Raw genomic sequence first — 144,179 nt, 5'->3', positions numbered from 1 at the left:
TACTGAATGTAGAATTAACGCTCAAGGCATTACCTTATCTATTCAAATACGCAGAAATAGTGGATACATACGGCCATCGGGCAGGAAGGCGTCAATAACCAGACCATCTTGAGAGCAAAAGGCCGCTTTAGTAGGACAATAATGCAGACTCAACTTGGTATTTACAAACATTTGTGCCTCACTAATGCAACAGAATTTCTAACCCCCACCCTCAAACCTGCCCCCGTCAATGCTCTGTCCTCCATCCATCAACAACGCATTCATTCATCAAAATCTCCTCCTGTGCTATGCTGTCCTCTGAGCTCCAGCCAACCATCTGTCCCCTGCATTCCCTCAGCCGTGCCCACCCTGCAAGGACCCCAACCCTTTCAGCCTGTCTTGAGGTCCCCTCTTCCTGCACCCTGTCCTAAGCGACAACTAAGAAAGTCTGCGCCCAACAATTCTATGACACTGACGGAGGAAGGGAGGGGACATAAAACCTGACCAGCTCCTACCTCCAGGACTACATGCACTAGAAAGGGGTCACCCTAAATGGCGGTGACAGAAAAGTGTCACCTTGACCCCACCCCGAGCCCAAAGTGACCAATGCCAGACCCCAGAAGTCTGGATCACACCACCCACCGAATAACCCCAGGGGTGGACATCCTTTGGATGCCACCATCGGGACCCCATTCTGTAAGCACCTAAGCAAGGGAGGAAGTCAGTTCCTGCAGCCTGTGAGGGTCAGTTAATGTATATTACCGACCTACAGCGCTGCCAGTTTGAAGTGGTCTATGGGTACACCAACGTATTTACAATGAGCGCAGATAAATCAACGGCGTGCACAGGCAGTAGGTAAGGCTGCCCCGGGCCTATCTGCAGAGCTCATTCCAAATCTGCCAATAACCTCTCCTTCTACACCCCGACCCGGCATCTCTGCTCCGCTGACCTCGCCCTCACAACTGTCCCACACGTCCGCAGAACTACAACCGGCAGTTTGTCATTCTCGCACCTTGCAGCCAAACCGTGGAACAATCTTCTCACCCACCTGCGCCAGACCAAAGAACTCCTTACCATCAGGAAACTAGTCAAGACCTGGCTGTTCGAGCAGTAGCAGCACCTCCCCCCCTCCCCCACCCCTCCTCAGTGCCTTGAGACCCTCACGAGTGCGCTTTACAAATTCCTGATTGATTGATTGATTGAATAACACATTCATTCCTGTGAGGTGTAAATAGCTGAAAACAGATCCCTGGTCTACCGACGGCTGCCCAGGGGCAGGTCACGTCACAAATGAGATCTATAAAAGGTTTTCATAAGGGCCCCTACAGGAATGTGCAAATATTATGTTGTACTGATGCTCTTAAATGACACAGTACACGAGAGGTGATGGGATGGTGTAATTAATGGGGATTAACTCTCGTGCTGGATGAATTATCGCTCTCTGGTTGCACCAATTTACTCCATGTGGTCTGAGAAGCTACTTATGACGAATAAGCCACCATTTTGATTTGGTGCATCCATGTTACTGTGGTGTTTGCAGGACGGTTGTAGCATCAAACAGCTTCTGTGCGCTGCAGCCTGTCAACAGGAGCATGGAACTTGGAAGTCCAGTGCTGGGCACGGTGGAACATACGCCGTCCCAAGTTTTAGTCCCCTCAGTGTAACTAGTAGCATTATTTCCTTATTTCTGGCTACAGGGAAAGAGTTGTGTGCCACTTATTCAACTTTAAGGCCCTGACTAGGTGGTTAAATTCTGCTCTCTGGGCAAACATATTTTTTGGGAATGGATAGGAATTCCAAGCAGAGTGATAATTATCCCACCTCTGTTTTATTCCCCCTTCAGATTTTAATTTGTCGAGGAAAAGGCCCTGGTGTAATGCCAAACATGCAGGTTTCAGTGCAATACCGAATCCGTTCCTTATGCCTCAGTAGGTCCAGTATTCGGAATAGTCAGTATTAACTAGACCCGGCACATACCTCACCCGCCCTGTGGTGTCAGTATTTATTGGATGTATTAAATGGGCCCGCGTTACGACATACTCAGAATTACCACCTAAGAGGTTCCAACATACTCAGAATTACCACCTAAAAGTTAGGGAAGGCATCCATTTGTCAGGGCAACACAGGCGAGATGGTTGGCAAGTAATTACCCAAAAATTGGGCAATTTGAGGATTGGTGGAGAATCTAACCATGGATTCACATCTTGATAGTTGGCCCGTGAAGCCCGAATTTGACGTGAAATCTTCCTTACAGCATCCATTTTAGGACATCCTCATTCCTTACTCCTCCTCCCTACTTCTGAACCCTGCTTCTCATCCATCATCCCTACTTCTCATCCATCATACATCATCCCTACTTCTCATCCATCATCCCTGCTTCTCTTCCATCATCCATACTTCTCATCCATCATCCCTACTTCTCATCATCATATATCATCCCTACTTCTCATCCATCATCCCTACTTCTCATCCCTGCGTCTCATCCCTGCTTCTCATCTATCATCCCTACTTCTCATCCATCATCCCTGCTTCTCTTCCATCATCCCTACTTCTCATCCATCAAATATCATCCCTACTTCTCATCCATCATACATCATCCCTACTTCTCATCCATCACCCCTACTTCTCATCCATCACCCCTACTTCTCATCCATCATCCCTGCTTCTCTTCCATCATCCCTGCTTCTCATCCATCATACATCATCCCTACTCCTCATTCCTCATCCCTCAGTCATACCAACACATTTTTAGTTTTGTGAAACACACCTTCACACTGATTGGTTGGGAACAGCCAATCAGAGTTATGAGAGTGCTGCATTCTATTGCAATGAAAAACAGCCTCCTCATTGCACATGGTGGGTGAAGAAGGAGGAGAAGAAATGCAATTGTGTGTTTGTTTCCAGTGAATTCAAGTCTGCACAATATTTCATTTTATTTAACTCAGTGCTTTTCTGCTTGCACAGGCCTCTGCAGAAAGCTCTGCTGGTTTGGGAAATACAAGGTGCGCACACCCTGGGCCATAAATCAGCTCTTGGAGAAAGGGTTATGCAAGTCATCTACAGTTCAACCGAAAACCTTTCTGGTTCCAGTTTCATCTGTAAAAACAAAATGTTTAAAATCAACTCTGGTGACAGTGTAATCCAATTCATCCAAACCTTTTCTGGTTTCATTTCTATTTGTAAAAAATAAAATGTTTAAATCTGAGCCTGCTTTTTATTTGTAACAAATAACAGGCTTTCATCTGAGGCTGCTTTTATCTCTGAGAGCTGTTTTTTTTTCTTTTCTGAAACCAGAAAGATTTTCGATGAACTGTATAACCCTTTCTCCAAGAGTGGATTTATGGCCCTAGTGTGGGCTCCTTGTATTTCCCAAACCAGCAGAACTGTAAGAATGCAACTCTCTCTCATAACTATGATTGGCTGTTCCTAACCAATTAGTGTGAAGGTGTGTTTCACAAAACTGAAAATGTGTGGTTATGACTGAGGGATGAGGAATGAGGAGTAGGGATGAGGAGTAGGGATGATGGCTGAGGCATGAGCAGTAGGAATGAAGGATGAGAAGTAGGGATGATGGAAGAGAAGTAGGGATGAGAAGCAGGGGTGAGGAGTAGGGATGATGGAAGAGAAGCAGTGAAGATGGATGAGAAGTAGGGATGATGGATGAGAAGTAGGGATGATATATGATGGATGAGAAGCAGGGATGATGGATGAGAAGTAGGGATGATGTATGATGGATGAGAAGCAGGGATGAGAAGTAGGGATGATGGATGAGAAGCAGGGATGATGGATGAGAAGTAGGGGTGATGGATGAGAGGTAGGGATGATGTATGATGGATGAGAAGTATGGATGATGGATGAGAAGTAGGGATAATGGAAGGGAAATAGGGATGATGGAAGAGAAGCAGGGATGATGGATGAGAAGTAGGGATGATGGATAAGAAGCAGGGATGAGACGCAGGGATGAGAAGTAGGGATGATGGAAGAGAAGTAGTGATGATGGATGAGAAGTAGGGATAATATATGATGGATGAGAAGTAGGGATGATGGATGAGAAGTAGGGATGATGGAAGAGAAGTAGGAATGATAGTTGAGAAGTAGGGATGATGGATGAGAAGCAGCGATGAGAAATAGGGATGAGGAGTGAGGAATGAGGATGCCCTAAAATGGATGCTGTACTTCCTAGTAAATTTAGTTTATGATGGAAACCCTTTGCAGTTGAGAGGGGAACTTATTCAGTGCTTAATTCATAAATAAAAACGTGCCGGTGTGAGAAAGTAGCCTCTTTCTAGCCTTGTTACTCCCACTTTTGGCCTGTTTGTGAGTGTATGTCAGGGTATTTTCACTGTCTCACTGGGATCCTGCTAGCCAGGGCCCAGTGCTCATAGTGAAAACCCTATGTTTTCAGTATGTTTGGTATGTGTCACTGGGACCCTGCTAGCCAGGACCCCAGTGCTCATACGTTTGTGGCCTATGTGTATGTGTTCCCTGTGTGATGCCTAAATGTCTCACTGAGGCTCTGCTATCCAGAACCTCAGTGGTTATGCTCTCTCATTTCTTTCCAAATTGTCACTAACAGGCTAGTGACCATTTTCACCAATTCACATTGGCATACTGGAAAACCCTTATAATTCCCTAGTATTTGGTACTGAGGTACCCAGGGTATTGGGGTTCCAGGAGATCCCTATGGGCTGCAGCATTTCTTTTGCCACCCATAGGGAGCTCTGACAATTCTTACACAGGCCTGCCACTGTAGCCTGAGTGAAATAATGCACACATTATTTCACAGCCATTTTCACTGCACTTAAGTAACTTATAAGTCACCTATATGTCTAACCTTTACCTGGTAAAGGTTGGGTGCTAAGTTACTTAGTGTGTGGGCACCCTGGCACTAGCCAAGGTGCCCCCACATTGTTCAGGGCAAATTCCCTGGACTTTGTGAGCGCGGGGACACCATTACACGCGTGCACTACACATAGGTCACTACCTATGTGTAGCTTCACAATGGTAACTCCGAATATGGCCATGTAACATGTCTAAGATCATGGAATTGCCCCCTCTATGCCATCCTGGCATTGTTGGCACAATCCCATGTTCCCACGGGTCTGTAGCGAAGACCCTGGTACTGCCAAACTGCTTTTTCAGGGGTTTCACTGCAGCTGCTGCTGCTGCCAACCCCTCAGACAGGTTTCTGCCCTCCTGGGGTCCAGCCAGGCTTGGCCCAGGAAGGCAGAACAAAGGACTTCCTTAGAGAGAGGGTGTTACACCCTCTCCCTTTGGAAAAATGTGTTAAGGCAGGGGAGGAGTAGCCTCCCCCAGCCTCTGGAAATGCTTTCATGGGCACAGATGGTGCCCATTTTTGCATAAGCCAGTCTACACCGGTTCAGGGACCCCTCAGCCCTGCTCTGGCGCGAAACTGGACGAAGGAAAGGGGAGTGACCACTCCCCTGACCTGTACCTCCCCTTGGAGGTGCCCAGAGCTCCTCCAGTGTGCTCCAGACCTCTGACATCTTGGAAACAGAGGTGCTGCTGGCACACTGGATTGCTCTGAGTGGCCAGGGCCAGCAGGTGACGTCAGAGACTCCTTCTGATAGGCTCCTTCAGGTGTTGCTAGCCTATCCTCTCTCCTAAGTAGCCAAACCCTCTTTTCTGGCTCTTTAGGGTCTCTGCTTTGGGGAATTCCTTAGATAACGAATGCAAGAGCTCATCCAAGTTCCTCTGCATCTCTCTCTTCACCTTCTGCCAAGGAATCGACTGCTGACCGCGCTGGAAGCCTGCAAAACTGCAACAAAGTAGCAAAGACGACTACTGCAACTCTGTAACGCTGATCCTGCCACCTTCTCAACTGTTTTCCTGGTGGTGCATGCCGTGGGGGTAGTCTGCCTCCTCTCTGCACTAGAAGCTCCGATGAAATCTCCCGTGGGTCGACGGAATCTTCCCCCTGCAACCGCAGGCACCAAAGAACTGCATTACCGGTCCTCTGGGTCTCCTCTCAGCACAACGAGCGAGGTCCCTTGAATCCAGCAACTCTGTCCAAGTGACTCCCACAGTCCAGTGACTCTTCAGTCCAAGTTTGGTGGAGGTAAGTCCTTGCCTTCCCACGCCAGACTGCATTGCTGGGAACAGCGTCTTTTGCAGCAACTCCGGCCTCTGTGCACTTCCGGCGGAAATCCTTTGTGCACAGCCAAGCCTGGGTCCACGGCACTCTAACCTGCATTGCACGACTTTCTAAGTTGTCTTCCGGCGCGTTGGACTCCTTTGTGCAACTTCGGGTGAGCACCGTTTCACTCCTCTTTGTAGTGCCTGTTCCGGCACTTCTGCGGGTGCTGCCTGCTTCTGAGAGGGCTCCTTGTCTTGCTGGGCACCCCCTCTGTCCCCTGACGCAATTGGCGACATCCTAGTCCCTCCTGGGCCACAGTAGCATCCAAAAACTCTAACCGCATGATTTGCAGCTAGCAAGGCTTGTTTGCGGTCTTTCGGTGGGAAAACACATCTGCACGACTCTCCACCGCGTTGGGGGATCTATCCTCCAAAAGGGAAGTCTCTAGCCCTTGTCGTTCCTGCAGAATCCTCAGCTTCTACTGTCCAGTAGCAGCTTCTTTGCACCCACAGCTGGTATTTCCTGGGCATCTGCCCATCTCCAACTTGCTTGTGACTTTTGGACTTGGTCCCCTTGTTCCACAGGTACCCTCGTTTGGAAATCCATCGTTGTTGCATTGCTGGTTTGTGTCTTTCCTGCAGAATTCCCCTATCACGACTTCTGTGCTCTTTGGGGAACTTTAGTGCACTTTGCACTCACTTTTCAGGGTCTTGGGGTGGGCTATTTTTCTAACCCTCACTGTTTTCTTACAGTCCTAGCGGCCCTCTACAAGGTCACATAGGTTTGGGGTCCATTCGTGGTTCGCATTCCACTTTTGGAGTATATGGTTTGTGTTGCCCCTATCCCTATGTGTCCCCATTGCATCCTGTTGTAACTATACATTGTTTGCACTGTTTTCTAAGACTATACTGCATATTTTTGGTATTGTGTACATATATCTTGTGTATATTTGCTATCCTCATACTGAGGGTACTCACTGAGATACTTGGGCATATTGTCATAAAAATAAAGTACCTTTATTTTTAGTATATCTGTGTATTGTGTTTTCTTATGATATTGTTCAAGTGACACTAGTGGTACTGTAGGAGCTTCACTCGTCTCCTAGTTCAGCCTAAGCTGCTCTGCTAAGCTACCATTATCTATCAGCCTAAGCTGCTAGACACCCTATACACTAATAAGGGATACCTGGGCCTGGTGCAAGGTATAAGTACCCCTTGGTGCTCACTACAAGCCAGTCCAGCCTCTTACAGCCGGTCCCCAAAACCCTCCTCTTAATCCCACGGCTGCTGCAATTAAATGTAACCCGGAATACTGAGGCAGCGTAATCCTGAAGCCAGCTCGGGGCTCTTTAATCCATTTACAGCCACTCCCTGCCCCTTCAACTAACTCTTGCAGCTTACTGCTTTCTTCCTTTGTGACGTTTTTTCGTTTTTCTCTTCCTCCGACTTTCACATATGTGTCTTTTACTCGCAGTTAATGCTTGAGGCAGAAAAATAAGTGCCAGCCCACACAAATAAGTGAGCCGCACCGGAAACATCAAGCACAAATTCAGCTCTGGGCTTATTAGGTATGGTGCTTGCACAGAAATGCACCCAGAGGGCAAAACAGTTGTTTATAAACACCGCCCTGAGCCTTTTTACCCTCCATCGAGCCCAAGTACTCCAAGGCGGCCTACCTGTGAGGTCTGATCCCCTCGAATTGCTTCATTTCCTATAAGAGTGGGAGGGCTCTACTTGTGTCTACCTGTATCCAGCACCTGTCCTAGCATCTCACTGACTCAGCCTGAACCCTCAGGAAGGCCCACAGTTACAGCCTCATTCTCTGGCCATTGCATGGCTGTCGCTAGGCTGCAGAGGGCCTTAGGCTGCCCTACCAAGGCCGTGGTGGAATATGTATGTACTGGTATTTAAATAATGCAAACCTAGCTAGGAAGATACAGAGCATTGTAGATTTGGTGGAGTGTTGAGCTGAGCAAGTGGAGAAATACATTTCAAGTAAGATATTTTTTATTTTTTAGGCACAGGGAGGTCAAGAGATTTGCACAAAATCACACAATGTTGAGTCAAGGCCAACATTTTAACCTGTGTTCTCAGGATGCAAAGTCAGCAGCTCTAGCCACTAGGCCAAATCTCCTACCTGCACTTGTATATTTGTTGGCAAAGGGGGGTAACAGTGTGAATTATGTCCGGTCATAGTGGGCGCTACTCGGGCCATTTATGAGCAGGGACGCCCGGCGCTTAGCACCTGCTGTTAGGCTGCTTGGGACATTGGAAAGGCATGCTTGGATTCTTGGTCTCCACATGGGGCTGTAAGAACATGGCATGAGGATGGCATGCTTGTGCCCCTGCACAGGAGAAGTGACCTGTGGGTGGCTCAGGTACTTAGGGCAGGTGCTTGCCCTTTTTGTTCTGAGTAGGAGTTATCCCGATGAGAAAATAAGCTGTGCCTAGATGCCTGTGTTAGAACCGGAGGATGAACAACCAGATCAGCCCTGTCCGCTAGAAGAACGGGGCCGGTGTAGACCCAGAGAGTATAGGACTGAAGAGGAAGAGGAGACCGATGTAGTTCTTCACTTCAAGCAGCAATGGGCCCACACTGCCTTCTTTAATGAGACCTGTTAGACCTGACAGCCTTAGGGTAGTCACCCCTAACTTTTTGCCTGCCTCCCTCCTCTTTTTGGACACTGTTTTTGCTGGTTTTTAGACTCTGCGCACTTTACCACTGCTAACCAGTGCTAAAGTGCATATGCTCTCTCCCTTAAAACATGGTAACCTTGAATCATACCTGATTGGACTATTAATTTACTTCTAAGTCCCTAGTAAGTTGCACTTTATGTGCATAGGGCTGGTAAATTAATTGCTACTAGTGGGCCAGCAGCACTGGTTGTGCCACCCACTTAAGTAGCCCCTTTTTCTTGTCTCAGGCCTGCCATTGCAAGGCCTGTGTGTGCAGTTTCACTGCCACCTCGACTTGGCATTTAAAAGTACTTGCCAAGCCTAGAACTCCCCTTTTTCTACATATAAGTCACCCTTAATGTGTGCCCTGGGTATCCCCTAGAGCAGGGTGCTGTGTAGGTAAAAGGCAGGACATGTACCTGTGTAGTTATATGTCCTGGTAGTGTAACACTCCTAAATTCGTTTTTACACTACTGTGAGACCTGCTCCCTTCATAGGCTAACATTGGGGCTGCCCTCATACACTGTTGAAGTGGCAGCTGCTGATCTGAAAGGAGCAGGAAGGTCATATTTAGTATGGCCAGAATGGTAATACAAAATCCTACTGACTGGTGAAGTCGGATTTAATATTACTATTCTAGAAATGCCACTTTTAGAAAGTGAGCATTTCTTTGCACTTAAATCCTTCTGTGCCTTACAATCCACATCTGGCTAGGTTTAGTTGACAGCTCCTTGTGCATTCACTCAGACACACCCCAAACACAGGGTACTCAGCCTCACTTGCATACATCTGCATTTTGAATGGGTCTTCCTGGGCTGGGAGGGTGGAGGGCCTGCTCTCACACAAAGGACTGCCACACCCCCTACTGGGACCCTGGCAGACAGGATTGAACTGAAAGGGGACCTGGTGCACTTCTTAGCCACTCTTTGAAGTCTCCCCCACTTCAAAGGCACATTTGGGTATAAAACAGGGCCTCTGCCCTACGTCATGAGACACTTGCTGGAGAAGAAACCTGAACCAGAAACTACATCCTGCCAAGAAGAACTGCCTGGCTGCTCAAAGGACTCACCTGTCTGCTTTCTACAAAGGACTGCTGCCTTGCTGTTGCCCTGCTGCCTTGCTGAACTCTTGTCTGGCTGTGAAAGTGCTCTCCAAGGGCTTGGATAGAGCTTGCCTCCTGTTCCCTGAAGTCTCAGGACCAAAAAGACTTCTCTCTTTTACTTGGACGCTCCGTGCGTCGAAAATTTCGACGCACAGCTTGCTCTGCGGCGATAAAAACGCCGCACACCGACGCTGATCGACGCGACGCTCTTGGGACGTCCGAAAATCCGACGCACGGCTTCGCAAGGACCCCGCCGCTCGACCTCTAGAGGAGAAATCGACGCGACGCCTGCCGTGAGACCGTAATTTCAACGCGCAGCCCCGCAGACCGACGTCTAGAGGAGAAACCGACGCGACGCCTGCCGTGAGATCGTAATTTCGACGCGCAGCCCCGCAGACCGACGCGCAGCCGGAGAACAAGCAGGAAAATCCACGCACAGACCCGGGAGATCTGGTAATCCCCGCGATCCACGAAAAGAGACTGTCCGCGCGCCGGAAAACAACGCACGACTTCCCCGCGTGGAAAATAACGACGCAAGTCCGTGTGTGCTGAGGAGAAATCGACGCACACACCCTTTTTCCACGCACCTCTTCTTTTGTGGCCCTCTGAGGAGATTTTTCCACGCTAAACCAGGTACTTGTGCTTGAAAGAGACTTTGTTTACATTCTAAAGACTTAAGACACTTTACATCACTTTTCAGTGATACCGCTACAATTTCTCATTACAACTTTGTTCTTTTTGACCTACAATTATCTTGATAAATATTATATATTTTTCTAAACACTGTGTGGTGTATTTTTGTGGTGCTATATGGTGGTATTGTATGATTTATTGCACAAATACTTTACACATTGCCTTCTAAGTTAAGCCTGACTGCTCGTGCCAAGCTACCAGAGGGTGGGCACAGGATAATATTGGATTGTGTGTGACTTACCCTGACTAGAGTGAGGGCTTTTGCTTGGACAGGGGGTAACCTGACTGCCAACCAAAAACCCTATTTCTAACAAGACCCAGGAAGGGCTTGATTAGGAAGGGTCTGCTGGCCTGGGTGCATACACCTTAATATGGAGACACCTTCTCACCAGGGATTCACCAGCTTGTAAAATGTTGATCCTGGAGGTGTACCAAAACCTCATTCAGGCTCCGGGACTCAATGGCCAGGCAGAGCAGTGGTGGAGTGGTTCTCCGGATGTTGGTTAGGGAAGCCATGAGGCCAGTTTGTGCAACAAAGAAGCAAAGAGAACTCCTGTCACCATAAGACGATACCTAAGGCAGTGCTTAATTTGAGCCGGGGTTTGCGGGTGGAAGCACTGGCACTTATTTCTGGGGACTAGCACTTAATCAATCAATCGTTTTTTGTAAAGAGAAACTACACACCTGCGAGGGTCTAAAGGCACTTATGTCTCAACATCAGATATTTCCCGAGACCAACCGAGAGAAAAACATACAAAATGAAAAGACGGAGGAAGAAAAATAGAGAAAATCCTTCATTAAGGTAGAAAGCATACACCTTTAAGAGTGAGATAACGGGACAGGGACTCCCCGACAGTGAATTAGATAGGCCCGAGGTGGGTCCGGGACTGCCACCTTTGCTATTCGCGCTCTGACATCTTTTAGCGCCAGCCGCATCTGTTTGAGCAGCGCTCTGGGCACCAGCACTCATTATTTTACAAATAAAGCACTGGTCCGAGGAGATATACGTAAGAGCAGGAACACAAAACGTGCAAGACCCGGGCCACAAATGAAGAGCCGAGACAACGCTGCTGCTTAGCACTCTTCCACTGGGAAAGCTGTGCACTGGACTCCTGCGGTACATGACCTAGACGTCCTGCCTTCCTAGTCCGTCCAATAACAGGAACTCTCCTTCCTGTGGTCAGAGTCCTTGTTTTTCAAAGCTCCATGCTCCTACCACATTTGTTATGACCTTCAAGACAAGTTATGCCTCTGATCTGATGCCTTTCCTGTGGTCCTACTGTCAGGAGCGGCTCCTTGGCAATGGCAGAGGAGCGTCGCCCCACTGGCTAAGCCAGGAGCTGAAAGACAAAAGATATTTCTCTATAATTTTAATTTTCATCTGCTGGCTCAGCCAGCAGCATGTGATGGGAGGGCGGGCTGGGCTACAGGAGGTGGCGGAGGAAGGCGGAGGGTGCACCTAAGTGCGCATCTGTGTCTGGCCGGCTGTCTCAGGCTGGCCAAACACACATGCGCACCTAGGTTTCTCCAGTCTGCATCACAGCTGGGCCCGAGAAACTGCACAGACCCCAGGGGTGTGTCTGAGCAGCAGTCACTGCTGCTCAGACCAATCGTGACTCTGCGTTCATGCTATGTTCAGCATGAAAGCAGCACCAGGATTGCTGGGGAGCCTGTACTGGCGTGCCAGTGAATGAAGGGAGGCCATCAGGAGCAGAGGAGTGAGGTGGCAGGAGGTGGCGGTGACGACGGGAGAAGGTAAGTTTTTTTTTAAATTACTTTTTCATCCCCCATCCATCTACATGGCCGGCCCTCCCCTTGAGAATGTTTAAACAAATTTTGAAATTGCACTTCATTGTGGCCTCTGGGATTGAACAAGAGCAAATCTTTTATTCTGTTGCCATGAAGACCCTAGCACAGCTACTGATCAAGAGCATGTGAAGTTTTGATAGGCCCCAGTAGCATGGTGCACATTTGAAAAGGGGGGCTGGAGGGGTGAAAGTGGGAGCTGGAGAAACTTGCTGTCCTGTGTACAGACATGTTGGGGTCAGTGCCTAATTTGTAAATAAAAAGATGCCAGTGCCCAAAGCTCTCCCTTGAAACACGCAGCTGCTGCAATTAAACTTGCGAGCACTGAATACTGAGGCAGTGTAATCCTGAAGCCATCTCGGGCCTCTTTAATCCGTTTACAGCCACTCCCTGCCCCTTCAGCTCACTCTTGCAGCTTTCTGCTTTCTCCCTTTTTGACGCTTTCTCGTTTTCCCTTCCTCGTCTTTCCCATATGTCTTAAGCACTGATTAGGGTGGGCAGTAGCTGACTAGAGACTTGAAATCTTATATAAGAATGGCATACATTCTTTACTGTGTTTGTAAATAGCTCCCTACCTTCAGCAAACGAATGCCCCAGTCAGAAGCCTTCACTTGAACCTGAGGGCGGCACCGGAGTCATGCTATTATTCTGCCAGGAATAACTTAAAGCAAATCCACTTTTCTTCGGATCATACCTTTTTGTTTCCTGGCTTACCTTGCATTTGGATGTTCTGATCTGTCTACTAATTAGTGTTGAGGTTCACCAATAGATAGTGTATATGGTTGAAAGTGTACACCTCCAAGCGCTTTTACGCAAAACTGTTTGTAACGCCTGCTTCCACTGGTATATTTGCACCAGGAAAATTGCTGAAACCCAAATAAAAGAAAGCAGGCCTCGTGCACCAAGTCACAGGCTTCCCCAATGCCATCCTAAGACAGGCATTCCTTTAATAATAGCAAGTAAATAGTTGAGGAGTTTGAATGGGACTATTACGCATAGCAGACAGCTCCATAGCATAAGAGAGCTGTAATTCTGTGACGTCATTGCAGGATGCTCATAGACAAGAGCCAGAGCACATCTGACGATAATAATTTGTTTTTTTGTATACCACCTGCTACCTCAGTTTTACAATCTTGTAATTGTACAGCTTAAGGGTGCAGTTATCAGCCAGGTTTGCAGTACTATCCTCAGCAGCATGAACGACTGAGCTAGCCCTGGCTTCTCGTGAGTTGACTAGTGACGTGCTATCAGAGCGTTAAACTTATAACTCACTGAGTTATCCTACAATGTTGCTGGGCTCCTACTTAACCATCTGCAACCCCTCATCTATTTCGTAAGAGAGGGATGCGGGCAGGGCCGGCCTTAGGCCTGGTGGCGCCCTGTGCAACCAGGCCTTTTTTGGTGCCCCTCCAACCCATTACCACCTCCTCAGATTCCCTAACTACCACCCAGAAAATGTGCCGTTTATTTCTCCATAGACCCCCTTTCACATACATTCATTTGTTTTAAAGCGCTTGTAAAGGCTGACTTTATTAATCCACTCAGCTTTCCACATAAAATGGAGTCCTGTTCTTTGCAGCAGGTACATTAACCAACTAGGCTGCCTTATGGCGAGTCAAAGCTGCCCCTACATAAAACTCCCATCTCTCTCCCTAGCTGTAACATTAATCACAAGAGGTATACTGACATTTTAATTGCTTCCTGGAGGCTGAACCACAAGGAACTTTTCAGAAGGTGCTTTTAAATCGTAAGTTTTTAAGTTATTGCCAAACACAGCGGCCCCCTTAGGTCATTGCCCCCAGTCTAGATCAGCACCCGGTGCGGCCGCACCGCTGGCACCGCCCTAAGGCCGGCCCTGGATGCGGGGTGGACCCAAGGTCACATGAACTTCCTGAGAACTGCTCTTTACCTGGGTTTCTGGCAGGAGGAAGTACATTCAGGTGAGGTTGGGGGTTGGTAAGGTGGGCTCGGAGATGCCTGCTGCTGAACTGGCCGCCCTGTGCTTTGGGGCATAAAATGCTTTCTTCTGAAGTGTCTGTTTTGTCAGAACTGGGCAATAATACATATATTTCACTGGTGCAAGCTCTAGCAAATTCCCACTTACATTAGGACAGGCCCACCAGTGCAAACGATGCTTTTGCATCGGTCATCTTGCCAGGCAGGATAATGCCAGTTTAAGTGTGCCCCAGCACCGGCGCAATTTACATAATCTGGAAATGTGACCACAGCAAAGGATGGGATCTGAAAAGGCTGGTGCACGATGGCACTGCTGGGATCGATGTGACACAGAGCTATTGGGTATGTAGCTGAAGCAACTATAGCCAGTTACAAAAATAATACATTAATAAATGCAGCATTGTCATACAGTATCTGGTATTCTACTGTCAATTCTGCTTCTAATGTATGGGATAAGGTCACGTGCTCCATACCCCTTCACTCTTCTCTTCTGTACTTAGATTGTGACTTATCATGCATTGCACATCACAGTAACTGTTGAACATATTAATGCAGTAAGATATGGGGCATTTTTAATGTGTTTAATATTTCAAGGCTATCGGTTCCCACTGCGTTATAAGCCTTGATTTATCACCAAATTCATTTGCTTTAAAATGCACGTTTGCCAATCTTATTTCAACTTTTTCTCAGGAGAAGGACCCACCCTGCACCCCATGTTTGTCCATTAAGCGTGCTTGCGTTGCTCGCTGGATGTCATGCCCAACTTTTACACCCACCACCATCAAATGGCACCAGCCTACTGTGAATGTCTCCCTTACTGGCAGCCTGTGGTCCAGGATGATGGAAATCCATTCTGATTTCAACCACGGCCTGAGGGAGACCTCCAGGTCTTGTGGTGTTGCTCTCAATCTGACTCTCAAGTCCTTTTGTCTTCTGTACAAATGGGATTATCATAAATTCATGAACAATGGGAACCAGGAAAGGTCTATTGATCTAGAATCTTGTTTCAACCCCAGGAAGAGTTCAACAACCCACAACTGTTTTGGGATCCCCTACTTATTTCCATAATAATGTGCCATCAGGTCACAACTGTGTGTCTGCCTGGAAATATTCATTCCATGAGTGATTCGCATTTGGTCCTGAGAGTCTGAGTAGTCTCACACAGATGCACTGGGCCTGGCATTATGCAGTGCACATGGACTGAGTTTCCTAGGAGCAGGCGTTTGCACACATATGCAGTCGGGGTGCGATTGTCAGTCAGTTGGGTGGTTCTTCAGCATCTTTGTTGGCTAAATGGAGGCCTTGTGACACTTGATTATTGCAGGACAAGCCTCTACAACTCCAGGGGCTGTATTATACATTGCGCCCTGGGGCACAACAGGTATGTGTGCCCGCTGTGTGTGTCCCTGGAGTTGTGCATCCCTTCTGTAATACTGATAGCGCTATAATGAGAGGGCATTGCTTCACTTGCAAGGGGGCGTGGCCCCATGCAAATGAGAGAATCACTTTGCCCGTGCACAGTGCACCTCCTACAGGCAGCCCTGTGGAGGGCAGAAAGGGGGATCCCTTGGACCCCCACAAGACACCCTCCCTGCAGGAGGGTACAGTCTCTCGTTGCACCCGTCTTCAAGGGGATCTGCAGTCCCTCAGGTTGCCGCCTGCATCAAACACAGAACGGCTTTGAAGCAGGCACTCTGTATTTCACTTGAATACGCTGCCACCAGGGGAGGGTCACTTCATGGCTGCACTGGGGGCAGTTACACTTGTTCTACAGTGCATTGAAAGTGCACCTTATCCATAATACACTCTCATGACTACATAGGCAGGTAGCAGACACACCCCTCTCTCTCCCCTCGCTTTCTTTATCCCCGCCTCCTCTTTAAGCTTAGTTTTGTTTGCTGTATAGTTTATGGTATATTTGAGAAGGAGATACAGCCATACTTAGGGTCACTGTACAAATAATAAAAACAGCGCCACAAAAGGAAGATGGCCACCAAGCCATAACAGAGCTTGAGTCGGTGTATGCAGTCTGAGTAGTAGGGTGCAGACGCATCCTTTCAGGCGACATTTAAATGACCCTACCACACAAGGTCCCTGCAGCCTCTCCTCTGATTAGTGTGGTATGTAATGAGGCCATTAAGGGCCTGATTTATACCTTTTTAGTGCCGCATTTGCATCATTTTTTGACCCAAAGCGGCGCAAACGTACAAAATTCAATTATATTTTGTAAGTTTGTGCCGCTTTTGTGTAAAAAATGACACAAATATGGCGCTAACATTTTTTAAATCAGGCCCTAAGTATGTAGATGCTGCAGCCCGCACTCAATTATTCCAGTGCATTGTTAACAAGTTCTCAGCGCACGCATCCAAGGGACAACTCCTCCTGTATAATGCCAATTAAAAGGGACAGGAGCAGCAGCCTTCTAGTCTCCAACAAATCATACACTCTAAACTGTGTAAACATGGGTCTTTAATATTCTTTGTTTCTTCATTCTTTGTGATTAAATCTTTCAGGCAACTTTACAATAGCTCCTAACAAAGGTCGGGCCATATTTATGAGCCCAGTTGCACTGCACTTGTGCTGTGCAGCGTAGAGCCACACAAGGCCACCTTACCTTAGCCCCCATTGGCTTTATAAATCTCGAGTAAAGCAACACAGGGCAAATCCCTACGTTGCGTTATTCCGCCCCACGCAGGCATTCCATGGATGTTCCCACTCAACATCCATGGATTTTGATTCAGTTCTAGATTTACCAAAAGTGGTAGACCTGGAAATGCTCCAAAATGCCACGCCTTCCCAGGTGAGGCTTAACAAGGAGAAATATCTTCATTTCTCCTCCTTTTTCCTCCTTCTGCGTGTGTTGCATTCTGCAGCACATATAGTAAGGGGAAAATGGCTCAGGGCTTAATTTTGTGCAGGAAGGTGTCCCTTCCTTCACAAAAATAATCCTCCTATCAAAGGAGGCACCCTTGCACCATGGTGCAGGGGTGCCTGCTTTGGTGCTAGGATGCCAAAATGTCGACAGCGCAGGGACAAAGGAAGGAATGCGCTGTATTCTTTTACAAATGGCCGATTCCTGCCCTTTCCCTGTGACGCAACGGAGCAAGGTGACTTGCTGTGGTGCGTCACATACTCATAAATATGCCCGTCAGTCTTTTCATAGAATAGCTGCCTTGAACCTCAGTCCGTCTGATCGGACCGTAGCTGTTCTACTTAAAAAGAGCGCTTCTATGCACTTTTTGGCTTGTGGCAAAGTTTATGTTCAGTATAGCAAGACTCTCTTGCTTATGGAGACAAGCCACTGATCGAGGCTATAGGCCTGATCTGTTTATTACTAAAAGTTACTAAAAAGGCAGAAGGCCTGGCATGGTATTGTGAAAAATATGCGTGAAAGTCAATAGGTATTTCGGGGTGGAGAGTTATTGCTCTGAATATTAAGGCCTGCAGAGAAGTATTTTGTTGCATGGAATCTCACAGATTACCAAAGTAGGCAATGTTTTTATTGCTGGTTACCCCTTGTGACAAACTGTTAGGATAAAAGATATTCACTAGGATAAGCCTGGTTAGGCCCTCTTACGAGACCTAGTATTTTGCTTTGCCATCTGTTATAGTGTATGCATTTTTAAAAAATTTACTGAGTGCCTCAAGATTGCCTTGTGGGAAAACTCAGTACAGCAGGCTGAGTTTTTTTTTTGTGTCAAGACAATGATAATGGCTATAGGCATGACTGAGTAACTGGGAAAAACTCTGCCTGATGCCACAGGAGTGATCTATACATCATGAACATTATGACAAGGGAAGTAGGACTGGTTTATTAATCGTGAAAAACATCAGCTGCACCACCTCTGTGACTGACTGCCTGTGTTGAACAGGTGCAGCATGTGTTGCACTGCGAACCACCAGTCCCCTGTGCCAGGTGTATTGGTAGTTGTTGCAGGGCTCTATAGTGCTAAAGACACACTGCTCTGCTGGGCTTTCCGATCCCCACTCCTCTTGCTCCAAAACAGTGATTTTAACACCATTTACCTCACACAGTGCTTAATTTGCAGCAGTGCTTGCCAGGGGCGGCTCCTCCATAAGGGTGGAGGAGCATCGCCCCCCTGCCAGCAGCGGCAGCTGCAAACCTTTTCCCCCAAAAAATGATAATAAACAATGGTGGAAAGGTGTGGGGCCACAGGGGTGACGAGCAATGACTGTCCATGTATGTTTGGCTGGCCGTCTCGGGACGGCCACACACACATGCGCAGAAGGGTCTCTCCAGCCCAGCAACTGTGGATAGAGCAGGCACAGGCTTCCAGTCTGCCTGGGAGCGTCCTGGCTGCTCTGAGCAGCGTGAGGATTGGCCTCAGGGCAGGCTGGGAGCCCGTGCCTGTAGCGAGACGGATGAGAAGAGGAGCGGCGTGGCATGGCACGGGAGCGGAGGTAAGTGTTTTTTTTTTATACATATTTTTTTTATGTAAGGTGTCCCACCCTCTGCGCGCCCCGCCCCTCTGTGACCACCCGAGAGACGCGACTGGTGTTTGCAGGCGATGGGTGTCAACACTCATTTTGGGGAACCGGGACTTATTTTTCATCATCAGACTTCGACTCCGAGCACAAGAGACAATGGCAGAGAGAGGTGGAGACTGAGACGGCGGTGGCAAAGGGAGAAGGCAGGGATGAAAGAGTCTGCATGAGTGAGGCAAAGATGGGCAGGCTGCCGGGGGGCTCCATTTGTCCAGTGCTGTACTTTGCTCTTACATACAGTTGCTAGCAGGTGTGTGGGTCAGGACTACAAGTCCTAGAATGCACTTAAAAGCAAAGTTCAGGAATGGAAAAGTTGTGTCCCAGTGACATGGAGCCATCTGGTCACCCTGGGCATGAGGTGCGTTGAAAAGTTGACATTCAAGTTGATCAGCAGTCCCAGCATCTGAGAGCCCTGGCGGCAGGCTCCTAGAAACACTGTTTGCCCCCTCTCCCTTTGGAAATATGTGATACAGGCTTGGGAGGGCTAGCCAAGCCACTGGAAATGCTTTGAAGGGCACATTTGGTGCCCTCCTTGCACCGGTTCAGGGATCCCCAGTCCCTGCACTGGCGCGAAACTGGACAAAAGAAAGGGGAGTAACCACTCTCCTGTCCATCACTACCCCAGGGGTTGTGCTCAGAGATCCTCCAAGGGGTCCCTGGGTTCTGCCATCTTAGATTCCAAGTTAATAGGGAACTCTGGGAGCATCTGAGTGGCCAGTGCCATCAGGTAACATCAGAGCCCTCCCCTGATAGGTGTTCATCAGTGTAGCTGGCCAATCACCCTTTCAGGGCTATTTAGGGTCTCTCCTTTGGGTGGTACTTCAGATTCAGATTGCAAAACTCCTGCAGAAATCCTCTGCATCCTCCACTTCTACTTCCCACCGAAGAAACTGCATCTGAACCCTCCAGGAACTCTAGAAACTGCAACAAAGAAGTAAAGACAACTTCTGCAACATTGTGTCTTCAGCTCTTGCCAGCAACTGCAACTGTTTCCTGGTTGTGCATCCTCAGGCGACAGCCCATCTTCAGCCTTCACCAGAAGGAATCTCTACCCTGTGAAGGAGTCACTACCCTGCTTCAGCAGGCACCTACTGCAATGACGACTGACTGTGTTGATCTCCTCTCCTGCTGATCTCCATGCATCACGAGTGGTGGACTAAAGTGGTCCTGACAGTACTGATGTCCTACTGACCAACTTTAGTGGAAGTAAGAACTTGTTTCCCCACGCAAGAACGTACCCCCATGCACTGCATGTTTTACAGTTGGCAAGGTGTGTTGGCATCCTTCCACGAAGTTCTTCATGCACCCTGCAGCTCTGGCCCCACCACTCTATCCTGCGATGTACATCTTACTGAGTGGTTCTCCGGCGGAGTGGGAGCCTTTGTTGTTGTGGTGTTTGGCCCTCCTTTTGCACCTCCTTTGTCGTCATGCTGTGTGACTCCTGTGCACACTGTCTGGACTTCTGTGGGCTCTCTGAGTTGCTGAGAGCCTCCTCTGACACCCGCTCATGGGTAGAGTCCACCTGGTTCTTCCTGGTCACAGGCAGTGATATTTCCTACTAACCACAAGTTTTCCATGTGCCAAGGCTTGTTGGCAGACTCCAGCAATGTAAACCAGACTGCAATCCTCCATCCAGCGTGGGACATCATCTGCATGAACCAGGAACCTGAATCCATCTTCTTGGGAGCAGTACTGACTGTTCTTCTTCACCGGCGGTTCCTCTTTTGCACCTTCATCCAGGTTAGCATGGACTCCTGTTCTGTTCTCCCTGGACTCTTATGTTCTTCTTGGACCTGGTCCCCTTTTTCCACAGGTCTTGAGGTCCAGGAATCCACTGTTCATGTCTTGCAGTCTCTTCTGGTTCTTGCATAATCTTCCTTGTCGTATTTCTGTGTGTTCTGTGAAAGTTACTGTGTTTTACTCCTACTTTCTTGGGCTCTGGGGTGGGTTCTAGTGCTTACCTTTGGTGTTTTCTTACACTCCCAGCGATCCCCTACACACTTCACTTGCCTAGGTGGGAAACCAATTTCGTATTCCACTTTTTTAGTATATGGTTTGTGCTCACCCTAGGCCCATTCCTAACTATTGTGATTTTCACTAATTCTGTTTTTATACCTGTTTCTGCATACTAGTGCATATAATTTGTGTATTACTTACCTCCTAAGGGAGTATAGTCTCTATGGTATTTTTGGTATTTGTGTCACCAAAATAAAGTACCTTTATTTTTGTAGCACTGAGTATTTGCTTTTGTGTGTGAGTACTCTGTGACTACAGTGGTATTGCATGAGCTTTTCATGTCTCCTAGATTAGCCTAGGCTGCTCAGCTACAGCTACCCTTAGAGAGCCTGGCTTCTAGACACTGACTACAATTCACTAATAAGAGATAACTGGACCTGGTATAAAGTGTAAGTACCTTTGATACCCCTACAAAGCAGGCCAGCTGCCTACACTGGTGTCCCTTGTCTCTGGTCTGTTATGTTCTTGTTGCCTGGTGTCTCCCGTCTCAGGTCTGTTCTGTTCTTGCTGCCTGATGTGCATCTCCTGTCCCTGGCCTCTTCCTGCTGTCTCCCGTCCCTGCTCTGTGTTTGGTGTCTCCTGTCCCTGGTCTTTTCCTGCTACCTGGCATCTCCTGTCCGTGTGCTTTAAATACCTACAATTCCCTGAAAAAACACAGACAGGGCAAAAGAGAGCAACAGGGAAGGGGACAGGAAACAGGCAAAGTCAAACAAGTTGTTATTAATGGGGAAAGTGAGGCTCATAGCGTGGTGAAAAGTTCAATTAGTGTGGAAGCAGGGAAGGAAGCAAGGAGAGCAGGGTAAGGGGCATGAGTGTAAGATGGAGATCTGTGCAGAATGTAAGGTGAAAGCAGGGAAGGAAGCAAGGAGAGCACGGTAAGGGCATGAGTGTAAGAGGTGGATCCGTGTAGAGTGTAAGGGAGCAGGGAAGGGGGCATCTATGGAAGAGGCACACATGTAAGATGCAGATCTGTGCAGAGTGAAAGGTGGAAGCAGGGAAGGAAGCTAGGAGAGCAGGGTAAGGGGCATGAGTGTAAGAGGTGGATCTGTGTAGAGTGTAAGCTGGCAGCAGGGTTGGGGCATCTATGGAAGAGGCACACATGTAAGATGCAGATATGTGTAGAGTGTAAGGTGGAAGCAGGGAAGGAAGCAAGGAGAGCCTGGATCTCTGGAGAGACTTGCAATATCCTTACACTCTACGGCTGAGGATATTTTATTCTCTGTTCCACAGGATCAACCATCCCCTTCCTTCAAACTGCTTAAATCCTTGGTGCCTTGCCCTCAGTGGCGTAGCGTGGGTTGTCAGCACCCGGGGCAAGGCAAGTAATTTGCGCCCCCTAACCCGTGGATTTTAGCACTCGAGTCTGTTGCGCCCGGTGCGGCCGGCCCCCCCTGCACCCCCCACGCTACGCCACTGCTTGCCCTCTCACATGAAAGAGGCAGCAGAGTGCAGTCATTTCATTGATGGATTCAATATATCATAAAAGTTCGTCATTTGTTGTAAAAAGGTATAATAGTATGTTTAATGTCAGATTTATAAACTAATGGAACTCGTAATGTATATATAAATGCAGAGATTGTCTATTTTTCACTAGAGGGCGCTGGTGATAGCAAACTGATCTAAACAGAATCCTCATTTACAAACTCATGTGATGGATCATTCTTTGTGAAGTGATTAACTTTCCAGTAGCAGCCACGATTGAAGAAACTGAAATGGACATTGTTTTGTTTGCTTTTTTATTTCAAATGTAAAAAATAAACATGTGTAAAGAACAAATAACATTCATTGACAACAAATAATAAATTGATCCACCTGCTGAGGACTGTAGGTGACCTTATTTTAGGCAGATGTGCACATTGTGTAAAAGTGTCACACTGTCACTCACTCTGAAGGGAGCCAATGGCTGGACTGGGTGTATCTACTGCCCTGTGCTGTATGCTGAGGTGGGAGGAACAGAATGGTAATGACAGGTGAACAGACCTATGGATGAAAATGACTCACAGTCCCGGTTTACATCTCTGTATTGTTTTAAAGATTTTTTTTCCTAAAAACAAAATCCGTTGGCTCGTGCCAGACCAAAAATGGAACAAGTGAAGGTAATACCAATCAGTCTGGCTTGTGAATGAAAGTGCCTTTGTGGTCACTGATGGGTGTAGGCACTCAATAGATCATCATACATACACTCTGTCTCTCTTCTTAGCAGGAGAAACAGAGGGAAAGAAAACAAACAAAAGGGAAATGGAGAAACAGAGAGTGGGGAGTGAAAGAACAGAGAAGATTTGCATATATTTTTAGGGTCAAGCCTGCGTCGCATGCGCTTGCGCATGTGTATTGCTAGCGAGACGCTTCTGGAGTTAGAAAAGGGCTCAGAACCCCGTCTACGTCACGTCAGTGTCTTTGATTGGTTCGTGGGCTCGCCTGTTAAAATCGGCTTGCTTTGATTAGTGGAAGGCACGCACACGTCATGCCTTTTCCGGTGGTTAGCCCTCCTCAAGCGCAGCGACCAAGTACTGTAAGCATGCGTGGCTCGCTGTTTCCCGTCAAGTATGTGGACTACTTTTTATTTATTTTCACAGCACGATCTTGCTTGGCAGAAGTCAAGTGCTTTGCATAATATCGACCCTGTTACGGTTAATTGCACTTTTGCCAGTTATGTACATAATTGCACTTTTGCAGATAAGTTTAATTACGAGTGAGCTGTAGCAGTGCGATCATGCTGTTTTTTTCTTTCAACTTAGCAAGAAAAATCCGGTTGGGACTTTACAACTGGTAATAGCTGTAACTCGTTTTAAACTGGAGGTATTCCGTAGGCATGTTATTTCAATAATAATGTTCAATAAACTGTTAAAGGGAAAATACATTGGAATTTAGCAAATTAACTAGAGACGTCAATCCCGTTTTCATGCCTCCACAAGACCCTCCATTTGCCGTAACAATCGGCCTTCTTCCTACACTTGCAGGAGTGCACATTTCCTACTTTAATGAAAGACATTTTATGCCTGTTTCAGTTCAGTCCAAAAAGGCTTCAGCCAATCAAAAACAAAGACGATGGACACACCCGGTTCTGGATCACTGATTTGGTTCCCCGCCCTGTGAGACATGCTACAGCATGCTTTGCACTGCTGAGGAACTCTGACAGCCTGAGCCCCAAATATTTGCCACATTAAGGTTTCTCACTAGTGTCACATTTTACAAATTGTGGTCAAACATCGACCTCTTACGTGCATTTCATTAACAGCTGTAATTGCACATACAATGCACAGCAAGAACCACCTGCTGCAGTGTTTGCCAACAGCCAATTAAGGAGAGATCTGTGGTTCTGCCACGAGAATGCATCTGTCAATTAGTGCCCGCTGCACAGTGGTGCATGATGCTGATGCAATTACACTTAAATTGTGACAGCGACTCACCAAACACAGGCCCTGACTGAGGCAGTTTCACTGCAGGAATAACAGAACATCAGAAACCACATAAAAACTGCAAATACACGAACAGTAACAATGACAAGGCCAATAGCTTTGGCGTCGTTCTACTATTTAGGTGCACTGTTTGTACCGTAAATCTAGGAGAGCCAAGTAAGGGAGCACATTGTACACCGTGCTGGATGCGGGCGGACACGACCGTCTGAAAATAGCTAACAATTTGCGTGATTGAGGTGGGCAGGTCAGCAACCTCACAGAGAAAGGGAAATCACTGTTCGAGTATACACAGAACAGATACTCTACAATTCAAAACAAGCTTTTGAACTTTTGCTCGTCTTTCACCTTATTGCAATGTGTTTTGGAAGTAATTTCTACAGAAGAACTTCAAAACATCAAGGATTTCCTGCACGCCCTGCCGATGTTGCCTAGAGTGAAGCTTCGGAAGTCTCTCTGTCATATGCATTTTTATTTATGGCCAATATTGTTGTTATATGTTAAAACAACAAATGCAAGAGTGAATTTTATATATATTTTTATTAATATTAATGAGGTGGGTCGCGGTTTGCAACCCCATTGCGAGTATGGGCACTCACGGGGATGGTGGCCTGCTGGAGACAGCAGACCACCATGTCTGTGACTGCTTTTTAATAAAGCAGTTTTTTTTTCTAAGTGCAGCCCGTTTTCCTTAAATATCTTTTTTTCCAGTCACAAAGGGGAAGGGGACCCATGGGGACCCCTTACCATTTGCGACTGGGTTATCATCCACTTCAAGTGGATGGTAGAGGTCGCAAATGGAATTGAATTGCATTTCGAGTCGCAAATAGGAAGGGAACACCCCTTCCTATTTGCAAGTCGGAAATGCATTTTGCGAGTCGGATCCGACTCGCAAAATGCATTTCTGCATACCTGTGAGGCTTTTGCGCCTCGCAAACGGCGTTTTTCGCTGTTTGCGAATCGCAAACGCTTTGCTACATCTGTCCCTTAGACCTGACTTGCCCAATAGCACACAATGTGGTCACATTGGGGAAGCAAGTTTTACGTCCAGATTTCTTGGTCGCATGTGCTGTAATTTAGCTACCAGACAAATAGGTTGACTTCTTCCCGTTTCCCAACAAAGTACAACGCGTTGTGTTTAATTGTCTTTTTACAATGGCTTCAATAAGGCTGTCTTGACAATGGATGTATTGTATGCTACAGAAACTGCACAGTACACGAGCAGTTTGTAAGAAAGGTTGTTTAACTTAGTATTAAAAGGTGCAGAATCACGAACGAGAATGGTTATTCGGAACACATAATGCAATCCAGCAAATTTCTGTGTCTCTTTCATGCTAATGGCGGCCATCGGCTCGTAATGTGAAACTGTTTTACTTTTCATTATCAGTTTATTTGTCAAGGAAAGTCCTGTTCGGAGTTTACAGCGCTAATAGCTCTAACGCGTCTAAACGCGAGACCCATTGCATTGCAAATGCTTGTTCTACCTCAGTGGCGTAGCGTGGGGGGTGCAGGGGTGGCCGGCCGCACCGGGCGCAACAGACTAGTGCTAAAATCCACGGGTTAGGGGGCGCAAATTACTTTCCTTGCCCCGGGTTAGGGGGCGCAAATTACTTGCCTTGCCCCGGGTGCTGACAACCCACGCTACGCCACTGCTCTACCTTGGCGTGTGGTTTGGCCTTAAGAGGATCTTCATGATTGCTTTTAGTAACTGTGGCCACGAGTTTTGAGTTTGACGTCATTTCCCGCAGCAAATGCAGAGACAGAAACTGTTCATAAGTAGGTCTAATCCACTTCCACTTTTTATCACACTTCATTCTTCGCTTCTGCTCTTTCTAAATGAATCACAGATTTCACTGTTACCTGACATAATGGCACTAATTTACCGAACTCAGAAGGATGGACCCCCCCACGAGCCCTTCCAGGGTTTGGACTTCTGATTTGCAGACAGGCAGGACAGAGCTGTGAGCCTCACCCCACAGGCCGAGCAGCCATCCGTCTATAGGTTCACATGAAAGCAGCTGACACCTAGGGGTGCTGTACTGTGAGGAGGGTGCAATGACAACGCCCTGCAGAGGGCGGCTGCTGAGTTTTGTGTCATTAGCCCTGGAGCATCAGGAGGGCCAACAGCAGCTCTCACTCTCATCCTCACTGAGCTGGACTCTGCCACCACCGGGTCCACAAGGAGATCTGTTCCCGCCCTCGTCACTATCAGATGAGGAGTGTGAACTGGAGGGAGGTTAAATGAAGATATTGTTCTCATTGAATATGATGCAGCAGCGCCTCCCAGTGGCAGACACAGGTTCTGCGCAGTGTCCACGGTGCCTCACAGGGTGTTCACTCATACGGCTCCTTCGTACAAAAGCAGCAGCGCCACCTAGTGTCAAAGACAGACCTTCTGCAGCCCCCTCGGTTCCTGTGTTCACACATAGGGCTCCTTATAACAAATGTAAGGTCTGGGGAGGTGACATGCAGACAAGCACACAGCTCGGAATCCAATGTAGGCGCACTCCCCGAAGTCTGTTATCGAACACCTGGAAAGACAGACATTTTCCACAGTTAGACAGTGAGAGGCGGAGGCGAGGATTCAATGCAGCTGGTGTGAGACATGGAGACTCTATAGAACTTGGACACAATGGAACAGCAATCAGTGCCTGGCATGATGAGGGCGTAATCAATATAGTGGAAAGAACTCAGCATTAAGTTTTGAAAAAAAAAAAAAAAATATATATATATATATATATATTTCTTCGCTACCAACGATCAGCTGCACCACACATTGTACGGCATGGATCCAAAAAACTTTTAGAAAATAAATCTTTTATTTAGGCTTAAAATTGAACCTAGTCACGGCCAACACGTTTCGGCATAATGCCTTCTACAGGCCCATACCCTTAAAAAACCAAGGCCCATATTTATACTTTTGACACAAACCTGTGCAAACGCAGTTTTGCGTCAAAAAGTATAGCGCTGGCTTGCGTCATTCCAGAGCGCCAGCTGGGAAATTGACGTTAGACGGGTGGGGGTGGCGGTATGGGGGAAGGGGATTTTGCACCAAAAAGTGACGTTAGGCTGGTTAGAGGCAAAAAATACAATGCCTCTAACCAGCCTAGCGTCATTTCCTGACACAAAACCATCCATACCAGATGACTCCTGTCTTATAAAAGAAAGAAGTCATGCCCACCACCCCACGGCCAGCACAGGGGACAAGGGTCCCCCGGGCATGGCCATTGCACCCAGCCATAGCACCCAGTGCCATGTGGGGGGGCCCATTTCAGGGCCCTCTATGGCACGTTAAATAAATATTTAAAATACTTACTTCTCCTTACACAACTTACCTGGGATGGGGTCCCCCCTCATCCTCTGGTGTCCTTGTGGTGTGTGTGTGAGGGTGTTCCTGGGGTTTGGGGTGGGCACCTGTAGGCTCTTTCCATGGTGTTTGACCATGCAAATGGGTCCACAGGTCCCCTAACACCTGCCCAGACCAGGCATTAAATAATGGCACTAAGCAGCCATTATTTGGGCCCGCCTCCCACATGCACCGTTTTTGCACAGGAGGATAAACAAGACACTAGGGCCTTAGAGTCATTTTTTTGATGGAAATGCCTACCTTGCATCTCATTGATGCAAGTTGGTTTCACGCATCCAAAAAACGACTTTACCTCCAATATTTTGGCGCTAGACAGGTCTAGCATCAAAATATAAAAATGGAGCTACGTTTGCGCTGAATTGACGTAAAACAAATGATGCTAATTCAGTGCAAAGGAAGTATAAATGTGGGGGTTATAGTTCACATTTTAAACGTACAAAACCATAGAAATTCACCAGATATAGTTAGAGCTTCCTCAAGTAACTATAACTCGTGACCTAAGGTAACTATTACTCACGCCTCTGCCATGCACAGTTATTTCACCAAAAACTTTACTGCAAATATTACATTGATATTATCAATGATGTTATCAAAGATGTCCTGAGTGCCGTAATTTGTGGGTTAATTAGCAGTGCATAGCGAGGGCAAGAATTATAGCTAACTTCGGGTGTGAGAGTGCATACATCAGTGTTTTAGTGGGTGCGTTAGTGTGGCGTGCGTCTGTAGGTGGCTGCATGAGGGTGTGAGTGGGTGTGTGAGTGTCTGGGTGAGTCTGTGAGTGGTTGTGTAAGTATCTAAGTGGGTGTGTGAGAGGGAGAATTTGAAAGAGACAGAAAGTTTTTTAGGCTTTAATAGCTCATATAATTAGAATAAGATATTTTTGTTGGATTTAACAGAAAATGTATTAAATATTTTTTTTAAAGTATAATTTTTTTTATTAACAAAAAAGAAAAAAAAAAAAAAAAAAAAAAAGAAATAAGTCCAGCTGGACTCGAACCCCCATAGCCCAGTATAAAGAGATGCAATATTCACATTGAGCTATGGGGGTTTTGTTTTTCTTTTCTTTTTTTAGCCCTTTGTGGGTTATGTGAGACCGCGAGGGAGCCCTCACGGGCTCCTCCCCCACGGTCCCTGTTTTTTTTTTTTTTTTAATTAAAATGCTCTTAGGGGGCTACCTGCCACTGCAGGGAAGACTTAGGGCTTCACGATCAGTGCCAGTGCTTTGACAGCAGCTCTGTGCTTGCTGAATCATATCATCTGTGTCCCCTGCACACGTGACAGGAATTAAACTTCGGATTTTAACAGTGTGACATGCTTTAAAGGTCTCGCTGTCAAAACCCAGAGTGTTTGCTGGCTGTGGCTTGGTTGCCACAGCAATCAGCTATGTCCCCAGGGTGAGCACACCTGGGACATAACAGGAGCCTTGCGGGTGGTGTTCCGGGGGGGGGGGTTGGTGATCCCCAGGGCAGCGGGGGAGGCACAGAGCCCCACACATTAATTATGAGATCGCCCCAATCCAAATACAGTGTTGCCCCAGGGGGGAGGTGGTCTCCAGGACGGGGGGGGGGCATAGAAGTGCCATAGGAGTTGGGTAAGAGTACCATATTGGCCAAAATGCCACCAACAAGAACTGGCACTGCCCCTCTTCCATTGGCCAATTCTGGACAGCGCATAATACCAATAGTATGCAATTTTTAGCAACATTTGCTTGAAAGTGGTACTGCGAGCAGAGGCTCGGTGTAAAATGTCTTGCCATTTGTTTGTAGTGAAAGTGTGTTCAAATTCCTTTGTGGCAAGTCCCAGTAATGTATTGAAATCGGAGGGGGCCTCCCTGCAAACTACAGTAAGGAGCTTTTAGGTTAGGGTACTGTGCTGAGGGGGACCGCTCGAGCCTGGGGCCCCCGTACTGCTGGAGCTGCAGAGGCCAATGTTATGCCACTGGCAAGACCTCTTTGATGCTCCTGAAGTATGTGGCCCATAGATAGCTGTGGTGGTTAAATGGTTGGTACAGATGACTTTGAAGGGTCAACATCATTTGGATAGTTGCGGTTGTGTGGCTTGTGATTCTAAGCTCTGGGGACAATCTCTTCAGTTCTCTCGTTAGGGAGTCAAGTTTAGACAAGATTTAAGAAGGGAAACGTGCAGGTCTAGGGAATCCAGAGATGTGGATGCTCGATCCTTATACGAAGGGCCAGAAGTTATTGATTGGTGAATGTAACTTTCATGATGAGAGATGGGGAAAGAAGGGTGGTTCTGGGCGGAACATGTGTGGTACATGGTATGGTGGTCACCCATGGGTGGCAGCACAAGTGGTGGGAGTGAAGAGGGTTCATATTATTGTGTTGTGTTCTGTTGTCGTCTGTAATTACAACAAAGCAATGTCAACAAATGCTTCTACTTTTCCACATTTTTGAAGTTTCATTCTAAAGTCCCCTCTTCTAACTCAGGCCATCTTAGCTGTAGGTCGGTGTTTTTTTAAGTGAGATCATACTGTATTTGAGCTTCAATTCATGTGCCTACTCCTGGGATAAGCCTTGACTGCTTACTGTGGCAACTTATGAAACACAAGTTTGGAAAATGATCAACTGTGGTATCGAAATGGAATGAAATACTCATAAATTTTGAAACACCAATGGTAAATATCAGTATTACTGTGAATAAGGCCATGCATCCACATAATGTTTTATCCATGCGACTAGAAGACTTGACATCAGATCTCAGCTTTATCATTACACCTAGGCACACTGGAAATACTTTATTTTAAAGGTGGACAAGGCCCACAGAACTGCGATATTTCCCTAGGAAGGGCAGTCCCTCGGCTTTGCCATCAGAATCACTGCCACCCAAGTTGTGGTCTAGTGGACTAGTTTTTAACCTGAAAGTAGGTGACACAATTTTTAATCCGGGCATCCCATTTGGCCACTTTTGGACTTATTGCCCTGTTTGCATTTTTGCAAGACTGGGAGTATTTAGAAGCAACATAAAACTTCCTAGTAAGTGTGTGATTTAAAAAATATATGCTTGCGATTACTTGGGGGAGTGGAGAAGTACCCACTCTCATGGCTTATTCACTTGAATGCAATACGGTGACAAATGCAGCAATTAGCAGTGTACTACAGTCTCTGGTCTGCTAGTTTAACAAACTGTTTGATCCTGGGCAGATCATACTCTTGTGCTCGGTCCACTCACCTGACTGAATATGTGAGCACTTTGAAACATGCTTAGTGTAATGAATAAACACTACGGGCATGGCATGCTCATATAGATATCTGAACCAGACTCCATCTTAAAGTGTGCTTAGTGTCACCTTGACTTTAGTTATTACCCTTCGTCAGCTTTAAAGAAGATATTTACATGTTTTCCTGTTAGTTTATCAGCAGCATCGAGTCAGGACTCTGGCCAAGATGCCCTAGAGTATCTATGTCCCAGGGTCATCTGGTACATATATACGAGATGTAACGTTGATATGTGCACAGAGATGCCACATATAAGTACTGGTTCTGTCTGGATTATTCCATTACATTTCCGTACTGCTTGACATCCACAATCATCATCAGTGCAAATGGTCCGCGAGGGAGACACTTCCCCCTTGGGGACCATTTGTGTCTGATATTGTTTATACCCCGGTCCCTAGGTTATGTGGTATTTCCCCGTATTTTAAATGACATCCACAAGCAGTTTGACCAGTTAGATTTTAATGTGGTTATTGTTTTATATGAAGTCTGAGATTCAACCATTCAGATTGGAGAGGTCTTAGTCCTCGAGCTTTCAAGAGAAGACTCAGATTTCAGATCACTGGCTGGTTCCTACTAGGCCTACGTTGGACGTGTGGAGCTGTATTGGAGTTCGGCCGAACTCCAGTAACAGAAGGCTCCATCCTCCTTGCTCTGCTCGCTCAAGGTCTGACAACACAGAGGCCCTCTGTGTGACAGGTACGCAGAGCTGCAATTGTAACACTTCTGGAAAAGACAATTTTAACCTATCTTTCAAGCTCTCAAAGTAGTGAGTGATAAGAGTGGGTGTAGGAAATAAGGAACGGAGGGCCTAATTTAGAGTTTGGCAGATGGAATTCTCCATCACAATTGGGGCGGTTATGCCGTCTGCCTAAGTACAAGTGCATTATATTTAATGGCACTTCTAGTGCAGCGGGGTATATCCGTTACATTTGTGAAAGAGTATCCCATCCACCAAACTCTAAATCAGACCCTGGGTGCTGAGTACCACAATATAAACATTTGTTGTGTTCACCCTTATAACAGTGACCTGCTTCATATGTTCCGTGGCCATAGCTTATGCACCAATTCATAGAATACTGCAATAAGTGTTTTTAAAAATACATTGTGTTATTATTAGTACAGATGCTTGAGTGTGGCATTCTAAGCATGAAAGGTGTGCTTGCTGAATACCACTGCGTCCCTGGGAGATGGACTGTTTCATTTACCAGCGTGAACTTCTCCCCTCATGAAACAGGGCAGAGTGCAGGTCTGCAGTAAACCGGATCCACCTTTCTCATACATAGCGCATTCCTTGTGTTAGGGGGTCTAAACCTGTAGACGTAGGGAACAGCCCTAAGACATGTAACAATGCATGCAGGGCGGGTCCCCAGCAGGGTTGTCATTTACATATTCAGGGATATTTATCAGCAGGTGGGCTAGGTTTCCAGCTCTAAAGCTAAACTTCCCCCTGAACCTGCATGGTGCAGGACCCCACCTGTGCCGCAGCTCCTCTCTCAAGCCACCTATAACTACCTCCTCTACAGCTCACACAGGGCTCAAAGAGTGAGAGCTGCTTGACATTTGATAGTTCAACTGTAGGAAAGTACCATATTGCCTGGCATGTTACCCCCATATTTCACTGTATATATGTTGTTTTAGTTGTATGTGTCACTGGGACCCTGCTAGCCAGGACCCCAGTGCTCATAAGTGTGCCCAAAATGTTTTGCTTTTCTTCTCACACTTTCTGCTAAGTGCTGAAAAGTACTCCTAAACTTTCTAAAAATTTCAAAAAGTTTGAAAAGGTTTTTTCCTGTTCTTTAAAAAGTCCTGAAACTTTTTCTCTCTTCTCACTGTCCCTAAACCTTCTTCTATCATGTCTGATGTAGGAACTTCTCTTAAAATGGTCAATACAACATATGACAATCCTAAGGAGTCTCTGCATTGATAGAGGTTTAGTGGTAGGAAAGAACCCTTCTAGAGAATTTCTGTTTAACATGCTCATTGAGAATGATAAGGCCCAGGGTGGCCCTTCATCTGAGAAGTTGGTAGATAGCTCACACTCTGACTCAGGGGAGTCCCTTGAGGGAGGTGTACAGGGTTCTCTTCCTAATCTGCCCCTTAGCAGACCACATAGCAATACTGGTAGTAATAGAAGCTCTCATCATAGTAGGGATGTTTTTGTTCCTGAAGGCCAGATTGTTAGAGTGCAAGCTGTTAGGGACAGGACTCCCTCTGTTAATTCCAATATATCTTCTGTGTCCAAGCATTCCCAACCCACCCGCCCTGAAGACAAAATGTTAGAAAGGGAACTCAACAAGTTGAGAGTGGAAGAGACCAGACTGAAGCTTAAACAGCAACAGCTGGCTCTAGACAGGGAATCCCAAGACCTGGAGAAGGAGAAACAGGTGTTGGGGTTTGGACCCCATGGTGGCAGCAGCAGTATTCCTGATAGCAAGCCTGTGAGAGAGCATGATTCCAGGAATCTTCACAAGATAGTTCCCCCTTACAAGGAGGTGGGTGACATTAACAAGTGGTTTGCTGCACTTGAGAGCCTGTATGGTACAGGGGGTCCCTCAAAGGCAGTGGGCTGCTATCCTATGGCTATCTTTCAATGGAAAGGGTAGGGATAGGCTTCTTACTGTGAGAGAAAGTGATGCCAATAATTTTGCAGTTTTGAAGGATGCACTCTTGGGTGGATTTGGCTTAACCACTGAACAATACAGGATTAAGTTCAGAGACACCAGAAAAGAGTCCTCACAAGACTGGAAAGACTTTGTTGACTGTTCAGTGAAGGCCTTGGAGGGGTGGTTACACGGCAGTAAAGTTTCTGATTATGAAAGCCTGTACAATCTAATTCTGAGAGAGCATATTCTGAATAACTGTGTGTCTGAATTGTTACACCAATATCTAGTGGACTCAGATCTGACCTCTCCCCAAGAATTGGGAAAGAAGGCAGACAAATGGGTCAGAACAAGAGTGAACAGAAAGGTTTATACAGGGGGTGACAAGGATGGCAAGAAGAAGGATGGTAAGTCTTCTGACAAGGGTGGGGACAAATCTAAAAATGAGTCTTCATCAGGCCCACAAAAACACTCTGGTGGGGATGGTGGGTCCAAATCCTCATCTAATCAAGTAAAAAAACCTTGGTGTTATTTATGTAAAGTAAAAGGCCATTGGACAACTGATGCCAGTTGTCCAAAGAAAAACACCAAACCTCCCACTACCACAACCCCTACTGCAACTTCTAGTGACCCTAGTAATAGCAGTGGTGGTGGGAGCAAACCTACTAATAGCCAATCCAAGGGAGTAGCTGGGCTCACTTTTGGTAATTTAGTTGGGGTTGGTCTTGTTAGGGAGACCACAGAGGCTGTGCTAGTCTTTGAAGGGGCCATTGACTTGGCCACCTTGGTTGCTTGTCCCCTTAATATGGATAAGTACAAGCAACTTCCCCTAATCAATGGTGTTGAGGTTCAGGCCTACAGGGACACAGGTGCCAGTGTTACCATGGTAATAGAGAAACTGGTACACCCTGAACAATACCTACTTAGTCACCAGTAGCAAGTGACAGACGCTCATAACAACACTCTTAGCCACCCCATGGCTGTTGTGAATCTCAACTGGGGGGGGTTTACTGGTCCAAAGAAAGTTGTGGTTGCTTCAGATTTACCTGTAGACTGCCTACTAGGAAATGATTTAGAGACATCAGCTTGGGCAGAAGTGGATTTGGAGGCTCATGAAGCAATGCTGGGCATTCCTGGGCATATTTTTGCTTTGACAAGGGCTCAGGCCAAAAAGTAAAAAGGACAGGGTGACTTGGATCCTGGAACAATGGAGCAAGTGCTCCCTAAAGCTAGGGGTAGCAAGGGTAAATCCCTACCCACTATCCTACCCTCTACAGATGATTCAACCTTCACCGTAGGAGCTGGCAGCAGACACTGCTGAGCTTTTGGGTGGAGGGGGGCCTGCCAGGGAGGAGCTGAGTGTGGCACAGCAATCCTGTCCCACATTAGAGGGTCTCAGGCAGCAAGCTGTCAAACAGCAAAATGGGGATGTCAGTGACTCACATAGAGTTTACTGGGAGGACAACCTCTTGTACACATAGGCAAGAGACCCAAAACCTGGAGCAGCCAGGAGATTGGTCATTCCCCTGCAGTATAGAGAGTTCCTCCTAACTCTGGCACATGACATTCCCTTGGCTGGGCATTTGGGCCAGATCAAAACATGGGAAAGGCTTGTCCCCCTGTTTCACTGGCCTAGGATGTCAGAAGACACAAAGGATTTTTGTAAGTCTTGTGTGACATGCCAAGCCAGTGGCAAGACTGGTGGCACTCCAAAGGCTCCCCTTATTCCACTACCTGTGGTTGGGGTTCCCTTTGAAAGGGTAGGGGATGACATAGTTGGCCCCCTTGACCCTCCTACTGCTTCAGGCAATAGGTTTATCTTGGTAGTAGTGGACCATGCCACAAGATATCCTGGAGCTATTCCTCTAAGGACCACTACAGCACCTGCAGTGGCAAAAGCCCTCCTGGGAATCTTTTCCAGGGTGGGTTTTCCAAAAGAGGTTGTATCAGACAGGGGTAGCAACTTTATGTCTGCATACTTGAAGGCTATGTGGAAGGAATGTTCTGTAACATACAAATTCACCACACCTTATCATCCACAAACAAATGGACTGGTAGAGAGGTTTGATAAAACTCTCAAAGGAATCATAATGGGACTCCCTGAAAAACTCAGGAGGAGATGGGATGTCCTGTTACCTTGCCTCCTTTTTGCTTACAGGGAGGTACCCCAGAAAGGAGTGGGCTTCAGCCCCTTTGAACTCCTATTTGGGCATCCTGTAAGAGGTCCTCTAAAACTTGTGAAGGAGGGTTGGGAACAACCTTTAAAAGCTCCTAAGCAAGATATAGTGGACTATGTACTTGGCCTAAGATCCAGAATGGCGGAGTACATGAAAAAGGGCAGTAAAAACCTTCAGGCCAGCCAAGAGCTCCAAAAGCAATGGCATGACCAGAAGGCTGTTCTGATTCAGCACCAACCAGGACAGAAGGTGTGGGTATTGGAGCCTGTGGCCCCAAGAGCACTCCAAGACAAATGGAGTGGACCCCATCTCATTGTTGAAAAGAAGGGCGAGGTCACCTACTTGGTTGACCTAGGCACTGCCAGGAGTCCCCTTAGGGTGATTCATGTCAACCGCCTAAAACCCTACTATGACAGGGCTGATCTTACCCTGCTCATGGCAACAGATGAGGGACAGGAAGAAGAGAGTGACCCTCTCCCTGATCTCTTTTCCTCCACAGAAGAGGATGCTCTAGTGGAAGGAGTAGTTTTGGCAGATTGTCTTACTGCAGAGTAAAACGACAACTGCATAAATCTTCTAGGTCAGTTTTCTGAACTCTTTTCAACTGTGCCAGGCACCACATCTTGGTGTGAACACACAATTGATACTGGAGACAGCATGCCTGTCAAGAGTAAAATCTATAGGCAGCCTGACCATGTCAGGGACTGCATAAAGCAAGAAGTTCAGAAAATGCTTGACTTAGGAGTGGTTGAACATTCTGAAAGCCCACGGGCCTCTCCTGTGGTGCTTGTACCAAAGCCTCACTCAAAAGATGGAAAAAGGGAGATGGGGTTTTGTGTAGATTACAGAGGTCTCAACTAGGTAACAAAAACTGATGCTCACCCTATACCCAGGGCAGATGAGCTCATAGATACACTGGCATCTGCCAAGTATCTAAGCCCCTTTGATTTGACTGCAGGGTATTGGCAGATCAAGTTATCAGAGGATGCTAAAGCAAAAACTGCATTTTCGACTATTGGAGGGAACTACCAATTCACAGTAATGCCCTTTGGTTTGAAAAATGCACCTGCCACTTTTCAGAGGTTGGTGAATACGGTCCTGCAAGGGTTGGAGGCTTTTAGTGCAGCATATCTAGACGATATAGTTGCCTTTAGCTCTACCTGGGATGATCACCTGGTCCACCTGTGGAAAGTTTTGGAGGCCCTGCAAAAGGTAGTGTAGGAAAGTACCATCTTGCCTGGCATGTTACCCCCATTTTTCACTGTATATATGTTGTTTTAGTTGTATGTGTCACTGGGACCCTGCAACACAGGGCCCCAGTGCTCATACGTGTGCCTGACTGTGTTACCTGTGTAGTGACTAACTGTCTCACTGAGGCTCTGCTAACCAGAACCTCAGTGGTTATGCTCTCTCATTACTTTCAAATGGTCACTAACAGGCTAGTGACCAATTTTACCAATTCACATTGGCTTACTGGAACACCCTTATAATTCCCTAGTATATGGTACTGAGGTACCCAGGGTATTGGGGTTCCAGGAGATCCCTATGGGCTGCAGCATTTCTTTTGCCACCCATAGGGAGCTCTGACAATTCTTACACAGGCCTGCCACTGCAGCCTGAGTGAAATAATGCCCACATTATTTCACAGCCATTTTCACTGCACTTAAGTAACTTATAAGTCACCTATATGTCTATCCTTTACCTGGTAAAGGTTAGGTGCAAAGTTACTTAGTGTGTGGGCACCCTGGCACTAGCCAAGGTGCCCCCACATTGTTCAGGGCAAATTCCCCGACTTTGTGAGTGCGGGGACACCATTACATGCGTGCACTATACATAGGTCACTACCTATGTATAGCATCACGTTGGTAACTCCGAACATGGCCATGTAACAATATCATTCTGGCATTGGGGAGACAATTCCATGATCCCAAGTCTCTAGCACAGAACCCGGGTAGTGCCAAACTGCCTTTCCGGGGTCTCCACTGCAGCTGGTGCTGCTGCCAACCCCTCAGACAGGTTTCTGCCCTCCTGGGGTCCAGGCAGCCCTGGCCCAGGAAGGCAGAACAAAGGATTTCCTCTGAGAGAGGGTGTGACACCCTCTCCCTTTGGAAATAGGTGTGATGGTAGGGGAGGAGTAGCCTCCCCCAGCCTATGGAAATGCTTTGATGGGCACAGATGCTGCCCATCTCTGCATAAGCCAGTCTACACCGATTTAGGGATCCCCCAGCCTCCTCTGGCGCGAAACTGGACAAAGGAAAGGGGAGTGACCACTCCCCTGACCTGCACCTCCCAGGGGAGGTGCCCAGAGCTCCCCCAGTGTGCCCCAGACCTCGGCTATCTTGGAAACAGAGGTGTTGCTGGCACACTGGACTGCTCTGAGTAGCCAGTGCCATCAGGTGATGTCAGAGACTCCTTCTGATAGGCTCTTACCTTTCTTATTAGCCCATCCTCCTTCCTAGGTAGCCAAACCTCCTTTTCTGGCTATTTAGGGTCTCTGCTTTGGGGAATTCTTCAGATACCGAATCCAAGAGCTCACCAGAGTTCCTCTGCATTTCCCTCTTCACCTTCTGCCAAAGGATCAACCGCTGACTGCTCAGGATGCCTGCAAAACTGCAACAAAGTAGCAAAGACGACTACTGCAACCTTGTATCGCTTCATCCTGCTGGCTTTCTCACATGTTTCCAGGTGGTGCATGCTCTGGGGGTAGCCTGCCTCCTTCTTGCACCGGGAGCTCTGAAGAAATCTCCTGTGGTTCAACGGAATCTTCCCCATGCAACCGCAGGCAACAAAAGACTGCATCACCGGTCCTCTGGGTCCCCTCTCAGCATGACGAGCGTGGTCCCTGGAACTCAGCAACTCTGTCCAAGTGACTCCCACAGTCCAGTGACTCTTCACTCCAAGTTTGGTGGAGGAAAGTCCTTGCCTCCCCACGCTAGACTGCATTGCTGGGTACCGTGTGATTTGCAGCTTCTCCGGCTCCTGTGTGATCTTCCAGGATTTCCTTTATGCACAGCCAAGCCTGGGTCCCCGACACTCTAACCTGCAGTGCACAACCTTCTGAGTTGTCCTCCGGCGTCGTGGGACTCCCTTTCCTGACTTCGGGTGGATTCCGGTTCACTCCTCTTCTAAGTGCCTGATCCAGTACTTCTGCGGGTGCTGCCTGCTTCTGTGAGGGCTCCAGGACTTGCTGGGCACCCCCGCTGTCTCCTCATCCAAGTGGCCACATCCTGGTCCCTCCTGGGCCACAGCAGCATCTAAAAACCCTTGCAGCTAGCAAAGCTTGTTTGCGGTCTTTCTGCATGGGAACCCCCCTGCAAGCTTCTTCACGGCGTGGGACATCCATCCTCTAAAGGGGAAGTTCCTAGTCCTCTCCGTTCTCGTTCTTGCAAAACACCAAGCTTCTTCCATCCAGTGGCAGCTTCCTTGCACCCTCTGCTGGCATTTCCTGGGCTCCTGCCCACTCTCGACACTGTTGCGACTCTTGGACTTGGTCCCCTTATCTTACAGGTACTCAGGTCCGGAAATCCACTGTTGTTGCTTTGCTGGTGTTGGTTCTCCTTGCAGAATCCCCCTATCACGACTTCTGTGCTCTCTGGGGGTTGTAGGTGCACTTTACACCTACCTTACAGGGTCTTGGAGTGGGCTATTTTTCTAACCCTCACTGTTTTCTTACAGTCCAAGCTCACATAGGTTTGGGGTCTATTCGTAGTTCGCATTCCACTTTTGGAGTATATGGTTTGTGTTGCCCCTATACCTATGTGCTCCTTTTGCAATCTATTGTAACTTTATGCTGCTTGCATTACTTCCTTTTGCTATTACTGCATATTTTTGGTATTGTGTACATATATATTGTGTATATTTGGCATCCTCATCCTAAGGGTACTCACTGAGATACTTTTGGCATATTGTCATAAAAATAAAGTACCTTTATTTTTAGTATATCTGTGTATTGTGTTTTCTTATGATATTGTGCATATGACACCAGTGGTATAGTATGAGCTTTGCATGTCTCCTAGTTCAGCCTAAGCTGCTCTGCTATAGCTACCTTCTATCAGCCTAAGCTGCTAGAAACACCTCTTCTACACTAATAAGGGATGACTGGACCTGGTGCAGAGTGTAAGTACACCTTGGTACCCACTACAAGCCAGGCCAGCCTCCTACATCAACGTGATGGGGAACCAAAATGTGGGATGATTGACATCTTAGAGCTCCTCTGTGTGGGCAGGGCGATGTGAGCCATGTGACTGGCCACCCTGCATGGAACCCTGACTTACCCAAGGCCAGTCAGCACACCCAGAAGGACAACATATCAGGACAGTGAAGGACCTTGTTAGAAGTGACCACAGGCTGCAGCACTTAAAAGGACTGGCACTGCAGAGACTGGGCTCTCCCAGAGCCCTGTGAGGAGCAATCGCTGCCTGCTGCTCTGCCCAACAGGTACCCACTTGCTGTGGCCAAGCCTTGCCACCAGTGCCCTGTACCCTTCAGCCCAATCACGGGCCAAGACTACACCACAGGGGAAGCATGTAAGCTGCCACTCCAGAGAGTCACATCATAATAAGGGCCCCAGTGCCCACACTGTGAGGTGCCTGTCAGAGCTATCAGGCCTACAGGTGTTTGAGACCCAGGGGACAGAATGCCTTAAGCATGGTCCGACAGCATTAAAGTGTCAGTGTGAGGCATGAACCAGCCCACAGTAAACAAACCTGGCTGACTAACCAAACAACTTATGTCAGTTCACACAACACTGTGCCCCCTCCACCAGTGCCAGCATGTCAGACATACCAGCCAGAGGGGCAGAGGTGCCAAGCCTGACCATACCACACATCGTGAACCTGCAGATCAGATCCAGTCTTGGCAGACCACAAGAGCGTCATAGCTCACTAACAGCAAGACACTATTCATCCAGCAGGTATGAACTGCATTTATAGAGGAGAGGACTTGTTATTACACTGACAATGCACTACACAACTTGTAATCGGTGCATTTTTGTTTCCTAAGCACACTTTTATTCATTATACAATGTAATGAAAAATAGTGCACTGCACAGATAAAACAATGCTCTTTAAACATAAAAGTAAGTTTTGTCCAGGCCACCGACACAAAAACAAACTGCACAGTCTTCTCTGGGGTGTATTGTATTAGTATTTATATATGATGCTTTCCCTTGTGAGCCATAAAGTGATTTACAGGTGGTTAAGTGCTTCATATCCCTTGTAGAAGAACTTTACTTCCATTCTACAAAGTAGGTATTTTGTTGGGTCACATACAGCACTTCAGGAGAGCACATCCTCTGAAACAGTCCACTATACTTTAACTTAGTTTTTTTGGCACAGAAAGCTTCCAGGAGCTATCCATTTGTTTTGTGTTCTCTTTCCATGGTGACATGCATTGGTGATGATGACCACTGGGTTATGGGAAAGAGGCGGCTGCTAATGTGAGGACCCTTTGTCTGGGTAATTCTCGGTCCATGGACTGACAACCTGTCATTGAGGTACTAGGGAGACCTCTCACCTGGCTCCTTCCTTTCCATGTCAGAAGAGCAAGATTTTTACTGATCATCTAGTGAGAAGAGGTCTGTGGTGGTACATTGTTTCGGTGTGACGTACATCAAGTGTGCATCCCCTCACTGGGTACTTGTCACCACCATTAATTATGATCTAAAGCTCCTCTAGGCAGGAGCGGGAGATACTTCTAGTGGCCTTGATCGACCAACGCAGTAAAGATAGAAATGTGTAAGAGGTAGGAAACTCTTTGGGTGCTTATTTTTTAGGTTGATGAGTGTGTGTGCGCTTGGCTTGAGGGCTGTAGGATATTTTACAAACATACCTTTTAGGTATAATGCCTGGGACATTTTTCGACTTCCTTTTAATTTGTTCCTGATATTTGTGCTGCAAAATATCCAATTTAGACACTTTTATTAAAATTGTAGTAAATGTGTGTTGTAAAAAAAAAAAAAGAACCATTTGAATCCATATTTTCCAAAATGTTTTTGGGGTGGAGAATCTCTCCCCCTACCCCAACACCCACCTCTTTCAGTCTTTCAGTTCAGGCTCGCTTGTTTATTCTATGCAGGTCTAGAACTTCTATTGAGCACTTTAAAATCCACCAGCCCTCACTGACACCTGTCAGCCGAAACGTGTGCTGGAGAATGTCTTAAAACAACACTAGCAGGGCTCACTTTGTGTGACACGGGCCAGTGTGTCTTTCCATGGTCGGTGCTCACTGCTTCCAAAGGGAGCCGGCTGAGTCTATCCTGGTATTCATTACACACTCCTATCTCTAAATCATGGATTTCAGCCATCCTGGGTACAAACACATGGTCTCTATAAAAAGGTGACAGACTCTTACAAGCTGCTGCTGCAGGGGGTCCCGTTCGCCCAGTGGATTCCATCCTCTCTCTTCCGTAGACCGACCCACACGTGGTGCTCACCGGAAAAGTCCATCAAGAAAGTCTGCACGAAGGAAAAATAATTCAGCCATGTATTTTTTATAGATTTCAACATGTTTAGATGGATATAACTAAACAATCAATATTTATATCAACCATATCTCCTCGCTCATATAGTGGGAACGGCTTCAAACATGTATGATTAAACATATTTTAAAACGATACTTGATTCCTAGTTTTGTCCTCAGTAGGCTGGGCATAATTTAGTTTATCATCTAGTTATTTTTGTGCCACAAGTTGTTTCAAATGTGAGAACTACTGGCTTTACTCATGCGTGGTTAAACTACTTGATGACAAACATCCAGGAAGTCGCAGCGTCTGTAAACTACTGCGGCTTTGCAGCAGCAGGGGGCGCTGTGCAGGAAGAGAGGATGCGAATGTGCAATGGAGAAACCCACAAGGGAATGGTTGTGAATAGTGGGGGAAGTCATCTGGTGTTGTAGTCATCGATCATACACATTCTGTCAGGGATAAGTGAGGCCTCTGTGATAAGACACCTCAAAATGTGTCACGTTAGGTAGATATTTCTTTGTTTAAAATAGCTTACATTTATTTAAGGAAGGGTCATACCACCTACAAACAAAAGATTAACTCATTAAAACTATACAACAGTGGTTCCCAACCTTTTGACTTCTGTGGAACCCACTTTATTACTGGAAACCAAGGACCCCCACCATTGAATCATTATTGGAATCTGGGGACCCCCACTGAGACATTACTGAAAGCTGAGGACCTAATTTGTTAATATTATTTAATTTCTGAAGCAGTCGCGGACCCCCTGAGGAGGCTTCATGGACCGCCAGGGATCCCTGGACCACAGGTTGGAAACAGTGCTATACAACATTAGCATGTACTCTTAAAATCACATTTAACAGTGGAATTATTCTAAAACAATGCTGATAGAACTTTCCATCAGTTAGACACATTTGGTTCTCTTGCCCTGCACTTCTGTTTAATTAGGAGCATGGCTATGACATGGTGGCAATGATGGAGTGGGGATGGGTTGTAGCGTGTTACATGTGTAGTGTGTTTGCAACCATGTTCTGTGCTTGTGGACAGCTGCAAAGACATCACTTTCTCATCATATTCTGGTTTTAGTTATCATATACTTGCAGGGAAGATAATCCTTGGGACTTCCAGCCTCCCAAGCATGCAGGGATCCTCAGGGATTTCCCCACCCCTCTGCAAACACGTGGCGAGCCAGTAGAGATTTCCAAACTCCCTCCCCCCACAGGCACCTGTGAACTCTGAAGTCCTACAATCATTCTTTGACAAGTGAAGTAAACAATCAGGTAGTTATTTCCACCAACCAATTCTAACATCATGTGGGTCTGTAAGTGGTGGCCGGGTGAAGGGTTGTGGTACTTTGTGGAGGAAGGAGGTATGTTAATAACACAGACTCACAGAAGGAGGTAAAGCAAGTGTATTCAATCTGAGGATATCAAGGCTCCGACCCCTTCAGCATCTCCATCCTCCTGGCAACCACCCCCCTCCTTTTTCCCACACAAAAGTGATACAGCATGCAAAAAAACTAATTGTACAATGGGTGTTTCTTCATTCCATAAACCTGCTTAAAACCCTGACTAGGAGGTCACTAGCAGGAGGAACTCCCACTTGTTCATAATAAAGAAGCATTTTACCCAATTGACGGTAGAGTGGGAGAATGGGTGAGCAAGGTGAGAGTGGTTGGGGCAACAGATTGTTACTGCCTACAGGGCCACAAATCCTACACGGTTCTGAATGCAGGTGAGTGGTCTTAAATGTATTGTTCACTTGTTTCATGTCCTTACCAGTTCCTCCTGGGTGTCGAAGAGCGCGAGGGACCCGTTGTGTGAGGAGCAGAACCTCTGGCTCTCGTCCCAGTCCCCTTCCTTTCGATACATCACTGAGAAGTGATAACACTTGTTTCCACTGTAGAGCCAGTCCATGGGGCAGGTTCTCAAGCGAGGAGGAACGGGGGCGTCCTGTGATGAATAGTGTCCTAAAAGCAGAAAATGTGAAATAACAAGCAGCAGTAAGACACACACCCATCTAACGAAATGATGGACAAGTAATGACAGTGCAAATCAATGCCTGCAGTGTGTAAACTATTAGTATAAACAGATAAATGTGTTCTAGTTACTCACTCTTGTGATGTCACAGCACTGCTGAGCTCTACAGCACCCACTCTCCCTGCCTCCTCCTGCCTCCCAGGGCAGGATACAGCAGATGATAGAGGAATGGTAGTCAGTCTATACCCACAGTCCCTGCCTCCTGCATCCAAGGGGTTTCCACAACCCGGAGGAGAGCCATGAATTGACCCAGGGGAAGCTGAGGATTCCTGGATCAAGCGATGATGAGGCATAAGATCTCTGCAATGATCGAAAAGCTTGTGCGGTGATAGAGCTGATTCCAAGAACTGTGTCTGCAGGATGTTGATGATGGACAGGGATGGTATGGTGGGATACCATATATGTTTAAATGTGTGGTGAGAGAAGGAGAAGGGACCAGCTGAGAAACACCAGAGGGGAGAGAACATCTGGTTTCCAGGAAAGGGCTGGGAAAGGGGGTGAAAATTCCCGCTGAAGGTGGATCAGGATGGATAGACATCAGAGACTGCATTATCAAAGTGCTCAAGCCGCGCAACAAGTGCACGAGCTTGCTTTTTGACTCACTGTGGCACTTTGGTATTCAGACTTGTGTGATTCTTTCTATAATACAGATTGCACCTGTGCACATGTGGAACTGATTCAAACCTAAATGGACAGTTTCTCACTTGCGTTGAGGAATGACTCCATGAATGTGAGGGAATGTTCACCTCTGTGTCTGTGCTGTGTCTAAGACACAGGTGCAAAGGCAAGCAGTAGTAATGCTTTTCTTTGTTTTCTTATGTTTAAATTGTTTATACATTTATCTGTTTATGTCATTTATGTCATTGTTTTGTTTACCTTTACATGTCTGATGAGAAAGAGATATATTAAATGAGGTGAGTGATTAGAGTTTTGTGTTAGGAGAGAGATATAGCATTGAGAGATAAACTGAGCTATAGCAACAAATGCTAATATGATGGAACACTAGAGACGTGCCAAGGGGGTTCGAGTCTCCACCTTGTGGGTATTCCTAGGTCTGAATTGAACAGTGTGATATTTTTATTTATTTGCATAGTGCTGTTTTTGTTTTAGCATTAGCCAATACATTTTGATCAGAGATTTTTATTTGGAACATAAGGAGTGATGTGAGCCTACTGTTGGAAATTGTAAATATTTATGTCAGTTATGTTCGCTCTTTGTGGTCTGAAGTGGGATTACGGTCTAGATGTTGAGGGTAGTGCTGAATGGGAGGGAAGTTATGTCCATTCTAATTGGTTAATTGGCTAATTTAAACCAAGGGAAGGGGTTTCTGCTTTCCTTTCCTGTGTTTGTTGTGCAGAGACGCCAAGGGTGTGAGGCATTGAGGTTCTAGTATGAAGGATTGATTTGAGGAGGTTGGTGTGCTGTTTATGTTTGAATAGATTTGTTTTTTCATTGACAGTGATGTGTAGTCCTATCATGGATGTGATGCAATAATTGAAGTTGTTTGAGGAATATAATATCTGAGAGTCTTCTACGTGAAAAGGTACTGATAACTGCATGAGGGTACTTGCATGATTTTATTTTATGTTTTCACCAGGTGTTATTTAGGATGTTTCTTTTCTTGTGGTAGCAATGCACAGTGGGTGTCATGACTTTTGTGGTGTTTGTTACTTGCTTAAATTGTCATAGCCCACACTGGAATTTTATGTATTGAATGTTCTCTAGTATGGATTGGATGTTTTTCTTTGAGATATGTATTTATTATTTGGGTAATACAGATGTTGAACTTTGTTATGTTTCACTTCAATTGGATTGTAGCTTTTTTACATGCTTATCTAGTTCCTAATTGTGAGAAAGTAGCCTCTTTCTAACAGGGTTCACCCAGTTTGTGGCCTGTTTGTAAGTGTGTTTTGAATGTGTCACTGGGATCCTGCTAGTCAGGACCCCAGTACTTATAGTTTGTGGCCTACTTGTCAGTGTGCTTGACTGTGTCACTGGAGTCCTGCTAACCAGGACCACAGTGCCCATGCTCTGTGTTCCACATTTTTCCTTACATACTGGTAACCCAGTATTGAACTCCAAATTGGCATACTGGTCACCCCTTATAAGTCCCTAGTGTATGGTACCTAGGTACCCAGGGCATTGGGGCTCCAGGGGATCCCTATGGGCTGCAGCATTTCTTTTGCCTCCCATAGGGAGCCCATGCAAAGGCTTCTACAGGACTGCCATTACAGCCTGTGTGAAATAGTGCATGCACTATTTCACAGCCATTTTCACTGCACCAGGTCACTTATAAGTCACCTATATATCAGGTCTTCCAACCCTGAAGGCTGGGTGCAAAGTACCTGTGTGTGAGGGCACCCCTGCACTAGCAGAGGTGCCCCCACGTCGTCCAGGCCAATTTCCCCAGACTTCCAGATTGCAGGACGCCATTTTACACGTGCACTGGACATAGTTCAATACCTATGTCCAGCTTCACAATGGTAACTCCGAATATTGCCCTGTAAGGTGTCCAACAACTGGGAATTGTACACCAATACTGATTCCAGTATTGGAAGGACACAGATGGTGCCCTCCTTGTATAATCCAGTCTACACCACTTCAGGGACCCCAGTCCCTCATTTGACGTGAAACTGGAAGAAGGAAAGGGGAGCGACCACTCCCTGTCCATCCCCACCACAGGGGTGGTGCCCAGAGCTCCTCCAGAGTGTCGCTGGGTTTTGCAATCTTGGATTTCAAGGTGGTGGTGCTCTCTGGGAGCATCTTACTGGCCAGGGTCAGAAGGTGACGTTAGAGACCCCTCCTGATAGGTGCTTACCTGGTTAGGTGACCAATCCCCCTTTCAGGGCTATTTAGGGTCTCTCCTCTGGGTGTTTCTTCAGATTCAGATTGCAAGACTACAGCAGGAATCCTCTGCATCCTTTACTTCATCTTCTACCAACAGAACAACCGCTGACCGCTCCAGGAATTCTACAAAACTACAACAAAGAAGAAAAGACGACGTCTGCAACATTGTAACTTCAGCTCTGGCCAGCAACTGCAACAGTTTCCAGGTCATGTTTCCTCTGAGGACTGCCTGTCTTCAGCCTGCAGGAATCTCCCGTGGAGTGATGGAGTCACTTCCCTGCTTCAGCAGGCACCTCTCCGCAGCAACACCCGGTGGCTGGTGTCCCTGCTCCAGACAACAGGCGTGGATCCAGCAACACAGGTGGTGAACTAAAGTGACTCCGTCCGTCCCAATGTCCAGCTGTCCAACTTTGGTGGAGCTAAGAGCTTGCGTCCCCACGCAAGACAGTACCCCAATATTCCGCAGGACTTGCAGTTGCCAAGGCTTGGGTGCGCCCTTCGAAGAAGTTCTTCATGCACAGCACAGCTTATGCCCCCAGCACTCCATCCTGTGATGCACAGCTTCCTGAGTGGTCCTCTGGCGGTGTGGGAATCCTTTGCATCATGCTGAGACTCCTCTGCATGCTGCCTGGTTTTCTGAGGGCTCTCCAAGTTGCTGAGAGCCCCCTATTTCTCCCCCTTCTGGGTAGAGGCCATAGGTCCTTCCTGGTCCCGGGCAGCACCATTTTCCACTAACAGTGAGCTTAGGGTGTGCCAAGACTTGTTGGCGGAATCCAGCGATGCAAACCAGACTACATTCATCCATCCGGCCCAGGACATCTTCTGCACCAACCTGGAATCTGCATCTGTCTTCTTTGGTGCAATACTGGCTTTGTCTTCTCACCAGTGGTTCTTCTTTTGCACCTTCATCCAGATTAGAAGGGGCTCCTGTTCTCCCTGGACTCTTCAGTGCTTCCTGGACTTGGTCTCCTTCTTACACAGGTCTTCAGGTCTTCAGGTCCTGGATTCCATAGTTGGTCTCTTGTTCTTCTTTCATAATCTTCTATCATGACTTCTTGTGTGTTTTAGGAAACTTACTGTGATTTACTCTTGTTTTCCTGGGCTCTACGTTGGGGTCTAGTACTTACCTTTGGTGTTTTCATCCACTCCCAGTGCCCCTCTACACACTACACCTGCCTAGGTGTGAAACCGACTTTCGAATTCCACTATTTTAGTATATGGTTTGTGTTCCCCCTAGGCCCATTGCAACCTATTGTGATTGTCATTGTTTGCACTGTTTTCTTACTATTTACTTGCCTATTTCTGGTTACTAGTGTATATATTGTGTGTAATACCTACCTCATAAGGGAGTATAGTCTCTAATGTATTTTTGGCTTTGTGTCACTAGAATAAAGTACCTTTATTTTTGTAACACTGAGTATTGTCTTTCATGTGTGTGAGTACTGTGTGACTACAGTGTTATTGCAAGAGCTTTACATGCCTCCTAGTTCAGCCTTGGCTGCTCTACCTACAGCTACCTCTAGACAGCCTGGCTTCTAGACACTGACTACATTTCACTAATAAGGGATAACTGGACCTAGCATAAGGTGTACGTATCTTTGGTACCCACTGCAAACCAGCCCAGCCTCCTACTTTCGTGGTGCAGAGGTGAGCTAAGTACTTGCAATTGCCTTGTCACTCTGTTACTGGTGCTTTCCACAGGACAGTGTACTCCATACCTAGAGCTATACAAAAGTATACCTAGGCATTTCACTTGCTTTCTAAAAGTCTAAAAGTTAGATAAAGTAGGTATTTCTCTTTCCTTTCACTTTACTCTAACTTTCTATCAATATGTCTTCCCCTGAGGCCACCCCTATGGTCATAAATACCTCTTACGAGAACCTAGCCTTTGAAGTTTTGAGGGGGTTTGCTCAGAGAGATGCCTAGAGGTAGGGAAGAACCCTAACAAGGAATTCCTTTTAAATCTCCTTCTCCAGGGTGACCAGGGGCAGTCTGGTAACCAGGAGGAGGAGAGAGAGGGGGATTCTAACCCATTAGAATCAGGGGAGCAGCCTGAGGATTTACGGGAGGGTCCTTCACAAAATCTCCCCCCTAGCAAACCATCTAGTGTAGCTGGCAGTGGGAGGAGTTCACACACAGGTAGAGCTCCCTTCACACCTAGAGGCCAGGTTACTAGGGTTACAAAAGCTAGGGAACGATCTGCCTCTGCTCATTCCCATGTCACTTCAGTCTCTGAGGTGTCCCACACATCCAATCCTGAGGATAACTCCCTAGACAGGGAACTCAGAAAGCGGTGATTGGAGGAGGCTAGACTGAGGCTGCAAAAGTTGGCCCTAGATAGGGAAGCCTTAGCTGTGGAAAGGGAAAGGCAGGGGTTCGGTTTAGTTCCCCATGGTGGCAGCAGCAACAGTAGTTTCAGAAGTTATGGGGTCAGAGAGGACACTATTGATTCAATAACTCACACAAAATTGTTCCCCCATGCAAGGTGGGAGATGATATCCAAAAGTGGTTTGCTGCACTTGACAGGGCCTGCAAAGTTCAAAGGGTCCCTCATAGGCAGTGGGCTGCTATTGATTGGTTGTCCTTCTCTGATAAAGGGAGGGACAGACTCCTCACTGTTAGGGAGGAGAACTCAGAAAATGTTGGCATTCTGAAAAATACACTCATTGATGGCTGTGGGCTCAGCACAGAGCAATACAGGATTAAGTTCAGGGAAATCAATAAAGAATCTTCACAATATTGGGTTGGCTTTGTGGACTGTTCTTCTGTCAATGTTTTAGAAGGTTGGTTGTGAGAAGGTAGCCTCTTTCTAGCCTTGTTACCCCCACTTTTGGCCTGTTTGTGAGTGTATGTCAGGGTGTTTGTCACTGTTTTCACTGTCTCACTGGGATCCTGATAGCCAGGCCTCAGTGCTCATAGTGAAAACACTATGTTTTCAGTATGGTTGTTATGTGTCACTGGGATCCTGCTGGTCAGGACCCCAGTGCTCATAGGTTTGTGGCCTATATGTATGTGTCACTGGGACCCTGTCACACAGGGCCCCAGTGCTCATAGGTGTGCATGTATATGTTCCCTGTGTGGTGCCTAACTGTCTCACTGAGGCTCTGCTAACCAGAACCTCAGTGGTTATGCTCTCTCATTACATTTAAATTGTCACTAACAGGCTAGTGACCAATTTTACCAATTCACATTGGCTTACTGGAACACCCTTATCATTCCCTAGTATATGGTACTAAGGTACCCAGGGTATTGGGGTTCCAGGAGATCCCTATGGGCTGCAGCATTTCTTTTGCCACCCATAGGGAGCTCTGACAATTCTTACACAGGCCTGCCACTGCAGCCTGAGTGAAATAACGTCCACGTTATTTCACAGCCATTTTACACTGCACTTAAGTAACTTATAAGTCACCTATATGTCTAACCTTTACCTGGTAAAGGTTAGGTGCAAAGTTACTTAGTGTGAGGGCACCCTGGCACTAGCCAAGGTGCCCCCACATTGTTCAGAGCCAATTCACTGAACTTTGTGAGTGCGGGGACACCATTACACGCGTGCACTACATATAGGTCACTACCTATATGGAGCTTCACCATGGTAACTCCGAATATGGCCATGTAACATGTCTATGATCATGGAATTGCCCCCTCTATGCCATCCTGGCATTGTTGGTACAATTCCATGATCCCAGTGGTCTGTAGCACAGACCCTGGTACTGCCAGACTGCCCTTCCTGGGGTTTCTCTGCAGCTGCTGCTGCTGCCAACCCCTCAGACAGGCAGCTGCCCTCCTGGGGTCCAGCCAGGCCTGGCCCAGGATGGCAGAACAAAGAACTTCCTCTGAGAGAGGGTGTGACACCCTCTCCCTTTGGAAAATGGTGTGAAGGCAGGGGAGGAGTAGCCTCCCCCAGCCTCTGGAAATGCTTTTGTTGGGCACAGATGTGCCCAATTCTGCATAAGCCAGTCTACACCGGTTCAGGGACCCCTTAGCCCCTGCTCTGGCGCGAAACTGGACAAAGGAAAGGGGAGTGACCACTCCCCTGACCTGCACCTTCCCTGGGAGGTGTCCAGAGCTCCTCCAGTGTGCTCCAGACCTCTGCCATCTTGGAAACAGAGGTGCTGCTGGCACACTGGACTGCTCTGAGTGGCCAGTGCCACCAGGTGACGTCAGAGACTCCTGCTGATAGGCTCCTTCAGGTGTTAGTAGCCTTTCCTCTCTCCTAGGTAGCCAACCCCTCTTTTCTGGCTATTTAGGGTCTCTGTCTCTGGGGAAACTTTAGATAACGAATGCATGAGCTCAGCCGAGTTCCTCTGCATCTCCCTCTTCACCTTCTGATAAGGAATCGACCGCTGACCGCGCTGGAAGCCTGCAAACCTGCAACATAGTAGCAAAGACGACTACTGCAACTCTGTAACGCTGATCCTGCCGCCTTCTCGACTGTTTTCCTGCTTGTGCATGCTGTGGGGGTAGCCTGCCTCCTCTCTGCACCAGAAGCTCCGAAGAAATCTCCCGTGGGTTGACGGAATCTTCCCCCTGCAACCGCAGGCACCAAAAAGCTGCATTACCGGTCCCTTGGGTCTCCTCTCAGCACGACGAGCGAGGTCCCTCGAATCCAGCGACACTGTCCAAGTGACCCCCACAGTCCAGTGACTCTTCAGCCCAAGTTTGGTGGAGGTAAGTCCTTGCCTCACCTCGCTGGGCTGCATTGCTGGGAACCGCGACTTTGCAAGCTACTCCGGCCCCTGTGCACTTCCGGCGGAAATCCTTCGTGCACAGCCAAGCCTGGGTCCACGGCACTCTAACCTGCATTGCACGACTTTCTAAGTCGGTCTCCGGCGACGTGGGACTCCTTTGTGCAACTTCGGCGAGCACCGTTTCACGCATCCTCGTAGTGCCTGTTTCTGGCACTTCTCCGGGTGCTACCTGCTTCAATGAGGACTCTTTGTCTTGCTCGACGTCCCCTCTCTCTGCAGGTCCAATTTGCGACCTTCTGGTCCCTCCTGGGCCCCAGCAGCGTCCAAAAATGCCAAACGCACGATTTGCGTGTAGCAAGGCTTGTTGGCGTCCATTCGGCGGGAAAACACTTCTGCACGACTCTCCAAGGCGTGGGGGATCCATCCTCCAAAGGGGAAGTCTCTAGCCCTTTTCGTTCTTGCAGAAACCTCAGCTTCTTCTGTCCAGTCGAAGCTTCTTTGCACCCGCAGCTGGCATTTCCTGGGCATCTGCCCATCTCCGACTTGCTTGTGACTTTTGGACTTGGTCTCCTTGTTCCACAGGTACCCCAGATTGGAACATATACATGCACACCTATGAGCAGTGGGGCCCTGTGTGACAGGGTCCCAGTGACACATACATATAGGCCACAAACCTATGAGCACTGGGGTCCTGACCAGCAGGATCCCAGTGACACATAACAACCATACTGAAAACATGGTGTTTTCACTATGAGCACTGAGGCCTGGCTATCAGGATCCCAGTGAGACAGTGAAAACAGTGACAAACACCCTGACATACACTCACAAACAGGCCAAAAGTGGGGGTAACAAGGCTAGAAAGAGGCTACCTTCTCACAAGGACCCATGCATCCGTGCTGGGTATTCCTGAGGAAATGAAAAAGCAAAGAAGAGAAGGAGCCCTGAAGCCTCAGGATCCTCCTCGCCCCACAGGTAAAAAGGGTATCAAAGTATCCCTTCCCCACCCTACCACTAGGGATACTATTCCTGTGATGTGAGATACCTCTCCTAGGGTGGAACCAGTACCAAGGAAATCCACAGCTAAACTCCCAGAGGTAAAAGTCAATCTCTGTGAAAACACTAAAACACTGTATTGGTAAATTTGAAGCAACCCTCCGGCCTTCCCAGAGAAACTTTAGTGCAGCAGCCCAGAACTACGTGGATGTGGTGTTTCCATATATTGATGGAGTAACTCTAATGCAATGTTTAACTATAATTGGTGTTTGTGTATTGGACTAAGCTGTAAATGAATTGTGCCCTGAACAACTATGGTCTAACGAAAACACGATGACAGACGTATGTTAGCCATACGATTTATGTATATGAATAATAAATCTAAGAATCATAAGAAATGACATGCTACTATTGATGTGACTTGTCTCAGCCCTCGTGGTATAAATCCTGGAGGACACCATGGTGCTAGGATTGACCTAGAAGTTTTTTTTTTTAAACTGTGATTGAGTTGAAAGGCTGGGTTGTGTATGGGAAAGTGTATGAGTCATTGGACATGACATTCTTGGATGGCATCACCAAGGGTGTTTGTGTATCATTCTGAAACCCTAATGTTCATGACACGTTTTGTGGTTGGAGGGTGTTCAGAATGTTACATTTGAGAAAAGCTTTCCAATTTATCAGCCTCCTTTTCTGAAGTTGTTCAAGAGGGGAAAGGAGAGAAAAAAAGGTTTAAGCATGTCATCAGTGTGAAAGAAGGTTTTGAGCCAGTTAAACATAAACCGAGGTCTGTTCCATTGAGGGTACGGGGTGAACTGTCAGGACCTTTGCTGATGTTATGCACAGGGGGGTCTAATAGAGTCCACTCAATCGTCTTTGTGCCTTTTGTCTATCGTAGTTGTGAGGAAAAAGAACAAAGTTTCCAGAAAGTGCTTTGACTTATACAATCTCAATAAAGCTATTTGTGCGAATGAGCATCCTTTGCCCAAAATTAATGACATGGGCACCAAATTGGGTGAAGCAAAATGTTTTTCCAAGCTGGATTTGCACTTCACTTATCACCAGGGAGTACTCACAGAAACCTCTCGCTATTTGACTGCTTGCTCTACCCCGGGTAGTGTATTTCAATTTCGCAGAATGCCATTTGTCCTTGTATCAGCTGCAGCTGTTTTCCAGTGATTGATGGTGCAAGTTTTACATCATATAAGTGGGTGTTAGCATTTCAAGATGATGTTTTGATTCTTGGGAAGAAGGAGCAAGAGCATTTGGAGAGATTAAGTGAAGTTCTGAATAATTTCAAAGTTAGAGGCATTAGACTCAGGAAGGATAAGTGTGTTTTTGTAGTCAATGTTATTGGGTTTGTTGTTCATGTGATTCCTGTGGAGAGGGATTAAACCGAGACCTGGCCTCTTGGAAGCAACGGAGAAGGTATCTGTTCCCACATATCATTTACAATTGTCAGCATTCAGGGAATGTGTGAATTTTACTCTAAGTTCATTGAGAATTTTGCAGCTGTTGCTTAGTCCAAGTACAGGTTACATTGAAATGTCCAGTTTGTGAGCAACAAGGAGCAGCAACTTGCTTTTGCTTTCATCAAATCCTTTTCGCCCCATTTCTGAGCCCCCTACATTCCTGGGAGTCTCTGTCACTGTTGATGCCAGTAATGTGGGGGGTTTGGGAGTGCTCTGTCACAGGAGAGAGATACCCATGACTAAACAATTGCTTTTGCATCTAGCACCTTGAAACTGCATGAACACCAGTATTCTGTAATTGCAAAAGAAATGCTGGCCTGTACATGGGCTGCTGAAAAGGTTAGACCATATATCTGGGAACAGAATTCTTTCTGCAGATGCATCATAAGCCTTCAGTGCAAATTCTGAACAGTAGCAATGTTAGTTCAACTAAGGCTACTGAGAGATTGGTGCGATTAAGTTAGAAACTTTTGGAAAATCATTTTCAAATTGAACATCTGCCTGGAGGTGGAAACAAGAAAGCAGACAATTGTTATCGCCTTCCTAGTAATTAATATTCTTTGTGTTCCATGAGTTAGATGAAAAAGAATACTGAAAAAGACATTTTTGCCTGTACATGGGATGCTGAAAAGGTTGGACCATTTATTTGGGAACAGAATTCCTTCTGCAGATGCATCATAAGCCTTCAGTGCCAATTCTAAACAGAAGCAGTGTTGGTTCAACTAGGATTACTGTGAGATTGGTGTGATTAAGTGAGAAACTTTTGGAAAATAATTTTCAAGTAGAACATTTACCTGGAGGTATAAACAAGAAGGTAGACCGTTTTTCTGCCTTCCTAGTAATGCACATTCTTTGTGTTCCATGAGTTAAATTATGAGTAGATTGAATGGCTTGTTGCAGGTGCGTCCTGGATGTCAAATAGGCATATAAGTGAGAGTGAGTGGAAAAATGAGTTGTCCAAAGTTTGGGAACCTACCAAGGTCATACAGTAGGTGTTGAACAGTAGGCCACGTGAAAGTGTGCTGTCCATTCACTTTCAAACTCACAGTAAAGTTTAGAGTGAGATTTCTTTGCACAAGATTGTGTTATTTTGCAACGCAAAGCTAATTTCACCTCACAAGGTCAGGAGTAGATTGGTACACTTATCTCGTGAAGGGCATTGGGGGAAATCTGCTAGCAAGTGGAGGTTGAGAGACAAGTTTTGGGGGACTGCTATGGATAGAAATGCTGGGTGTTAGATTGAAAGATAAACAGTGTATGGAGCTAATGATAAGGGTTTGCACACATGGTGGCGGAAGTGGGGCGCTAAGGGGTGCAAGGAAAGTAGACCTGCACTAGGTGTTATGTTATGTTATGAAAATGTATAGAGCGCATAGCTACCCGAAGGCCTCCCAGCGCTATACCAAATCTTCAAAAACACAACCTTGGGGACAGACAGCTAAAACAACCAGGTTTTCAATAGCCTCCAAAATGAAAGTTTGTGGCTGGTTTGTCGTAGATTCAGTGGTAGTGAATTCCACAATCTGGCTCCAAGGTAAGATATCAATCTTCCTCCCCATTTAGCTTTTTTAATTGGGGGAGAGGCTGCAAGGGCCGTGGAGGATGATCTAAGATATCTTGTGGGTTTGTAGAAGGAGGTTAGGGTTCTCAGAAGTGGCGGTCCTTTGTCAGACAGGGCTTTACGGATGTAACAAAGATTTTAATTTTATCCGTTGCTCTATGGGGAGCCAGTGCGGAGTGCAGCTCCACTTTTCTTAAACTTGCCCCAAGGTGTTTACATTTCAAATGGTTTACTTCATCTTGCATTCCCTAAAAATAATTGCTTGTTTTTAAAGATCTTGGGCCAGATTTTTTAAAAAGTGGTGCCACACTACATGTAGTGCGACTCTTCTTGTGGCCCCTTCCCCCCCCACCACCACCATGTGAGTGCATTAGCATGAAATATGACGCTGATGTGGCGCAAGGAGGCGCCAGGGGCTCTTAAAGATGCCCCGTTGTCTTTCTATAGTTTCTTTAATGAAACATGTGACTCTTGCGTATTTTAACCTGGGTGGCCTCCAGGGTTTAAGTAAACTCAAGCCGCAGGTGGGTGTTTGTGACAGCGCATGAATGAAAGATCTGAAGCTGAGACTGAGGACAGTGCAAGTTTCTCACATTTTCTGTCAGTTAGCAATACAGGTGTGAAAGGTATGTGCACATCCAGTCCTTTGCACCTATTGCGGAGAGTACAGAGCAATGGTCACATATGTGGCAGTTGTAATTGTGGAAAAGTGTGAGATATGCAGAAAGAAGAATTCAGAAAGACGTGGGGAGATAAAGGTAGTAAGTCTACCAGAGTAAACTGTAAAAACTTTGCACTTGTATAGCGCACTACTCACCCGTTAGGGTCTCAAGGTGCTGTACACATACCGCTGTGGAACCCCTCCTGGCTTTTCCCTGTGAGGCACTCACTCCTGGACAGCCCCAGGGTGAAGCCAGGCATCCAAGCACTGTGAAGATTAAGCAAGCTATTGCCCAGAGTTACAGAGTGGGACCCATTAATTATATTAGGCACTGAGGTGAGAATTATCTGGTCCAAGGGAATTGAGCCCAAGACCTGCTAAGGTGGGAATTGAACCCTGGTCCCAGGCCAGATCTACTGCATCAGGGTTTGGTGCTCTAACCATTGTGCCACACAGTGATAAACCACAAAGGTTGTAAGTCTAACACAGTGATGGACCCTGGAGAAAGTGGTGTTCAGGGCAGAATGGGAGTGCTCGCGACACTTTCAAAGCTACATCTCTTCGACAGAACTTATTAATGTTTAACTAACAGGCTTGTATTTTCAGAATTGGAACATTTTCAATACCAAATATTCATAACAAAATCTTTCTTGTTATTCATTTAGCTGATACAGCTAATAAGCACTGGCAAAGCCAATAGGCCTGGCTTGTTTTAAGTATGTGTGTTGGTTGCTGAGTGAGATGCCTGGAAGCAGTAACAGAAAACTCACAGCCATGCACCCAAGCACTGGTCCAGTGGCACACTGAGTGGAGCACAGGAGTGTAGTTTACATGTTTTAAGGCACACCATTAATAACTTGGGCCTCACCTCCTGGATAGGATTCCTGGTTATGCTTCCTTGTCCTCCCTCCTTTTAGAGACCACACCCCATCATTTCAATCCCACTTACAACACTGCCCGGAGGACCACTGGACCAACGTGGCTCTGCTTAATCGATTTAAGTCTGCCCTTCCCTACAGACAGACACACACCCTGCACAGAGGTGTTTATGCTGGTATAGGGTCCTCCTCTAACATAAAGCACTCATTGGACTGGGCTTTGGGGAGTGTGGACTATAAACATATCTAGAGACCTCCCTTCTGCGATGACATCAGTAGTGAACGTGCCCTCAATCTGAAGTGATGAACGCCATGAAAAAGAAGGCACAGTTTAAATGTATTAAAATAATAATAATAATAGTACACAATAATAGTAGCCAGTAATCAAGGTAAATAAAGATCTGTCATTCCAGAGCTATGACAGGTAGACATGTGGATAACCTGCACCTGGAGACAGGCCGCCCTCACTGCATCACAGGGTGGGCACAAAGTGGTGGGACAGTGCCACATGGGGAGACGGTGGGGGTGGGCACCCCTTACAGACAGTGCACACACAGGGGCTGTCTTTCCTAATGAGAGGCTCTAGCCTCTGCTAAAGGAGGGAGAAAAAGGTGAGAGTGCCACACTCCAAGCACACCTCACCTGACACCAGGTACACATAGGAGCTTGTACCTCACCTGATACCTGAGGAGGGAGGGACTGCTGCTGAAGGAGGGGAAGAAATGAGATATGCCTGAGGCACCCAAAACCTCACATACACCCCCTGGCTCTACATACATGTGTGACAGCACCTGGCACTAGCTACAGATACATATGTGACAGCACCTAACACTGGTTCTACAAACTTGTGTGACAGCACCTGGCACTGGCTCCAGATACATATGTGACAGCACCTAACACTGGCTAAACATACACGTGCAACAGCACCTGACACCATCTCTAACTGTGTGTGTGTGACAGCACTTGCACCTCTCACACTGGCATTGCATGTGTGTCTTTGTCTGTATGACAGCACCTACATCTCTCACACTGATTATACATGTGTGAGAGAGAGAGAGACCCTCAGGCATTGGTTTTACACATGTGTGTGTGTGTGTGATAGCACCTGACACCTCTGGCACTGGCTCTTCTTCTTTGTGAGTGACTGCATCTTACACCTCTGACACTGACCCTACACTTGCATGCATACGTGCCTGTGTGACAGCACATGACACCTTTGGCACTGACTGTGTGTGTGTGTGTGTGTGTGTGTGTGCGTGTGAGACTGTGCCTGAAACCTCTCACACTGGCTGTTTCTGTGTGAGACAACACCTGACACTTCTAGCACTGGTCTGTTGTGTGTGTGTGACACATCTGACACCTTTGGCACCGGCTCTACATGTGTGGGTGTGTGACCACACCTGCACCTCTGACATTGATTTTACGTATGTGGCTTATTGCACCGGATTGACACTGGCCATATATGTGTATGACAGCACTTGACACCTCCAGCACTGTCTCTACGTGTGTGTGTGTGTGACAGCACATGACGTCTTTTGCACTGACTCTACTTGTGTGTGTGTGTGACAGCACCTGACACCACTCGCACTGCCTCTACATGTGTGTGTGACAGCACCTGACATCTACAGCCCTGGCTTTACATGTGTGTGACGACACCAGCCCCATCTGGCACTAGCTCTAGGTGTGTCTAGGTGTGTGTACATGTGACAGCACTAGCCACATCTCACACTGGTTCTAGGAGTGGGTGTACATTTGACAGCACTAGACACCTTTGACACTGGTTTTAGGCATGGGTGCATGTGACAGCAACATATACTTCTGGTACTGGTTCTAGGTGTGTGTACATGTGACAGCAACATATACTTCTGGTACTGGTTCTAGGTGTGTGTACATGAGACAGCACCATACACCTCTGGCACTGGTTCTAGGAGTGTGTACATGTGACAGCACTAGACAACTTTGACACCAGTTTTAGGTGTGTTTACATGTGACAGCAACATACACTTCTGGCACTGGTTCTAGGTGTGTGTACATGTGACAGCACAAGCCACATCTCGCACTGGTTCTAGGAGTATGTGTACATTTCACAGCACTAGACACCTCTGGCACTGGTTCAGGTATGTGTACATGTGACAGCACTAGACACCTCTGGCACTAGTTCTAGGTGTGTGTACAAGTGACAGCACCATACACCTCTGGCACTGTTTCTCAACATGTGTTTGCATGTGACAGCACTAGACACCTCTGGCACTGGTTCTAGGTGTGTGTACTTGTGACAGCACCTGACACATCTGGTTCTGACTTTAAGAGGAACCTTTGACCTCAGGCACTGGCTCTACATGTGTGTGACATCCCCAGACTCCTCTGCACTGGCTCTACATGTGTGTGACAGCACTCAAGACCTCTGTCACTGGCTCTAAGAGCAATTCCTGACCTCATGCACTTTATCAGAGTAGGAGACTTACCAGTCAATGCAGCCAAGATCACCACCAGCAGGAGTAAAAGTGCACAGAGAGCACAGAGCACGAGCAGCACTCGGGAGGATAACGTCACTGTAAGAGACGAGACAGAACAAGGGGTCAGAGGAGTGACTGCTCACAAGGTGCAGGGAGAGGTACTGTACAGGATGGGGAGGGGGGATCTGTATAGGTGGGGCAGATAGGGGGGTCAGCTGGGGATCTCTTACTAGCAGGGCCTGGGAAGAATCCATCCTAAGAAACTGACCTATATAATGTCTGACATCATATGTGAACTCAGAAACCTGTAGACTTCTAGATGCCCAGAAGATGGGCTTTCAGTAGCATACGGAATAGGACTCTACAGGATAGGGCAGGGTCCAGATTTAGAGTTTTTATCCCTTACTCAGAGAGACTGGGAGGGAGTCATCCTGGAACCTCTAAGAACTGACGTCACAGGTGGACTCAACTCTGGGGCTTCTTGGCACTAGGGAGAAGGATACTGACATAGGGTTTTCTGCCTGAAGCATGTTGGGGGCTTTACCATTGTAGGAATCACTAAAGGTTCATAAGAAATTAGCACCTTTTCTGCTGAAGAGGCCATAAAATGAACTCTTTTAAAAACACATTTTCACTGAATTTAAAAGCCAGGCTCCAAATTAGATGTAGTTTCTCCTCATAAAATGACCCCTCAATAGTAACACACATGCTGGTATGACATTAATGCAGACTTGTCAGCAGGTGCTCACTTCTGTTCCTCAGGTTCAGTACTTAATTTGTGCACAACAACGTGCCGGTGCCCAAAACTCTCCTATGAAACACACGGCTGCTGCAATTAAATGGATGAACGCGGAATACTGAGGCAGCATAATCCTGAAGCCATCTCGGGCCTCTTTAATCCATTCACAGCCACTCCCTGCCTCTTCGGATCACTCCTGCAGCTTTCTGCTCTCTCCCTTTCAACACTTTTTTGTTTTTCTCTTCCTCCGCCGGTCCCATATGTGTCTTTTGCTCGCAGCAAATGTCTGATGCAGACAACTAAGCCCCGGCCCTCCAAAATAAGTACCAGGGCTCTGCACCGGAAACAACAAGCACAAATTAAGCACTGCTCAGGTTGATGATCAGATAAAAGTAAGTAAATCCATTTTTTTTTTACTGGTTTTGTCTCATGCTTCATTCTGTTTTGAGGTCACTAAGGTAAGTACACTGTTGTTAGCCAAAGCTAAAGGTAGATTCCACATTCACAAAGTTTTAGTGCTGCTGATTTACCACAGACACAGCTCTGACAATCAGTGGAACACTTTACAGAGACCTAGTCCTACCCTAGGAAACATGCAGAAGGGGAACAGCTGTGTAGAGGCATTGTCCTTACCAATGTGCGTGCCTCTCTCTTGCAAGCACTGACAAAGTCAATACTGCAGTCAACAACCATTGACAACACCATTACTGGCAGCCAACAAGCATTGGCAAAGTCAATCTGTTCCAGTGAAAAAGTATTGGCAAAACCCATACTGGCAGCCAACAAGCATTGACCAAGGGAACCTCTGCAAAGCTTATGAGGGGCTGGTTGTTCTCCTCTTCCTCCCTCTTTTTGCTCCCCCGCCTCTCCAATCTTCATTCTTAATTGTCCCCTTTAATCCACCCCCCACCTAGAGGCTGCTGCCCCCTATAGAACCCATCCCCCCCTCATGTGCCTTCTGCACCATCAGCGTGCGGCCATCTTTATACAGATTTGACACCATACCATGATGGCCGCCTGTGAGTGTGCACAGACACTGACTAACTGGGCACATTTCTATGTGTTTTGCTGATGCTTTACTTTAAAACATTAAAAAAAATACAATCAGGGATCCTTACACATCTGTCACAACTGTCTTCTAGTTCCTTATTGTTAAAGCAATACTTGATTAAGATAGCCAGTAGGTATGCAAGAACACCCCTGAAAACTGCCTTACTCTAGCTAGAGCTTGTGTCACACATGATGTAGTGCACTGGCAATGTGTCATCTAAAGATGCCCTTCAAGGATGTGGTGTTAGGTGTGAGGAGTATGAGCAGTGTGTGGGATGATGATGATTTTGGTCAATTCCTGTGCATCATACACACAATAAACAAAGATTTGGGGATTATGGTTAAAAACTATTTGCTGGCTGTTACACAGGCAGGATTCAGGCCCGGTTTTCAAATTGAATCCTAATAGGAGGTTATGGTTATTTTTGAAAATTTGGAGATTTAGCTTGTGTGTAGTTCTCTTTACACCATCATTTCCAAAGTTTATTTTGACCAGGTACTTGGTGATTTGATTAAATAGTTGCAAGCAGGGCTGGTTTGGAAACTTAAAGCTGTTATTAGTGCACATGTGCAGATGTGCTAATACAGGCTAAAACCAGCTCTGAAAAATCAAAAGAAAGCAAGCAACTCTTTCAAGTTGCTGCCACGGTCATGTAACTTGCACCATCACTCCTGGAGGCTGTACCTGTCCTCAGTGTGACAAAACCAGCCTCCTGGGTCTCCGGCCTCTCAGGGGATTACCCGCTTGCCCCACTGGCCAGTCCGGCCATGGATGCAAGCAACAGACATTAGAAAAGTTTCACTTGATTGCAATGAAATAGAACATTGGCCCTCATTATAACCCTGCTATAGTGGCGTTCTTACCGCCAACAGGCTGGCGGTAATAGCCTCCACATTTTGACCGTGGCGTTGCCGGTATACCGCCATGGCGGTCCCGGCAGCCGTAATCCGCCAGGGCAGTGCTGCCCTGGAGATTTCGACTCCCTTGGCAGTAAGGGGACTCGGGTGCCTCTGGGGGCCCCTGCACGTGGCATGGGCAGTGCAGGGGCCCCAGGCATAGACCCATCGCGCATTGCTACTGCACCTGCTGCACATCAGCATTGCCGCTGGCTCAATTACGAGCCGGCTGCAATGGCCGAGCGGAAAAGTCGAAATAGGAGGACAGACATCCCGCCAGCAATGTCGGTATTCTGGCGCCCGCAGCCTCGGCGGGCTTCTGGGAAGACCGCAGAGGTTGTAATGAGGGCCAATGTATTTTGTCAAAGGAGTTCTGCTTGGTAGAAGGTGCTTGTAGCTAGAAATGCCGATGTGCTTTGGTGGAAGGATCTGTGAAGATTGGAATCATTTTAAATTGATGTGTACGAGAGCAAGTTCTTCCTAAATCCAGGGAAGATTTATGTCAACACATTGTTAAAACTTTTCCCAAAGTATTGCCTAATTAGATTGTCTGGGTTCCAACAAAAATGCTATTCCAGTAAAACATAACCTTAGAGGTGTTTCCAATAGGAGAAGGAAATAATTACAAGACGTTCTAGAAGATAAGATCAATAAAACATTACTGAAGAGGGGTAGGCTGCAGAATGTCCATCTCCAATCACTGTAACAAAGTAAAAAAGATGGTAAGCTCTCCTTCTGTGTTGATCTTGGGGCATCGACCAATAATATTGTAATCAAAACCTATTCTCTGTCCAACATAAATGAGCTAATCTCCATGAATTGTAATTAATTCCAGCATTTATTACTCCATTTATTTTACACTCCATATATGTCAATTTCGCAGACACCAATATATCATCTCTTGGTGCAGTTACACTTTTGCATACATGTTTTCCATGCCAATATTTTGTTTTTCATGTAGAATGAAGAAGATCACTTGGAGGTGATCAGAGAAACATTTACTTGCATTGGCAAAGCAAATAGGCCACACCTATGAGAGAGCTATTGGCTTTGGCAATGACTTGTAGCCATGATTCATAACAGTGTGGTGGCTATTCGGCATGGCTAAAAGTTAGTAGTGTAGACTGGGGCAGATTGGGGTAGGCTGGAATAGGGTAGATTGGGGTAGAGTGGAATGGGGTAGATTGGAGTGGAGTGGGGTAGATGTGGGTAGAGTGGAATGGGGTAGATTGGGGTACAATGGTTATATTGTAGTAGGGTAGATTGGGTTAGTGTGAGGTAGCCTGGAGTGGGATAGATTGTAGTGGAGATGGAGTGTAGTGGACTGGATCAGATTAAAGTTTAGTAGATTGGAGTTAAACAAGGTAGATTGAAAAGGAGTGAGGTGGATTGAGGTACATTGGAATGGAGTATATAGGATTGGGTAGATTGGAGTGGGGTAGGTTAGTAGGATAGATTGGAGAGGGGTAGATTGAACTGGAGTAGATAGGGGTGGATTGCGGTAGACTGGGGTGGAAGTGGATAGACTGGAGTGAAGTGGAGTAGGTTGGAGTGGGGTATATTGGAGTAGATTGTGTAAAGTGGGTAGATGGGGAAGAGTGGAGTGGGATGGGTTGGGGTAGATTGGAGTGAAGTGTGATAGATTTTAGTGGAGTGGTGTAGATTGGAGTGGATTGGAATGGGGTAGATTAGGGTGAAGTGGAGTGGGGTAACTTGGGTTTATTAGAGTAGGCTAAATTTGAATGGAGTGGGGTAGAGTGGAATGGTTGGAGTGGAGTGGAGTAGATTGGAGCACAGTTGAGTATATTGCAGTAGGGTAAAGTGGAGCGGGGTAGTGTGGTGTGGGAGAGATTGGAAAGTGGTGAAACAGATTGAAGTGGGGCGGGGTAGATTAGAGAAGAGTGAGATAGAGTGGGGTAGACCGAGTGGAGTAGATTTTAGTGGTGTAGATGGTAGTGGAGTAGATTAGGGTTGACTGGAGTGGGGAGATTGGAGTAGGGTAGATTGGGGTGGGATAGGTTGGAGTGGGTCGGATTGAGTTGGGTTGGATTGGACTGGAGTGGGGTAGATTTGAGTGCAGTGTGGTAGCTTGTAGTAAAGTGGAGTGGGGTAGATTGGGTTTGAATGGATTGAAATGTGGTAGAGTGGGGCAGGGCAGGGTAGATTTGGTGGACTGGAGGAGGGCAGATTAGGGTGGAGTGGATGGATACGGGTAGGATAGATTGGGGTAGGTTGTGGTAGACTGGAGTGGATAGATTGTGGAAGCTTGGAGGGGTTAGATTGGGTGGTGTTGATTGGAGTGAATGGAGTGGGGTAGATTAGAGTGGAGTAGATTAAAGCAGATTGAGGCATATTGGAGTGGGGTAGATTGGAGCAAGGAAGATTGGGATGAAGTGGGGCAGAATGGAGAGGGGTGGGGTGGAGTAGGGTGGAGTGGATTAAATTGTAGTGAAGTCACATAGATTTGAGTGGAGTGTCGTAGATTGGAGGTGGTTGATTGGACTGGGGATGTGGAGTGAATTGGGGTGGAGTGGAGTGGGGTGTGGCAGATTTTGAGTAGAATGAGGTGGGGTAGATTGAAATGAAGTGATGTAGATTGAGTAGACTGGAGTGGGCTCGATTGGATTGAAGTGGAGCGTAGATTGGATTGAAACAGAGTGGGGTAGATTGGAGTGGGGTGTGGTAGATTTTGAGTAGACTCGGGTAGTTTGCTGTAGATTGGAGATGGGTAAATTGTGGTAGATTTGAGTGGGGGAGATTTTGGTAGATTGGTGTGAGGTATATTTGGGTAGAGTGGAGTGAAAATTGGAGTGGGGTAGACTGAAGTGTAGATTATGGTAGACTGAAGTAGATTGGAATGCAGTGGGTTAGATTGTAGTGGAGTGGAGATTGGAGGGGTGTAAATTGGAATGCAGTGAGGTAAATTAGACTGGGGTAGATTTCTGTTGATTGGGGTATACTGGGTGATGTGGGCTACATTGGAGTGGACTCAGGCGGATTGGAGTGGAGTTAGATATAGATTTGGGTGGAGTGGGTTGGCTGGGGTAGATTGGAATGGGTAGATTGGGGTAGAGTGGAGTGGGGTACATTGGAGTAGAGTAGGGTAGATTGGAGTGGCGTGTGGTGGGGTGATTGGGTTAGACTGAGCAGAGTGAGGTAGCTTGCAAAGGAGTTATTTGGGATAAATTAGAAATGAGTAAATTGGAGTGGAGAGGGGTAGACTGTAGTGGAATGGGATAGAATATGGCGGGATAGATTGGGGTATATTGCAGTGGATTGGGGTAGATTGTAGTGGAGTGGAATGGGGTAGAATGAATCATATTGGAATGGATTATGGTAGAGTGGAGTGGGATAGACTGGTGTTGAGGGGAGTGTGGTAGATTGGGGTAGAGTAAAATATGGTTGTTTGGGGTAGATTTGATTGAAGTGGGGTAGATTGGAGTCGAGTGAGGTAGATTGTGTGAGGTGGAGCGGTGTGGTTTGAGGTAGATTGGAGTGGGGCTGACTGGGTTGGGGTGTAATTGGGTGGGGTAGATTATAGTGGGATGGATGAGGTAGATTAGGTTTGATTGGACTGGAGGAGAGTGGGTTAGATTGGAATGGAGTGGGGTAGGCTGAGGTAAATTGAGTGGGGTAGAGTGAGTTGCGTGGGGTAGACTGGAGTGGAGTGGGGTAGATTACAGTGGAGTAGATTGGTGGAGTGGGGTAGATTGTAGACGAGTGTGGCAGATTGTAGTGAAGTAGAGTGAAGTGTATTGGAGTAGACTGCAGTGGAGTGGGGCAAGTGGTGTGGAGTGGAGAGGCATAGAGTGGGCAGATATGGAGTAGAGAGGTGTGTTGTGTCATGGAGTGAGTGGAGTAGAGCAGAGTGGCATGTCATTGAGTGGAGGGGTGTAGAGTGGAGTGGCATGTCATAGAGTGGGGTGTCAGAGTGGAGTGGCATAGAGTGGAAGGGCATAGAGTATTGTAGAGTGGGGTGGTCTAAAGTGAAGTGACGTAGTTTGGAGTATGCATGGAGTGGTAGCGTGCTGTCATTACAGATAACACAATTTCAGTTGAAATGACCATTACATTTGCATCAACATACAATTTTACTGCACACAAAAGATAATGGGCGGAAATGTCATCACCCGGTGCATTGATTAATTTTGATCGCATTCAAATATTTGTTTTCACCACACTTTAGAATTACAAAATAAAATGTGCCTCATTTTTACTTTAATAATACTGATCTAGTGTAAAACAAGAACAGTTCATTTATGCTGTGTGCCATAAGGATTAACTTACTATACCGTCTCCTCTCACATGGGTACTCAGCAGGATTGCCACATAAATCCTCTCACTTTAAAGCCAGAGAAGGAAAAATAAACACTAAGCTCCCTCGAAGACAGAGGCTGACATTTAAATGCACAGCAAATGTGGAAAAATAAGAACATGATTGAAATGCCTGTTTACAGAAAGCGACTACTCAGAATGATACAGTAAACAAGGAATGCTCACGGGAGGGACAAACTCAACCTGGAAGGTTTAAAACAAATAAAGTCAGCAAATAGAAAGCAAGCAACTGGGAGTTACATACCGCAAATTCAGTAGTAGGCAATTGGTGAAATGCATTCCCAGGGAATCTTCCTTGATGCCCCCAAGAAGTCAAAGCAAACCAGACAGCTGACCTGACCGGTAGGCTTTGACATAAAATGGTTTGGTTCTGAGTGCCGATAAATGTGTTTTGTTTAAAAATTTATGCCAGAGGTTATGAGATTTCTTGAAAAAAATAGCACATCATCACAGCGTTGTACAATCCCCAATGTAATGACAAGTGGAACAGTTTAACTGATAAATGAAGATGAAATTATGTCTAAGCAAATGCCAAGGTTTAGTGAAAACCATCAGGAACAGGCTTTGGGATTATCAGATAACACCTTGCGCTATAAGTGGAAAATCTCAGTTTGTGCCACTCAAGGTCACAACATCAGTGTCACAAGTTTGTACTTAGTGGCTCAAGAAGACATTGGATGGCATAAATGTTTGTCAACCAATGACAAAGCCATGCTTATATTAAAGTCTTCACAGGAACATCTAAAGTCCAAAGGACGCTATGGTGACACCAGAAAAACAAAAACAGCTCTCTTAAGGTCAATGATTAGTTAACAATACTAACATCTGGAATGAAAATGAAAGGAAAAGTAATTTTTTGTGTAAGAAATTGGGATGCTAGCAGAGAGAGGAGAGGAGTAAGTATCCACATCAAGTAATATTCACAATCCTGTCAGGGTGAACCACTAGAGTCCCTAAATAAACCTAAGTTCAACCCCCTGGTAGCTATGGCGCAGAGCAGACCCAATTAACTAAGAGGCAACGTGTAACGTTTTTATGCTGCACCAAAATAGTAATAAAGCCGAAATGCAAAACAGTAGGAATCCCAAACTAAATTTGAAAAATAATCAACTTGACACCAAAATGACAAAATCTAAGAAGGGCAAATTTAGATAAGAATATTTCTATGTTTTAGTAGAAATAATGCCAAAAAGCAGATAGTAGCGATGATAGTAAATGGTTGCATCAGACTAGCACCTAGGTGCAATCTGACATTGACTGCAATGGAGCATGGGTCAGATATGCTAATCAAGTTACTCATGGTAAAAAGATTTTACCTTCTAACTTTAGTCTTTTAGATCCTAATCCACCGCAGGAGCACCCAACAAGGGAGGCACTTAAAGACTCACAGGGTGTCAGGCAGAGGTCAAGTGCTGGACCCATTCAGGTCTAGTTGACACTAGTTGCTGGACAGTTGCAGTAAAGCCCTCTTGTAGCTTGTTGTATCCTTGTAGATTGAACAAGACACCAGCCCTGTGACCCTTGTAGTCCATGTCTGGGTACAAGAGGGAGCCGGTCCAGCCCTTCCGGGCTCATCTCAGATCATGGACAGCAAACTCAGTCCTCTTCCATTCGTCCTCAGGTTCAGCAGTGTTCTGAAGTGAGCACCTAGAGGCACCACATTTAAGCCTGGCAGGAGCTAGTGGGTTTGAGTGGCTCCTGCAGTGGTGGCTTCTTATCAAGGGCTTTAGGCACAGCCCTTCCTCCTGTGAGGCCCCTTCCCACAACTGCACATTATTTAACTAAATATTATTCATAAGAACACAACTTTTAATACTGATAATATTTATTAGCACACAAATGCCTGAAGGCCTCTTGGCACTGACATGTATCAGATATAAAGCACCCAAAAATGTAAGCAGGAAACAAAAAAAGTCAGGACTTGAGCAATTTTTTAAACGAGTAAGACACTGTTTGTTCTTAAGCTCCCAAGGGAATTTATTTCACAAGTTACATGTGGAATAAACAAAACTCCTACCATCCCAGGGTGCTTTATTACATCTTTATATAGAGACTATTTTCAATACAACTGAACTCAGAGTTCTCCTTGGCATATCCCAGGTGAACTTTTCCCTCAGATATTCAGGGCCTATCCTGTGAAGTGAATTATGTGCTGTACAGATGGACTTAAAAGGCCACTCATTACTTTACTGGGAGCTAGTAAAGCTCCACTAAGGCCTGAGGGACTGACTAATATTGTCATATTTTTTTGAGGAGCTGGAATTTACTTAGAGAATGCTGTTGAATGCCTTGTTAACAAACATCACAATAGTCCAGCCTAGACAATGCACATGAACACTGCCCGTGCATGGGTCAGCCCTCTTGGCCTCATCTCCAGTTTCCTGGTTATGGGACGAGAGGCTGAGGGGACTGAGCGATGTTCTGGCTACTGAAGTTAGTTTAAAAAAGGCACCGTGTAGGTGGATGCCAGAGATGGGCACATGAGGGGCACGGGTCAGCTATGATCCACTTATACAGGCACAGTCCATTGTATGTAACAGACACATGTGGTCATTACGACAATGGTGGTAAATACTGCTTATCGCCGCAGTGATGACCGCCAACATAACGCTGCGGTGGCGAATATCCGTTCTCCGTATAATGACACATACACACCAATTGGACAGAATACTGCCACATAAACACTGACCTTTGGGCTGGCGGATTTGTGTAAGTGTTGGTACCAACACCCATACCATTACGCCAACAAAACAATGACCACCACATCATGACCCATCAATCACCATGGCGGACATTCAATTGCGCTAAACCATTGGCGGTACACACCGGCGCTCAGAATGGACACCCAAATATTAAACTACACAACATTGGCAAATACCAAAAACACACACCAGACACTAATACACACACCACACCCACCCACCCATAGCACTATAAAGCACACACCCACATTACCCACAACCCTTTTCGAACACCAATTATTGGCACAAGACTGACACCAAGACCAACGAGACAACTATAAACACATACACCACATGCACCCATACACCCGTCACACACCCCACATCACACACCCCACCACATTACTCAACACCCTCTCACCAACACACACCACACAACACCCATGTCCCCATTAAAGCACCCCCGTATCACTGATGAGGAGTTGTGGTCATGGTAGAACGACCTACGAGGGAAAGGTGTGTTCCGTGGCAGCGAGGCACCAGCTCGCCATCCATAGGACTGGCGGTTGACCCCCACCTCCTCCCCACAGCTCAGGGCATGGGAGGAGCAAGTCTTGGCAATCCTGCATCCTGAGGGAGTCACTGGAGTAGCCAGAGGACTGGACACTGGTGAGTCAAGATTTATTACTTATCATCCCCCATACCTGCATGACATCTCACCCCCTTACCCTCAATCCCATCACTCCAGTGCATCCCACACACTGCACCTACACATCTGACTAACCCTAATGCCAGGACCTGCATGCTATCCCAATGCATGGACAGCCATCCCAGCCCTGCATGTATACCCATCATAAAAACATGCACAGCACAGGGGAACTAACAATCACACAATAATTCCCAAACACAAACAAAGGTGGCAGGGCAACAGCAACAATAGATGGGAAGCTAACAATGTACAATATGTCACAGACATGAAGCATAATATATCACTTGCATCCCCACAGGTGCCCCAGCCAATGTCAGCGGAGAGGAGGTGCCACAACTATCAAGGCCGCCATCAGAAGATGCAGTGATCCCAGTAACTCTGGACTTCAGGATCTGGGTGAACTACCTGGCCCATCAGAGACCAATGGTAAGTCGGCCACCCCAGCCCACTCACAGTCCACCACAGAGCCTCCCCCATCAGTATCCAACACCACAGGACCCAACCAGCGTCCCCACACCTCTGTCCCCAGGACACGTAAATCAGCAGTGTGCCCACCTGTACAGGGGCCCAGTCCACACCTCGCCCCCAAGACAATCAGGGACCCGGGGTCAGTGGCAGTGGGTACACCGTTCAGGGGTCAGAGGCCCAGGGGAACAGGGACACTGGGAGGACTGCTGTGCGCCAGGTGGAAGACAGGCCCAGGGAACCGACTCTCTAGGAGGCACTCACCAATATCCTGGGGGCCTACCAACTATCCCAGGACAAGATGGCCCAGATCCTTACCAACATGCAGGAGAACAAGTGGCTGCAGGAAGAACACCATCAGGAGATCAGGAAGGACTTCCAGGCCCTCAACACTACCATGATCTGCATAGCAGAGGTGCTGGCAGACATGGCCAACATCATGAGGGAATTGACAGCACACCAGTGGGCCCCTACCACTAGCCAGTCTATTGAACAGCCCTTCACTTCTGCTGCAGCTAGTGGGCAGGAGGCCCTGCCACAGGACCCACAGGCCACCAGCACACCTCCCCCTGCAGAAGGTGAACTACCCCACAAACATTCTCTGCGACCCAGACAGAAGCCAGAGACACTTGCCAAGACCAAGACCACCGCCAGGAAATGAGACTCTCCTGATTGTCCCCCTTGTGTCCCACCCTGTCCCCTTGTCCATTTTGAACTGCATTTGCTCCCCTTCCTATGGTCCCTTGGACACTGGACTTGTGCTACAAACAGACTGGAACAATACCCTGGACTTACCTCTACCATCACCCCATTTCATTACACTTTTTCGTCAATTATTTGCAGTACAATAAACACCTTTGAACACAACTTGAGTGGCAGTGTTTTATGTGCTGAAATTGTGCATATATGGGAACATTTACATCTAGTGCAAATGATCTGAACACTGTGATAGCTTACAATTAATGACCTGTAGCTGTATTTAGTAATCACATCAGGACACTGTTGTCATATCACCAACTTCTGAAAAATGACAAGCCATAGGTGACAGTAAGTTGAGATGCAAAGGAACTGAATGCCATCCTGCTACAGTCACACAGATCAAATCAATAGACAGAGAAATGGTCAGTTACACTGTCTCTCACCTGTGTGCCATTGGAAGTATTGACGTATAACTGATGTTCTGCTGTCCACATCCTCATCCTCTGCCTCCTCGTCCTCACTGTCCTCAGGGTCCACTGCTGCCACAGGGGCATCTCCAGTCTCCTCCTCCTGCAGAAAAGGCACATGCCGTCTGAAGGCCAGGTTGTGAACGATGCAGCATGCCACTACTATCTGGCAGACCTACCCAGGTGAGTAGCACAGGGATCCACCTATCAGATGGAAGCCTTCAGGAGGCCGAAGGACCTTCTGATTATTTTCCTGGTTCACCCATGTGCAACAGTATAACAGTTCTCAGCCCCTCTCCTGGCATTCCTCACAGGGGTCAGGAGCCACAATAGGTTTGGGTAGCCAGAGTCACCTGCAAGTATTGAGTGACAAACATTGACCTTGGACAATGGTATGCGGTTAACTCCTGAAGGCACACACTGACATACATTGGGTGGGGACTCAGGCTCACCTATTAGCCACACCCTGTGCCTCTGTAGTCATGCAATCACATTTGGGATGTTGCTATTCCTCATAACAAAGGCGTAATGCACCGACCCAGGATACTTGGCAGTGAAGTGGGAGATGTACTAGTCCGCCAGGCACACCATTTGCACATTCATTGAGTGAAAACTCTTCCGATTCCTCAACACCTGTCCATTCTGGTGGGGGGGTAGAAACACAATATGTGTACAGTCAATCGCCCCAATAATATTGGGTATATGTCCCATTGCATAGAATCCGGCCTTCACAGTGGGCAAATCTTCCACCTGGGGGAAGCAATGTAGCTGCACATGTGTTTGACCAAGGCAGACAAAACCCTTGCCAGCACGATTGAGAACATTGGCTGTGACATTCCTGCTGCCAAGCCCACGGTCACTTGGAAATAACCAGTTGCCAGGAAATGAAGCACGGATAGAACTTGCACAAGAGGGGGGATCCCAGTGGGATGATGGATAGCTAATATCAGGTCAGGCTCCAATTGGGCACACAGCTCTGTGATTGTGGCCCTGTCCAGTCTACAGGTGAGTATAATGTGCCTGTCCTCCAGTGTAGCTAAGTCCACAGAGGTCTGAACACGGGGGGTTGTCTCCTCCTCCTATTCATCCACAGTGGTAGGAATCTATGAGACACAAGAGTGAATAGACTGTCACAATTTGAACAATGGAACCACCACCTCACTATACATACTGTATAAATGTGATGGGACAGTGGGAATGGAAATGGATGTGCAATTTTTGACAATGACGCAGTTATGGATAATCTGATTGTTGCCCACCACCTTGAAATGGTGACTTCCTGTTCATGTATCTAGGGACAGGTGGAAGTGAGGTAACTCAGCTGACGTTAGGTGTCATGGCTGAAGGTGGTCTTGCACAGCCGTGTAATTCCTCATTGGCTAATATGGGGCTCTGTGGAGTACAGTGGCCAACGGGGATCAGCGGCGGCGGTGACGGTGTACACCCCCCCCAAATATGACCACCATTTTGTATCTAAATCCTCACTAGATTCCTGACTCTCCACAGGACAACACCTACACTGCAAGTGCTGCTGTGACCTGTGTCCGGAACCTACCATGGCCTGTGTGACCAGGCAAAGGGCTCCTGCTTTCACTTCGATGGAGTTAGAGAGCTTGGTGGATGGGGTCCTCCCCCAGTATGGATTGCTGTATGGGCCTCCAGACCAACAGGTGAGTACACCTTGGGCACAATGCATGTGGGAAGGTTGCATGGAGATGTGTGTGCAAGCATCATGTCATTTGGGGGGGGGATGTGTGGTGGTAGTGTACATGGTTGGCGCCGGGCGATGTGTGTGCCAATAGAGATGGAAACGGGATTTGTGGGCCATATGTGTGACAGGCTGGATTGTATGTGCAATGCTGTCCTCCTGTCTGTATTACCTCTGCTGGTCAGCACCCATCCAAAGAAGGGACTGTGGCGTGCCATCGCCAAGGAAGTGCAGACACTGGTGGTCTAAAGCAGGCGGAGCACCCACTATAGGTCAAGGTGGGAGGACCTGAGACGCTGGGCACAGAAGACAGCGATGGCCCAGTTGGGGATGGCCTCCCAACGAGGAAGGGGTGCCCGTTGGAACCTGACCCCCCTGATGGCCTGCATACTGGCAGTGGCCTACCCAGAGCTGGATGTGCGGTTGAGGGCATCACAGAAGCCACAAGGGGGTGAGTACAGTGGGCATTACTACAATAATTGGTAGGTGGCATGGGATCCGGGTGGTGGGTGTGAGTTAGTGGGTGCCCCTTAATGCCAGCTCAGACATTGCAGCGTGATCCAGCTCACGGGTAATGGGTGTACAGCAAATTCAGGTAACCTAGCTTGGTTGCATTCCATGTCAGACAGGGCTTAGTGGGTCCAGGAGGGGTGCAGTTGGCGGTGGTTGGCCCTCATCTTGCTGTGGCATCTAGCCAATTGAATGCCAGTGCAATGCATAGTGCTCAATCCTGATCCCTGTGTGTGATGGTATTGTGTATGCCAACTGTGGTGTTGGTGCTGTAATTGACCCAGTGCTCCCTTTCTCTCCCCCCTTTCTTCTTCTGTCACACAGTTGATGTGTGCATTAGCATCATCTGGCGGACAAGCAGGGGCACTGGCGACAGAAGGAGCTGCATCCCACAGGACCCAGGAGGCAGAGTCCACCGACCCCGAGGGAACCAGTGGGACGGAGGGCGAGGGGAGCACTGTGGCAGAGACAGGAGATGACAACAATGACTCTGATTCCTCCTCCAATGGTAGCTCCCTGGTGGTGGCAGACACCCCTGGGAGCACCACAGCTCCAGGTACAGCCGCACACTTTGTACCAGCACCGCCCTCCCAATAGCCCCTCACCGAGTTGCCCATGCCCGCTCACACAGGAGGGTGGGCACCTCCTTCGCCACTGGCACCTTAGGCCCTGCCCCAGGGAGCCTTGCTGCCCTGAGTGAGGAGGCTATTGACCTCCTGAGATCCATCTCTGTAGGGCAGTCAATCATTGTGAATGCCATCCAGGGGCTGGAATCCCAGATGCAGCAATGCAATGCATTCCTGGAGGGTATCCAGGGTGGATTGGCGGCCCAACAGAGATCAATTCAGGCTCTGGCCTCCTCTCTGATGGCAGCCATTGTCCCTGTTCCTACCGTCCTCCCTCCAACTACCACTTCCCAGTCCCAATCTCCTCCACTCCAACCCATCCCATGCACACATACAGACGAAAATGCACACAAAACAACACACAAGAGTGGCACAGTCAAACACAGACAGCACACTTCAGTCCACAAGCACTCACACAAACACCAGACAGTTGCACACACAACCACATCCACTGCATCCACTGTCTCCGCCTCCTCCTCCTCCATCTCCCTCGCAGTCACTTCCACACCCACACCTGCATGCACTACTTCAACAGCCAGCACCACCATCACCACCCCAAGCAGCACACACACCTCACTAGCAGACACCTCCACAACAACCATCCACGCGTCTCCTGTGTCCTCTCCCAACCTGTCTGTCACTGCCTTCTAAGGGACACAAACGCAGGCACTCAGACACCCTCAGCCATCCACCTCACATCAGCACACTCCCCATGCACCTGCACCCAAGTCCAGCAGACGTACTCCTCCAACTACCACTCTCTCAACCTCCACTCCCATCCCTCCTCCCACATCCCACCCCAGCGTCCCTAAGAAGCTTTTTCTTGCCCAACTTGACCACTTCCCTCCCCCTCCCCCCATCCTGCCAGTAAGAGCAGGGTCCAAAAGAACCAGCCCTGCGGAGGGTACCACCACCACCACCAGTGAGCACAGGGCCTTCATCCCCTGCTGAGACACAGCAGCCCTTGCCTCCAGCAGAGGCTGCCCAGGAGGCACCTTTGCCAGAAGAGAAAATGCAGCCCTCACCTACTGCAGGGGTTACCCAGAAGACACCTTCCCCAGCAGAGACAATGCAGCCCTCACATCCTTCAGAGGCTGCCCAGGAGACAGCTTTCCCAGCTGAGACACAGCAGCCCACACCTCCTGCAGGGGCTGCCCAGGAGACACCTCCCCCAGCAGAGACAATGCAGCTCTCACCTCCTGCAGAGGACATGTAGGCCACCATTCAGGGACTGATGAACAAGAAGCCCCCTCCAGGATCAATGGACAAGTTCCCCACCTCAGAGACTGTGACCTTGCACTCCCCAGCATTGGGAAAAGGGCATGAAGCTCCCTCCAGGATCAGTGGGCAAGTTCCCCACCTTTGAGACACTGGGGGTCATTACGACATTGGCGGGCGGCTACTGCCGCCCGCCAAGTGGTAACCGCTATGCGGCCGCACTCCCGCAGCCCCATTACGACATTCCCGCTGGGCCGGCGGGCGCAAACCAAGTTTGCGCCAGCCGGCCCAGCGGGGATGAGGCCGCAACATAGGAGCCGGCGGTGTTGCGGCCGTACGACGGGTGCAGTTGCACCCGGCGCGCTTTTCACTGTCTGCTATGCAGACAGTGAAAAGCTGGCCGGGGCCTGTTAGGGGGCCCCTGCACTGCCCATGCCAGTGGCCCCAGGACACCCCTTACCGCCAGCCTCTTCCTGGCAGTGCAAACCGCCAGAAACCGGCTGGCGGTAGGGGTGTCATAATCCCCAGGGCAGCGCTGCTTGCAGCGCTGCCCTGGTGGATTATCACCGCTGGGGCTAAAATGGCGGGAAACCGCCGGCCCGGCGGTGTGACCGCAGCGCTACCGCCGTGGTCGTAGTAAGGGCCTCCGTACCGCCAGCCTGTTGGCGGTACGGATGCTACATTACCCCTGGCGGTCTCCGACCAACAGGGTCGTAATGACCCCCTATGACCCTGCACTCCCCATGATTGGGAAATGGTCATGGAGCACCTCCAGGATCAGTGGGCAAGTTTCCCACCTCAGAGACTGTGACCTTGCACTCCCCAGCATTGGGAAATGGATCAGTGGGCAAGTTCCCCAACTCAGCGACTGTGACCTTGCACTCCCCAGCAATGGGTAATGAGCATGGAGCCCCCTCCAGGATCAGTGGGAAAGTTCCCAACTTCAGCTGAGGTGCCCCCCACCCTCAATCCTCCTAAGGTTCCTGCCCACTTCCGACATGTTGCCCCAGCACAGATTGTGCGGAGTTAGTCAGGATCAAGTTGGGGGTTGGACTCTGCCCTGTGGCCGTGTGGGCCTTTTGTACTTTGGACTGGGCATTGACCCTTTTTGGACAATTGTTTATATATATTTGTTCTCAAATTGGTACATATGGTGGATATTGCCATGCAATTACAATATCAGTACTGCTGACCTGTAATCCTTGTATTATTATGCTGTGTGTCCTGTGGCATTGGTTTATGTCTGCAGCTGGTTGTGTGTATGGTGTGTGTGTGTGTGTATGGTGTGTGTGTGTGTGAATGGTGTGTGTTGTGCATGTGTGTGTCACTCTCCTTTTCCTCCCTCCCTCCCTTGTGTGCTAGGTGGCTGTACTCACCGTCGTAGCCTTCGTCGGCACTGGTGTTCCAGGTGAAGCATATCGTAGAGGAGCATCTGGATGACTTGAAGTTACGTTTCCATGCCGGCGTGTCATGATATGGTGGGCGGTACCTTGTGTTCCGCCTGGCTGACGTTGGGTACCGCTATGGTGAGTGGTGTTAACACCCTGGTGGATGGTGTGGTATATTGGCTGTCTATGGGCGTTATCACCGTCATGGTCTTGATTTGGCGGTAATTACCGCCAGCCTGTTGGCGGTATTACCGCCACTTTAAAAGTCACTGCCATTGTCATAATGACCACCATACTGTTTGTGCTTGAGGTAGCACAGAATATCTGGAAAAATGTGGCTATCGGGGGCACACAGTGCATCCCTGATGCCGATGAGGAGCCACACAGATCTGCTGGATCTCAGCACTGTCACAGCTTCTTATAAGGCTGTGCTTTGAATCTTATCAGGAAGATTGGAGAAGAATATAGATGGGGCTTCCTCTTTTCAAATGTGTTCCTATTGCTTTGATGAGTCTTAGTTGGGATGATGGCTTGCTGTTTTCAATGTCCAGTTCACAGTCTTTGCTCTGCTGCTACAAGGGACCCTCTGAGTTGCCAGAAAAAGAAGCAAAGAAAGTAAAAAATTGTGGTTTCTCTGTCTATGTGTGAGCAGGTGTTTGTAAGACTGTGTCAGATCTGTCAGGAGGTCCAAATTCTCGGGATCTGCACGATGCTGAGTAAGGGTCCCACTTCCAGGCAACACCAAAGTCAGATGCTGTTATAGCGCTGAACTAAGGAGGGGCCCAGCCGGGGGAAGGGGTTTATGGAAAGGGACTGCCAGGAAGGAGATCTGAAAAGGAAAAAGTTAATACCTAATCCAATAATAACTTTTACATAAATAACACATTACTCAAAAAACAATCTCACTAATATCTTTTCCCTTTTTGGAATGACGGGATTCTCCTACGGTTGATTTCTCCAGTTAAATTCTACACAAAAAATATTTCACAAGAAAATTGTCTCATTATCCTGAACCACTAAAACAACATAAATCCTTTGAATTCTTTTGTTATTAAAAGATAAAATATAATGTAGTAGTCTTTTTCTTAAATATTAAAAGAATCATTATCTTTCATGAATAAACAGGATTTATCTTAAAACACTTTCCTTTTAAAGAAACACGCAGATATAGGCCCTCATTCTGACCCTGGCGGTCGGCGGAGAGACGGCGGTCGGACCGCGAACAGACCGGCGGTATTAAAAATGGCATTCTGACCGCGGCGGTCCCCGCCGCGACCGACCGCTACTTCTCCACTCCGACCGCCACGGCGGTCATGACCGCGGGGCTGGAGTTTGCGCACTCCGGCCCGGCGGTCGTCCCAAGACCGCCAAGGGTATTATGACCCTGCCTACCGCTGCGGTTTCTTGCGGGCGGGAACCGCCGTGCGAACCATGGCGGTAAGCACTATCGGGGCCAGGGAATTCCTTCCCTGGCACTGATAGGGGTCTCCCCCACCCCCCACTACCCACCCGAGTCCACCCCCCACACCCTCCACCCCCCTGCCACCCCCCAGAGGTGGTACGAACCCCCTCCCCACCCCCACCCCGACATGCACATACATGTACCCCGACATGCACACACCCCCAACATGCACATATACACACCCCCTACTCACACATACACAACGGGGACACATACCCGCACACATACATGCCGACATGCGCACCTGCCGAACAGCACACATTACCCATAGACACAGCAGCACCCCCCGCCCGCATACACGCACTCACACACCCCCTCTACACACTCACACGCACACCCCCATGCACGCCCACATCACACAACACCCCCCCACCCCCTCCCCTCACGGACGATCAACTTACCTTGTGCGTTGGTCCTCCGGGAGGCGAGGGGAGCCATAGGGACGTGACCGCCAACAGAAGACCGCCAACAGAAGACCGCCACACAGAAATGTGGGTCGTAATTCTGTGGGCGGTGTTCTGCTGGCGTGGCGGTGGAGGTTGACCAGTCTCCACTTTCCCGCCGACCGTCAGTGTGGCTGCTGGCGGTTTTCCGGCGGAACGCTCCCAGCGGTCAGAATGCGCACAGCGGCACACCGCCGCGGTCGGCGGTCTTCACCGCGGCGGTAACTCGGCGGTCTTGCGAAAAGACCGCCAAGGTCAGAATGAGGGCCATAATCTCTAGTAACACTCAGAAAACAGAACATCCAAGGTTTAAATCGTTTCCACAATGAACAAAGAAAGCAAGGTTTCACAGCAACTTAATTGCTTTACAAATAAACTCCAAGAACGGAGTTTCATGAAACTGACATAAAATGAAAAGCTCACCACCGCGAGCCGGCCACTCGCTTTTGACCAAACGAAGAAGTCTTGGAATCTCAACAGCAAGCCCCGAAACGAACTCCATGCAAAATGCTCTGAATAGAAGGCGTTTGTAGCAAGGGTGTGGCAGGTATTTATAGTATGGCCACACCCAAGACTAATTATGGCCACACCCAAGACTAATTAGTTTCTAGAGAAGGCTGGGAATTGTAGTTCTTCTGATTTCCTGATTCTTTTTAGACTCTTTTTTATATTATGCTATAGGAATGTTTATTGCAATGATACCACCAATGGCCTGATCTTTTGTGTAAATGGCTTTTACCACACCAAATGTATGATGCTAAAGAAACATTGGCAGTTTTATAGGACATCTTGCGTACATTGCGCGAATTACGCCCACGCATGACTGAAGTCTTGACAGACTGTCAGTGATTGAGAATAAATGAAATGGAGTTGGAAGTGTGCGTGAGCATGTTTGAGAGTGTTAATGAGAGAGAAACTGAGTGGGAATCAGTGAGAATGAAAGAGTCTATATGTTAGACCTGCCATCTTTTGGAATGGTTGCCCTGACTTTTGCTTTCTGGCCTCTTGTTTTGACTGTGTGCTGAACTTTATTTTTTCTGGCTTTAGGACTCTGTCGCACTTTACCATGCTATCTAGTGCTAAAGTGCATGTGCTCTGTGTCTAAAACATGGCAACATTGGCTTCTCCATGATTGGCATACTTGATTTTCTAGTACGTCCCTAATAAAGTGCACTATGTGTGCCCGGGGCCTATAAGTCAAATGCTACTAGTGGGCCTGCAGCACAGAGTATGGCACCCACTACAGTAGCATTTTAAATGAGTGGAGTTTAACCTGCTATTTTGACCTGGCAAGAGTACCCACTTGCCACGCCCAAACCTCCCTTTTACGTTGAGCATAGCAGCGTGCAAGCACTGCTTTTCAACATGTTGTAATCTATTCTTTGGGCTTTAAACACACCCATCTCATGCCCATCACTTTCATTTGTTCCTCAGCTTGCCTTTTAACAATCCCTCAATGTCATTGGTAAATGCTTTACATTTATCCCACATTGAGGCACTTTTTACAGCTTGCAGACTGACCCTATTACATGGATTATTGCACGATTGCGCATAAACTTCTGGGAGGGCAAACTACTTCTTTCTTTTGTCTCTCCCCATCGCACTCCATGGCGGCCATGGTGTTTTGAGTGTGAAGGATGCAAACGCGATTGGCAGCACAGGAGCGCTAATCACATTGTTCACACTGTTACCTAATCGGAGTCATTTCAATTTTGCTTTTTCCTCTCCCCTTCCTGCTCCATGGCTTTCAAAAAGTCCTTGTAATTGGTAAATGCTTTACTTAAATAAAAGCACAGAAATCATTAAAATGGTGCTCTTGGTACAGAGGGAGAGCCGATACTTCAATATTCACTGCACTCGGGAAACTCGCTCCATAATGCTTTGCAAGCATTCTTTTTCAATACATTTTTCCCATAACTCCACGTGTGGTGATTCTGGGACAATGGGACCACCACCAAAACGTTCAGCACGACACACTCTTTCTGTCTAGGTAATGTCTGGGTCCCCACACTAGGTTAGTGGGGACCCCAAAATAATAACTCCTTCCACCATTCAGTGTCTTCTTAAGCTCTCTCATGGTTGGAATGTTTCTTTTACAACTGAGGGTAGTTTGTGTTTTGAGGGCCTTCTTCATAATATTATTGCAGTAGGCCTGATAGTCCTGAAAATGTGTAATGAATTATGCTCTCTGGGAGCTAAATATAGCGTTGCACTTTATTACTTTCTGCCATTCTGTTTTCATGTAGTTATGCCCTGTAGGGGCTAACTATATGGTTACATGACCATGTTTTTTACAAATGATATTTTTATTCAGGTGTCCTCTAGGGCATTACAGTCAGCATACTACAATATTTGCAGCACTCGGAAACTCACCCCATAATGCTTTGCAGGGCATTCTTTTTACAAAACACTTTTGCTCATAATTCAGCCAGTGGTGGTACTAGGACAGTGGGACTCCCTTCAAACCATTCCCCACAATGTGCTCTTTTTGTCTAGATCATCTCTGGGTCCCCACACTAGGTTAGTTGGGATCTGTAGAAGGCTAGCCTGGTGTGTGGTGGGTACCTATACTTGCCTAGGTGGGAAACCAACTTTCGCATTCTATTTTCTTAGTATATGGTTTGTGTTTCCCCTAGGTCCATTTCTAACTATCGTGATTTTCACTATTTGCACTGTTTTTACAGCTATTTATGCATGCTAGTGTATATAATTTGTGTATTACTTACCTCCTTAGGGAGAACAGTCTCTATGCTGTTTTTGGCATTTGCTTCACCAAAATAAAGTACCTTTATTTTTTAACACTTAGGGCCTGATTCTAACTTTGGAGGACGGTGTTAAACCGTCCCAAAAGTGGCGGATATACCACCTACCGTATTACGAGTCCATTATATCCTATGGAACTCGTAATACGGTAGGTGGTATATCCGCCACTTTTGGGACGGTTTAACACCGTCCTCCAAAGTTAGAATCAGGCCTGTAGGAGGCTGGACTGGCTTGTAGTGAGTACCAAGGGGTACTTGCACCTTGCACCAGGCCCAGTTATCCCTTATTAGTGTATAGGGTGTCTAGCAGCTTAGGCTGATAGATAATGGTAGCTTAGCAGAGCAGCTTAGGCTGAACTAGGAGACGTGTGAAGCTACTACAGTACCACTTAGTGTCATATGCACAATATCATAAGAAAACACAATACACAGTTATACTAAAAATAAAGGTACTTTATTTTTATGACAATATGCCAAAGTATCTTAGAGTGTACCCTCAGTGAGAGGATAGGAAATATACACAAGATATATATACACAATAGCAAAAATATGCAGTATAGTCTTAGAAAACAGTGCAAACAATGTATAGTTACAATAGGATGCAATGGGGAAACATAGGGATAGGGGCAACACAAACCATATACTCCAAAAGTGGAATGCGAACCACGAATGGACCCCAAACTTATGTGACCTTGTAGAGGGTCGCTGGGACTATTAGAAAATAGTGAGAGTTAGAAAAATAACCCTCCCCAAGACCCTGAAAAGTGAGTGCAAAGTGCACTAAAGTTCCCCTAAGGACAAAATAGTCGTGTTAGAGGGAGAATGCAAGGAAAACACAAATCAGCAATGCAACAACGATGGATTCCTGTCTGAGGGTACCTGTGGAACAAGGGGACCAAGTCCAAAAGTCACAAGCAGCTCGGAGATGGGCAGATGCCCAAGAAATGCCAGCGGTTGGTGCAAAGAAGCTCTTACTAGGCTGAAGAACTGTGAATACTGCAGGAACGACAAGGGCTAGAGACTTCCCCTTTGGAGGATGGATCCCACACGCCTTGGAGAGTCGTGCAGAAGTGTTTTCCCGCCGGATGGACGCCAACAAGCCTTGCTACACGCAAATCGTGCGTTTGGCGTTTTTGGACGCTGCTGGGGCCCAGGAGGGACCAGGAGGTCGCAAATTGGACCTGAAGAGAGAGGGGACGTCGAGCAAGACAAAGAGCCCTCACTGAAGCAGGTAGCACCCGGAGAAGTGCCAGAAACAGGCACTACGAGGATGCGTGAAACGGTGCTTGCCGAAGTTGCACAAAGGAGTCCCACGTCGCCGGAGACCAACTTAGAAAGTCGTGCAATGCAGGTTAGAGTGCCGTGGACCCAGGCTTGGCTGTGCACGAAGGATTTCCGCCGGAAGTGCACAGGGGCCGGAGTAGCTTGCAAAGTCGCGGTTCCCAGCAATGCAGCCCAGCGAGGTGAGGCAAGGACTTACCTCCACCAAACTTGGGCTGAAGAGTCACTGGACTGTGGGGGTAACTTGGACGGTGTCGCTGGATTCGAGGGACCTCGCTCGTCGTGCTGAGAGGAGACCCAAGGGACCGGTAATGCAGCTTTTTGGTGCCTGCGGTTGCAGGGGGAAGATTCCGTCGACCCACGGGAGATTTCTTCGGAGCTTCTGGTGCAGAGAGGAGGCAGACTACCCCCACAGCATGCACAAGCAGGAAAACAGTCGAGAAGGCGGCAGGATCAGCGTTACAGAGTTGCAGTAGTCGTCTTTGCTACTATGTTGCAGGTTTGCAGGCTTCCAGCGCGGTCAGCGGTCGATTCCTTATCAGAAGGTGAAGAGGGAGATGCAGAGGAACTCGGCTGAGCTCATGCATTCGTTATCTGAAGTTTCCCCAGAGACAGAGACCCTAAATAGCCAGAAAAGAGGGTTTGGCTACCTAGGAGAGAGGAAAGGCTACTAACACCTGAAGGAGCCTATCACAAGGAGTCTCTGACGTCACCTGGTGGCACTGGCCACTCAGAGCAGTCCAGTGTGCCAGCAGTACCTCTGTTTCCAAGATGGCAGAGGTCTGGAGCACACTGGAGGAGCTCTGGACACCTCCCAGGGGAGGTGCAGGTCAGGGGAGTGGTCACTCCCCTTTCCTTTGTCCAGTTTCGCGCCAGAGCAGGGGCTAAGGGGTCCCTGAACCGGTGTAGACTGGCTTATGCAGAACTGGGCACATCTGTGCCCAACAAAGCATTTCCAGAGGCTGGGGGAGGCTACTCCTCCCCTGCCTTCACACCATTTTCCAAAGGGAGAGGGTGTCACACCCTCTCTCAGAGGAAGTTCTTTGTTCTGCCATCCTGGGCCAGGCCTGGCTGGACCCCAGGAGGGCAGCTGCCTGTCTGAGGGGTTGGCAGCAGCAGCAGCTGCAGAGAAACCCCAGGAAGGGCAGTCTGGCAGTACCAGGGTCTGTGCTACAGACCACTGGGATCATGGAATTGTACCAACAATGCCAGGATGGCATAAAGGGGGCAATTCCATGATCATAGACATGTTACATGGCCATATTCGGAGTTACCATGGTGAAGCTACATATAGGTAGTGACCTATATGTAGTGCACGCGTGTAATGGTGTCCCCGCACTCACAAAGTTCAGTGAATTGGCTCTGAACAATGTGGGGGCACCTTGGCTAGTGCCAGGGTGCCCACACACTAAGTAACTTTGCACCTAACCTTTACCAGGTAAAGGTTAGACATATAGGTGACTTATAAGTTACTTAAGTGCAGTGTAAAATGGCTGTGAAATAACGTGGACGTTATTTCACTCAGGCTGCAGTGGCAGGCCTGTGTAAGAATTGTCAGAGCTCCCTATGGGTGGCAAAAGAAATGCTGCAGCCCATAGGGATCTCCTGGAACCCCAATACCCTGGGTACCTCAGTACCATATACTAGGGAATTATAAGGGTGTTCCAGTAAGCCAATGTAAATTGGTAAAAATGGTCACTAGCCTGTCAGTGACAATTTGGAAAGAAATGAGAGAGCATAACCACTGAGGTTCTGATTAGCAGAGCCTCAGTGAGACAGTTAGTCACTACACAGGTAACACATTCAGGCACACTTATGAGCACTGGGGCCCTGGGTTACCAGGGTCCCAGTGACACATACAACTAAAACAACATATATACAGTGAAAAATGGGGGTAACATGCCAGGCAAGATGGTACTTTCCTACACAACCCCCCCCCAAACGAAGGACAATAAGACTAGCCATTACCTGATGAGTCTTCATTGTCTAAGTGGAAATATCTGGAGAGTCCATCTGCATTGGAGTGGCTACTCCCAGGTCTATGTTCCACTGTATAGTCCATTCCCTGTAGGGATATGGACCACCTCAACAATTTAGGATTTTCACCTTTCATTTGTTTTAGCCAAAGTAGAGGTTTGTGGTCTGTCTGAACAATGAAGTGAGTGCCAAACAGGTATGGCCTCAACTTCTTCAGAGCCCAGACCACAGCAAAGGCCTCCCTCTCAATGGCAGACCAACGCTTTTCTCTAGGGGTCAACCTTCTACTAATAAAAGCAACAGGTTGATCCTGGCCCTCAGAATTAAGTTGTGATAGGACTGCCCCTACTCCTAATTCAGATGCATCAGTTTGGACATAGAATTTTTTAGAGTAACAAGGGCTTTTCAGGACAGGTGCAGAGCACATGGCCTGCTTCAGCTCCTCAAAAGCTTTCTGACAGTTTGCTGTCCATAATACCTTTTTAGGCATTTTCTTGGATGTGAGGTCATTAAGAGGGGCTGCAATGGAGCCATAGTTCTTAATGAACCTCCTGTAATACCCAGTGAGGCCTAGGAAGGCTCTCACCTGAGTCTGAGTGGTAGGGGGAACCCAATCAATAATAGTTTGGATTTTCCCCTGAAGTGGTGCAATCTGTTCCCCACCAACAAGGTGTCCCAGATAAACCACCTTACCCTGCCCTATCTGGCACTTTGAAGCCTTGATAGTGAGGCCTGCCTTTTGCAGGGCCTCCAAAACTTTCCATAGGTGGACCAGGTGATCATCCCAGCTGGAGCTAAATACAGCTATATCATCCAAATATGCTGCACTGAAAGCTTCCAGCCCTTGCAGGACTGTGTTCACCAACCTCTGAAAAGTGGCAGGTGCATTTTTCAAAACAAAAGGCATTACAGTAAACTGGTTATGTCCTCCAATGGTAGAAAATGCAGTCTTAGATTTAGCATCTTCTGACAATTTGATCTGCCAATACCCTGCAGTCAAATCAAAAGTGCTTAGATACTTGGCAGATGCCAGTGTATCTATGAGCTCATCTGCCCTGGGTATAGGGTGAGCATCAGTTTTGGTTACCAAGTTGAGACCTCTATAGTCGACACAAAACCTCATTTCCTTCTTTCCATCTTTAGAATTGGGTTTTGGTACCAGTACCACAGGAGAAGCCCATGGACTGTCAGAGTGCTCAACCACTCCTAGTTCCAACATTTTCTGAACTTCTTGCTTTATGCAGTCCCTGACATGGTCAGGCTGCCTATAGATCTTACTTTTGACAGGTAAACTGTCTCCAGTATCTATAGTGTGCTCACAACAAGAAGTGGTGCCTGGCACAATGGAGAAGAGTTCTGAAAATTGTCCTAGGAGATTTATGCAATTATCTTTCTGCTCAGCAGTAAGACAATCAGCCAAAACTACACCTTCCACAAGAGCATCTTGTTCTGTGGAAGAGAAGAGATCAGGTAGAGGATCACTGTCTTCTTCCTGTCCCTCATCTGTTGCCATGAGCAGGGTGAGATCAGCCCTGTCATAGTAGGGTTTCAGGCGGTTGACATGGAGCACCCTAAGGGGACTCCTGGCAGTGCCTAAGTCAACCAAGTAGGTGACTTCACCCTTCTTTTCAACAATTGTGTGTGGACCACTCCATTTATCTTGGAGTGCTCTTGGGGCCACAGGCTCCAAGACCCACACTTTCTGCCCTGGTTGGTACTGAACCAAAACAGCCTTCTGATCATGCCATTGCTTCTGGAGCTCTTGGCTGGCCTGAAGGTTTTTACTGGCCTTTTTCATGTACTCAGCCATCCTTGATCTGAGGCCAAGTAGATAATCCACAATATCCTGCTTAGGAGCTTTTAAAGGTTGTTCCCAACCCTCCTTTACAAGTGTGAGTGGACCCCTAACAGGGTGTCCAAAAAGAAGTTCAAAGGGGCTGAAGCCCACTCCTTTCTGGGGTACCTCCCTGTAGGCAAAAAGGAGGCATGGTAGAAGGATATCCCATCTCCTGCGGAGTTTTTCAGGGAGTCCCATAATCATGCCTTTGAGAGTTTTATTAAATCTCTCCACCAGTCCATTTGTTTGTGGATGATAGGGTGTTGTGAACTTGTAAGTTACACCACACTCCTTCCACATGGCCTTTAAGTATGCAGACATGAAATTGCTTCCTCTGTCTGATACTACTTCCTTTGGGAAGCCCACCCTGGAAAATATTCCCAGGAGGGCCTTTGCCACTGCAGGAGCTGTAGTGGTCCTTAAAGGAATAGCTTCAGGATATCTTGTGGCATGGTCCACTACCACCAAGATAAACCTATTGCCTGAAGCAGTAGGAGGGTCAAGGGGGCCAACTATGTCAACCCCTACCCTTTCAAAGGGAACCCCAACCACAGGCAGTGGGATAAGGGGTGCCTTTGGAGTGCCACCTGTCTTGCCACTGGCTTGACAGGTTTCACAGGACTTACAAAATTATTTTGTGTCCTCAGACATCCTAGGCCAATGAAACAGTGGTACCAATCTGTCCCAAGTTTTCATTTGACCCAGGTGCCCAGCTAAGGGAATGTCATGTGCCAGTGTTAGGAGGAACTTTCTGTACTCCTGAGGAATCACTAATCTCCTGGCAGCTCCAGGTTTAGGATCCCTATGCTCAGTGTACAAGAGGTTGTCCTCCCAGTATACTCTGTGAGAATCACTGACATCCCCATTAGCCTGTTTGACAGCTTGCTGTCTGAGACCCTCTAATGTGGGACAGGTTTGCTGTGCCACACTCAGCTCCTCTCTGGCAGGCCCCCCTTCACCCAAAAGCTCAGCAGTGTCTGCTTCCAGCTCCTCTGGTGTAGGTTCTGCACAGGGAGGGAATTCTTCTTCCTCAGAAGTAGAATCCACTGTAGAGGGAGGGATAGTAGGAAGTGGTTTGCTTCTACTAGCCCTAGCTTTAGGGAGCACTTGGTCCATTGTTCCAGGATCCAAGCTTCCCTGTCCTTTTTGCTTTTTGGCCTGAGCCCTTGTCAAAGCAAAAATATGCCCTGGGATGCCCAGCATTGCTGCATGGGCCTCCAACTCCACATCTGACCAAGCTGATGTCTCCAAATCGTTCCCTAATAGACAGTCTACAGGTAAATCTGAAGCTACCACAACTTTCTTTGGACCAGATACCCCCCCCAGTTGAGATTTACAACAGCCATGGGGTGGCTTTGTGTTATGTTGTGAGCATCGGTTACTTGGTACTGGTGTCCAAGTATGTGTTGTTCAGGGTGCACCAGTTTCTCAATCACCATTGTGACACTGGCACCTGTGTCCCTGTAGGCCTGGACCTCAACACCATTTATTAGGGTTAGTTGCTTGTACTTCTCCAAGTTATGGGGGCAAGCAACCAAAGTGGCTAAGTCAATAGCCCCTTCAGAGACTAAAGTAGCCTCTGTGGTCTCCCTAATCAGACCAACCCCAACTAAATTACCAAAAGTGAGCCCAGCTACTCCCTTGGATTGGCTATTAGTAGGTTTGCTCCCACCACCACTGCTATTAGTAGGGACACTAGGTGTAGCAGTAGGGGTTGTAGTGGTAGGAGCTGTGGTGCCTTTCTTTGGACAACTGGGATCTGTTGTCCAATGGCCTTTTATCTTACATAAATAGCACCATGGTTTCTTTTCCTTGTTCTGATTAAAGGAGGATTTGGGCCCACCACCCCCACCAGAGTGTTTTTGTGGGCCTGATGAAGACTCATTTTTAGATTTGTCCCCACCCTTGTCAGAAGACTTACCATCCTTCTTTTTGTTGCCATCTTTGTCACCCCCTGTATGAACTTTTCTGTTCACTCTTGTTCTGACCCATTTGTCTGCCTTCTTTCCCAATTCTTGGGGAGAGGTCAGATCAGAGTCCACCAAGTACTGGTGCAACAAATCAGACACACAATTATTAAGAATATGCTCTCTCAGGATCAAGTTATACAGGCTGTCATAATCAGTAACTTTACTGCCATGTAACCACCCCTCCAAGGCCTTCACTGCCTGGTCAATGAAATCAACCCAGTCTTGTGAAGACTCCTTTTTGGTATCTCTGAACTTTATCCTGTACTGTTCAGTGGTTAAGCCATAACCATCCAGGAGTGCATTCTTAAGAACTTGGAAATTGTTAGCATCATTTTCTTTTACAGTAAGGAGCCTATCCCTACCTTTTCCAGTAAATGATAGCCATAGGATAGCAGCCCACTGCTTTTGAGGGACATCCTGTACAGCACAGGCCCTCTCAAGTGCAGCAAACCACTTGTTAATGTCATCCCCCTCCTTGTAAGGGGGAACTATCTTATGCAGATTCCTGGAATCATGCTCTTTTGCAGGATGACTATGGGGAATACTGCTGCTGCCACCATGGGTTTCTAAACCCAACTTCTGTCTTTCCCTCTCTACTTCTAAAGACTGTCTATCCAAATCCAGCTGTTGCTTCTTGAGCTTCAGTCTGGTTTGCTCCACTCTCAATCTATTGAGCTCCCTTTCTAACAATCTGTCATCAGGGTGGGTGGGAGGGACATTTCTAGATACAGAGGTATGATGGGAATGAACAGAAGGAGACCTGTCCCTTACCAAGGGCACCCTAACAGCTTGGCTACCAGCATAATGTGAGAGCACATCATCAGTATGATGTGATTCAACCTCTGTACCAACTATGCTAGACTGTCTAGTAATGGGCAGGCTGAGAAGTTTCTTTCCTGAACCTTTTCCTGGGGGAGTCCCTGGATCAGATTGAGAACCATTAGCTACTTTTTCTACAGATTGGGCACTTATGGCCTTATCCTGTACTCTAAGCATATTAATTAACAGTTCTAAGGAAGGATTCTTCCCTACACTCAAACCTCTCTCTATGCAGAGACTCCTTGCTCCTTTCCAGCTAAGGTGATCATATGCAAGTTTGGACAGTTCAACTTTTTGGCCTGTGCCAGACATTTTTTAGAGAGAGTTAAAGTGATAGACAAAGAGAAAAAAGTTTTCAGAACTATTTGGAAAGACAGAAAAAACTTTTTAAACTTTTAAGAACTTTTTGAAAGTTTAGAAGTACTTTTCAGCACTTAGAAAAGAGTGAAAAGAGGAAATGCAAAACTTTTTGGCTATGTGTATATACACTGACCTTGTTTTGTATATTTTTCTCTTATGAAAAGTACAATGACAAGAGTGGTAAGTAGTCTCAAAGCACTTATCCCACCGCTGCACAACCAATGTAGGAGGCTGGACTGGCTTGTAGTGAGTACCAAGGGGTACTTGCACCTTGCACCAGGCCCAGTTATCCCTTATTAGTGTATAGGGTGTCTAGCAGCTTAGGCTGATAGATAATGGTAGCTTAGCAGAGCAGCTTAGGCTGAACTAGGAGACGTGTGAAGCTACTACAGTACCACTTAGTGTCATATGCACAATATCATAAGAAAACACAATACACAGTTATACTAAAAATAAAGGTACTTTATTTTTATGACAATATGCCAAAGTATCTTAGAGTGTACCCTCAGTGAGAGGATAGGAAATATACACAAGATATATATACACAATAGCAAAAATATGCAGTATAGTCTTAGAAAACAGTGCAAACAATGTATAGTTACAATAGGATGCAATGGGGAAACATAGCGATAGGGGCAACACAAACCATATACTCCAAAAGTGGAATGCGAACCACGAATGGACCCCAAACTTATGTGACCTTGTAGAGGGTCGCTGGGACTATTAGAAAATAGTGAGAGTTAGAAAAATAACCCTCCCCAAGACCCTGAAAAGTGAGTGCAAAGTGCACTAAAGTTCCCCTAAGGACAAAATAGTCGTGTTAGAGGGAGAATGCAAGGAAAACACAAATCAGCAATGCAACAACGATGGATTCCTGTCTGAGGGTACCTGTGGAACAAGGGGACCAAGTCCAAAAGTCACAAGCAGCTCGGAGATGGGCAGATGCCCAAGAAATGCCAGCGGTTGGTGCAAAGAAGCTCTTACTAGGCTGAAGAACTGTGAATACTGCAGGAACGACAAGGGCTAGAGACTTCCCCTTTGGAGGATGGATCCCACACGTCTTGGAGAGTCGTGCAGAAGTGTTTTCCCGCCGGATGGACGCCAACAAGCCTTGCTACACGCAAATCGTGCGTTTGGCGTTTTTGGACGCTGCTGGGGCCCAGGAGGGACCAGGAGGTCGCAAATTGGACCTGCAGAGAGAGGGGACGTCGAGCAAGACAAAGAGCCCTCACTGAAGCAGGTAGCACCCGGAGAAGTGCCAGAAACAAGCACTACGAGGATGCGTGAAACGGTGCTTGCCGAAGTTGCACAAAGGAGTCCCACGTCGCCGGAGACCAACTTAGAAAGTCGTGCAATGCAGGTTAGAGTGCCGTGGACCCAGGCTTGGCTGTGCACGAAGGATTTCCGCCGGAAGTGCACAGGGGCCGGAGTAGCTTGCAAAGTCGCGGTTCCCAGCAATGCAGCCCAGCGAGGTGAGGCAAGGACTTACCTCCACCAAACTTGGGCTGAAGAGTCACTGGACTGTGGGGGTCACTTGGACGGTGTCGCTGGATTCGAGGGACCTCGCTCGTCGTGCTGAGAGGAGACCCAAGGGACCGGTAATGCAGCTTTTTGGTGCCTGCGGTTGCAGGGGGAAGATTCCGTCGACCCACGGGAGATTTCTTCGGAGCTTCTGGTGCAGAGAGGAGGCAGACTACCCCCACAGCATGCACAAGCAGGAAAACAGTCGAGAAGGCGGCAGGATCAGCGTTACAGAGTTGCAGTAGTCGTCTTTGCTACTATGTTGCAGGTTTGCAGGCTTCCAGCGCGGTCAGCGGTCGATTCCTTATCAGAAGGTGAAGAGGGAGATGCAGAGGAACTCGGCTGAGCTCATGCATTCGTTATCTGAAGTTTCCCCAGAGACAGAGACCCTAAATAGCCAGAAAAGAGGGTTTGGCTACCTAGGAGAGAGGAAAGGCTACTAACACCTGAAGGAGCCTATCACAAGGAGTCTCTGACGTCACCTGGTGGCACTGGCCACTCAGAGCAGTCCAGTGTGCCAGCAGCACCTCTGTTTCCAAGATGGCAGAGGTCTGGAGCACACTGGAGGAGCTCTGGACACCTCCCAGGGGAGGTGCAGGTCAGGGGAGTGGTCACTCCCCTTTCCTTTGTCCAGTTTCGCGCCAGAGCAGGGGCTAAGGGGTCCCTGAACCGGTGTAGACTGGCTTATGCAGAACTGGGCACATCTGTGCCCAACAAAGCATTTCCAGAGGCTGGGGGAGGCTACTCCTCCCCTGCCTTCACACCATTTTCCAAAGGGAGAGGGTGTCACACCCTCTCTCAGAGGAAGTTCTTTGTTCTGCCATCCTGGGCCAGGCCTGGCTGGACCCCAGGAGGGCAGCTGCCTGTCTGAGGGGTTGGCAGCAGCAGCAGCTGCAGAGAAACCCCAGGAAGGGCAGTCTGGCAGTACCAGGGTCTGTGCTACAGACCACTGGGATCATGGAATTGTACCAACAATGCCAGGATGGCATAGAGGGGGCAATTCCATGATCATAGACATGTTACATGGCCATATTCGGAGTTACCATGGTGAAGCTACATATAGGTAGTGACCTATATGTAGTGCACGCGTGTAATGGTGTCCCCGCACTCACAAAGTTCAGTGAATTGGCTCTGAACAATGTGGGGGCACCTTGGCTAGTGCCAGGGTGCCCACACACTAAGTAACTTTGCACCTAACCTTTACCAGGTAAAGGTTAGACATATAGGTGACTTATAAGTTACTTAAGTGCAGTGTAAAATGGCTGTGAAATAACGTGGACGTTATTTCACTCAGGCTGCAGTGGCAGGCCTGTGTAAGAATTGTCAGAGCTCCCTATGGGTGGCAAAAGAAATGCTGCAGCCCATAGGGATCTCCTGGAACCCCAATACCCTGGGTACCTCAGTACCATATACTAGGGAATTATAAGGGTGTTCCAGTAAGCCAATGTAAATTGGTAAAAATGGTCACTAGCCTGTCAGTGACAATTTGGAAAGAAATGAGAGAGCATAACCACTGAGGTTCTGATTAGCAGAGCCTCAGTGAGACAGTTAGTCACTACACAGGTAACACATTCAGGCACACTTATGAGCACTGGGGCCCTGGGTTACCAGGGTCCCAGTGACACATACAACTAAAACAACATATATACAGTGAAAAATGGGGGTAACATGCCAGGCAAGATGGTACTTTCCTACACAACCCCCCCCCAAACGAAGGACAATAAGACTAGCCATTACCTGATGAGTCTTCATTGTCTAAGTGGAAATATCTGGAGAGTCCATCAGCATTGGAGTGGCTACTCCCAGGTCTATGTTCCACTGTATAGTCCATTCCCTGTAGGGATATGGACCACCTCAACAATTTAGGATTTTCACCTTTCATTTGTTTTAGCCAAAGTAGAGGTTTGTGGTCTGTCTGAACAATGAAGTGAGTGCCAAACAGGTATGGCCTCAACTTCTTCAGAGCCCAGACCACAGCAAAGGCCTCCCTCTCAATGGCAGACCAACGCTTTTCTCTAGGGGTCAACCTTCTACTAATAAAAGCAACAGGTTGATCCTGGCCCTCAGAATTAAGTTGTGATAGGACTGCCCCTACTCCTAATTCAGATGCATCAGTTTGGACATAGAATTTTTTAGAGTAACAAGGGCTTTTCAGGACAGGTGCAGAGCACATGGCCTGCTTCAGCTCCTCAAAAGCTTTCTGACAGTTTGCTGTCCATAATACCTTTTTAGGCATTTTCTTGGATGTGAGGTCATTAAGAGGGGCTGCAATGGAGCCATAGTTCTTAATGAACCTCCTGTAATACCCAGTGAGGCCTAGGAAGGCTCTCACCTGAGTCTGAGTGGTAGGGGGAACCCAATCAATAATAGTTTGGATTTTCCCCTGAAGTGGTGCAATCTGTTCCCCACCAACAAGGTGTCCCAGATAAACCACCTTACCCTGCCCTATCTGGCACTTTGAAGCCTTGATAGTGAGGCCTGCCTTTTGCAGGGCCTCCAAAACTTTCCATAGGTGGACCAGGTGATCATCCCAGCTGGAGCTAAATACAGATATATCATCCAAATATGCTGCACTGAAAGCTTCCAGCCCTTGCAGGACTGTGTTCACCAACCTCTGAAAAGTGGCAGGTGCATTTCTCAAAACAAAAGGCATTACAGTAAACTGGTAATGTCCTCCAATGGTAGAAAATGCAGTCTTAGATTTAGCATCTTCTGACAATTTGATCTGCCAATACCCTGCAGTCAAATCAAAAGTGCTTAGATACTTGGCAGATGCCAGTGTATCTATGAGCTCATCTGCCCTGGGTATAGGGTGAGCATCAGTTTTGGTTACCAAGTTGAGACCTCTATAGTCGACACAAAACCTCATTTCCTTCTTTCCATCTTTAGAATTGGGTTTTGGTACCAGTACCACAGGAGAAGCCCATGGACTGTCAGAGTGCTCAACCACTCCTAGTTCCAACATTTTCTGAACTTCTTGCTTTATGCAGTCCCTGACATGGTCAGGCTGCCTATAGATCTTACTTTTGACAGGTAAACTGTCTCCAGTATCTATAGTGTGCTCACACCAAGAAGTGGTGCCTGGCACAATGGAGAAGAGTTCTGAAAATTGTCCTAGGAGATTTATGCAATTATCTTTCTGCTCAGCAGTAAGACAATCAGCCAAAACTACACCTTCCACAAGAGCATCTTGTTCTGTGGAAGAGAAGAGATCAGGTAGAGGATCACTGTCTTCTTCCTGTCCCTCATCTGTTGCCATGAGCAGGGTGAGATCAGCCCTGTCATAGTAGGGTTTCAGGCGGTTGACATGGAGCACCCTAAGGGGACTCCTGGCAGTGCCTAAGTCAACCAAGTAGGTGACTTCACCCTTCTTTTCAACAATTGTGTGTGGACCACTCCATTTATCTTGGAGTGCTCTTGGGGCCACAGGCTCCAAGACCCACACTTTCTGCCCTGGTTGGTACTGAACCAAAACAGCCTTCTGATCATGCCATTGCTTCTGGAGCTCTTGGCTGGCCTGAAGGTTTTTACTGGCCTTTTTCATGTACTCAGCCATCCTTGATCTGAGGCCAAGTAGATAATCCACAATATCCTGCTTAGGAGCTTTTAAAGGTTGTTCCCAACCCTCCTTTACAAGTGTGAGTGGACCCCTAACAGGGTGTCCAAAAAGAAGTTCAAAGGGGCTGAAGCCCACTCCTTTCTGGGGTACCTCCCTGTAGGCAAAAAGGAGGCATGGTAGAAGGATATCCCATCTCCTGCGGAGTTTTTCAGGGAGTCCCATAATCATGCCTTTGAGAGTTTTATTAAATCTCTCCACCAGTCCATTTGTTTGTGGATGATAGGGTGTTGTGAACTTGTAAGTTACACCACACTCCTTCCACATGGCCTTTAAGTATGCAGACATGAAATTGCTTCCTCTGTCTGATACTACTTCCTTTGGGAAGCCCACCCTGGAAAATATTCCCAGGAGGGCCTTTGCCACTGCAGGAGCTGTAGTGGTCCTTAAAGGAATAGCTTCAGGATATCTTGTGGCATGGTCCACTACCACCAAGATAAACCTATTGCCTGAAGCAGTAGGAGGGTCAAGGGGGCCAACTATGTCAACCCCTACCCTTTCAAAGGGAACCCCAACCACAGGCAGTGGGATAAGGGGTGCCTTTGGAGTGCCACCTGTCTTGCCACTGGCTTGACAGGTTTCACAGGACTTACAAAATTATTTTGTGTCCTCAGACATCCTAGGCCAATGAAACAGTGGTACCAATCTGTCCCAAGTTTTCATTTGACCCAGGTGCCCAGCTAAGGGAATGTCATGTGCCAGTGTTAGGAGGAACTTTCTGTACTCCTGAGGAATCACTAATCTCCTGGCAGCTCCAGGTTTAGGATCCCTATGCTCAGTGTACAAGAGGTTGTCCTCCCAGTATACTCTGTGAGAATCACTGACATCCCCATTAGCCTGTTTGACAGCTTGCTGTCTGAGACCCTCTAATGTGGGACAGGTTTGCTGTGCCACACTCAGCTCCTCTCTGGCAGGCCCCCCTTCACCCAAAAGCTCAGCAGTGTCTGCTTCCAGCTCCTCTGGTGTAGGTTCTGCACAGGGAGGGAATTCTTCTTCCTCAGAAGTAGAATCCACTGTAGAGGGAGGGATAGTAGGAAGTGGTTTGCTTCTACTAGCCCTAGCTTTAGGGAGCACTTGGTCCATTGTTCCAGGATCCAAGCTTCCCTGTCCTTTTTGCTTTTTGGCCTGAGCCCTTGTCAAAGCAAAAATATGCCCTGGGATGCCCAGCATTGCTGCATGGGCCTCCAACTCCACATCTGACCAAGCTGATGTCTCCAAATCGTTCCCTAATAGACAGTCTACAGGTAAATCTGAAGCTACCACAACTTTCTTTGGACCAGATACCCCCCCCAGTTGAGATTTACAACAGCCATGGGGTGGCTTTGTGTTATGTTGTGAGCATCGGTTACTTGGTACTGGTGTCCAAGTATGTGTTGTTCAGGGTGCACCAGTTTCTCAATCACCATTGTGACACTGGCACCTGTGTCCCTGTAGGCCTGGACCTCAACACCATTTATTAGGGTTAGTTGCTTGTACTTCTCCAAGTTATGGGGGCAAGCAACCAAAGTGGCTAAGTCAATAGCCCCTTCAGAGACTAAAGTAGCCTCTGTGGTCTCCCTAATCAGACCAACCCCAACTAAATTACCAAAAGTGAGCCCAGCTACTCCCTTGGATTGGCTATTAGTAGGTTTGCTCCCACCACCACTGCTATTAGTAGGGACACTAGGTGTAGCAGTAGGGGTTGTAGTGGTAGGAGCTGTGGTGCCTTTCTTTGGACAACTGGGATCTGTTGTCCAATGGCCTTTTATCTTACATAAATAGCACCATGGTTTCTTTTCCTTGTTCTGATTAAAGGAGGATTTGGGCCCACCACCCCCACCAGAGTGTTTTTGTGGGCCTGATGAAGACTCATTTTTAGATTTGTCCCCACCCTTGTCAGAAGACTTACCATCCTTCTTTTTGTTGCCATCTTTGTCACCCCCTGTATGAACTTTTCTGTTCACTCTTGTTCTGACCCATTTGTCTGCCTTCTTTCCCAATTCTTGGGGAGAGGTCAGATCAGAGTCCACCAAGTACTGGTGCAACAAATCAGACACACAATTATTAAGAATATGCTCTCTCAGGATCAAGTTATACAGGCTGTCATAATCAGTAACTTTACTGCCATGTAACCACCCCTCCAAGGCCTTCACTGCCTGGTCAATGAAATCAACCCAGTCTTGTGAAGACTCCTTTTTGGTATCTCTGAACTTTATCCTGTACTGTTCAGTGGTTAAGCCATAACCATCCAGGAGTGCATTCTTAAGAACTTGGAAATTGTTAGCATCATTTTCTTTTACAGTAAGGAGCCTATCCCTACCTTTTCCAGTAAATGATAGCCATAGGATAGCAGCCCACTGCTTTTGAGGGACATCCTGTACAGCACAGGCCCTCTCAAGTGCAGCAAACCACTTGTTAATGTCATCCCCCTCCTTGTAAGGGGGAACTATCTTATGCAGATTCCTGGAATCATGCTCTTTTGCAGGATGACTATGGGGAATACTGCTGCTGCCACCATGGGTTTCTAAACCCAACTTCTGTCTTTCCCTCTCTACTTCTAAAGACTGTCTATCCAAATCCAGCTGTTGCTTCTTGAGCTTCAGTCTGGTTTGCTCCACTCTCAATCTATTGAGCTCCCTTTCTAACAATCTGTCATCAGGGTGGGTGGGAGGGACATTTCTAGATACAGAGGTATGATGGGAATGAACAGAAGGAGACCTGTCCCTTACCAAGGGCACCCTAACAGCTTGGCTACCAGCATAATGTGAGAGCACATCATCAGTATGATGTGATTCAACCTCTGTACCAACTATGCTAGACTGTCTAGTAATGGGCAGGCTGAGAAGTTTCTTTCCTGAACCTTTTCCTGGGGGAGTCCCTGGATCAGATTGAGAACCATTAGCTACTTTTTCTACAGATTGGGCACTTATGGCCTTATCCTGTACTCTAAGCATATTAATTAACAGTTCTAAGGAAGGATTCTTCCCTACACTCAAACCTCTCTCTATGCAGAGACTCCTTGCTCCTTTCCAGCTAAGGTGATCATATGCAAGTTTGGACAGTTCAACTTTTTGGCCTGTGCCAGACATTTTTTAGAGAGAGTTAAAGTGATAGACAAAGAGAAAAAAGTTTTCAGAACTATTTGGAAAGACAGAAAAAACTTTTTAAACTTTTAAGAACTTTTTGAAAGTTTAGAAGTACTTTTCAGCACTTAGAAAAGAGTGAAAAGAGGAAATGCAAAACTTTTTGGCTATGTGTATATACACTGACCTTGTTTTGTATATTTTTCTCTTATGAAAAGTACAATGACAAGAGTGGTAAGTAGTCTCAAAGCACTTATCCCACCGCTGCACAACCAATGTAGGAGGCTGGACTGGCTTGTAGTGAGTACCAAGGGGTACTTGCACCTTGCACCAGGCCCAGTTATCCCTTATTAGTGTATAGGGTGTCTAGCAGCTTAGGCTGATAGATAATGGTAGCTTAGCAGAGCAGCTTAGGCTGAACTAGGAGACGTGTGAAGCTACTACAGTACCACTTAGTGTCATATGCACAATATCATAAGAAAACACAATACACAGTTATACTAAAAATAAAGGTACTTTATTTTTATGACAATATGCCAAAGTATCTTAGAGTGTACCCTCAGTGAGAGGATAGGAAATATACACAAGATATATATACACAATAGCAAAAATATGCAGTATAGTCTTAGAAAACAGTGCAAACAATGTATAGTTACAATAGGATGCAATGGGGAAACATAGCGATAGGGGCAACACAAACCATATACTCCAAAAGTGGAATGCGAACCACGAATGGACCCCAAACTTATGTGACCTTGTAGAGGGTCGCTGGGACTATTAGAAAATAGTGAGAGTTAGAAAAATAACCCTCCCCAAGACCCTGAAAAGTGAGTGCAAAGTGCACTAAAGTTCCCCTAAGGACAAAATAGTCGTGTTAGAGGGAGAATGCAAGGAAAACACAAATCAGCAATGCAACAACGATGGATTCCTGTCTGAGGGTACCTGTGGAACAAGGGGACCAAGTCCAAAAGTCACAAGCAGCTCGGAGATGGGCAGATGCCCAAGAAATGCCAGCGGTTGGTGCAAAGAAGCTCTTACTAGGCTGAAGAACTGTGAATACTGCAGGAACGACAAGGGCTAGAGACTTCCCCTTGGGAGGATGGATCCCCCACACCTTGGAGAGTCGTGCCCAAGTGTTTTCCCGCCGGATGGACGCCAACAAGCCTTGCTACACGCAAATCGTGCGTTTGGCGTTTTTGGACGCTGCTGGGGCCCAGGAGGGACCAGGAGGTCGCAAATTGGACCTGCAGAGAGAGGGAACGTCGAGCAAGACAAAGAGCCCTCACTGAAGCAGGTAGCACCCGGAGAAGTGCCAGAAACAGGCACTACAAGGATGCGTGAAACGGTGCTCGCCGAAGTTGCACAAAGGAGTCCCACGTCGCCGGAGACCAACTTAGAAAGTCGTGCAATGCAGGTTAGAGTGCCGTGGACCCAGGCTTGGCTGTGCACGAAGGATTTCCGCCGGAAGTGCACAGGGGCCGGAGTAGCTTGCAAAGTCGCGGTTCCCAGCAATGCAGCCCAGCGAGGTGAGGCAAGGACTTACCTCCACCAAACTTGGGCTGAAGAGTCACTGGACTGTGGGGGTCACTTGGACGGTGTCGCTGGATTCGAGGGACCTCGCTCGTCGTGCTGAGAGGAGACCCAAGGGACCGGTAATGCAGCTTTTTGGTGCCTGCGGTTGCAGGGGGAAGATTCCGTCGACCCACGGGAGATTTCTTCGGAGCTTCTGGTGCAGAGAGGAGGCAGACTACCCCCACAGCATGCACAAGCAGGAAAACAGTCGAGAAGGCGGCAGGATCAGCGTTACAGAGTTGCAGTAGTCGTCTTTGCTACTATGTTGCAGGTTTGCAGGCTTCCAGCGCGGTCAGCGGTCGATTCCTTATCAGAAGGTGAAGAGGGAGATGCAGAGGAACTCGGCTGAGCTCATGCATTCGTTATCTGAAGTTTCCCCAGAGACAGAGACCCTAAATAGCCAGAAAAGAGGGTTTGGCTACCTAGGAGAGAGGAAAGGCTACTAACACCTGAAGGAGCCTATCACAAGGAGTCTCTGACGTCACCTGGTGGCACTGGCCACTCAGAGCAGTCCAGTGTGCCAGCAGCACCTCTGTTTCCAAGATGGCAGAGGTCTGGAGCACACTGGAGGAGCTCTGGACACCTCCCAGGGGAGGTGCAGGTCAGGGGAGTGGTCACTCCCCTTTCCTTTGTCCAGTTTCGCGCCAGAGCAGGGGCTAAGGGGTCCCTGAACCAGTGTAGACTGGCTTATGCAGAATTGGGCACATCTGTGCCCAACAAAGCATTTCCAGAGGCTGGGGGAGGCTACTCCTCCCCTGCCTTCACACCATTTTCCAAAGGGAGAGGGTGTCACACCCTCTCTCAGAGGAAGTTCTTTGTTCTGCCATCCTGGGCCAGGCCTGGCTGGACCCCAGGAGGGCAGCTGCCTGTCTGAGGGGTTGGCAGCAGCAGCAGCTGCAGAGAAACCCCAGGAAGGGCAGTCTGGCAGTACCAGGGTCTGTGCTACAGACCACTGGGATCATGGAATTGTACCAACAATGCCAGGATGGCATAGAGGGGGCAATTCCATGATCATAGACATGTTACATGGCCATATTCGGAGTTACCATGGTGAAGCTACATATAGGTAGTGACCTATATGTAGTACACGCGTGTAATGGTGTCCCCGCACTCACAAAGTTCAGTGAATTGGCTCTGAACAATGTGGGGGCACCTTGGCTAGTGCCAGGGTGCCCACACACTAAGTAACTTTGCACCTAACCTTTACCAGGTAAAGGTTAGACATATAGGTGACTTATAAGTTACTTAAGTGCAGTGTAAAATGGCTGTGAAATAACGTGGACGTTATTTCACTCAGGCTGCAGTGGCAGGCCTGTGTAAGAATTGTCAGAGCTCCCTATGGGTGGCAAAAGAAATGCTGCAGCCCATAGGGATCTCCTGGAACCCCAATACCCTGGGTACCTCAGTACCATATACTAGGGAATTATAAGGGTGTTCCAGTAAGCCAATGTAAATTGGTAAAAATGGTCACTAGCCTGTCAGTGACAATTTGGAAAGAAATGAGAGAGCATAACCACTGAGGTTCTGATTAGCAGAGCCTCAGTGAGACAGTTAGTCACTACACAGGTAACACATTCAGGCACACTTATGAGCACTGGGGCCCTGGGTTACCAGGGTCCCAGTGACACATACAACTAAAACAACATATATACAGTGAAAAATGGGGGTAACATGCCAGGCAAGATGGTACTTTCCTACAAGGCCCTTAGTATTTTCTTTCATGTGTGTGAGTACTATGTGACTACAGTGGTATTGCATGAGCTTTTTATGTCTCCTAGGTAGGCCTTGGCTGCACATCCACACTACCCCTAGAGTGCCTGGCTTCTAGACACTGTCCAACATTTCACTAATAAGGGATAACTGGACATAGTATAAGGCGTAAGTACCTTAGGTATCTACTACAAACCAGGCTAGCCTCCTACAGCACTGCACCCAAGAAGATGAAGTTGAGTTCCTGGTGGATGCAGGTGATGTCCCACGCTGGAAGGAGAATTGCAGTTGGGTTTGCGTCTTCGCGTTCCGTTAACAAGCCTTGGCACACGCAAACCTCGCGGTTTGCGGAAAGTGGAGCTGCTGGGGACCAAGAAGGACCAGGTGGACTCTACCCAGGAGTGGGAGTCAGAGGGGGCCCTCAGTGACACAGGGAGCCCACAGAAGCCCAGGCAGCACCCATAGGAGTCCCACACAGCACTACAAAGAAGGCATGCATGCCGCTGGAGAACCACTCAGGGAGCTGTGTGTTACAGTAAGGAGTGCTGGGGGCTGGAACTTCAGAATGCCTGAAGATATTGTGGAAAGGATGCCAACAAGCCTTGGCAGCTGGAAAGGATGCGGTGCACGGGGGTACTGTCCTGTGTGGGCAGGCAAACGCTTACCTCCGCCCGAGATGGACAGCTGGAAGAGAGGTCCGTTGGGACCACTTCAGTCCAAAACCCGTGTTGCAGGAGCCACGGAGCTCAACAGGAGAGGGGGTCCATGCAGCCGGTCATTTTTGCAGTTGGTGCCTGCAGAAGCAGGGGAGTGACTCCTTCACCCCAAGGGAGATTCCTTCTTCCTTCTGATGCAGGCTGAAGATGGACTGTCTTCAGAAGATGCACAACTGGGGAAATGTTGCAGTTGATGGAAGTAGCCGGAGATATAATGTTGCAGAAGGCGTCTTCCTTCTTTGTTGCAGCTTGTAGGGTCTTGAAGAGTCTAGTCGCATTTTCTCCAGTAAGAAGTTGAAGTGGATGATGCAGAGGGTTCCTGCTGGAGTCTTGCCATCCGAATCTGAGGAACCACCCAAGAGAGAGAGACCCTAAATAGCTCTGGAAGGGGGATTGGTCACCCAGCTGGGTTGCCACCTATCAGGAAGGGGCTCTGACTTCACCTGCTGGCACTGGCCACTCAGATGCCCCAAGAGTTCCCTGCCAAACTGAAATCCAAGATAGCAAAACCCAGGGACCCTCTGGAGGAGCTCTGAGCACCACCCCTGGGGTGGTGATGGACAGGGGAGTAGTCACTCCCCTTTCCTTTGTCCAGTTATGCATCAAAGAAGGGTCTGGGGTTCCCTGAACTGGTGTAGACTAGTTTATGCAAGGAGGGCACCAAGTGTGCCCTTCAAAACATAGCCAGTGGCTTTGGGAAAGCCTGCTACACCTATTTCCAAAGGGAGAGGGTGTAACACACCTCTCCCGAAGAAAATCCTTTGTTCTGCCTTCCAGGGCTCGAACTGCTTGAGGAGCAGGAATCCTATCTAGGAAGTGGAAGCAGCTTGGGCTGACTGGAAACCCTCAGAAGGCTGTAATGGCAGTACTGGGGGTCATTGTAGGAGGCTGAACTGGCTTGTAGTGAGTACCAAGGGGTACTTGCACCTTGCACCAGGCCCAGTTATCCCTTATTAGTGTATAGGGTGTCTAGCAGCTTAGGCTGATAGATAATGGTAGCTTAGCAGAGCAGCTTAGGCTGAACTAGGAGACGTGTGAAGCTACTACAGTACCACTTAGTGTCATATGCACAATATCATAAGAAAACACAATACACAGTTATACTAAAAATAAAGGTACTTTATTTTTATGACAATATGCCAAAGTATCTTAGAGTGTACCCTCAGTGAGAGGATAGGAAATATACACAAGATATATATACACAATAGCAAAAATATGCAGTATAGTCTTAGAAAACAGTGCAAACAATGTATAGTTACAATAGGATGCAATGGGGAAACATAGGGATAGGGGCAACACAAACCATATACTCCAAAAGTGGAATGTGAACCACGAATGGACCCCAAACCTATGTGACCTTGTAGAGGGTCGCTGGGACTATTAGAAAATAGTGAGAGTTAGAAAAATAACCCTCCCCAAGACCCTGAAAAGTGAGTGCAAAGTGCACTGAAGTTCCCCTAAGGACAAAGAAGTCGTGTTAGAGGAATAATGCAGGAAAGACACAAACCAGCAATGCAACAACTGTGGATTTCCAATCTAGGGTACCTGTGGAACAAGGGGACCAAGTCCAAAAATCACAAGCAAGTCGGAGATGGGCAGATGCCCAGGAAATGCCAGCTGTGGGTGCAAAGAAGCTTCTACTGGACAGAAGAAGCTGAGGTTTCTGCAGGAACGAAAAGGGCTAGAGTCTTCCCCTTTGGTGGACGGATCCAACTTGCCGTGGAAAGTTGTGCAGAAGTGTTTTCCCGCCGAAAGAATGCCAACAGGCCTTGCTAGCTGCAAATTGTGCGGTTAGCGTTTTTGGACGCTGCTGAGGCCCAGGAGGGACCAGGAGGTCGCAGATTGAACCAGCAGAGAGAGGGGACGTCGAGCAAGACAAGAAGCCCTCTCTGAAGCAGGTAGCACCCGGAAAAGTGCCAGAAACCGGTACTACGAGGATGTGTGAAACTGTGCTTGAAGAAGTTGCACAAAGGAGTCCCACGTCGCCGGAGACCAACTTAGAAAGTCGTGCAATGCAGGTTAGAGTGCTGTGGACCCAGGCTTGGCTGTGCACAAAGGATTTCCGCCGAAAGTGCACAGGGGCCGGAGTAGCTGCAAAGTTGCGGTTCCCAGCAATGCAGCCCAGCGAGGTGAGGCAAGGACTTACCTCCACCAAACTTGGGCTGAAGAGTCACTGGACTGTGGGGGTCAATTGGACAGAGTCACTGGATTCGAGGGACCTCGCTCGTCGTGCTGAGAGGAGACCCAAGGGACCGGTAATGCAGCTTTTTGGTGCCTGCGGTTGCAGGGGGAAGATTCCGTCGACCCACGGGAGATTTCTTCGGAGCTTCTGGTGCAGAGAGGAGGCAGGCTACCCCCACAGCATGCACAAGCAGGAAAACAGTCGAGAAGGCGGCAGGATCAGCGTTACAGAGTTGCAGTAGTCGTCTTTGCTACTATGTTGCAGGTTTGCAGGCTTCCAGCGCGGTCAGCAGTCGATTCCTTATCAGAAGATGAAGAGAGAGATGCAGAGGAACTCGGATGAGCTCTTGCATTCGTTATCTAAAGTTTCCCCAGAGACAGAGACCCTAAATAGCCAGAAAAGAGGGTTTGGCTACCTAGGAGAGAGGATAGGCTACCAACACCTGAAGGAGCCTATCAGCAGGAGTCTCTGACGTCACCTGGTGGCACTGGCCACTCAGAGCAGCCCAGTGTGCCAGCAGCACCTCTGTTTCCAAGATGGCAGAGGTCTGGAGCACACTGGAGGAGCTCTGGACACCTCCCAGGGGAGGTGCAGGTCAGGGGAGTGGTCACTCCCCTTTCCCTTGTCCAGTTTCGCGCCAGAGCAGGGGCTAAGGGGTCCCTGAACCGGTGTAGACTGGCTTATGCAGAATTGGGCACATCTGTGCCCAAGAAAGCATTTCCAGAGGCTGGGGGAGGCTACTCCTCCCCTGCCTTCACACCATTTTCCAAAGGGAGAGGATGTCACACCCTCTCTCAGAGGAAGTTCTTTGTTCTGCCATCCTGGGCCAGGCCTGGCTGGACCCCAGGAGGGCAGATGCCTGTCTGAGGGGTTGGCAGCAGCAGCAGCTGCAGTGAAACCCCAGGAAGGGCAGTTTGGCAGTACCAGGGTCTGTGCTACAGACCACTGGGATCATGGGATTGTGCCAACTATGCCAGGATGGCATAGAGGGGGCAATTCCATGATCATAGACATGTTACATGGCCATATTCGGAGTTACCATGGTGAAGCTACATATAGGTAGTGACCTATATGTAGTGCACGCGTGTAATGGTGTCCCCGCACTCACAAAGTTCAGGGAATTGGCTCTGAACAATGTGGGGGCACCTTGGCTAGTGCCAGGGTGCCCTCACACTAAGTAACTTTGCACCTAACCTTTACCAGGTAAAGGTTAGACAGATAGGTGACTTATAAGTTACTTAAGTGCAGTGTAAAATGGCTGTGAAATAACGTGGACGTTATTTCACTCAGGCTGCAGTGGCAGGCCTGTGTAAGAATTGTCAGAGCTCCCTATGGGTGGCAAAAGAAATGCTGCAGCCCATAGGGATCTCCTGGAACCCCAATACCCTGGGTACCTCAGTACCATATACTAGGGAATTATAAGGGTGTTCCAGTAAGCCAATGTAAATTGGTAAAAATGGTCACTAGCCTGTTAGTGACAATTTGGAAAGAAATGAGAGAGCATAACCACTGAGGTTCTGATTAGCAGAGCCTCAGTGAGACAGTTAGTCACTACACAGGTAACACATTCAGGCACACTTATGAGCACTGGGGCCCTGGGTTACCAGGGTCCCAGTGACACATACAACTAAAACAACATATATACAGTGAAAAATGGGGGTAACATGCCAGGCAAGATGGTACTTTCCTACACAACCCCCCCCCAAACGAAGGACAATAAGACTAGCCATGACCTGATGAGTCTTCATTGTCTAAGTGGAAATATCTGGAGAGTCCATCTGCATTGGAGTGGCTACTCCCAGGTCTATGTTCCACTGTATAGTCCATTCCCTGTAGGGATATGGACCACCTCAACAATTTAGGATTTTCACCTTTCATTTGTTTTAGCCAAAGTAGAGGTTTGTGGTCTGTCTGAACAATGAAGTGAGTGCCAAACAGGTATGGCCTCAACTTCTTCAGAGCCCAGACCACAGCAAAGGCCTCCCTCTCAATGGCAGACCAACACTTTTCTCTAGGGGTCAACCTCCTACTAATAAAAGCAACAGGTTGATCCTGGCCCTCAGAATTAAGTTGTGATAGGACTGCCCCTACTCCTAATTCAGATGCCTCAGTTTGGACATAGAATTTTTTAGAGTAACAAGGGCTTTTCAGGACAGGTGCAGAGCACATGGCCTGCTTCAGCTCCTCAAAAGCTTTCTGACAGTTTGCTGTCCATAATACCTTTTTAGGTATTTTCTTGGATGTGAGGTCATTAAGAGAGGCTGCAATGGAGCCATAGTTCTTAATGAACCTCCTGTAATACCCAGTGAGGCCTAGGAAGGCTCTCACCTGAGTCTGAGTGGTAGGGGGAACCCAATCAATAATTGTTTGGATTTTCCCCTGAAGTGGTGCAATCTGCTCCCCACCAACAAGGTGTCCCAGATAAACCACCTTACCCTGCCCTATCTGGCACTTTGAAGCCTTGATAGTGAGGCCTGCCTTTTGCAGGGCCTCCAAAACTTTCCATAGGTGGACCAGGTGATCATCCCAGCTGGAGCTAAAGACAGCTATATCGTCCAAATATGCTGCACTGAAAGCTTCCAGCCCTTGCAGGACTGTGTTCACCAGCCTCTGAAAAGTGGCAGGTGCATTTTTCAAACCAAAAGGCATTACAGTAAACTGGTAATGTCCTCCAATGGTAGAAAATGCAGTCTTAGGTTTAGCATCTTCTGATAATTTGATCTGCCAATACCCTGCAGTCAAATCAAAAGTGCTTAGATACTTGACAGATGCCAGTGTATCTATAAGCTCATCTGCCCTGGGTATAGGGTGAGCATCAGTTTTGGTTACCAAGTTGAGACCTCTATAGTCTACACAAAACCGCATTTCCTTCTTTCCATCTTTAGAATTGGGTTTTGGTACCAGTACCACAGGAGAAGCCCATGGACTGTCAGAGTGCTCAACCACTCCTAGTTCCAACATTTTCTGAACTTCTTGCTTTATGCAGTCCCTGACATGGTCAGGCTGCCTATAGATCTTACTTTTGACAGGTAAACTGTCTCCAGTATCTATAGTGTGCTCACACCAAGAAGTGGTGCCTGGCACAGTAGAGAAGAGTTCTGAAAATGGTCCTAGGAGATTTATGCAATGGTCTTTCTGCTCAGCAGTAAGACAATCTGCCAAAACTACACCTTCCACAAGAGCATCTTGTTCTGTGGAAGAGAAGAGATCAGGTAGAGGATCACTGTCTTCTTCGTGTCCCTCATCAGTTGCCATGAGCAGGGTGAGATCAGCCCTGTCATAGTAGGGTTTCAGGCGGTTGACATGGAGCACCCTAAGGGGACTCCTGGCAGTGCCTAAGTCAACTAAATAGGTGACTTCTCCCTTCTTTTCAACAATTGTGTGGGGACCACTCCATTTATCTTGGAGTGCTCTTGGGGCCACAGGCTCCAAGACCCACACTTTCTGCCCTGGTTGGTACTGAACCAAAACAGCCTTCTGATCATGCCATTGCTTCTGGAGCTCTTGGCTGGCCTGAAGGTTTTTACTGGCCTTTTTCATGTACTCAGCCATCCTTGATCTGAGGCCAAGTACATAGTCCACAATATCCTGCTTAGGAGCTTTTAAAGGTTGTTCCCAACCCTCCTTTACAAGTGTGAGTGGACCCCTAACAGGGTGTCCAAAAAGAAGTTCAAAGGGGCTGAAGCCCACTCCTTTCTGGGGTACAGGATATCCCATCTCCTGCGGAGTTTTTCAGGGAGACCCATAATCATGCCTTTGAGAGTTTTATTAAATCTCTCCACCAGTCCATTTGTTTGTGGATGATATGGTGTTGTGAACTTGTACGTTACACCACACTCCTTCCACATGGCCTTTAAGTATGCAGACATGAAACTGCTTCCCCTGTCTGATACTACTTACTTTGGGAAGCCCACCCTGGAAAATATTCCCAGGAGGGCCTTTGCCACTGCAGGAGCTGTAGTGGTCCTTAAAGGAATTGCTTCAGGATATCTTGTGGCATGGTCCACTACCACTAAGATAAACCTATTGCCTGAAGCAGTAGGAGGGTCAAGGGGGCCAACTATGTCAACCCCTACCCTTTCAAAGGGAACCCCAACCACAGGCAGTGGGATAAGGGGTGCCTTTGGGGTGCCACCTGTCTTGCCACTGGCTTGACAGGTTTCACAGGACTTACAAAATTCCTTTGTGTCCTCAGACATCCTAGGCCAATGAAACAGGGGAACAAGCCTGTCCCAAGTTTTCATTTGTCCTAGATGCCCAGCTAAGGGAATGTCATGTGCCAGTGTTAGGAGGAACTTTCTGTACTCCTGAGGAATCACTAATCTCCTGGCAGCTCCAGGTTTAGGATCCCTATGCTCAGTGTACAAGAGGTTGTCCTCCCAGTAAACTCTGTGAGAGTCACTGACATCCCCATTAGCCTGTTTGACAGGTTGCTGTCTGAGACCCTCTAATGTGGGACAGGTTTGCTGTGCCACACTCAGCTCCTCTCTGGCAGGCCCCCCTTCACCCAAAAGCTCAGCAGTGTCTGCTTCCAGCTCCTCTGGTGTTGGTTCTGCACAGGGAGGGAATTATTCTTCCTCAGAAGTAGAATCCACTGTAGAGGGAGGGATAGTAGGAAGTGGTTTGCTTCTACTAGCCCTAGCTTTAGGGAGCACTTGGTCCATTGTTCCAGGATCCAAGCTTCCCTGTCCTTTTTGCTTTTTGGCCTGAGCCCTTGTCAAAGCAAAAATATGCCCTGGAATGCCCAGCATTGCTGCATGGGCCTCCACCTCCACATCTGACCAAGCTGATGTCTCCAAATCATTCCCTAGTAGACAGTCTACAGGTAATTCTGAAGCTACCACAACTTTCTTTGGACCAGTTACCCCCCCCAGTTGAGATTTACAACAGCCATGGGGTGGCTTTGTGTTATGTTGTGAGCATCGGTTACTTGGTACTGGTGTCCAAGTATGTGTTGTTCAGGGTGTACCAGTTTCTCAATCACCATTGTGACACTGGCACCTGTGTCCCTGTAGGCCTGGACCTCAACACCATTTATTAGGGGTAGTTGCTTGTACTTCTCCAAGTTATGGGGGCAAGCAACCAAAGTGGCTAAATCAATAGCCCCTTCAGAGACTAAAGTAGGCTCTGTGGTCTCCCTAATCAGACCAACCCCAACTAAGTTACCAATAGTGAGCCCAGCTACTCCCTTGGATTGGCTATTAGTAGGTTTGCTCCCACCACCACTGCTATTAGTAGGGACACTAGGTGTAGCAGTAGGGGTTGTAGTGGTAGGAGCAGTGGTGCCTTTCTTTGGACAACTGGGATCTGTTGTCCAATGGCCTTTTATTTTACATAAATAGCACCATGGTTTCTTTTCCTTGTTCTGATTAAAGGAGGATTTGGACCCACCACCCCCACCAGAGTGTTTTTGTGGGCCTGATGAAGACTCATTTTTAGATTTGTCCCCACCCTTGTCTGAAGACTTACCATCCTTCTTTTTGTTGCCATCTTTGTCACCCCCTGTATGAACTTTTCTGTTCACTCTTGTTCTGACCCATTTGTCTGCCTTCTTTCCCAATTCTTGGGGAGAGGTCAGATCAGAGTCCACAAAGTACTGGTGCAACAAATCAGACACACAATTATTAAGAATATGCTCTCTCAGGATTAAGTTATACAGGCTGTCATAATCAGTAACTTTACTGCCATGTAAACACCCCTCCAAGGCCTTCACTGAATGGTCAATGAAATCAACCCAGTCTTGTGAAGACTCCTTTTTGGTCTCTCTGAACTTTATCCTGTACTGTTCAGTGGTTAAGCCATAACCATCCAGGAGTGCATTCTTAAGAACTTGGAAATTATTAGCATCATTTTCTTTCACAGTAAGGAGCCTATCCCTACCTTTTCCACTAAATGATAGCCATAGGATAGCAGCCCACTGCCTTTGAGGGACATCCTGTACAACACAGGCCCTCTCAAGTGCAGCAAACCACTTGTTAATGTCATCCCCCTCCTTATAAGGGGGAACTATCTTGTGCAGATTCCTGGAATCATGCTCTTTTGCAGGATGACTATGGGGAATACTGCTGCTGCCACCATGGGTTTCTAAACCCAACTTCTGTCTTTCCTTCTCTAATTCAAAAGACTGTCTATCCAAATCCAGCTGTTGCTTTTTAAGCTTCAGTCTGGTTTGTTCCACCCTCAACTTATTGAGTTCCCTCTCTAACATTCTGTCATCAGGGTTGGTGGGAGGGACATTCCTAGAAACAGAGCTATGATGGGAATGAACAGAAGGAGACCTGTCCCTTACAGAAGCCACCCTAACAGCTTGGTTAACAGAAACATTACTACCAGTATGGTGAGAATAAATGCTTTTGCTATGATGTGAGACAACACTATTTATATGGTGTGGCTCATCATCATTACGATCTATGCTAGATTGTCTAGTAATGGGCAGGCTAGGGAGTTTCTTTCCTGAATCTTTTCCTGGGGGAGTCCCTGAATAAGATTGAGAACTATTAGGTACTTTTTCAACAGATGAGGCACCTATGGCCTTATCCTGTTCTCTAAGCATGTTAAGTAACAGTTCCAAGGAAGGATTATTCCCGTCACTCAAACCTCTCTCTATACAGAGACTCCTTGCTCTTTTCCAGCTAAGGTTGTCATATGCAAGTTTGGACAGATCAACATTTTGGCCTGTGCCAGACATTTTTAGAGAGAGTTAAAGTGATAGAAAAAGAGAAAAAAGTTTTCAGAACTTTTTGGAAAGACAGAAAAAAACTTTTTAAACTTTTAAGAACTTTTTGAAAGTTTAGAGGTACTTTTCAGCACTTAGAAAAGAGTGAAAAGAGGAAATGCAAAACTTTTTGGCTATGTGTATATACACTGACCTTGTTTTGTATATTTTTCTCTTATGAAAAGTACAATGACAAGAGTGGTAAGTAGTCTCAAGCACTTATCCCACCACTGCACAACCAATGTAGGAGGCTGAACTGGCTTGTAGTGAGTACCAAGGGGTACTTGCACCTTGCACCAGGCCCAGTTATCCCTTATTAGTGTATAGGGTGTCTAGCAGCTTAGGCTGATAGATAATGGTAGCTTAGCAGAGCAGCTTAGGCTGAACTAGGAGACGTGTGAAGCTACTACAGTACCACTTAGTGTCATATGCACAATATCATAAGAAAACACAATACACAGTTATACTAAAAATAAAGGTACTTTATTTTTATGACAATATGCCAAAGTATCTTAGAGTGTACCCTCAGTGAGAGGATAGGAAATATACACAAGATATATATACACAATAGCAAAAATATGCAGTATAGTCTTAGAAAACAGTGCAAACAATGTATAGTTACAATAGGATGCACTGGGGAAACATAGGGATAGGGGCAACACAAACCATATACTCCAAAAGTGGAATGCGAACCACGAATGGACCCCAAACCTATGTGACCTTGTAGAGGGTCGCTGGGACTATTAGAAAATAGTGAGAGTTAGAAAAATAACCCTCCCCAAGACCCTGAAAAGTGAGTGCAAAGTGCACTAAAGTTCCCCTAAGGACAAAGAAGTCGTGTTAGAGGAATAATGCAGGAAAGACACAAACCAGCAATGCAACAACTGTGGATTTCCAATCTAGGGTACCTGTGGAACAAGGGGACCAAGTCCAAAAGTCACAAGCAAGTCGGAGATGGGCAGATGCCCAGGAAATGCCAGCTGCGGGTGCAAAGAAGCTTCTACTGGACAGAAGAAGCTGAGGTTTCTGCAGGAACGAAAAGGGCTAGAGTCTTCCCCTTTGGTGGACAGATTTCTCTCTCCGTGGAGAGTCGTGCAGAAGTGTTTTCCCGCCGGAAAAACGCCAACAAGCCTTGCTAGCTGCAAATCGTGCAGTTAACGTTTTTGGACGCTGCTGAGGCCCAGGAGGGACCAGGAGGTGGCAGATTGGACCAGCAGAGAGAGGGGACGTCGAGCAAGACAAGGAGCCCTCTCTGAAGCAGGTAGCACCCGGAGAAGTGCCAGAAACCGGCACTACGAGGATGCGTGAAACGGTGCTTGCCGAAGTTGCACAAAGGAGTCCCACGTCGCCGGAGACCAACTTAGAAAGTCGTGCAATGCAGATTAGAGTGCCGTGGACCCTGGCATGGCTGTGCACAAAGGATTTCCGCCGGAAGTGCACAGGGGCCGGAGTAGCTGCAAAGTCGCGGTTCCCAGCAATGCAGCCCAGCGAGGTGAGGCAAGGACTTACCTCCACCAAACTTGGGCTGAAGAGTCACTGGACTGTGGGGGTCACTTGGACAGAGTCACTGGATTCGAGGGACCTCGCTCGTCGTGCTGAGAGGAGACCCAAGGGACCGGTAATGCAGCTTTTTGGTGCCTGCGGTTGCAGGGGGAAGATTCCGTCGAACCACGGGAGATTTCTTCAGAGCTTCTGGTGCAGAGAGGAGGCAGGCTACCCCCACAGCATGCACAAGCAGGAAAACAGTCGAGAAGGCGGCAGGATCAGCGTTACAGAGTTGCAGTAGTCGTCTTTGCTACTATGTTGCAGGTTTGCAGGCTTCCAGCGCGGTCAGCAGTCGATTCCTTATCAGAAGGTGAAGAGAGAGATGCAGAGGAACTCGGATGAGCTCTTGCATTCGTTATCTAAAGTTTCCCCAGAGACAGAGACCCTAAATAGCCAGAAAAGAGGGTTTGGCTACCTAGGAGAGAGGATAGGCTACTAACACCTGAAGGAGCCTATCAGCAGGAGTCTCTGACGTCACCTGGTGGCACTGGCCACTCAGAGCAGCCCAGTGTGCCAGCAGCACCTCTGTTTCCAAGATGGCAGAGGTCTGGAGCACACTGGAGGAGCTCTGGACACCTCCCAGGGGAGGTGCAGGTCAGGGGAGTGGTCGCTCCCCTTTCCTTTGTCCAGTTTCGCGCCAGAGCAGGGGCTAAGGGGTCCCTGAACCGGTGTAGACTGGCTTATGCAGAATTGGGCACATCTGTGCCCAAGAAAGCATTTCCAGAGGCTGGGGGAGGCTACTCCTCCCCTGCCTTCACACCATTTTCCAAAGGGAGAGGGTGTCACACCCTCTCTCAGAGGAAGTTCTTTGTTCTGCCATCCTGGGCCAGGCCTGGCTGGACCCCAGGAGGGCAGATGCCTGTCTGAGGGGTTGGCAGCAGCAGCAGCTGCAGTGAAACCCCAGGAAGGGCAGTTTGGCAGTACCAGGGTCTCTGCTACAGACCACTGGGATCATGGGATTGTGCCAACTATGCCAGGATGGCATAGAGGGGGCAATTCCATGATCATAGACACGTTACATGGCCATATTCGGAGTTACCATGGTGAAGCTACATATAGGTAGTGACCTATATGTAGTGCACGCGTGTAATGGTGTCCCCGCACTCACAAAGTTCAGGGAATTGGCTCTGAACAATGTGGGGGCACCTTGGCTAGTGCCAGGGTGCCCTCACACTAAGTAACTTTGCACCTAACCTTTACCAGGTAAAGGTTAGACATATAGGTGACTTATAAGTTACTTAAGTGCAGTGTAAAATGGCTGTGAAATAACGTGGACGTTATTTCACTCAGGCTGCAGTGGCAGGCCTGTGTAAGAATTGTCAGAGCTCCCTATGGGTGGCAAAAGAAATGCTGCAGCCCATAGGGATCTCCTGGAACCCCAATACCCTGGGTACCTCAGTACCATATACTAGGGAATTATAAGGGTGTTCCAGTAAGCCAATGTAAATTGGTAAAAATGGTCACTAGCCTGTTAGTGACAATTTGGAAAGAAATGAGAGAGCATAACCACTGAGGTTCTGATTAGCAGAGCCTCAGTGAGACAGTTAGTCACTACACAGGTAACACATTCAGGCACACTTATGAGCACTGGGGCCCTGGGTTACCAGGGTCCCAGTGACACATACAACTAAAACAACATATATACAGTGAAAAATGGGGGTAACATGCCAGGCAAGATGGTACTTTCCTACAGTCATCTAAGGAGCCCCCTGAGTGCATGGGATCATACAACCAATGCTTGCAAAAGCATTGGGGTATGATTCCTACATGTTTGATACCAAACATGCCTATGTTCAGAGTTACCATTATGAAGCTGGACATAGGTATTGACCTATGTCCAGTACACCCGTAAAATATAATTCCCGCACTCACAAAATCAGGGCAAATGGACCTGGAGTTCGTGGGGACACCTCTGCCAGGGCAGGGGTGCCCTCACACACAGGTACTTTGCACCCTGCCCTCTGGGCTAGAAAGCCTGCCATAGGGGTGACTTATATGTGACCTGATGCAGTGAAAAATGGCAGTGAAAGGGTGCTTTCATCTTTTCAAGCAGGCTGCAACAGCAGTCCTGCTGAACCCTTTGCATGGGCTCACTATGGGTGGCAGAATATCTGCTGCAGCCTATAGGGATTCCCTGGAACCACAATGCCCTGGGTACCTAGCTAAAAAAATGGGGCACCAGTGTGCCAATTGGGGGTGAAATACTGTGATAACAGTTACCAACAGCTAAATTTAAGGGAGATTAGCAGGATCCCAGTAGACACAGTCAAACACACTGACAAACAGGCCAAAGTGGGGGTAACCAAGCTAGAAAGAGGCTACTTTCCTATAGGATCCCAAAATAATAATCTCTCCCACCATTTAATGTCTGATTAAGTTCTCTCATGGTTGGAACTTTTGTTTTGCAGCTGGCAGTAGTATGTGTTTTAAGGGCCTTGTTTGTAATATCATTGAAGTGGACTTGCTAGGCCTCAAAATATGTAATGTACTATGCTCTCCAGGGACTAAATATATGGTTGCATTGCATTTCTTTCTGCCAATTTGTTATCATATGGTTATGTCCTCTAGGGGCTAACTATATGGCTACATGACCATGAGGGTCATTACAACCTCTGTGGTCTTTTTTGAGGCCCCCGAGGTACCGCCGTGTGGAAGACCGCCAGTGGTGGCGGTTTTCCACTCGGCCTATTATGACCGTTGGCAGCTCTCCGTCCTTTTACCGACGGTGAGCCGCCAACAGCCATACAGGCGGGAGGCGGGGAAGTGGAGGTTGCTCCACCTCCACCGCCACGCCAACAGAACACCGCCCAGCGAATCACGTCCTGTGATTCGCCGTGGCGGTGTTCTGTTGGCGGTGTGGTGTCGGCAAAGCTGCCCCCATGGCTCCCGTCCCCTCCCGGAGGATCGACGGAACAGGTAAGTCGATCGTCCGTTAGAAGAGGGGGGTGAGGGGGTGTTGTGTGTTGTGTGGGTGCATGGGGGTGTGCGTCTGTGTATGTGAAGGGGGTGTGTGAGTGCGTGTATGCTTACTGGGGTGTTGTGTGTATGGGAATGAGTGCGTGTTTGTCTGTGGGTATGTCTGTATGGATGTGTGCGTGTATGTTTGAATGTGGGTGTGCGTGTCTGACTGTGTGTGTGGATGTTGGCATGTATGTCGGCGTGTGTGCGTGTAAGGGTGTAGGTGGTGCCTGCATGTGTGTCGTGTGGGTATGGGTTATGTGTGGTTGGGGTTCGGGGTGGGGAGGGGGGCCCTGCCACCTTTGTGGGGTGGCGGGGGGTGTAGAGGAGGGAGTCAGGGTTGGGGTGGGAGGTGGGGGAGACCCCTATCAGTGCCAGGGAAGGAATTCCCTGCACTGATAGTGCTTACCGCCGTGGATTTCATGGCGGTTCAAACCGCTGGAAATCCACGGCGGTAAGCCGGGTCCAAATACCGCCGGCGGTATAGTGACGGCCACCGGGCTGGAGACCCAGGTCTCCAGCCCAGCGGGCGGAACGGAAAACCGGCGGATGACCATGGCGGTAAGCGACATGGTCATAATTCCCCAAAGTAAGACCGCCAGCCTGTTGGCGGTCTTACCGCCGGTTTAACACCGACCGCCAGGGTTGTAATGACCCCCCATGTGTCTTAGAAATTTATTGTGGAGTTCTCTGGAGGCTGTTTTGAGCATTACAATAAACATAGTATAATATTCACTGCATAACTCGCCCCATAATGCTTTGTGTGGCATTCTTTTTAGAAAACATTTTTGCTCATAACTCAGACTGTGGTGGTCCTGGGACAATAGGACCACCTTCAAAACATTCACCACAATGTGTTCTTTCTGTCTAGAGCATCTCTGGGTCCCCACACTAGGTTAGTGGAGACTCCAAAATAATAACCAATCCCACCATTCAGAGAATTTTAAAAGCTCTTTTGTGGGTGGAATTTTTGTTTTGCACCTGGGAGTAGTTTGTGTTTAAAAGGTCCTTGTTTGAAAAAATATTCCTGTAGGCCTGCTAGCTCTTTATTTATATGCAGGGCTACTGGAATTATGTGGCAGAAAAGACAAAAATATGAGGCAGGGTTGACCAATTAACCCCTTCGCTGCCAGGCCTTTTCCCCCTCCTGTGCAGAGCCTTTTTTTGGCTATTTGGAGCAGTTCGCGCTTAGGCCCTCATAACTTTTTGTTCACATAAGCTACCCACTAGCGTCCTTTTTTTCCAATATCCTAGGGATTCTAGAGGTACCCAGACTTTGTGGGTTCCATAGAAGGAGGCCAAGAAATTAGCCAAAATACAGTGAAAATTTAGTTTTTTTCAAACAAATGGGAAAAAGGGGCTGCAGAAGAAGGCTTGTGGTTTTTTCCCTGAAAAGGGCATCAACAAAGGGTTTGCGGTGCTAAAATCACCAGCTTCCCAGGTTTCAGGAACAGGCAGACTTGAATCAGAAAACCCAATTTTTCAACACAATTTTGGCATTTTACTGGGTCATACCCCATTTTTAAAAAAAAATTGTGCTTTCAGCCTCCTTCCAGTCAGTGACAGAAATGGGCATGAAACCAACGCTGGGTCCCAGAAACCGCAACATTTCTGAAAAGTAGACAAAATTTTGAATTCGGCAAGGGGTAATTTGTGTAGATCCTACAAGGGTTTCCTACAGAAAATAACAACTGAAAAAAAAATATATTGAAATTGAGGTGAAAAAACCATCAATTTTTCTCTACGTTTTACTCTGTAACTTTTTCCTGCAATGTCAGATATTCGGAAGCAATATACCGTTACGTCTGATGGACTCTTCTGGTTGCGGGGATATATAGGGCTTGTAGGTTCATCAAGAACTCTAGGTACCCAGAGCCAATAAATGACCTGCACCCTGCAGTGGGTTTTGATTCTATGCCGGGTATACAGCAATTAATTTGCTGAAATATAAAGAGTAAAAAATAGCTATCAAGAAAACCATTGTATTTCTAAAATGGGCACAAGATAAGGTGTTGAGAAGGAGTGGTTATTTGCACATCTCTGAATTCCGGGGTGCCCATACTAGCATGTGAATTACAGGGCATTTTTCAAATAGACGTCTTTTTTACACACTGTCTTACATTTGGAAGGGAAAAATGTAGAGAAAGACAAGGGGCAATAACACTTGTTTTGCTATTCTATGTTCCCCCAAGTCTCCCGATAAAAATGATACCTCACTTGTGTGGGTAGGCCTAGCGCCCGCGACAGGATATGCCCCAAAACACAACGTGGACACATCACAGAAAACAGAGCTGTTTTTAGCAAAGTGCCTACCTGTAGATTTTGGCCTCTAGCTCAGCCGGCACCTAAGGAAACCTACCAATCCTGTGCATTTCTGAAAACTAGAGACCTAGGGGAATCCAAGATGGGGTGACTTGTGTGGCTCGGACCAGGTTCTGTTACCCAGAATTCTTTGCAAACCTCAAAATTTGGCTAAAAAAACACATGTTCCTCACATTTCTGTGGCAGAAAGTTCTGGAATCTGAGAGGAGCCACAAATTTCCTTCCACCCAGCGTTCCCCCACATCTCCCGATAAAAATGATACCTCACTTGTGTGGGTAGGCCTAGCGCCCGCGCCAGGAAACGCCCCAAAGCGCAACGTGGAGACATCCAAATTTTTGAAGGAAAACAGAGGTGTTTTTTGCAAAGTGCCTACCTGTAGATTTTGGCCTGTAGCTCAGCCGCCACCTAGGGAAACCTACCAAACCTGTGCATTTCTGAAAATTAGAGACCTAGGGGAATCTAAGATGGGGTGACTTGTGTGGCTCGGACCAGGTTCTGTTACCCAGAATCCTTTGCAAACCTCAAAATTTGGCTAAAAAAACACATGTTCCTCACTTTTCTGTGGCAGAAAGTTCTGAAATCTGAGAGGAGCCACAAATTTCCTTCCACCTAGCGTTCCACCACATCTCCCGATAAAAATGATACCTCACTTGTGTGGGTAGGCCTAGCGCCTGTGACAGGAAACGCCCCAAAGCGCAACGTGGACACATCCAAATTTTTGAAGGAAAACAGAGGTGTTTTTTGCAAAGTGCCTACCTGTAGATTTTGGCCCCGTAGCTCAGCCGCCACCTAGGGAAACCTACCAAACCTGTGCATTTATGAAAACTAGAGACATAGGGGAATCCAAGATGGGGTGACTTGCGAGGCTCTGACCAGGTTCTGTTACCCAGAATCCTTTGCAAACATCAAAATTTGGCCAAAAAACACTTTTTCCTCTCATTTCGGTGGCAGAAAGTTCTGGAATGTGAGAGGAGCCACACATTTCCTTCCACCCAGCGTTCCCCTAAGTCTCTCGATAAAAATGGTAGCTCACTTGTGTGGGTAGGCCTAGCGCCCACGAAAGGAAATAGCCCAAAACAGAATGTGGACACAACATATTTTTTCACAGAAAACAGAGGTGTTTTTTGCAAAGTGTGGACTTTGGCCTCTAGCTCAGCCGGCCCCAGGGGGGGCAGAAATGGCCTAAAATAAATTTGCCCACTCCAACCCCCATACCCCCCCGGGAGCGACCCTTGCCTACGGGGTCGCTCCCCCTGCGTGACACTGGCGCCAAAAAACAAATCCCCGGTGCCTAGTGGTTTCTGCCCCCTTGGGGGCAGATTGACCTAAAATCGACCAATCTGCCCCCAAGGGGGGCAGAAATGGTCTACATACAATTTACCCCCCAGGGGAGCGACCCTTGCCTGATGGGTCGCTCCCCATCGCTAAAAAAACAAACAAACACCATGAAAAACCACCCAAAAAAAAATTGCCCTGGCGCCTAGAGGTTTCTGCCCCCCCTGGTGGCAGATTGGCCTAATAATAGGCCGATCTGTGGCCTAAAATAAATTTGCCCCCCCAACCCGCACCCCCCCCCCCTGGAGCGACCCTTGCCTACGGGGTCGCTCCCCCTGCGTGACATTGGTGCCAAAAAAAGAAATCCCTGGCGCCTAGAGATTTCTGCCCCCCCCCCGGTGGCAGATCGGCCTAATAATATGCCGATCTGCCCCCAGGGGGGACAGAAATGGCCTAAAATAAATTTGCCCCCCTAGCCCCCAACCCCCACCCAGGGAGCGACCCTTGCCTACGGGGTCGCTCCCCCTGCGTGACATTGGCGCCAAAAAACAAATCCCCGGTGCCTAGTGGTTTCTGCCCCCTTGGGGGCAGATTGACCTAAAATCGACCAATCTGCCCCCAAGGGGGTCAGAAATGGTCTAAATACAATTTGCCCCCCAGGGGAGTGACCCTTGCCTGATGGGTCGCTCCCCATCTCTAAAAAAAACCAAACAAACAAAAAAAAAAACACAAAAAAAAAATGTTCCCTGGCGCCTAGAGGTTTCTGCACCCGGGGGGCAGAAATGGCCTAAAATAAATTTGCCACCCGATCCCCCCCCCCCCCGGGGAGCGACCCTTGCCTACGGGGTCGCTCCCCCTGCGTGACATTGGTGCCAAAAAACAAATCCCCGGTGCCTAGTGGTTTCTGCCCCCTTGGGGGCAGATTGACCTAAAATCGACCAATCGCCCCCGAGGGGGGCAGAAATGGTCTAAATACAATTTGCCCCCCAGGGGAGCGATCCTCGTCCAAGGGGTCACTCCCCATCTGTAAAACAAAAAAAACAAAAAATCCCTGGTGCCAGATCAGCCTAATCAAAATAGGCTGATCTACCCCCCAGGGGGGCAGAAATGGCCTAAAATAATTCCCCCCCTCGCGCGCTGACGTCACAGGGGGGGTTGGGGGGGTCGGGGGTGGGAGGGGAAGGGCTTCCACTTCCATCCCTGACTTGGGGGGGTGGGGGTAAACCCCACAGAGGGAGCGCTAGTGCTCCCTCTGGGCTCTGTGCACAGGACGTAATGGTTACGTCCTGGGCACAGCAGCACTGTGCCTCAGGACGTAACCATTACGTCCTGGGCACAGAAGGGGTTAATGTGGCAAAAAAGTCCAGTTATGCATTTACAATACCAATAGCTCCAACTCAAGTAAATTCGAGACCTATTGCATTGCAAATGTGTGCTATTATATGTAAGTCACCCCTAAGGTAGGCCCTGGTTAGCCCCAAGGGCAGGGAGGGAACATTTAAAAAGTTGGACATGTACTTTTAAGATTAACATATCCAGGTAGTAAACAATCCTTAATTTTGTTTTTCACCATTGCAAGGTCTATCTCTCTCATAGGCTAATGTTGGGGTTACCTTGGAAAACCTTCTAAGTGTAATTTCCTATTGGGAAAAGACAGAAAAGTTAAGTTTGGTGGCTCTTGACTCACAATTTAAAAATAAATTATTTGGTAAAGATGGCAGTTTCTTACTTTTACCATTCTGTGCCTTAGCCTGTATCTAAATACACGTCTGTGTTTACGTGACAACTACATTTGTGCATTCTCTCCAGTCACAAACAGGAAGGGCTGGGTGTGAGTGGAGATACATCTGCATACTGATAGTCATTCTGGGCAGGGAGAGGGAGATGCAGTTCACACTTACATCTAAATAGGCTGTGTCCTGCCTTCAGACAAAGGGCTGATTAACCCCCACCAGTAGTCTGAAGCCAGGACTGGGTTGAAAGGGAACCTTGTGCACTTCAGATAATTCTTTTGAAGTTACCCCTACATCAAATGCAATTTTAGGTACAAGTACTGGGCCTCTGACACCATATACTCAGAACAATTCTGGGCTGAAGACATTCTATCAGTAAAAAGGGCTGCTGTGTTGTCAGGAGGGACTGCCACTTTTCTCTTTGCTCTACTATGTTAGCCTGCTGCCTGCTACTCCTTTCTTGGGAATGAGAGGACTGGATCTAACTTTCTACATCCTGCAATCTCAAGTTTCTCCAAGGGTCTGACTGAGCTTGGCTCTTGTTTCTGAAGTCTGAGAGATATCAAAGGCTTCACGTGCATCTTGCTACAAGCACCTGGGCTTCTCTGCTGTGGGTCCTGCTCTGCCAAATGGTGCCAAATGCAGTCCTAGGCCCTTGGAGGTGAGTGTGGTGCTGCAGCACAAGAACTGTTGCAGCAACACCTGTGCGTTACTTGGAACCAAAGCATCCCACTGCAGAAACACAGCTTTGCCGCCACCTGCACCAAAGCCACGGACACCGTTCGCTGCCTGCACAATGCAACAACCCAAACTTACAACACAGCCCCGACTTGGCCAATGCAGCACTGCTGCATTGGAACCAGGACTCATCCCTCCTGGGCATCAACACGCAAATGATGTTGCCCAATCTGGAAACAACGCCTCGTCTGCAAGCATGACACATCCCCTCCTCTGGATCAACACATCGTCGCCAAGCATCGGCGCAACAGATACTCTGTCAGAGGGTCTGCGTGACTATTGTACCTGGCTCATGCTCCATTGCGGTCGTACCGAACCTTTGGATTTGCCCTTGTCCAGCATGACCAGATAGCCCCAGACAGATCTAATACTTTCTAAGGACTGCATTTGGATTTAATCTTTAAGAATTCCTAACTTGATTTGTGTATGTTGGATTTTTGTAATTTTGGGTAGTTTGAGTCAGATGAATATTAACTATTTTTCTAAATGGATGTGGAGTCCATTTGTGATGTTTTCACTCTGTTACTGTGTGTGTGCACAAATACTTTACACATTGCCTCTTTAATTTAGCCTGACTGCTCTGTGTCTAGCTACCAGAGGTTGGGCACAGGTAAACTTCTAGTCTGTATCTTACTTGCCCTGACTAGGATTATGGTACCTACTTGGATAGAGTACAAACGTCTGCCAACCAGAGACCCAGGACCGCATGTACGAAGCACTTTTCTAGTCGCAAACAGACCGTTTCACAGACTCAGGAGTAAACCAAAATACAGAGCTACTTCATAATATTAACAAATGATATTCATCAACAACAATCATTAAATATATATCAATGTTACTGAGATCAATGTTAGGGAGAAGAACCAATAAAAGGCAACCACAAGTGTGGTACACGTAAGGCTTGTTCTGGAGCGATTGTGGGAGATATATTACTATGGAATCAAAAGGAATATAATCTCCAGGATATGACAAACTGCAGGACAGCCAATTGTGTTTATTTGATTTGCTGTCCTTGTTCTTTGGGCTATTTTGGAGAAACTGGAAGAGAAATAAGACTCAGAATACTTGAACATATGTCCAACATACGCAACAATAGGGAGGGAGCTCCCTTGGTCCAACATTGGAGAAATTAAGGACATAAAATAGAAGTAACATGGACTATTCTAGAAAAGATAAAAAAATCAGGAGGAACAGAGGAGAACAAGATTAGGAAAAAACGAGAGGTATACTGGATTTTTACCCTAGATACTTACAACAAAGGTTTGAATGAATGTATCCCTTGGGAGAATGCTATTGGTTAAATCCAATATGCATTTGTGTATTGGAGCACATTCTAGCCGTGTATGCTCTATTATCAAGCAAAAGGTGGCTTTTCCTATTAATTGCTAAGTGTCATCTTTTTGTGATTTGGATATAGCCACCTATCATGGCTGATATCTATCTAGGTATACACAAACTTTTCTCTCCACTAACATTACTTAATAGCAAACTAAATGGAGACATCTCTATTTTTGGCCTCTATCCCCTAAGGGTCTCTCTCAGGGCCTTGTATGGATAAAAATATTTTGGTCATAGTCCATTTATTTTTGTTTTCCTTTGTTTATAGGCAGTTTAAACCCTATCTGGTACAGTCGTATTTTTTATGGCAGACACACTATTTATATATGTTTCAACAATAAGGGTATAGAGAAATCATGAATTATGTTAGTAAGTCCATCTTAAGATGGCGGCCCTCTTTGCCCGTTGTAGTCCTTACGTTGTATGCATACTAGTGTTCAATTCCGTATAGCCTTGTGATTGCATTCACAACATGAAGCATTTCTCACCGCGTTTTTGTGGAATTAACAATGTGAGCGTTCGCCGGCATTTTAGATAAGATGACTGATTTGGGTATAGGCAAGCCGTCTATAAGGTGAGTAACTTAATCTTAATATGGCGGCCTTTCTCGCCCATGGTAGCCCTTGTTTTGATTTAGGTTAGCGTCAAAGACGTGTAGCCATGTGGCCGCATCAATAAAACGGAGCGTCTTTGATTGGCGTTTGTGCTGCTAACTATGTGAGCGTTCGCCGTTATTCCAGGTAAGAAAACTGATCTGGGCTGGCATTTAATTTCAAATATAGAGACATTGTGCTCTAAGAATCTTTTCTTCTTTTCTGCCTTTTTCCCATAAGATTTATGAAACATACAAGGCGTATGGTGCACTCTACCCATTGGAGTGAAACACAGACTCGGGCAGAGGAGGCACTTCAATAGCTCGAAGGTGAAATAATTCTAAATAACTATATAGGTCTTAAATAAATGTTATTGGATTTCTTTATTTCGTTTTTTCTAACCGGTATCCTGGAATTCCTTGATAGATAATATTTCTACATCTTTATCTCTTCAATATCGTGAATAGCCGAGAAAGTTACTTTTTCTATTCCCTTCCGAGTAACGGTCATCTCTTTGGAGAGACTTTATATCATCACCTCACTGCAGGTATTTTTATTAGGTGTTCTTTTTTTCTTTTTTCTTTATTCTTCCTTTTCTGTTATCTATTTATTTTTCCTATTATTCTCACTTTTATTTTTCTTTATTTCTTTTTTATTTTTGTTAGTCACCCTTGTTCACCTTTATCTACTACTTCAATCACTTTTGGGTGTTATATCTTTATACCCACAGGCAATAGCCAATATACTAACTCCACGTGGGTTTCTATATATATTGGTCTTATGTGTTTGGTGTATCAGCACCTCAGCTCATACACTCTAGGTCATGGGCTCTTGGACTCCCTACATTCAAGATTATTATTGATACTATTCATATGGTTATGTATATATCGGTTTGTATTAGATATCATCCATCATTGTGATATACATCTTGAATTCGAAACATTGAGATGCCAGATCACCCGAATTCTGGGTCAAGACCAATATTGGATTAGATCGTTGAGAACTGCCCTGATGAAGGTAGCCTCTATATAAGAGGATTACTGAAACCCACGTAGGCTCTGGGTTCCTTATGTATTATTAATTAGAATTATTGTAATATCAGATTCTAGAATAATTTTTATAAAACATTTTTTCTGTGTCTATATATGCATTTAATAACTGTCAGTTTTAGTTCATGATTTGTTCTTTGTTGTATTTGTTTAGGTTTTTTGCTATGTATATTCAAGCGTAACTTTCTTCAGTAAGAATGTGGAGTTATTGAGTCTATTTTGTAGTCTTTTTTGTAATATATTAGTCTTTGTATACTTTGCTATTCTACTTAATAAAATCATATATAGTTGATATAACTGATTTTATGATTAATTATTCTACAGACCTATAGATGAGACTACTGGTGCAGCCTAGACTGAAGAGTAATTTAAATGCTCTTGTTCTGATGTACATAAATACTTTTTAAGACATACATAATCCGTAACATTGATATATATTTAATGATTGTTGTTGATGAATATCATTTGTTAATATTATGAATAAGCTCTGTATTTTGGTTTACTCCTGAGTTTGTATTCCCTGGTTGAGCTACTCTATTTATGTCAGCGAATCCCATTTGTTGTTCACTTATCGTTTCGCAGAATCAGCCAGTTTGCGTCTAGAAAAATGTTTTTTGGTATGTTCAAAGCCAAAATCATGAATCAGTAACTTGTTACGAATCAGAATTTTTGATTTGCTGTTCGGTATTAGGCGGGGCGTGTTGAGGTTGTCCCTTCCTAATACAGAATGGGAAAGGTATGTACGAATGTTTTGCAACCAGGATGCGGTCACAAAACATTCGCATTTTACCGCCAATAAATAGTTGGTGGTAACCCATTCGCAAATGGGAAGGGGTCCCTAAGGGACTCCTTCCCCTTTGAGAATGGTGGGGAAAATATTTTTTAAGAGGAGGCAGTGGTCTCACAGACCACTGCCTACTGTTAAAAAATAAAACTTAAACATTTCATTTTTTTCTTTTTAAAGTCATGCCATTTTCCTTTAAGGAAAATGGGCTACGTATAACAAAAAAAAAAAAAAAAATGGTTTCATTCAAGAGCAATCACGGACATGGAGGTCTGCCGAGCCCAGCAGGCCGCCATCCCATTTATGGCTTTGATTCCTAATGGGTCACAAATTGCGATTTACCTTATTAATATTCATTAAGTAGGTCCGATTGTGACCCACTGGAAATCGCAAAAAGAAACTAAAAAAAGATTCATACATTTGAAATTGTTATTTCCTAAGTATGATTCACATGAAATCGCAATTAAGAACTCGCAATTTCAAACTTTAGTACATGTGGCCCCCAATTTCTAACAGTATAAATAAATGAAAGTGAGTGTGGGTGTTGGATATTGGGCTATTAGTTGTGTGGCCAGAACAAGTAATAGTTCTTCAATTGTCCTCACAGGACAGAGAGGCGGTGCAGTCTAAGGCCTACTCAAGGAAGGTGGCGAGGGCTCGGAACCACCAATCACTGGCACACAATAACAATACTCAATAAATGACTGCCAGTCAGTGCTTATTCTTTAGAAAAGGTGAAGTACATTTATTACACCCACACTACTAATTGCTATGCTATAATTTACAAATTTACATTGGCAGATGCAACGTATGTAGGAAAGTACCATCTTGCCTGGCATGTTACCCCCATTTTTTCACTGTATATATGTTGTTTTAGTTGTATGTGTCACTGGGACCCTGCCAGCCAGGGCCCCAGTGCTCATAAGTGTGCCTGAATGTGTTACCTGTGTTATGACTAACTGTCTCACTGAGGCTCTGCTATCCAGAACCTCAGTGGTTATGCTCTCTCATTTCTTTCCAAATTGTCACTAACAGGCTAGTGACCAATTTTACCAATTCACATTGGCATACTGGAACACCCTTATAATTCCCTAGTATATGGTACTGAGGTACCCAGGGTATTGGGGTTCCAGGAGATCCCTATGGGCTGCAGCATTTCTTTTGCCACCCATAGGGAGCTCTGACAATTCTTACACAGGCCTGCCCTTGCAGCCTGAGTGAAATAATGCACACATTATTTCACATCCATTTTTCACTGCACTTTAGTAACTTATAAGTCACCTATATGTCTAACCTTTACTTAGTAAAGGTTAGGTGCAAAGTTACTTAGTGTGTGGGCACCCTGGCACTAGCCAAGCTGCCCCCACATCGTTCAGGGCAAATTCCCCGGACTTTGTGAGTGCGGGGACACCATTACACGTGTGCACTGTACATAGGTCACTACCTATGTACAGCTTCACAATAGTAACTCCAAACATGGCCATGTAACATGTCTAAGATCATGGCACTGGGGGGACAATTCCATGATCCCCTGGGTCTCTAGCACAGAACCCGGGTACTGCCAAACTGCCTTTCCGGGGTCTCCACTGCAGCTGCTGCTGCTGCCAACCCCTCAGTCAGGTTTCTGCCCTCCTGGGGCCCAGGCAGCCCTGGCCCAGGAAGGCAGAACAAAGGATTTCCTCTGAGAGACGGTGTTACACCCTCTCCCTTTGGAAATAGGTGTGAAGGCTGGGGAGGAGTAGCCTCCCCCAGCCTCTGGAAATGCTTTGATGGGCACAGATGGTGCCCATCTCTGCATAAGCCAGTCTACACTGGTTCAGGGATCCCCCAGCCCTGCTCTGGTGCGAAACTGGACAAAGGAAAGGGGAGTGACCACTCCCCTGACCAGTACTTCCCAGGGGAGGTGCCCAGAGCTCCTCCAGTGTGTCCCAGACTTCTGCCATCTTGGAAACAGAGGTGTTGGGGGCACACTCGACTTCTCTGAGTGACCAGTGCCAGCAGGTGACGTCAGAGACCCCCTCTGATAGGCTCTTACCTTTCCTGTTAGCCAATCCTCCTTTCTTGGTAGCCAAACCTCCTTTTCTGGCTATTTAGGGTCTCTGCTTTGAGGAATTCTTCAGATAACGAATGCAAGAGCTCACCAGAGTTCCTCTGCATCTCCCTCTTTGACTTATACCAAGGATCGACCGCTGACGAATACATGATTTGTTACAAGCTTTGCAAATGCTCCAAAAGATTGCTGTGGTGAAATGCAGTTCACACCTCAGATTGCAAGATTTTGTATCACTGGGAAATGGATATGCAGACCAAGTTGCAAGGTTTTGCGCATTGAATTGTATATCTTTCAAAGACAAATGGGAATGGTTACCTGAAGAAGAAAAGTGTACGAGTTATGTTATGCTTTAACTGTAATTGACACTTGGCAAGAACTGAAAGCTCTTCTGGAAAATGTTGATAGAGAGGAAAAGAAAACATGGGTTGGATTGAAATGTGTCCAGCGAGAAGATGTTGTCTGGGTGTCAGGGAGGGACAAGTGGTTCTGACAAATAACCTGCTGACTCAACTGGCTACACATTATCACGGACAAGCACATGTTGGGAGGGATGCTATGATTCAAACTTTTAAACAATTTTGGTTCAATCCAAAGTTTAGATAGGTTGCTGAAGCAGTTTGCCACCGTTGCATTATCTGTCAGCAAATGAACGTGGATAAAAGGACTGTGGTCAACATGAGCCACATTGGAAGAGCAGAAGGTCCATTTAGCAGAATGCAGATGGATTTTATTGAGATGCCTCTGTGTGGAGGATTAAGATATGTGCTGGTGATTATTTGCATTTTTAGTCACTGGATTGAAGCTTATCCCACATAAAGAAATGTTAGCCATACAGTAGCGAAGCTATTCATTAAGGAACTGATACCTCGATTTGGTTTTCTGGTCTCTTTAGAATCAGGTAGAGGAAGTCACTTCAACAATGAAGTAATAAAATAGCTATGCTCAGCTTCAATCATTGAACAGAAGTTGCATTGTAGTTACCGCCCTGAAGCATCAGGACTTGTTGAGCAAATGAATGGTACTTTGAAGTCAAGGCTTGCAAAAATGTGTGTGTCCACGAATCTGAAATGGCCAGATGCACTGTCACTAGTTATGATGAGTATGAGAAACACACCGACAGGAAGACTGGGCTCCTGCTGCATTAAATCCTCATGGGCAGAGCAATGAGGTTGCCAGCGGTTTCTGCAAATGCTCTTGTGAACATAACAGATGATATGGTGTTGGACTACTGCAAGGGTCTGGCTGATGTGGTTCTCTCTTTTCCTCATCAGGTGGAGGCCACAACTGTGCAGCCATCCCACGATCAAAACCACAACCTGAGAGCTATTGGGTGACTATGTTGTGATCAGAAAACACTTGAGAAAGATTTGTTTGAAGCCTCAGTGGAAGGGTCCCCAACAAGTAGTAATGGTTACTACTAGTGCTGTGAAGAGTGCAGGAGTTCTGAACTGGATTAATTCCAGCCATACTTGGAAAGTACACTGCCCATTAGACAACGAAGAAGAGTTGTTGAGAGTACCAACAACTTCCAGACAAATTCCAGAAACAGAGAAGGAAGCTGGAGAATCAGAGACAGACCCTGTGCAGATCGATGACAATCCAGACACTCCTGTGAGAGACGAAAAGTAGGACCTACAGGAGAGTGACAGTGAACCAACCTTGACTGAGGTAATAGGAGAGTCTAGTCAGAGGAGTGCTCTCCCAGAAGCAGATGATACTGAAAGACAAACAGAGCAAACTACAGACCCGGTGGAGGGAGTAGAGTTGGATCAAAGTCAAAACGATCTGACTCCTCCAAGTGAAATCGCATGTACATCAAGTCAAAATCCAGCAGAACTTGAAAAAGCTGCAAGTCCAACGTTGAAAAGAGCATTAATCAAGGGTCCACTGACAGCTGATAAGTGGCTGAAATCACAAACCAAGAGAAAGGAATCAGTTACAGTATCAACAATCGAAGAAGAAGTAGACACCACAGGAAAGGAAGATTTGAGTGATGGAGAATTAAATGGAGATCAAAGGCTGAAAAGACAAAGAGTTGCAAATAGAAGATACGCAGGTTCTAAATGGGTGTATGCAATGACTAGTGATTGGCAGAGTAATTTTTTGTCCATTTGTTTTGATCGTGAAATTCCAGGTCAATACTTTGGCACGTGAAGTAGGTCAATAAATGGAACTTTGAGAAAATTCTGTGCAACTGAAAGAAAGAAAGAGACATTGAAAGTGATTGAAAGTAACCTGAAAATACTTTTTGGAATGAACTGATTTTGACATGCTGCTAAGCTGTTTTTTGGCAAAAGTTCTGGAAGACAGACTGAACACTGTAAATAATTAAAAAGAATATTTTTGTTTTGCTGCATAGATCATTTTTATCTTTTTTTTATTCTGCCTGATCCTTTACAGATCATGAGTAAACCTAACGAGCAAGTTCGAAAGAATAGGTGTTGTAAGTGCACAAGCATTGGCTTAGCAATTGTGTGCACAATAGTATGTTTGCTATTGATTGTGAGTCTGATTCATAAAAATGGGCTAATCATACTTCTGTTTTAGAAACTACTACACTTAGAGTTAGATAAGTTTAGAAGGGATGGAAAATATTTACATGTAAACCACAAGGAGAACTTTCTTCTAATGTCCTCTATCGCTTATTGCATGAGACAATGTTTGCAAGAGAGTGTTATGTTTGCACACAAATCCCTTCATCAGTAGAGGAAGGGATAACCTATCATAGCTTGACACTAATGTATGTAATTAGTTGCAGTTTTTTACTAACAAGTTTCTATAACCAAGAATATCTTCAGTATTTCTACTTAAATCATGATGTAGTGTTTTTGTTTGTCCCTATTATTAAATACCTGACGAGAATGGCTAAGAAAAATAATATAGAACTAGTGAGGTTTCCTTGAACCCACATTGACATTTAGTACACCTTACGCTCACAGGAACAACTTCACACGTTTGCTTACACCCATAGAAAAGAGCTTCTTAGATCACACTGATGAAGTAGAAAGGCATTAAAGGAGAAATTAAATAAGGGCTTAGTGACAAGGACATTTAGAAATGACTATGCATTAAGTGAAATCAAAACACAAGGGAAATTAGCGATAGATGCACAACACATAGAGAAGCTTTGTATGTATAGGCCTAAATCTAGAACTGATACATTATTTGTGGTAAAGAGTGAATGCAGATATGTGTTTCTTTTCCAGAGTAAATGGACTTTCATGTTAAATGCACAAGACCCAGCAATTCCAGGGGTTTATCACATCTGTGGACCAAATGCTTATTACTGTCTTCCAACAGGATGGTATGGCACATGTTACTTGGAGATAGTTTTCCCTAAGATTTATCAACTTGAGAACTTGAATGAGACACCTAAACTGAATGAATTTCACCTTGCTAGACTAAAGAGAGAATCTTACTCTGGCATAATTGGAAGTATAGTTGAAGCAATAAATCCTTCAGTGGGAGTTATCCTAAATTCTTTGAAAATTCAAACGTTGTCTACTATTGTGGATAACATGCTGACTAGTTTTTCAGGAGCCATTGTCCTAACGAACACCAAAACGGCTGCGGTAAGATCTATGACTCTTCAGAACCGTCTTGCGTGAGACAACCTTTCAGCGAAGGAGGGCAGAGTTTGTAAAATGCTGAAATCGCAACATTGTTGAACATTTACCACTAACAATAGTAAAGAAATTAGAAACTTTATTAGCAATCTGACTATTATTAACTCTGACTTAAAAGTTTTGGAAGAACCTGGAGTTTGGGAAAAAAGTTGACAAAGGTTTTGCTTCTGTGGAAAATTGGCTGAGCAACCTAGGGAAAGGTGTAATTTTAAAAATAATACAGATAATATTGATTATTGTGATTTGTATAATTGGATTATGGAGAATTCGTAAATTGTATAATGTGATTAAAAAGGGGAAGAGGAGGAAAGAAATTAAATTGGGGAAATACTTTAGAGAAAATTAGAGAAAGAAAGGAAAGGTAAAGGGCTATAATAAGGCAACATTTTAGGTCAACAAAAATTTGTGTCAAAAGGATGTAAGGTATGATGAAATATTTAGTCATCAGAGGACGAATTGTGAAAGCTGAATTAATTGCTAATAAATTTGTGTTGATTAATGGTTAAGTATTTTACATGAATTATGCTAACAGAAAATAAAATGCATCTTGAAAAATGTGCCCACTTGATTGGCCATCATAGCATGTGTAATAATTAATAATGAATTCACCATTATATGATTAAATAATGTGCACATGCAGAATAAAATGTATTAATGGGTTATACTAATATGTTAATGTTACAGATTGCTTAAATAATGTTGAGCTTTTGATTAATTACGATGTTTGGGCCTAGTCAACAAAGGCTTGTGTTAAGTTTGATGGCCTAATAAATTTTGCAAATGTCTTGGGAGAGCAGAGAAGTAATATTGTTCACACTGCGCTGACTAAGCGATTTGCAAATGTCTTAAACTTTCTCATGAGAACTGTTTGTGGAGATGTTCTGTACTGGAAATTATTACTGTGTAGAGTTGATGCATGAGACAGAGATGTTCCCATGCTTAGACAATAGCCGCACCGAATGGAGCTAGGATTGCAACAAAACAATTACCTGACGAACCTGATGATGAAAACAGGAGAAGAGGAGCCAGTCATCAATATGTGGAAGACTGGCTAGTTATATTTTAGATTTAGACTTTAGCTTTAATTGGTCCTACTGTAAACGTACGATTTTCTGACCAATGATGGAGTGAGAAGATTCTGTAGGGACTTTAAACGTAGCCTGACTGCTCCTAGGAGCTGGGGCACATTCTATTCCATTATTTACCTCTGTAGTGGTCCCGTTCGAGGAGCGGGGTAGTTCCCGATGTTCCTTTTTCCTCATAACCATCCTCACAGAGTAATTGTGTTAATGCAGATTCTTTAGCTTGATGCTCTAAGAGGTTCAGTTAACTTAGAGCCCAATCGTGGCTGAACCACCCCCTTCATTGACCCGTTGCTGATGCTGACCTGACGATGTCCATCTGACGAAGAGAAATCGCAGCTTGCTGATTCATTGAGGAGAGGTATAATGAAATGCTATTGTCTCTGCTGTAGGTTTTTTGTTCTTTCTTGTAGGTACCAACCGCTGTTTTGATAGAGCCCTAGTTAGATGTTTTCCAAATTAACTTTTGACTTAATTGTTTTGCATGAAGTGCAAACATGCTATTCTAACTGGAAGGTTAGTTAGTTTGCCCAAATGTGTTGTCCAATGTAATTAACAAATAATTGATTTTGCTCACCTGTTGAAATCTAGATGTATGCTATTTCTATTGTTCAGTTATCGATTTTACTAATTTGCACCATAACTCTTGAATACTGAATAATAAATGTTCTAGCTAAATTGAGATTCTTTTGTCATTAAGGTCAGCCAGTGTCATTTTTATACGTATTTGATTTGGTGTTGGAACTAATTCATGTGATATTAGCATTGTTAATATAGGGAAAGAAACGTTCTAAACTTTACTAAAAGGTGTGGTTATTCATGGCTACGTGGGTCCTGGGGCGTAGAGATAACTGACTCAAATTCATGAAAATTCAATTGTTGATTATGTTATGTTGTTGGTCAGATTATGAGTAAATATTGTGTACATGGTGTAATCACTCTAAGTGCAGTCAAAAGGTCCATCGAACCTCTAACGCATCCCCTTATAAATAAATTAATAAAAGACCAAATAAGGTCAGACGTGCTCACACAGACACTGCTATAGAAGGAGGTGTCATTGGGGATGCAGTGACTGACAGACACTGCCACAGGAGGGGGTGTCATAGAGGGGTGATGAGTGACAGACACTGCCACAGGAGGGGGTGTCATAGAGGGGTGATGAGTGACAGACACTGCCATAGGAGGGGGTGTCATGTGGATTGTAACTGGCAGTCACTGCCATAAGACGGGATGTCATGGGGGGATATGATGACTGACAAACACTGCCATAGGAGGGGTGTTTCATGGGGTGTCATAACTGACAGACATTCCCATAGGAGGGGGTGTCATGGAGGGGGTGTGATGACTGATTGACACTGCCATGGCAGGGTGTGTTATGGGGGATGCTGTGACTGCCAGACACTGCTGTAGGAGGGAGTGTCATGGGGGATGATGACTGACAGACACTGCCATAGGAGGGGGCATTGTGGGGGGTGGTGGTGGTAATTCAGCAGTGGCAATCCTTGCAATGGTAAACTCTGAGGTAGTAATCACAGTAGCAGTAATCTCAGCAGTGGTAATCCCTGCAGAGATAATCTCAGAATCAGTAATCACAATACTAGTAATCCCTGCAATGATAATCCCTGCAGTGGTACTCTGAGAGGTAGTTACCACAATAGTGGTAGAATCAGTAGTGGTAATCTCAGTGGTAGTAATCTCAGCAGTGGTAATCCTTGCAGTGGTAATCTCTGAGGTAGTAATTCCAGTAGTGGCAACCTCAGCAGTGGTAACCCCTGCAGGGATAATCTCAGAGGTAGTAATCACAGTAGTGGTAATATCAGCAGTGGTTATCTCAGTAAATAATCACAGTAGTGGTAATCTGGGCAGTGGTAATCCCTGCAGTGGTACTCTAAGAGGTAGTAATCACAGTAGTTGTAATTCATCAGTGGTAATCCCTGCAGTGGTAATCTCAGAGGTAGTAATCACAGTAGAGGTAATCTCAGCAGTGGTAATCCCTGCAGGGGTAATCTCAGAGGTTGTAATCATAGCACTGGTTATCTCAGAAGTGGTAATCCCTGCAGTGGTACCCTCAGAGGCAGTAATCACAGTAGTCGTAATTCAGCAGAGGTAATTTTTGTACTGGTAATCTCAGAGGTAGTAAACACAGCAGTGGTAATCCCTGCAGTGGTAATCTCAGAGATAGAAATCACAGTAGTGGCAATCTCAGCAGTGGTAATCGATGCAGTGGTAATTTCAATGGTGGTATTCTCAGCAGAGGTAATCTTTGCACTGGGAATCTCAAAGGAAGTAATCACAGTAGTGTTAATCTTGGCAGTGGTAATCCCTGCAGGGGTAATGTCAAAGGTAGTCATTAAAGCAGTGGTAATGACTGTATTAGTAATATTAGCAGTGGAAATCCTTGTAGAGGTAATCTCAGACGTAGAAATCACAGTAGTGGTAATTTCAGTAGTGGTAATCTGTGGAAGTAATCACCTCAGTGGTAATCTCAGCAGTGGTAATCCCTGTAGTTGTAATCTCAGAGGTGGTAATCCCAGTAGTGGTAACCTCAACTGTGGTAATCCCTGCAGTGGTAATCTCAAAGGTAGTAATCACAGTAGAGGTAATATCACTAGTGGTAATCTCAGTGGTAGAAATCACATCAGTGGTAATCTCAGAAGTGGTAATCTCAGAGGAAGTAACCTCAGTAGTTATAATCCCTGGAGTGATAATGTAAACTGTGGTAATCTCAGCAGAGGTAATCCCTGCACTGGTAATCTCGGAGGTAGCAATCACAGTAGTGGCAACATCAGCAGTGGTAGCCCCTGCAGGGGAAATCTCAGACGTAGTAATCATAGTAGTGGTAATATCAGCAGTGGTAATCTCATAGTTAGTAATCACAGTAGTGGTAACCTCAGTCGTGGTAATCCATGCACTGGTACTCTCAGAATTGGTAATAATCACATCAGTGGTAATCTCAGCAGTGGTAATGTCAGAGGTAGTAATCTCAGTAGTGATAAACCCTGCAGTGATAATGACAATTGTGGTAATCTCAGCAGAGGTAATCCCTGCAATGTTAAACCCAGAGGTAGTAATCACAGTGGTGGGAACCTCAGCAATGGTAACCCATGCAGGGGTAATCTCAGATTTAGTAATCATAGTAGTGGTAATATCAGCAGTGGTAATCTCAGAGTTAGTAATTACACTAGTGGTAACCTCACTAGTGGTAATCCCTGCAGTGGTAATCCCAATAGGAAGTAATCACAGTAGAGGTAATCTCAGCAGTGGTAATAATCACATCAGTGGTAATCTCAGAGGTAGTAATCCCAGTAGTGGTAGTATCAGTGGTGGTAATCTAAGTGGTAGTAATGACATCAGTGGTAATCCCCGCAGTCACAATCCCTGCAGTGGTAATCTGAGGTAGTAATCACAGTACAGGTAATCTCAGCAGTGGTAATCCCTGCAGTGGTAATCTCAATAGTAGTAATCACAGCAGTGTTAATCTCAGCCGTGGTGATCCCTTTAGTGGTATTCTCAGAGGTAGTCATCACAGTAGTAGTAATCTTAACAGTGGTAATCCTCCCAATGATAGTCTCTAAGGTAGTAATCACAGTAGTGCTAATTCAGCAGCGGTAATCCCTGCAGGGGTAATCAGAGATAGTGATCACAGCAGTGCTGATCTCAGCAGTGGAAATCTCTGCAGTGGTACTCTTAAAGGTAGTAATCACAATAGTGATAATCTCAGCTGTGGTAACCCCTGTTGTGCTAATCTCAGAGGCAGTAATCCCAGTAGTGGTAATAGCAATAGTGGTAGTAATCATATCAGTGGTAATCCCTGCAGTGGTAATCTCAGAGGTATTAATCACAGTAGTGGTAATATCAGCAGTGGTAATCTTAGTGATAGTAATCACATCAGTGGTAATCCCTGCAGTGGTAATCCCATAGTCAGTAATCCCAGTAGTGGTAATATCAGTAGTGGTAATCTCAGCAGTGGTAATCCATGCATTAGTACTCTGAGAGGTAGTAATCACAATGGTGGTAGTTCAGCAGTGGTAATCCCTCCAGTGGTAATCTCAGGCAGTAATCACAGTAGTGGTAATATCAGCAGTTTTAATCTCAGTGGTAGTAATCCCGTCAGTGGTAACCCCTGCAGTGGCAATCCCTGCAGTGGTAATCTCAGAGGTAGAAACGACAATAGTGTTAATCTCAGCAGTGGTATTACCTGCTGGGGTAATTTTAGAGGTAGTAATCACAGCAATGATAAACTCAGCAGTGGTAATCCCTGCAGTTGTACTTTCAGAGGTAGTAATCACAAGAGTGGTAATGCAGCAGTGGTAATCCCTGCAGTGGTAACCTCAAAGATAGTAATCACAGTAGTGGTAATATCAATAGTGGTAATCTCAGTGGTAGAAATCACATCAGTGGTTATCCCTGCAGTGGTAATACCTGAAGTAGTACTCTTAGAGGTAGTAATGACAGTATTGTATTGTATTGTAATCGTATTTATATAGCGCTTACTACCCCTGACGAGGCGTCGAAGCGCTTTTCGATGAGTAGCACGCTACTCCGGAATCCAACAAGTATTAGTGATGGATTAGTATCATTTAATAATGAGTACAGTTTTAGTATTATTATGAGTTAATTTGAGCCGCGGATATGAGAGTTTGTTAGTTAGATTGACTGGAGTAATGGAGGGGTGGAGGAGGAAAGAAATCCAGAAGTGTTAACTGGGAGTATATCCTTCATTTACTCAGCCCAAAGGTTTGGGATGAGTAAAAGGGGATGGAGGAGGGAAGAGTATGTGGAAGGGTTAGGGAGAGCATAGTAGCAGGGTGAGATGAATGCAGGAGAATTTAGTAGGGTTGTGTGGGAGGTCACAGAGGTAGAGTGAGGTTTGGTGAGTTAGATGTGGAGGTGGAGGGAAGAGCTTAGGCAGAGATATCTAGGAGATGAAAGTGGTCGAAGGGATTTGGGATGAGTCAGAGTGAGAATGGAGGATAGTTTGATAGAGACATGACATAAGAGTGATGAGTAGATAAGTGTGATAAGATGAGAGCAGGAATTCATAGATATCTAGTATATCAACCCAAAACCAGGAGCCATGCAATGTTCCACGAACATGCCAGGCACAGAAACAACATATACACATACATACACATATAAATATATATATATATATATATATATATATATATATATATACACATATATATATATATATACACACACACACACACACACACACACATACACACACATATGCACATACAATACATAATTATATCCATGGGTAAAAAATACTTAGTCAGACAGGTTTCAAAGTGTTTGTGTATTTTATTTTTATGACCGTAGCAATACATATTTTCCAAAGAAACTATAAATAGAAATATACACATAATCTGAAAAATATATTTATCAACATAGGCATATGCAGTTCATAGTTGTTTGAAAAAGGTGGTTATGAAGGAAAGAGCCAACTCTTGAGTAGTTTTCTGAAAACAAGAAAGTTATCTGTGGCTCTTATAGTTGGGGGTAATGAATTCCATAGTTTGGCTGCTTGGACGGAGAAGGATGTACCACCTACAGTCTTTTTCTTGTATGGTGGTGTTCTAAGGCCAGTCTTGAGCGGAGGGTTCTTTGTTGGATGTATTTGGTAATTTTCTTTCTGATAAAAAGTGGTCCTGTTCCATGTATAGCTTTGTGGGTGATACAAAGCAGCTTGAAAGTGCATCTTCTGGCAACGGGTAACCAGTGTAGTGCTCTCAAGGCAGGGGAGATGTGGGCTTGTGAGATATGTAGTAGTAGCCTGGCTGCGGAATTCTGGATACGTTGTAGTTTTTCATAACAGATAGAGATGATCCATGGTAGAGGCTATTGGCAGAATCCAGTTTGGATAGTACAAGCAAGATAGTAGCTTGCACCTTGTGTGGAAATCCGAGGTGGGGGAAGATGCGTCGTAAAGTCTTTAAGGTGATGAAGCTTGTGCGTGCTAATTTGTCTACTTGGGCATTCATAGTTAACTTGGAATCCATGGTGATTCCTAGGTTTTTAACTTCCTTGGATAATTGAGGAGGTGGTCCGAGATCGTCAGGCCAGACGCACAGAGGGTCATAATGTTTCCAGTCACCACATATGAGTATTTCTGTTTTGGAGGTATTTAGTTTGAGATGGCTCCAGGTCATCCACTGATCAACGGCTCTGAGGCAACTGAAGATTTGTGAGTTTTCAATGTTTTTGGGGTCTTTTAATTTAAGGAGTATTTGTGTGTCATCTGCATAGTTGTAGCATGTGAGATGGAAATCATTGATCAGTTCTGGTAAAGATATCATGTAGATGTTAAAAAGCAAAGGTGAGATGATTGACCCTTGGGGGACCCCTGTTTTTGTGAGGTAGGGTTCGGACGAGAAGGGGGGTGAGTGGATGATATTCGCTCTTTTTTGGAGATAGGAAGTAATCCAGTCGAGAGCAATCCCTTGTATGCCGGCTTCGTGGAGTATTTGAGTTAGGCTGTCATGGTCAACCGTATCAAAGGCAACCGAGAGGTCCAAGAGAAGTAGTGCAGCAACTCCATTTCGGTCGACTGTGTTTTTAAGATCGTCCCAGATTGCCATGAGTGCCGATTCAGTGCTTCTTCCTGGGCGGAATCCAGTTTGGAAGTCTGAAAGTATAGAATTGTCTTCAATGAATTGTGACATCTGGGCGAATGCTGCTCTTTCTATCAATTTGCGCAGGAAAGGTCCATTTGTGATAGGTCTGTAGTTGTTGGGGTCTTGTGGGTCTAGGTTTGTCTTCTTTAATAATGGTCGTATGTATGCCTTTTTCAGGTCTGTAGGAAAAGTTCCTGAAGTTAAAGAGTTGTTGATGATTCTTCTTACAGGTGTGGCAGCAGAAGTAGATTACAGGATGTTCTTGAAGATTTGTGGTGGGCAAGGGTCAGAAGGGCAACCAGAAGGTCTGCTTGCTTTGACCAAATCCATAAATTCATCCTGGGATATTTGTTTGAAGGACTGTAGAGGTTGGGATGGTTTATTCTTAAAGGGTATTTTAGTAAAGGGGTTGGAGCTGATGGTTTTCTTCTGTTTTAAATAGGAGTCCAATGTGTCTGCCTTGGTTGTGTAGTGAGTTGCCAATTTGTTTGTGAAATCCTGAGTGGTGGGATGACTTCCTTCCATGCATGTAGGTTTTCGAAATTCATTGAGAATTTTATAAAATTCCTTGGTTGTAGATTGAGCATTTAGAATTCTGTCTGAGTATTATCTTTTTTTAGCTTTTTTGATTGATGATTTGTATATTCTGTTAAGTTTGTGTAGCTGCAGTTTGTCTTGACTGTTGTTTGTTTTGAGCCAGGTCCGCTGCAACTTTCTGATTTGTTGCTTTATCTTTTTAAGTTCTGTGTTCCTCCAAGGTGTTGGTTTTCTTTTGTCATGTTTAGTTTTTCTGAGTGGTATTAGGACATCAAAAGCTTCCTGTAGCCACTCATAAAGTTTTGGTACATAATTGATTGTATCTAGATCTGTGTTTGCTGTTAGTTGTGTTTCTAAGTGATCCAAATTGAGTTTGCTCCATGGTCGAGAGGTGTATGTATGTAAGTAGTTGTGGGGTGTGTTGATTTGTGGAGTTGTCTGTCGGAAAGTTATCAGATGGTGGTCTGACCAGGTGGTTGGTCTGATGCTATGAATAGTAACAAGTTCAGGCTTAGCAAAAATGACATCTAGGATGTGTCCAGCGATGTGTGTGGGATTGTGTACAATCTGATGTAGGTTCAATGCGACTAGGCCAGTGGTGATAGCTTTTGGATGGGGCATATTGGGTTTGTCAAACCAAATGTTTAGATCCCCAAGAATGCATAGATTGGAGTATAGTGTAATAAGGTTTGAGACTGTGTCAAGAAAAGCATCTGGGAAAGTGGATTTGTTAGGTGGAGGTCTGTAAAGGAGGAGAAAGTTACAGGAGGAAGTTGGAGTAGGGTGGCATCTGGTAAGGAGGGCTTCACAACCTTGTATGGAGATGTCTGTTTCACAGAGGTTTATTGCCTGTTTGAATATAATAGCTAGTCCACCTCCTCTCTTGCCTATACGGTTTTGTGTGATGGTTTGATAGCCCGGAGGCAGGGCTCCGTGCAACACTGGTGCCATGTCAACTCCCAACCAGGATTCCGTAATGAATAGTAAGTCAGGTTGTGTGTCTGTGAGCAGGTCGTAGATGTGGTGCTTGTTTTTTGAGAGTGATCGAGCATTTATGAGCTGGCAGTTTAGATAAGGTGTGTTAGTGTTGTTTTGTTTAGTAGAAGGGTAAGTAGTATAATGTGAGCTTGAAGCAGGAGTGTTGCTAGTTGTGATAACTGTTTGAGGGTCACAATAGTCTTGCTTTTCAACATAGTGTTCGTCTTCCAGCAGGTTAAGGAGGTATTTTGTTGGGTCTGTGTGTGTGGGTGGTGGACTTGGTGGCTGAGAGAGCCATGAGGAGTGTAGTGTTTTTTGTAGGGTAGTTTTATTATGTAGTTGTAATCTCAGCAGTGGTAATCCCTGCAATGGTACTCTCATAGGTAGTAATCACAATACTGGTAACCTCAGCAGTGGTACTCCCTGCAGTGGTAATCTCAGAAATAGTAAGCACAGTAGTGGTGATCTCAGCAGTGGTAATTGCTGCAGTGGTACTCTCAGATGTAGTAATCACAGTAGTGGTAGCTTCAGCAGTGGTAATCGCAGTGGTAGTATTCACATTAGTGGTCATCTCAGAAGTGGTAATCCCTGCAGTGGTAATCTCAGAGATAGTAATCCCAGTAGTGGTAATCTCAGCAGAGTTAATCCCTGCACTGGTGATCTCGGCGGTAGTAATCACAGTAGTGGGAACCTCAGCAGTGGTAACCCCTGCAGGAGTAATCTGAGGTAGTAAAGTGAAGTGAAGTAGCGTATAGTGGAGTGGTGTAGAGTGACATTGTATGGAGTGGTGTAGAGTAGACTGAAGTGACAGAGTGGTGTGGAGCAGAGTGGAATGAAGTGGCGTATAGTAGAGTGGTGTAGACTAGTTGGAGTGGAGTGACAGAGGTGTGGAGTGGGGTACAGTGGAGTAGCATATAGTAGAGTGGTGTAGACTAGTGTGGAGTGAAGTGCTGTGGCGGATAGAGGAGTGGTGTAAAGTGCCATTGTATGGAGTATTGTGGAGTTGAATGACATAGAGTGGTGTGTAGTAGAGTGAAGTGAAGTGGCCTATAGTGGAGTGGTGTAGAGTGCCATTGTATGGAGTGGTGTAGAGTTGAGTGGAGTGAAGTGGGGTATAGTAGAGTGGTGTTGACTAGAGTGGAGTGAAGTGAAGAGGGGTATAGTGGAGTGGAGTTGAGTGGAGTAAAGTGGGTTATAGTTGAGTGGTGTCGACTAGAGTGAAGTGAAGTGAAGAGGGGTATAGTGGAGTGGTTTACAGTGCCACTGTATGGAGTGGCAAAGATTTGAGTGTAGTGACAGAGTGGTGGAGTACAGTGAAGTGAAGTGGGATATAGTGCAGTGGTGTAGACTCTTGTGGAGTGGAGTAGGGTGGAGTGAAGTGGCGTGGTGTAGACTCTTGTAGAGTTGAATGACACAGAGTGGCATAGACAAGTGTGGAGTGGAGTGAAGTGGTGTGGGGTGAAGTGAAGTTGCGTAGACTAATGTGAAGTGACACGGCGTGGTGTAGACTAGTGTGGAGTGGTGTAGACTAGTGTGCAGTGGTGTTTACTAGTGTGGAGTGGAGAGAAGTGAAGTGGCATAGGCTAGTGTGGAGTGACATGGCGTGGTGTATTACTGAAGGTGTAAAGTAGTGCAGTTGTTGGTGTGTAGACTAGTGTGGAGTGACACGGCGTGGTGTATTAGTGAAGGTGTAAAGTAGTGCAGTTGTTGGTGTGTAGACTAGTGTGGAGTGACACGGCGTGGTGTATTACTGAAGGTGTAAAGTAGCGCAGTTGTTGGTGTGTAGACTAGTGTGGAGTGACACGGCGTGGTGTATTACTGAAGGTGTAAAGTAGTGCAGTTGTTGGTGTGTAGACTAGTGTGGAGTGACACGGCGTGGTGTATTACTGAAGGTGTAAAGTAGTGCAGTTTTTGGTATAAGTAACTAAAGAGCCAGTAGAGATGGCAGATAGGGTGAAAGCATCGGTAAATAAGAAGCTGTTGTACCTGTGTTATTAGTAGGGAAGAGCATAGCACGTCCTGGAATAATATTGAAACACATAACATAAAAACAATAATGCGTTACAAAAGGCAAGTCAGAGCAAAGACGAGGAGGAGTGTACAGTGTGTACCAGCATTGCCTGAACTGAGAGGTCCGACACACGTTTTCAATTACAAGTCCGATCTCTTGGCTTTGGCAATGCTTATTTAAAACAAGCAAGAACTATTGGCTTTTACAATGTTTGTTTTCACGTGGCTTCCACCTCCTCCCGAAAGACCCCCACAGGCCCCAGCACTCAAGGTTTGAAACCGATGCTCCGCCTTTCACCACCGCGCTCTCCCCAGGTGTCTTTCCACCTTCTTACCTGTAGGGGGCAGGCGCGTCCTCCTCCGGCTCTTCTTCTCTCCGGGTGATGTCTGTGTGGACCCCTCGGATCCTGCCCTCGGCATCAGGCTCTGCTGCTCTGTCCCAGACCCCTCCTTCAGCGCCTCTCTCCTGCCAGGGCTCGCCAACCCCTCCAGCATCTCCCCACCTCTCTCTGTGTCTTGGTGAAGCTCCCCTGAGTCCCTCCTCTCCACCCTGTCTCTCTCCCACCTCTGACCCTGTGTCCCAGACCCCTCCTTCAGCGCCTCTCTCCTGCCAGGGCTCTCCCTCCCCTCCAGCATCTCACCTCCTGACTCCGCATCTTGTCCTCTCTCTGGGTCCTGGTGAAGCCCCCCTGAGGCCCTGCTCTCCCCCCTGTCTCTCTGAACTGACAGGAGCCCCCCGCCCATCCGACCCTCTGTCCCAGACCCATCTAGGGGGGCGTCGGAGATTACAGAATCTGTACTGGAGGGGCTGCGCCCACCGTCGGAGTACCCCGAGTCTGTGCTGCAACACAGACCCTCTATCATGAATCTGTCCTCTCCGTAGAGGGGGGTCCCTGTCTCCCGGTCAGTATCACACACGGGATGGATGAACCCACCCCCCTGACCCTGCGGCTTCTCTCCGGCAGTGCTGGGGTCTGGGGGGCCCCTCTCCAGGTCTGGCTCTCTCACGCGCCCCATCACAGCGCCCTCCGGACACCCCGGACCCTCCATCCTCAGCCCAGAGTCCCTGGTACAAGAGCAGCTGCTGATCTCTGTCCCCAGCGGAGGTGAGTGCACGAGAACTGTGAAGCTGTAAACTAACCCCGCCCCCTCAGGTAGGAGGAGGCGCTCACCTGCCCCCGTTATCACCGGAGTTGTACCTCTCCCGGAGGTGTGTGCACGAGAACCAGCGAAGCAATAAACTACACACCCGCCCCCTCAGGTAGGAGGAAGGCGCTCACCTGCCCCCGTTATCACCGGAGTTGTACCTCTCCCGGAGGTGTGTGCACGAGAACCAGTAAACTACACCCCCCAGGTATGTGTAAGGAGCTCACCTGCACCCGTCATCACCGGACTTGCACACTCATCCGGGAGAGGTACATGATAATCAGTAAACTACTCCCCCGTCCGCTCCACTCAGATATGCAAAGTTTCCTTGTCGACGGGTCTAAGTGCAGAGCGATTACCACCCAGTCACCTTGATGATAATGCAAGCTTCCTGGATTGAAAGGGCCAGTCTGCTGCCAGTTGCAATAATCCTGGACTCCAGGGCCCCTACTGTGGAGGGGCCTACCTACCCCAGAAACATTGCAGACGAGTACAAACTTCTCTTACTCAAGGGGCTCAGCTGTTCACCTTCCCCCAGAAATTCTGCCCATGATTCTAAGTTTCCCATACTGAAGGGACTTACACTTTCAGACTCATGTTCCGGCTGCAGA

At 46.8% G+C, this 144,179-nt stretch overlaps 1 protein-coding gene across 2 annotated transcripts; it reads right to left on the bottom strand.

The window, feature by feature from the left end:
• Positions 1 to 22,557: 22,557 nt before the first annotated feature.
• Positions 22,558 to 143,597, bottom strand: LOC138283049 (killer cell lectin-like receptor subfamily G member 2). 2 transcript variants are annotated; one of them, XR_011201040.1, is made up of 6 exons: positions 142,758 to 143,597; positions 59,690 to 59,776; positions 43,867 to 44,057; positions 41,977 to 42,080; positions 25,904 to 26,776; positions 22,558 to 25,729 (listed from the first exon to the last, which is right to left on the bottom strand). XR_011201040.1 is itself a non-coding variant. In XM_069221189.1 (5 exons), exons 1-5 carry the CDS (start codon positions 143,470 to 143,472, stop codon positions 26,665 to 26,667), a joined length of 1,209 nt encoding a protein of 402 aa, XP_069077290.1. In that variant the 5' UTR covers positions 143,473 to 143,597; the 3' UTR covers positions 25,736 to 26,664. The 2 variants fall into 2 exon arrangements, 1 of the variants encoding a protein (XP_069077290.1); XM_069221189.1 differs by lacking the exon at positions 22,558 to 25,729 and having other exon boundaries at positions 25,736 to 26,776.
• Positions 143,598 to 144,179: the final 582 nt, after the last annotated feature.

This window comes from Pleurodeles waltl, chromosome 2_2 (genome assembly GCF_031143425.1).
Source record: "Pleurodeles waltl isolate 20211129_DDA chromosome 2_2, aPleWal1.hap1.20221129, whole genome shotgun sequence".
Lineage (NCBI taxonomy): Eukaryota > Metazoa > Chordata > Amphibia > Caudata > Salamandridae > Pleurodeles > Pleurodeles waltl.
This window is presented reverse-complemented; position numbering and strand designations above follow the sequence as displayed.

Bases quoted from the DNA above. Each gene is read 5' to 3' on its own strand.
- LOC138283049 (XM_069221189.1), bottom strand. From the start codon at position 143,472: ATGGAGGGTCCGGGGTGTCCGGAGGGCGCTGTGATGGGGCGCGTGAGA. The intron at 44,058-59,689 runs GTAAGTCTCCTA...TTCTGCTTTTAG, and splicing joins GATCTTGGCTGCATTGACTG to GACACTATTCATCACAGGAC. The intron at 42,081-43,866 runs GTAAGGACATGA...TCCTTCGTGCAG, and splicing joins TCGACACCCAGGAGGAACTG to ACTTTCTTGATGGACTTTTC.